The sequence below is a fragment of the Amblyomma mixtum genome, chromosome 3 (genome assembly GCF_055824585.1).
Source record: "Amblyomma mixtum isolate Tamu chromosome 3, ASM5582458v1, whole genome shotgun sequence".
Taxonomy (NCBI): Eukaryota; Metazoa; Arthropoda; class Arachnida; order Ixodida; family Ixodidae; genus Amblyomma; species Amblyomma mixtum.
Genome location: NC_143014.1, coordinates 203,400,631 through 203,508,474, shown reverse-complemented (window position 1 = coordinate 203,508,474; position 107,844 = coordinate 203,400,631). Strand labels below are relative to the sequence as shown.

The 107,844-nt window shown below is 47.6% G+C and overlaps 2 protein-coding genes across 2 annotated transcripts; both read right to left on the bottom strand.

Moving 5' to 3' along the window:
- Nucleotides 1–20,684: 20,684 nt before the first annotated feature.
- Nucleotides 20,685–50,022, bottom strand: LOC149353343 (annexin A4-like). The gene is made up of 10 exons (XM_089577327.1): nt 49,948–50,022; nt 41,694–41,772; nt 39,958–40,052; nt 36,921–37,125; nt 35,378–35,457; nt 35,148–35,204; nt 28,783–28,972; nt 25,800–25,858; nt 24,649–24,771; nt 20,685–20,741 (listed from the first exon to the last, which is right to left on the bottom strand). Exons 1-10 carry the CDS (start codon nt 49,972–49,974, stop codon nt 20,685–20,687), a joined length of 972 nt encoding a protein of 323 aa, XP_089433453.1. The 5' UTR covers nt 49,975–50,022.
- Nucleotides 50,023–68,959: 18,937 nt separating this feature from the next.
- Nucleotides 68,960–93,942, bottom strand: LOC149353342 (annexin-B12-like). The gene is made up of 11 exons (XM_089575805.1): nt 93,741–93,942; nt 88,719–89,422; nt 86,672–86,747; nt 82,012–82,106; nt 81,698–81,902; nt 80,802–80,881; nt 80,569–80,625; nt 78,679–78,868; nt 75,936–75,994; nt 75,123–75,245; nt 68,960–69,016 (listed from the first exon to the last, which is right to left on the bottom strand). Exons 1-11 carry the CDS (start codon nt 93,940–93,942, stop codon nt 68,960–68,962), a joined length of 1,848 nt encoding a protein of 615 aa, XP_089431931.1.
- Between the last annotated feature and the right edge of the window lie 13,902 nt (nt 93,943–107,844).

Here is a 107,844-nt window from a genome sequence, read left to right as displayed (position 1 = left end):
TATTTATTTATTTATTTATTTATTTATTTATTTATTTATTTATTGATTGATTGATTGATTGATTGATTGATTGATTGATTGATTGATTGATTGATTGATTGATTGATTGATTGATTGATTGATTGATTGATTGATTGATTGATTGATTGATTGATTGATTGATTGATTGATTGAGTAGTGAGTGAGTGATTGAGTGAACTTTATTTGCAAAATATATCCTTATTTCATCACACCGCGCAAAGGATACACCAGAGCCGGTTACTATAGTCACACTGATTACGAATATTCACCAAAGAGGCGTTTTTGACGGCGATAGCCATTACATGGTGGGCACTTAAAAGGAAAGGGGTGCGAGCGAGCTCACTGAAGAGTCATGGTTGCCATTGAAATCAGGTGGTCCTCCTGCAAACTAGGTCACGTGACCTTGTGGCGTAATCACAACCCGCCCGCCGGCTTGTGAGCAAAACTAAACACCGTGGCACGTGGCAGTTAAACTAATGATTGGCCGCGAGATGTTGCTAGGAAAGAGCAACCTGGGTCGCACAAGCCACTCCACCGGGAGTGATATGAGGTGGTGATGGTGGTAAAAATTTTTATTTTGACAGAGGTGTTTGAAGCACACAGACCTCTGGGCCAGCGCAGTACCCCCCCCCCCCCCCCCCCCTACACTCAGACTCTCATGTTCCTGCGGTCCATGACGTCGGCAGCCCGGTCCGTGGCGGTCTTCTGCCGGACCGGGTCATCAGAGCGTAGCAGGGTCTCCTAGTCCTCCTAGCTGGTGAGGTGCACCAGGCCCTGCGGGAGAGGATCCGCCGGGCATTGGAATAGAATGTGGTCTAGGGTGGCGGTGGGGTGGTTGCAGAGGGTGCAAGAGCGGTTCGTGAGCGTTTGGTGGTAGCAGGACCTATAGTATAAGGGGATGTAAGGGTTCGCGTCTGCAGGCGGTGCCATAGGGTTTGGTGGTTAATTAACAAGAGTGTTGTGGTGGCGGGTAGAGCTATCTCTTGGCTCGGTGAGCCTCAGTCAGCTTACTGAATGTGTGCATGTGTTCCCGGGAGAACTCCGACGCGGGGGCCGCCTGTGCCTGGTGTATCAGCCCTCAGGCTATAAGCTATCGGCGGCCTCGTTGCGGTGGTTCTCAGGGCACAGGCACCCAGAGCAGCTCCACGTGGCGGGGCGGGTTGGCACCGGGCGAGGTAAGTACAGACCTTGTGAGGTCAGTATGCCAAAGAAGAGACATGAACTCGCCCGCGCGCGAAATTTAGTAGTGCAGTTTTCGAATCTGTGAGACTATAAAACGGGCTTCCACGTGAGCAATCGTAAGGGCGATGGCTGCCTCCTCAGCCACTTTGAGGAGGAGATGATATGAGTACTTTCAGGGATCTATGAAATTACTGTCAAGAATAACCCTTTCCGCATATATGGACATTAAGCCATTAACGCTATCGCATCATACCCTGAAGGCGGAGCACAAGTATACCCTCAAATTTTTTGTTGCGAACGCAAGCTAGTCGCCCAGCCATTTCGCGGAGCCGAGGAAAGACCATACTGCGCATGCGCGAGGAGCAGTGACGTCACACGGCGCACAGCTCGCGTGACGCCGTCGTCGCCGCGCTCGACAGTTGCGCATGCGCAGCAGCGGCGCATAGCTAGCGTGCCAGGGCCGCCGCCGCTGCCGCGCGCTCTCCATCGCCTCTCTCTGTCTCTTTCTAGTCAGACCAGATAAAAAATCTTTGTGCACAATGGGATTCGAACCAGCACCCTTCGCTTCCGCAGCCGAGCGTGCTAATGGCTACGCTACTTCCTGCCAACGCATATGTAGTTCTCCTTGTCTAGGACGCTAGAGAGAGTTTGCAGAAAGGTGTTGAATCAGACGGATGCCTCCCAGACGCCCTCCAGTGTCTCCAGCATTTAATATTCACAAACAATTGTGTACTTAATTACCATATTAACCACACATCGGTGACACAAGCAGCAACACCACGCTAAATGATTTCACCTCACCGCACTTTAGGTCAACAAATTGCCACCCTGAATTTTTCCTTCATGAACGAAGCTTCCATCAGGTCACAAGCTACGACACTATTTCCTCTCCTCATGCTGGCACATGCAGGCACTGCTATGAAAAGGTGCAGATGCGGTCATAACTAAACGGAGCACGTTATTCTGTACTAATTGCAATCACAGCCTTCCCTATCGGATGCAGAGAAACATTATTTGTCCATGAGGAAGAGCACTCGCGTCAACTACCAGCCTGCACATACCACAGTTGGCAATTTCAATTACGCAACTCGCGAAAAATGTCACAAGGCAAGAGCGTGCTCAGTTCTGCTTTCGTCCGCACATGTAGTACATACATATGCGCTTTCGTCTCATATGTTAGAAGCATCTCGTGCTCCCATGCGCGACGCTTCTGCAGGCGGCGTTTCGGTTCTGTAGTTTGACGAGTCCTACGCCAACGTCTTGCATCACGCAGCCGAAATCCATGAAACAATTACCCAGTCGTGCAGGCGAGTGAGGAATGAGTATACTGTAGCGCTAGTGTCCGGTCTAACGTAAATAGACAAAATTCGGGTTACAGTGAACGCTCTTGAAGGGCCTATCCCGGCTGCCTTTTCGATGTCCAGGTAACAAGATAGCTTACGTCGAGCGAGGGGAAGGGATTCGAGAGAGTGCCAACGTATCGCTGAACATGCGAGACGCGAGGGCGCGATCTTTAGTCAGGCTCATATTGGCTCTGCGCGGACAACCAGAGCAAAAAGGCTTGTCGTTCCGCTCTTGAAACTATAAAAGCCAAAAATTATCCTCGAGTACCCGCCAACTCGCCTTTGAGCAGCGTGAAAGATTCATCGACAAGTTCGTAACTCCGTTAGGACGAAGTTATCGATATGAATCTTGCCGTGTGGCACACTGCCTGGCGCATTTCGCGGTCGTGTTACGAGTTAACTACTCGCCACCTTGCACGAATGTCGCTCTCGTCACTTTTTATTCCTGCGGAAAAGAAAAATATTGTCCATAAGAGGAGACTTTCCCGTCCCGGTTGCTTCGTCAACTGGCACCAAAAGCGCTTCGATCGGCTTGCGCGCGTCATCTTCTTTGAAACTCCCACTACGAAATCTCCATCACACGCCCACAGCCAGAGTCTGTACTCGCTACTCGCTTAACTGCCTCTCGTGCATTTTTTTCCCCCGCTGAGTCTACGACCGAAGATGAAGGCCACGAAAGGGAAAAGAGTAAGAAGACGCGTCATTCCTTTGGGTACAGTATCTATACGGGCGGTCATGTACCGCTTTGCAGGATATTCCTGGGGCGCAAAAAAAAAAAAGAAGAGAAAGGAAAATGAAAGGAGCCTGGAATCACTGTTCCTCTCACCGCTGCTACGGCGCCGCGCGCCCCGTACATTTCCCGCAGGCTGGTGCTCGTCTCATGTCGCGATAAGAAATTCCGCACGGTGGAAGAGGCTGGTTCCGCAGCTTTTCCAAACTTGCTGGACGGGGCCGGCCAGGGAGGCTCCAGCGCCGCAGGGTGCCTAATCACGGGGCACCTCTATCACTCTCCCCTCGCGTCTCCGTTGCTCTGGTTTTACTTTTTTCCTCTTCTGTTACTCGTTGTTACTTTTGTTTATGTACCCGTGTTGTTTCTCTCTACTGAGTGCCGCGAAACAAGACAGCGACGCTCCGTTCGCGGATTAGCCTTTCATTTTATGACCTTCTCTTCTTTTCTCTATTTCTTTTAAAATGCAGATCTTAATCACCGCTCCTCTTTCTGTGCAGTCCTGTCAGCGTGAGTTCCCTGCTGTTGAATGCTTTTTTTGTTGTTGTTGTTTTTGTTGTTTACTGACCGTACAAAAAAATACACATAAACACAGCCCGCCCGGAGACCGCAGCAACGACCGTGGAAAAACGCATTGCCAAGGGCACTCGAGGACAACGCCCTCGCCGCCCGCGAGAAAAAAAAATAAAGAGACAGTGCAGAGGTCATCCAGAACCGGCCGTGATACTTGGTAGGGCCATAAGGCAGAAACAATGCAGCTAAATAGTAACTCGCGCCACTGACCGCGCAGAAGGTCGCGATTACTCAACCAGAGAGAAAGTGCTTACACAACAATTAACCAGTCGTGGTATGTTTTAACGCGATGGCGTTAAGGGTCCCGTTCGAATATATTACTTGCGAAAATCCCCGAGTAACACGCGTCAACATCTGGCGCTACTTTCGCGGTAATGGTACTACTACATCCGTTTGCCGAACCGGCTACTCTTTTTCCTGTAATGTGGTGAATGCGTAAAGAAAAAGGATTGTGGATAAAAGAACATTTTGCCGCAACCGAAAGGGTGAAGATGTGTAACATTCTTGCATAAAAATTTCGAATATTGGAAAACTGTAAGGTAGTGGTATAAAAGTATTGAAGGTGATGGTCCATTCTTCCAATATGTAGCAATAGCTTTGTTTTATAATGTTCCCACCGTTCGCAGCGAGCAGTTAAGGCTGCCATAGAAAACCAATGGGGAGTGCTTTTGACGATAGCAAAAAACGTTAATAGCAAAAAACATTCAAGCCTGTCGAAGGAAGAACTGCGGGTATATTGACTTTTATAGTGAAATCTTACAATATATGAAAGAAATTGCGCCCATAAACTCTTTCCCGCTCAAAAATACTATTGTCCAGGTTTGTTGGGTATGGTCGGGCTGCACTGAGTCCTGCACAGTCTGGAGCTCTGATTGGACCAAAAACTCACGTGTATTTACTGAAGTGATTCCGTTTTAAAAATATAATCACTAAACCAACTCGTCATCAGCAACAATAATCGACCTCACGCTAGCAACTTAATCGCTGGGATAACTGTCGGTGTTCATGATGTACCTTTATTTCACCGTTTTCGAATTTTTGTTAATATCGACAATTTTCTCAAAGTAACGCACGATTTTCCTAGATTGCTAACCAAAATCAGCTACAGCTCTTACGAACCAGTCTTGCAGAGGTTAATTTCGATGGCATTTCTAAAAAAGACATTCGCACCAAAGAGAGAGAGAGAGAGAGAAAAGGACGGAAAGGCAGGGAGGTTAACCAGGCGATGCCCAGTTGGCTACCCTAAACTTGGGGAGGGGAACAAAGGGGAAAAAAGGAAAAAGAGCGGCAAAGAAATGAGTCTGTCAAGTGTCCATCGACCACTATGTCACAGGGACAGAGGGCGCGCACAGAAAACTTAGATTATAGGCGGGAATGCAACCCTGAGTCCCTTAGGAAATTCAGGAGCGCTTTCACCGCTTTCCGTTGTCTGGAAGGTTGCGTCCAAGGCCCCAGAACGTTAGACTCTGTTAAAGGACGCGAGTCCAAGCGGAGCAGAGAAGCAACTAGGCAACCGCGCTCTCGCTCAAAACGAGGGCAGTCACAGAGGAGGTGGCTGATCGTCTCGTCACAACCACACTGGCCACACGCAGGAGAGTCAGCCATTGAGATGAGATGGGAATAGGCGTTTGTGAACGCCACTCCCAGCCACAGGCGGCACAACAGCGTAGTATCACTGCGGGGGAGGCCGAATGGTATATGATGTCGGAGCAAGAGGTTGAAGTGATGCGAGCGGGGTGTCCAACCTCCAGGGGCAGACCACGCTGTTACAGTCAGGTTTCGGGCGAGCAGTTGAAGGTGCCTTGCTGCGTCAGCTCTTGTCAGTGGTATGCGGACAGTGTTGGTTGTCTCGTGAGCAGTTTTCTAGTGATCCAGGCTCGTCCTCATTATAGACCAACTTGGATCTGGGCGAACCAATTCATCCTTGACGTTTTCAAAAGTAAAGATTGCTAATACAATAAATGGCGGCACAATTAACAGACCAGCTTTACTGCCGTCAGTTTAAGCTAATGCGGAACAGATCCCTGTCTGCGATGAGAGCTTTAAAAAGAGAATACTACCCGGATCGCACGGCGCGGGCCAATGGAAGCTCAAGAAGACTCTGGGAAGTCGTCAAGGAGGTTGCACGCATCCCACAATTATCACGTGTGCTTCCTAAATCAGTGGATAGAAATACGGATGGAACATTCAGTTCGCCTTTCGCATCTTATGTACATCACTAGCACAGAAAGTACCAGACTTTAATCAATCTAGCATTACCAATAAATTTGTTATGTTCAAAGCTGAACTTGCAGTAGCAGAATCGATCATGTGAAAAATGCCTGTGAGCAAAGCAACAGATCGTGATGCTATAAGCTTATGGTTAAAGAATATACCGACGTCCTTCGTCTCGTTCTATGCTCATTTTTTAGTTGTTCTATTACTGTGTTCAAATATCTGTCGGTTCTAAAGGAAGCGGAGGTTATGCCAGCAAATAAGAACGGTGACCGTGATGATCCTAGTAATTACAGGCCAACTTCGCTCCTTAGCCTGTTTAATAACATAATCTACGTTGCATAGCAACATGGATTGAGGCCACATCATTCAGCTTCCACTGCAGTGTTATCACTTATTCAGAAAGTTAATGTGACACTACACGACAGTATGTTAGTGGGAGTTATACTTGCAGACTTAAAGAAGGCATTCAGTACAGTTCATCATTCTGTACTCATAACAAAATTAAACAACGATGGCTTTCGTCATAACACTTCTCACTTCCTTGCAAGTTATATTAATAAGCGTCAAGAAATGGCGACGCATAACAGTTCGACTTCATCGCGCAATCTTTATACAGGAGCTCCTGTATGAGCATATCGACATGACATCATGTCCTCGGAATATGTCCGCTTTTAAATATCGCTCTCGTTCCTCTTTAACCTGAGACGCACATTTGCTCGTACGCAGGCTTTCGCTTTTCGGTGGGTGTGCAACGCTAGCCACTTCAAATGGCACGGGCTGCGACGAAAAGGGGCTCAGTCGCAGCGCCAGCAGTGGGGTTGTTTATAGCCGCCAGTATCGAATGCCAGGTTTTTCGTTGTCGGAGAGCGCGAACGAACTCGCGATCTTTCGAAAAACGAGCGCAAAGCGAGTCAGAGGAGCGGAGCAGTAAACGCGGAGTCCATCGGGCCTAATGTCGCAGCAGGCGCAACAGCGCAGCTCGTTATTCACAGAGAGTGAACGAGACCTTGAATTTTTCTTCTTTTCATCTATTTTTTGGGTGTCACAGTGGCTATCTCCACGAATAACCGTGAGCAGCTCGCTATAGGGGGTGGGACCACAATAGCTCGAAGAGGGCGGACAACGGCACGTGACGGTGACGAGGCGGGGTCTCATCAAAGTCGACTGACAGGTTGAAGGGCATCGTTGCTCTCAATACCGGTTATTTTCCTCATTGTGCTGTACGCACACTTTCTGATGCAGCCGTGAAAATCCCCACGTGCACAGCGTTAAGCGGCACTTTTTTTTTCTGTTGCTATTTTTAGTACCATCCGAGACTCACGCGCAGCGCACGCTATAAAGCAATTCGTGATAGAGGCAGTGGTTAAAAAGAACTCAATGCTTGGGCGGTTTGTTTTTTGATTATTTGTTGGCGACATCTGTAGTTCCCACTGCAGTTTAGGCAAAGGATGAGAGAGAGTGTAGCCACACCAAGGTCCCTGCAGCCTGGGCCCCGACCAGTCACAGATCGAGTGCCCTTGCAAGCACCGCACAGGTTGGTTGCAAAGTGCCGTCGGGGTCAATGTACCACACGTAGGGCGGCAAGCACGTGAAGAAAACCAAAGTGTCCAGCTTATCCGTGACACCGCATGGCGGTAGGTGGACGCAGTCATCTCTAGAGTTCCTGTATATGCTACCAAAGGTAGTATATACAGGAACTCTAGTCATCTCCGATCAATTCACCTCCGATAATACGCAAAGGCGGATGGTTCCTGCTGGTTTTGATTAGTTAGTTTCATTCGCCGCTGCACGCGTGCGTCCTTTTATTGAAGCCGTGTTTTTGAGCCTCGCCGCTAAAGTGGCACATTTAAAAGCATGCATTCTCTGGTTCGTTATTTTCTTTTTTTTTTTGTGATGTGAAAAGTGAGGACGTACGAGAGATCGAGCAAGCATGCGAAAAGACACAGGGAAATCCAGAAGACAAACGAAAAAAAAAAAGAACTTTAAATGGAAATACCAATCAGGAGTGCGCGAATGGGGTTTTTCAGACATCCGATCCACTGGAATAAGCTGAAGCAGATACTTGCTACAGTGATGTGGCTCAGCGTATTGTCAAACACTGGTCTGGCCAGTCGCATGAATGATGCATAAGGTGTAGTATTATCTGTGGTGTCGTCGAGAAAATAGGCGGCTGACAATACCGGTGCCCCCGCAATTCCCGGCCGTTCGCCGTAGGAGACGGACGTCACTGAGAAAAAGAGAAAGGTCATTCAGAACCCGTTTCAACGGTCGAGGAAGGAAGCGAACGCAGGGGAAAAAAACAGTGAAAGTGGGAGTATACGTCATTCTCACAAAGAGCGACGTCTTCGATGACGTGTAAGGGGCAAGCACAATCTTTTCTTCTAGCCATGTGGGCGGCCGCGCTTGGTCCCCCGCTCACGGCGCGCAGTCTGTCGCGCGCAGTATCATGCGACATCGTCCCATGCATGCGTAATCTCTCTCGTTTGTTGTCTTGAAAAGATATGCGCTGTTATGAATTGATGAGCTTCCACTTTGTTCCTCCCAAGCGGTCTGTCACGCATAGTCTAGGGCCGTGCAGCAGGCTTGTTGTGTGTACGTCCAATGCTTGCCAGATATTACTCTGCAAGAATTTAGCCGCTTTTTTTTTATTGCTGCTATTAAGTTTTAAGTAAGTGAACATACACAGGGTTGAAAAGAAGAAATTATTTTTTCCCCGCAGTATAAAAGCAGTGATTTCCAGGCCAATTTCGTATGCGCGTTGATTTGTATAAGGACCTTCTCCAACTGAAATACTGAACAGCCATCAGCCGCTGACCTGGGAACCAATGAACCGGGAATACCTCTGGAACGCATCAAAGCGAGATGCCTTCGCGCCGGAAAGTTACCTTCAGAAACGTTTGCCTTTTTTTTTCTTACATGTAATTTAGGACATTATCGTGCAGTCCAGTTTGAATGGCAACACTACTTTAGATTTTGAAGAACTGAATAGCATCTTCGGCCGCACTCTAAAGGAGAAAATATGCCCGGTTCTTGGGCGGCACGTGGAAGATCTTACCCTATCGCAGTCAGACTTCTGGCCCCCTTCCAGGTTTGAATGTTGTGCCATCGGCTGCCTTGTGCCCCACTTGGCCGCGACGAACGCCACAGATAAGCTTCAAAGCACCAAAATTCCCTTAGGGCCTCCACAATGGACGTGACGACTGTCATGCATGAGGAGAGATTCAGTCACGTCTTCAGCTGCTGTAACTCTAAACCTAAGAAGGTCATAGCAGGCAACAGATCCCTATTGAAGCTTTCGTCATCTGTGTTACCTGGTACTTTGTGCGTAAGTTTTCAGAGACTGCGTTATGTTTTATCAGAAATTGAACTGTTATCTTCACTCAGCATCGTTTCTATAATTCATCACGGCGACCTTGAAGAAGAGCTCTTCGGTCCCTATAGGCTGTTGTGACTACCCTAGAATCCGGGAGAGGGGCTGTCTAGCTTCTCATCAAATATGTACAATTGCCTAAGGACATTCACTGAATATATGTGGTCACAGAAATTGAAACCGAGAAACATACAGGGTGTTTCACCTAAGACTTTACACCATTCTTAAAACGAGGCTTTTTGAGTTAGAAGATCGGTTTTTTCGGCATAGCATCGTCAGTGGTCTAGTACATCAGAATACAGCTAAGACATGCTAACTAGCAGGCTGGTTAAAATATTGAATAGTTAACTTCATAACTATTAGTCAGAGGTCCCTTAATTATTGGTAGGCGTGTACTATCCCACCGTAAGTAATATCCATATCAGTTTTTAGAATTTCAAAAACGCGGTTAACCTCAGCTCTGTGGTCCAGACAATTTTGCCTATTTCGACGAGCTACTTGCACTGGAAAGGTTGCCTTGCCTGGAAGTTTCTAAAAAGCGCATGTATTTTGGCGCGATGTAGCCAAGATTTCTTTGGCCACATCGCCGAAGGTAAAAGAGTTTTGCAAATTCTAAAAACTGATATTGATATTGCTTGCGGTGGCCTACACTCCTCTCAATAATTAAGGAGCGTAACAGCGATAGTTAAAAACAATCCCGACGATTATGTTACTATCTAATGGGAATTTGAGCGCAGCTCATCAGCTTTTTCAGCTTTTCGATAGATTAAAGCAAAGAAGTCGAGCAAGACATGTATGTACAATTACAGACAACTTCTTATTTTTCACACATATTCCTTCTTCAAGAAACACTCCACTAACAGTTCTTGATTGTCATGAAGCAAGCTTTAAGGACGGAGAAATAGATGGATATATGCTCGACTTGCTGCACCAATGCCTGGTTCTCAAAGACGAGGTCAGCGCAAGTGTTTCGCGTGGTTGTCACAGCTGTGGGAGCCGTTACGAGCGAGAGGAACGGGATGTTATCCCGCATAAGTGGTAAGAAATTCTCGCTTGTCTTTATTATTACATTAAAGTCCCCATCTACTCTGCCACCCTGGCAGGTGGCAGCGTTTCTGGCACAACGTTGTCAATGTCAAAGCATGCAGCGCACATCTGTCACTACCGCCACGTAGCTTAAAGCACGATTGAGGTGTCCACTGTTCCAAGAGGGCAGTTATGCGCCTTCCCTCTGGTTCAGGTGTCCACCGAGATGTGTAAGACAGATAATGCGCATTTCCTTTCCTCAAAAAAATACCGGAGACACTTCGGTAATTCTAAAGTGTGCTTGGCGAAAGCCGTGTAGTCAACCCACTGCCGCTTCCCCGACCCTCTTCGCACGGAATCACTGGGCGGCTTCGGAGCCGCGCAGTCATGCGTCTCACTCACTCGACTCCAACGAGACGTCTGGCGAAGGAGCGGCGGTGTAGCTGCCACCGCCGACGCGCGTGCGCTCGTTCTACCGCTACTGTGTGACATAACGGTTGCTATGCAGAGCTGCGCCCCTCACTGGCGCGCGCCGGTTGCTAAGAAGGTGAGGAGGCCGCGCTTTTACTTTCTCCTTTCCAAGTTCCCCCTCTCCATTGCTTTCGCAGCTTAAAGGGTGTTCACTGCTGGTTACAACAGGCAACGGCGACGACAACAACAACGGCAACGCCGCGAAACGCAGAAACGGGCGCCTAAGAGCTGCGCTGTAAAACTTAGCTATTCAATATTAGTTAACCAGCTGGCTAGTTAGCACATCTTAGCTGCATAAAAACTGATAAAAACTGTTACATGACGCGGGCTCAAAGCCGGTAAATTATAAAAAAAAAATGCCACTCCAATTCTTTTTGTTTTCGATCTTCGCCATTGGCTGAAGCGCCGCTACGCCTCACTTACGGCCAGGATCAGTCATTCGGCGCGGCGGACAAGAACACTGGAATAGAATTGCGAGAAAAGAGTTGTTATTTTATATACACCCAGAAAGCAAGAGTGGATGAATAATCGGAATTTCTGCGTATGCTACCAGCCAACATATCGATATAAAAATACTAAAAAAATTGAGTTCGGGCACGTCATACGCAACCGCCGTCTGCTGTCGCGTAGCTCACATGAAGGCTGGTGCAATATAACAATCCTTTTGTTTCGATTCTATTCTGTTCTTGTCATCCGTCCCGCCGATGGTCATGTCCAAGTGACAACTGGCTTGGGACGACGCTTGAGCCAATACCGAAGGGCGAAAAGAATAGGCATCAAATAAAATCGCTATAAAATAGGTGTTATATTCAGACACACCAGGCCTAATCCTTGTCGAAGAAGAACGACCCTGGCTCTCAAGAGTTCTCTCATTGCCCGTACCCTTTCTACTGGTGCTTTCTTTTGCAGAACTCGTGCTTCTCAATTTCCCCTCTATTTTGAGCCAACTTGCTTCTGAGCGACTATCGAGCGCTTATTCCTTCCTTACCCTGTTCGTTGCCCCACGCTCATTTCTCGCCGACTCGTCTTCCCTCAGATTCATGAGCCGTCCTTTTCACGAGTACGGGCAATTTGCGCAAAGTTTTAGTTGTGCCCATTAACTGTCTCGAAGGTTTTCGATTTCCAGACGCTGTGACTTTCGAGAAACCAGTCGAGATACTGCGGTTTTTTAATTGTTCGCCATTTCTGCGCAGCGACCGGAATAAAGTGACACCCAAACACTAGTCATGCAGCTAGGAGATGGGCATGCTAAACAGGCCCAGATATGTGCTGGGCTTACTATTCGATGCCTAGTAGTGCCTAAGATTCATCTAGCCTCCGGCACGTACTGTATCCGGATAACTTCATTGTAGCATCAATTGCCCTCTACTCCTGCAACTTTTTTTTTCTCATGAGCAATGTCTTGCATTATTCTTCCACGACACTGAATAGAAGTGTGTTTGTGAGCCGCATTGATTGGTAATTTTCTTTGAACAAATATAACCCGAACGGCAGGCGCAGTGTCCCAGTGGTTATGGTGCTCTGCTGCTCACCCGAAAGATGCGGGTTCGATCTCGGCCGCGGTGGTCGCATTTCGATGGCGGAGAAATGCTAGAGGCCAGTGTACTGTGTGATATCAGTGCAGGTTAAAGAACCCCAGGTAGCCGAAGTTATCCGTAGCCCTCCACTACGACATCTAACATGAGTCGCTTTAGGACGTTAAACCCGATTAACCCCAATCGAAATGTAACCTCACGCAAGCCTTGCATACGCATGGGAGCCGATGCTAATCGACGCTGCAAAGTGAAAACAAATCTGTAGAGAGTAGACAGCCTAGCATAAATTTGTTTTCATATAGAAATTTGTGAAACCAAAAGTTGCGCCTCCCGGAAAATTATTACACAGAGATATAGGGTACAAAGAGCTTGTAATTTTCAACCCGTCTGCATACTTGCATCATTTAATAAATTTATGGAGTTATATCAGGGCCAGCTTTGATCAAAGGCTTCCTTCACTTCCGAAATACCACCTCCAGTTGCGAAATACCAAATAAGAATCATCCTCAGTCATTAGTTATTGAAAATTATTTGCCTTAGGATTAAATAGATAATTAAGTCGAAGTTGCTAACAACTGTAAATTCGGTTTTCGCTCGGGAAGTTAGAATAGTCTAGCTTTGCTTCGCCTAAGTGACTACAATAAACATTCACTGGACATTATACAATTTGTTGGCTCTGTATTTTTAGACTTTGCTACAGCTTTCGACACGATTATTCACAATACCTTTTTGCAAAACTTCAAGCATATGCCATAACTGGTCCCTCACTAAACTGTTTACTTGACAGACAAAATGCGGTGTTCGAGGAGGGTTCATTTTCTGAATTTTAAATCACTAACCAGGTGTCCCCCAAAGACCGATTCTGTCGCTGTAAAACTAAATTTGATTTTTCAGTCATCATAAGCTCATAGATCGCATGCATTTATTATCGCTAGGTTATACTTTCATTTACACTAGTGACAGCGTTAAATTCCGTGGTATTCGACTTGATTAAAATTTCACCTTAATATCAACCAGTTCCAAAAAAAAAACTGCTTACGGAACCTGTGCACTAATAAAAGCTCGTCCTTTTTTCAGTTCCTCCGCGCTGTTATCACTTTATTGTGCATGTATTCACACGCACATTAATTATAGCATTTTGGCATGGGGCAACTTACCTGTATCATTGTCATTTGCACTCGACCCAACACATTCGAAATCGGGCTATGCGCGTCATTATCAGCAGTTCATATATTTCCATTGCTATTATAATATCTTGCACATAAGTTGGTTTCGGTACAATCTAGCAATCATATTTTATAGGTTAATCGACAACAAACATTATTTTCAATTTATGGGCAATATGTTTTTTGCAGAATATAACTTCACTAGGCTTGTAGCTTACAAAAGTTTTTGCTACCCGAAGTTTTTATTAATTCCGGAAAACGGAGTTCTCATTTCAGCTGTACTTTATTGTGAAATAATCTACCCCTGAGTTTAAAATCACACGAGTCCTTGTCTATGTTTAAGTCAACTTTGACCATTTTTCTTTACAGCAGAAGACAACAGTTTTCTGTATTGGCGATTATCACGAACTCTAGGTGGCGCCGCAGTCGAGCCAAGATAGCAATTGTAAAGAAGACTCCGTCTGTGATCAGCTGGACGCATTGACGAGTTTTCTTCATTGCATCGTTGATTCAAGTTGTTTTCATTTAAGGGGAGCGCCTAGTTTTAGCTAAACGCTTCATATTAGTCGTTGTAAAACAGAACCGGTGACAAACTGTAGATCGTCGACTAGAGTCAAAACACGTCTGCCGCCCAAGTAGAACCACACTCTTTCGTTACCTGCCTCCTACCCGTTTTCAACGGCGTCAAGATCGCCAGCGCTGAGTGTTCCTACACGGCGGGAAAGTCAGGAAAATTCTAGCTCGTCTGTGGTTTACTGTTGCATTGTTGAGGTAAGCAGAGCTTTGCGAAATCCTTGCATAACGCCGAAAGCTAAAATGGTTCGCGATGCTTTCGCTTTCGACCGTCATGTGCTTGGGTTTAAATTCAGCAAGCTGAACCACAGTAGCATTTACGCGTGGCCGTCAGTTCAGTTCAGCAACCAATGTCCTGGTATGTACAGGTATGAAAAATATGAGTGGGGAACACAGTTGGAGCATTCATTTATTGATTACTCCGTTATCATTTGTGACAAGCGCAGTTTTTCTCTCTCTTTAACTAGTTTTCGTCTGCGCCTACAATATCCCAATGTCGTTGTGCAATTTAGTAGAGAAATAACCAAGAAATTTGCAATTTTCTGCGTGAAGTTTGTTCCCTCTCATATTTTTCATACCTGTACATTCGTGAGGAGACTTGTTTAGAGTTCTGGAGAGGCGTGCTGCCGAATAAATCGTATAGCGCGCAAGTGCTGTATGGAGGGCGATGTGCTCCTTTCTTGCTTTTATTTTTATGCAGCTTCACTCTAGGTCGAGCACAGGTTGCGAAACGCAGTACCTACTGTAAAATTTCGCTTCGATTTCTCTGCAGAGGGTCGCTCGAGCCTTCCGATACAAGCCTTCTCTAGTCTGTACGTCGTGACGTGAACTCGATAGCATCGACTCGGGATACGCTGTCGGAGGCGCGATGGCGCGGGTATACCGCAGGTATCTTCGCTTTGCAGTTCTACTTTGCGGACCGTGAAACACCACTGTATAGAATTAGCAGACACAAATATAAAGATAAAAAATGCAGAGAGGAAAAAATAAAATGGGACGCTTTAGTTGAAACTTGGGTTACTACCAGGTACAATTTTGCGAGCAATGCGCTTGCATCGGCAGCAAGCACAGCGACAAGCCACACTTATCACCCTAGTAGTTCAATTAATTGACGTTAATGAACTCATCCCTCATATACTAAATTAATTCTTATTCTAATCCTTAAGGTTTTCCTGGTTAAGATGTCCTCGCGGCTGTCATAGAGGGAGAGGGAATGGAATTCACCTTAGTTTGAAGCAAGAATTTGGAAGCTAAAGCACGTTCTTTCCACCGTATACCGAAATCTCAAGCATGCCGGATAGCTTTTAAAGCGCTAAGGACCTTCTTTACAGAATACTATACAGTTGCAAAGTACGCGTGACTTTGTCCAACAGAATTAATGCCAATCTAAATGCGCGTACGTACGAAAACCAGCGTAATAGAGTATCTCCCTTGGATGAACGCCTGTAATCTCTGATTGCTTTGCTCATTTATAGTACGCCAAATGTCCTAAAAAAAATTAAGCAAATAAGAATGTCTTGCGACCGCTGACGCCATACGCACCTTCAGGGTGTTGCCGGCAGTAATAAACAAAGTGCCTGGTGCTCAACTTCAAACGCCTTGACGCTCAATTCCACAGGACGCCGTCAATGCTGTAGTACTCATCACAGCTATTATACTAGAGACGCCTTAGGAGTGGAAGTTTTCGGTTAGCTTAAAAGCAGCTTTATTTTTCTTTTTCCCTGGTTTTTTCACATCTTTTCTTATTGTTTTCCTCGCCCAGATCTTTTTAATAGTGTGAAAGCGCAACGGCGTTGATTTTCAGTAGTTGTGAGGGCTGCCAGACTGTTCCCCAGAGCGTGCCACATTAGCCGACCCTCTTCGCGCTGCCCCCAGGCACAGCTGTTTCGTGGATATGCCACCGTTTCTCACAGACAGTCGATAATTTTTCTGCGCAGCCCACGCGCGGGTGTTTTACCCTGAAAGAAAGCGAAACGGATAAGTGCCTTGGAGGGCATAGTGGGTAGTATTTGCCTTCAATCATACACACATCAACAAAAAGACAGATTACTCGAGAGACCTATCTATGAGAGCTGAGCACCCCTCCGAACGACCATTTTTTCCCCTTTTTATGCAATATTATTAAAGGCCCCATAGAGACAAAATGCGCCATCGGTCTTAGAATTCGCCCACTGGCTCGAGTGAAGTGGTGTGTCTAGACAGGAGCATTCCCAAAAGCTGGTGGGAAGAGACGCCACCACGTCGGCAGTGACGTCCCTTCCAGTAGCTGCTAAAGCTATGACACTGTCAACACGTAAATGAATTAGATATCCCTCTGAATTAACTTTTTCTCCATTTCTGCCTAGTAGCTTTCTGCGCTCAAGACGATTCCCCTCGACTAGAGGTAAGCAGTATGCCTCTAAATAATGAAGATATTTCGCCCTGTTGCGAGTGGCCGCCGCCAAGGACGTTATGTGCCCGGCTATCACGGTTAGTGAACCGTTCTTTCGTGCGCGATTCTCTGTAGTTATCATGACCAGGTTTTCTGGTGTCAGCTGCAGCTTCGACCTTCGACTTCAGGGCTAAAAAACCATCAGACAGGGTATAACAGTCCGAAGAGTAAAGAATGAATCGACTAACGAGTCGTGCTGTTAGCAATGGGAAAGGGCTTAGCTAGAGCTCATAAGCATACGCAACACCTCGCGCTATCAGCCGGCACCTTTACTGTAACGCCGTGTGTGTGTGTGTGTGTGTGTGTGTGTGTGTGTGTGTGTGTGTGTGTGTGTGTGTGTGTGTGTGTGTGTGTGTGTGTGTGTGTGTGTGTGTGTGTGTGTGTGTGTGTGTGTGTGTGTGTGTGTGTGTGTGTGTGTGTGTGTGTGTGTGTGTGTGTGTGTGTGTGTGTGTGTGTGTGTGTGTGTGTGTGTGTGTGTGTGTGTGTGTGTGTGTGTGTGTGTGTGTGTGTGTGTGTGTGTGTGTGTGTGTGTGTGTGTGTGTGTGTGTGTGTGTGTGTGTGTGTGTGTGTGTGTGTGTGTGTGTGTGTGTGTGTGTGTGTGTGTGTGTGTGTGTGTGTGTGTGTGTGTGTGTGTGTGTGTGTGTGTGTGTGTGTGTGTGTGTGTGTGTGTGTGTGTGTGTGTGTGTGTGTGTGTGTGTGTGTGTGTGTGTGTGTGTGTGTGTGTGTGTGTGTGTGTGTGTGTGTGTGTGTGTGTGTGTGTGTGTGTGTGTGTGTGTGTGTGTGTGTGTGTGTGTGTGTGTGTGTGTGTGTGTGTGTGTGTGTGTGTGTGTGTGTGTGTGTGTGTGTGTGTGTGTGTGTGTGTGTGTGTGTGTGTGTGTGTGTGTGTGTGTGTGTGTGTGTGTGTGTGTGTGTGTGTGTGTGTGTGTGTGTGTGTGTGTGTGTGTGTGTGTGTGTGTGTGTGTGTGTGTGTGTGTGTGTGTGTGTGTGTGTGTGTGTGTGTGTGTGTGTGTGTGTGTGTGTGTGTGTGTGTGTGTGTGTGTGTGTGTGTGTGTGTGTGTGTGTGTGTGTGTGTGTGTGTGTGTGTGTGTGTGTGTGTGTGTGTGTGTGTGTGTGTGTGTGTGTGTGTGTGTGTGTGTGTGTGTGTGTGTGTGTGTGTGTGTGTGTGTGTGTGTGTGTGTGTGTGTGTGTGTGTGTGTGTGTGTGTGTGTGTGTGTGTGTGTGTGTGTGTGTGTGTGTGTGTGTGTGTGTGTGTGTGTGTGTGTGTGTGTGTGTGTGTGTGTGTGTGTGTGTGTGTGTGTGTGTGTGTGTGTGTGTGTGTGTGTGTGTGTGTGTGTGTGTGTGTGTGTGTGTGTGTGTGTGTGTGTGTGTGTGTGTGTGTGTGTGTGTGTGTGTGTGTGTGTGTGTGTGTGTGTGTGTGTGTGTGTGTGTGTGTGTGTGTGTGTGTGTGTGTGTGTGTGTGTGTGTGTGTGTGTGTGTGTGTGTGTGTGTGTGTGTGTGTGTGTGTGTGTGTGTGTGTGTGTGTGTGTGTGTGTGTGTGTGTGTGTGTGTGTGTGTGTGTGTGTGTGTGTGTGTGTGTGTGTGTGTGTGTGTGTGTGTGTGTGTGTGTGTGTGTGTGTGTGTGTGTGTGTGTGTGTGTGTGTGTGTGTGTGTGTGTGTGTGTGTGTGTGTGTGTGTGTGTGTGTGTGTGTGTGTGTGTGTGTGTGTGTGTGTGTTTGGTTTGGTTTGGTTTGGTTTGGTTTGGTTTGGTTTGGTTTAACGTCCCAAAGCGACTAAGGCTATGAGAGACGTCGTAGTGGAGGGCTCCGGAAATTTCGACCACCTGGGGTTCTTTAACGTGCACTGACAACGCACAGTACACGGGCCTCTAGAATTTCTCCTCCAAAGAAATTCTAGCCGCCGCGGCCGGGATCGAACCCGCGTCTTTTGGGTCAGCAGCCGAGCACCATAACCGCTGACCCACCGCGGCGGCGTGTGTGTGTGTGTGTGTGTGTGTGTGTGTGTGTGTGTGTGTGTGTGTGTGTGTGTGTGTGTGTGTGTGTGTGTGTGTGTGTGTGCGCGCGCGTGTGTGCGTGTGTGCGTGTGTATGTGTGTGTGTGTGTGTGTGTGTGTGTGTGTAGCGCCATCAGGCAGCACCCACTAAAACCACTCCCGTCCTCTTCCTCCTCCTCGCAATGTATGCCATAGCCCCAACAGATGCGTGTTCGCCAAATGCAGCCGGTACAGCCAGCGATGACAGAGCCGCCCACCGGCAGGTAGCAGCCACCGTTAAGGCTGGTTATAAATATTCATTCAGAACGACGGCTTGACATCGCTGCTAAGGCGCAGTGCATTAGAGGCACGTGTTGCGCATGGAAGGTCGGCCGTTCGACTCCGCTCTCTGTACTGTAATTTTATTGTTTTTTTTATTTCATTTTTAAATTTTTTTCCCTTTTAGGTCGCAAATCGTGATGCTTAGTGGCATATAACGCCGTTTAAGATTTTTCAAAACATTTTCTGCATACTTTTACACAGATTATTCACAGCGCTGGAATATCAGTTTTGAATTTAAACTAAATATTACATGGTTAGTAACAATAGGTTGGTATAGACTTTTAAGCATTATTTAGGGAATAATTATCCCTTTTAGGTAAGTCGCTGTGACAATCTTCAGTCACCGTGATCAATTCACCGTGGTTTCAAGCCTTGTGGCTGTACAGGCTGCAGTTGGCGAATACGCCCAACAGATAGCGCGCGACGGCAGCGCCTCCCGCTCGTCTCGTTCGGGCGTGATTCCTGCGCGATTCCCGCGTGATTCCTGCGAGGACGCAGGAATCACGCGGTGAGCGGCGAGCAACGCAGCGCACGTCCAAGGCGCGTTCACCACGAAGCTTGCGGCTTGCTGCCCGTTCGTTTGGCGCGGAAGCTGTGCTGGCGTTCGTGGCATCGGGTTTTGTTGAGAACGATGTGCCGACGAACGCTATCGCATCCTACCTTCAGGGCGGAGCTTCAGTGTCCTCTCCAATTTTTTTACCATTTCGAGCGGACAATATACTAGTTCAGTGTGCGAAGTTTAATACACTTATCTTCTGTAGTTCTTTTTTATCTCCTTTTCGATTTGCAGATTCCCGTAATACTTCCTCACGATCTTCAAACTGGAAAGGCGATTAAAAGCGACCTAATGAAGGCGAGTTGATTAAATTTCCCACACTGCGCTAGCATATTGTCCGCCTCAAGTGGTAAGTATTGATGCTGTGCCCCCCGATGCATAGCATATATTCGTGCCCAAAATATACTAACTTTGCTGTATTTAAAAGGCTGCCGATGAAATACAATTCAACAAACGCACATTCTGAGGCCACACGATACTAGTGTAGAAGGGGGTTGTGGCTCAGCAGAACCTAGGTCGCTTTGTAACGTCCAGCAAAGGTTCAGGCCAAGTGACTCAGGCCAACTAGATAAACATTTATTCTAAAAGTAGGCCAGACGAAATAGTCATAGCAATGGTAAAATGTTTTAGGAGAATCCCCCACGGTTGAGTCATAAACTGGTGGAGTCATAAACTGTCATAAGTGACGTAGTTTCCTCAGAATTGTATATGAAGTAGGTCATATCAACTAAACTACCGACTTCGTCATTTGCAATACCACTCTCTTGTGCAGTTGATAATGCAGTTACAGTACAGTGGTGTGCATCGATTGACAAAATGTACAGTTGCGGACAACAGTAAAGGTAGCTCGCAGTTGGCTAATTGAAATTGGCAGCTGTGGTATGCGTATGCTGCTAGTGAACACGTGCGCTTTCTCATGGATAAACAGTGCTTCTTCATTTTCGCTCAGAAAAGCGTGATTGCACTTAAAAGGGAACATCATGCTCCGTTTACTTATGTCCGCATCTGTACATTAAGCTTTCGAATGATCCCTGCATTGTACTGTTTGAACAAGAAAAACGCGCAAGTTTTCTCGCGAACATAGCCTAAAATGGAGCATTCGCTCAGCCGGAGTGGCATCCCCCCTCCCCATCGCCTTAAACGAGTATTTAAAAACGTTGGTCACATGTACTCACTTTCGCCATCAATTTCCGTGAATGAGGGCAAGCAGGGCTTTCCTGTAGTCGCCCGAGGTGTCACTCTGCATGCAAAACACACCGTGTGCGTCAGACAGCAGGGAGCTGTTACTTACCTCTGACAGACCTGACGTTATTTATGTAAGCAGCCTCGCTACAACAGCAGGGTCTCATTCCTTTTCTCTCTCTCCCTTCCTTAGACGCACTATTTGTACCGCGACGGCAACACCAATCCCGAAGCAGTGTTGCTGCCAGGCCAAAAAAGCCAGTAAAGCAAACAAGTAAACTAATAGGCATTGTTTTTGGAGTTTCTTACGCTGCCTCAGACCAAAAGCTTGGGCTTCGCTCTTCCGTTAAACAGCCTGCTAGTTTGCACGTCTTGGCTGTATTCTGATGTACTACAGCACTGATAATGCTATGCAAAAAAAAAAAAGAGGTAGAGCACCGGACGCGTAATTCGGAGGTCGTGGGTTCGGATCCCACCGGCGGCATGTGGTTGTTTTTTCTTCTGCTTTTCTAATCAATTAGCTTTAAGCGACAACATATTCAGCAATATTCTTACTTGATCAGCACCACAAAAAAAATAAATTAATTACAAAAAATCCCTTGTGCTCCTTGGTTTCTGTGGCTGTTGGCTTCTCACATATTTATAACGAGTCCCTCATTCCCCTTCCCTTGTTTGCTTAATTGCTTAGCGAGGGCCTCGGTTCTGGCAGCCTTGACGCCATAGGAAGCATAAGAGGGTTCTCACACAGCTCCCACCCTCGCCGTTCGATGGCGTTCTACGTCACACCAGCGGTAACTCAGGACGTTCCACGTCCGCCGCTTACGAACGTGGGTGGCGCTGATGAACACTCTCAAGGTTAGGTTATTTGTAAACATAAATACCCCCGAAAGCAGAAGGTTTGACAGCCGTCGCCGTAGCTCAGAGGTAGAGCACCGGACGCGTAATTCGGAGGTCGTGGGTTCGGATCCCACCGGCGGCATGTGGTTGTTTTTCTTCTGCTTTTCTAATCAATTGGCTTTAAGCGACAACATATTCAGTAATATTCTTACTTGATCAGCACCATAAAAAATAAATTAATTAAAAAAATCTCTTGTGCTCCTTGGTTTCTGTGGCTGTTGGCTTCTCTCATATTCACTCTATAATGTGTCACAGTTGAATTCACTGGCCACTGGCTTTGCATACGTCAGCCTTTTTTTTTATTTACGGCAGCATCGAAGCCACCTATTAATTGAAAGTTCACGGTTATTTCCGCAAATGATCGAGCCCTCGGGACCATCGGTCATCTTCAGGTATGAAAAATGCTCAAGTCAAAAAAAGCTCTGCATTCCTCACACCCAGTCCAACGCCCTGTCAACAAGTTAGCTTGAGTCGGCACGCTAATCCGAACATAATAAAAAGACGACATTGAAAGCTTCTGCGACTATTATCCGGGGCGCTTCGCCTAAGGGGCGTTTCACATGCATGCGATTCTCGCCTGCGACGCTGCGAATTCTGTCGGTCTGCGACTGGGGAGGGCCGTCGGTCTAGCCGCAGACGGCCTGCGACCAAGTTCCGTCCGGTTGGAATTCAGTCGCAGAGTCTGTGTGTTCGCTCTGCGACTGACCAATGGGCAGCGCCGAGACGGCGCGTGACGTGACGTCACGTGGGAGCGGTTGCCGCGGCCGGACTCGGCGCGCGCGCCTCGAGACCGGCCGTGGCAACAGCTCCCACGTGACGTCACGTCACGCGCCGTCTCGGCGTGGGGTCACGTGGGAGCTGTTCCCGCGGAGTAAGCAAAACTGTTTATTCTAATCAAAACATATGAAATATTGCCTTGCATCTAAAAACACGCTGGTGATAACATCATCAACACATTCCGTGCAGCGTTTCTGTCGCGTTTAATCGTGGGTTGTTTATGCGAACATCGAGCAACCCTGCGTGTCCCTCCGACCGAATTCGCTGGGTACGCGTTGCCTGTGAAAGCACTGTGCGTTATCGCACTGCGGCGTCACCGACTAGGCCGACTATTTTCGTTCTAGTCGGAGCATGTGAAACGGCCCTAAGACTTCCCACAATTTTTAAAAATACGCTTTTTAAGTAAGAAGAGCGCTTTTTTTTTTTTGCATAGCATTGTCAGTGCTGTAGTACATCAGAATACAGCCAAGACGTGCAAACTAGCAGGCTGGTGAACTGATATTGAATAGTTAACTTTTTAACTATTGTTGTTAGGATCCTTAATTATTAAGAGGAGTGTAGCCCACCCTAAGCAATATCCATATCAGTTTTTAGAATTTCGAAAACGCGGTTACTCTCAGCACTGTGGCCGAGTAAATTTTGGCTACATCGCACCAAACTACATGCGATTTCGAGAAGCTTGCAGGCAAAACAACCTTTCCAGTGGATGTAACTCGTCGAAATAGCCAAAATTTGTTCGGCCACAGCGCCGAGGGTAACCGCATTTTCGAACTTCTAGAAACTGATATGGATATTACTTAAGGTGGGCTACACCATTAGTCTAACATTATTAGCTAAAAAGTTAATTATTCCACATAGTCAACTAGCCAGCTAGTTAACACGTCTTAGCAGTAGTCTGATTTACTACACCGCTGACAATGCTATGCCGAAAAAAGCACTCTCCTAACTCAAAAAGTCTGTTTTGAAAAACTGTATAAAGTCTTAGGTGAAACACTGTATATTATACCCCTTACATGCTGCGGAATTACCGGTCCTGTTACGGGCTTTTTTTTTTCTGTTTACTTTGATCCTAACTGTTCATGAAGCGACGTATCCACGCTTGTCTGCTTCTAAAGTCTGGTAACTGTGCTTTCAGTCGGCGCATCGACGGGCAATATTCGGCGCCAATTTCTTTCCCTGCTTCTTTTACAGCATTGTGCCTGGATATACGGGTTGCACGGACGTGCGTTCTGCACTACTGCCGTGTTGCAGCATGGGCAATTGCAGGCGCTGAACCAAAAATACGGGGGTTTTTGTTCCCGAATAATCAATATTTATTGATGTAAATGACAACGTGCATCACTTTGTTAACTGCGCATGCGCGAACGCGTCAGCGTTTCAATTTAATCTAGTGAAAACAATTGCGATTACATGAGAAGCACATTAGATGGCAAGGATACCGCTTAATAATAATATTAACCGTAATAATGATAATATTAATGGTTGCTAGGAAAGAAACGATGCTGCAATTGTCTCACTCGGGGTGGACACCTGAACGCCCCTGATGGGTAAGGGGATGAAGGAGGGGGTGAAAGAAGGGAGAAAGATTCACCGTGTTGAAGGTCTTCGGGTTAATTTCGTCACCCTGGGGTTCTCTAACGTGAAATGACACCGTAGAACAAACGGTCGTCTCGTATTTAGCTTCCATCAAACCTCGGCCGCAGCGACCGCATTTCGTTGGAAGTAAAACGCAAAAGACGCCCGTACGCATGCAGTGCCCGTTAATGAACCCCCGGTGATCGGAAAGTCACCACTTGCACGCTCAAGCGGCTGCCGGCCGCATGACACGATTGACCGAGTTCAAGTGCAACGCAGACTTGAGCCAGAAAAACCACCAGGAATGGTACCACGGACAAGTCGCATCTTCCGTCTTCCGGTGCTTACTGTGATCTCAAAAGTGGTTGTACGTTGCTGCGCTCGTCTAGTCAAGAACCCTCCCCTTAAGTCATTCATAGTTACGCACAGTTACTTGTTACGATTCACCAGTCTTGCATGGCCCATGTGGACACTGTCAGCACCTTTGCCCTCCACACACATGCTCCAAAGGTCAAACGGTAATTAACCGCACTATTTCTGAACAACAGAAGTATGCGACAGGAAAAGGTCGCCGTACTATCTGTTTCACCACGATTGCCTGATCCGTTCGTGCCGTCCTCACAGCGAACGCGCAGGCCATTTCTGGCTACTTTGATGCTCAGCTCAAGGCCATGCGCTAGTTGCCAGTGAGTGGTTTGTGTCTTCTGCGCTCCTACCTGAATGAAGTTGTCCAGTGGTGTCTTGTAAGTCTTGGAAAACTCTTCCTTGATTTGGACCATATCGACTTCGCACCTGGATACGATTATCCTAACTACGGCTTTGTCTGAAGTTCCCATTCCCTGCAACGTAAAATCGCAAGCCAGGTGTTGAGTTTGCGCCAATATGAGCTGCTAAACCTGACTCGAATTGAGTGCAGCCATCGACAACATAAGAGGTGGCGCCGGCTATCATTTCACAGCGGACCATGTGATCAGCTTGCTTTCTGGTACAAAGAAAACAGGTAATAATGCTCTGCAAAGGGGCCCTAATGCCCTGCCTCCTGCGTTAAGCTGAGCACAACCCATTGCCCCCGTTAACCACCTACACTCCAGCCGACTGCCTCTCCATGAGAAGCTGCTCTGCCTAGCTCTAGCCTGAGCGGTCAGCGAAGGATCCGCATGATAGCAGAAGCTGTCGGAGTACTGCACTAAGGACCCCGATCCCGAGGACCGGTCCCCCAGTCACCGTCATGAAAATAAAAACTGTTCACCACCAAGCTTTAAAAGAACAGATGCATTGTAAAACTAGCGCAGTAAAGCGGGCAACGGTCTTGGGTTCATGGAACCCGCAACTGCAGCAACGGTGGGGCCGGATGTGGTGAGTGCGACAGTGCTCTCCCTGGTAGATCAAGACAAAGGTCAGTAGCAAGTGCTTTCAAGGCAGGGAAAATTTGCAGGTCTGGCTGGCGTGAAGGAAGAGCATTGAAGAAGTTATACTTATGAGCGCCGATGCCAACCTTGGGCTACGTGTTTTGTGCATGCATGCCGGCTAAACAGCAGTGCTATCTCACAGAGGCTTGTAGAGGTTGACTGCACATTAGTTTTATCCACCTATTGGTGTCAGTGTCGTTACGTCGCCTGAACGTTTAACTTGCAGGGGCAGAAGAAAACAGCAGAAAGTCAGCAGATTATACGCGTTGATTTTGAATTTCCCCCAGGTTCACAGTGGCCAACCATGGCAATTTTTCTCGCAGGTTTTTTACCCCTCATGTATAGCGGCGAGCGTAAGAAGGCAGAACCACCATCATGCGCCTTATCCACGGAACGTAAATAGACGCAGCTGATTAACGAAGAATACCCTGCATTTTGCGCGATGGAAGTTCACTCACCTTCATGCTCTTGTAGAGCTTTTCGGCAAAGTAGAACGGGATGTTGTACACGCATTTTACTGCAGAGAAGAGAACAGCGTTAAGCAACGTTTACACTACGTCGCGTAATTGGCTAAACTCAGCGAGAGCTGAGCTGCATGCGCGCATTGTAGATCTTTTTTTCGGCTTCGAGCGACGTTTGCCAGCTCCACCACTGATAGAATTAAGGGTACCGCTTCCTAATAGGAGAGCTGATTGCCCCGGCATTGCGAGTTTCCCTTCCCACCGAGCTTTCGCACTCGCCCGCGGACGGCCGACGCGTGCGCCTCGAAGGGCGTCGCATACACAGCTAAACAAGCACATTAGGAAGTGTTCAGCCCTAGACTCTTCAGTGTCTTCGTCCGATAAACGACCGCCACCACACCTCCCCCTAAAAAAAAAAGAAAAAACCAAGCCGTATGAGCTCTCCTAGAAAGTAGTAATTTTGCTCTGTTCAGCGCTCCACGCGGTTTACTATACGACTCTGGCGTAGTTTTAGTTTCTCGGCCTACGTCGTCTACTATTGTGAAAGTGCACAACAGCTGATTTTTATTCTTTTTTTTTTTTGCGCTTCGCTCGGTTTGTTGCCTGCACTCGCCTAGTGTTATCGCTCACCGCTTTGTTTACTCAGTTCACTTCGAGATGTTGAGTTGCGCGTCGTCGTTTAGTTATGGCCGCGCACCGCCTACTCTTCTGGCGTCAGTCAGAGGACGACAGCTCTTCTTCGCACAAGGAACTATACACAACCAGTTTAGACTGCCAAGCGGAAGCGGACGGCGACGCGACGACGATCGAAGAGACAGAAATACCATCCGACCTATCTTTAACTTTTTGCATCGAGTTTTGTCCCTTTTTTTCTCATTTTGAAGCACAAATAACCCACCTCAGGGCCATGTTTCCTACAAAAAAAAAAAGTCGACCTTCAAAGGTTTAAGACAGATGGTGTCTTCGCACTACCAAGGCATTTTCGGTTGGAGTGACTCGGGATTTGTTGACGTCACACAAAGTTTGTCATCATGCCGTTTTGCTCGATGCTAGAACATCCACCAGTGGTGCTGCTTTTATTTTGGGTTCATTGGTTGCGGGTTTATTTTTGGTGAATTCGAGGGATCAAAATCGGGTGCAATTTATTTAGATAAAATATGGGGAGAATCGGACTATTCCGGAAAATTTTTGATGATTCAGGGTTTTTTTCATGTTATTTTTTCGAGCAGAAAAAAATAGTACTACAGCATGTTTTCTTACGGGACATAAAGCGCCATTTTTGTTGCTTATTACTTTCAGAAAGATCTTAAAATGGCAGCGTACTGCAGGAGACTGCTCACTAAGTCAGGTGCGTTTTCTTTTCACCTAATTTATTGCACTTATTTTATCGTGTACATTACAATCCCACTGCGTAGTACATTCACGACTTTGTTAGGCCTACCTACCTCTGTGCACTGCGAAAACACTGGATCTCACAGCTGCCATTTGTAACACGCAACCACCGCGGAACGAAATGCGGTTGTAGGCCCGCCTTAACGCTAGGCAGCGGTCAAACTTAGTTCTCGCAAGTCCTGGCTAGGAAGCCTCGTCCTAGCAACGCTGGATCCTGCTACCATTTTCTCGCATCTCTACTCTTTTAGAGCAGCTATTACAGCATTCGAGCTAAAAGGCCATAAGCAGATAAAGGCGCAACGCGCACCTTTATTTACCAACATGTATACTCTTAGAGCAGCCATCACAGTTTTCGGCGGCCAGAGCACATCTACGGGATAACAAAACGCCGAAATTTGTTCAAGTATATGCAGGCTTGTGCAACTATCTGCAACAATCAACCAAACCATAGACTTAAGTGAAGCAACAGCATATAAATGCAAACTCGATTCCGCCCCCTTCGCATCAGCTGATCTGCACCATTTTCATTTCCTTTTTCTGCTTAGATTGTTCTGAGGTTGTCAATTTAATCATTTAATTCTGCCACCGTGGTTCCTTTGAAAGAGGCTAAGCTATGATGCTTTTCTTTTCGGTGTTTATTATTTCTCGCCGTCCTCGCTAGAGGTCGCAGGCATCAGTTGTTCCCATGGTTTCTACCTCTTCAGGAACGCGTTTTCACACCAAGCCGCTGCATAGTAATTTTGAGTTGACCACTTACTGCTTCACCCTCGGTACGGCGAACCTCTCTATGGAGTAGATTCCAATGGTGTAGGTGTAGATTTCAATGAAAAGAGTAGTTAACGCGCTAGCATAACCACTTGAGCGCTGCCATTCAAAGAAAGCTATATACAGCTATTCAGCTTTACTTTGTGGCTGCATGGCTGCACTCAGTTGGGCATGCTAATCAGTAATTGCTCCCTTCATTGCGCTCAGTTTTGCTCACATAAACCAGATAATTTTTCTGATATTTAGCCGTTTTGCTGCCCCCCCCCCCCCCCCCCCCCCCCAAAAAAAAAGGCCCCCAACAGCATCGAGCAATTCAGCCTCCACTTAAAATATCGCGGTGTACCGGCTTTAGTTAACATTAATTATCCTCGACGTTTTTCGGTGTGACAAAAAATTGTGTGCCACTAAGAGCACGAAAAGTATTCGGCGTCTACTTCAAATATCGCTGTGTAAGGGCTTTTGTTGACCTTAGTTATCCTTGACGTTTTCCGGTGCCAGCTGGTTTCGAGACAGCTTTTTTAATGCGTCCTATGCAGAAAGCTTTCCAAGCCGAGAGCCATCCTATGGTGCGAAATATGTGACGGGGTTACGAAGGCGAATGATCAAGAACTCTTCCGCAGTGCTCTTCGCATAAAACAAGCCATGCCGGCCCCGTTGACACGCCATCTGAGTACAGATTAGTGACTGCGTGCCTTGCTGTGAAATACACTGCCTGTTCTAACGAACCTTCTTTTATGGAAAAAAAAAAAACAATATCACACAGAGCCACTGCACAAGGGGTACAGAACGCCGCCCCTGTTCGGGAACAGCAATGTTGACCCACCGATAGCGAGAAATCCTTTTCGCAGGTCCCCGCTCATCTCTCTCGTGATGGCTTCGATGATGGTGTGGTTTGTCAGGCCGTTGTACTCACGAAACACAAGCAGCAGTTGCTCGTAGCTTTGACTGGCCAGGATCTGCTGGAACACGGACTCGTCAGTTCCCCAGCGCTGAACGCCGGCCTGCTGCAAATGCTGCAAGAAAGCGCGAGACAGGGTTGTGATGTATATGCATCGTATACAGTGACCCAGGCACAAGGAACGGCAGTTCTGAAAGCGGCAGCAGACTTCATTGTTGACATACTGTGTATGAGTAAAACGCTGAGTACGTGTGTCCGGTTTTTAAGCGAGGATTTACGCAAGAGTAGCCGGCCAAAGTAACCCGAAGGAGATTTGCAGGGACGACACAACATGCGTAAGTAGAGTTTGACACCGAGACAAATTGGTATCGACAGAGAGACGTCCGCTTCAAAAATCTCAGCGTACTTGGGAGAGGGGGAACTTGTCAAAGATGCATTATCCTGGACGACAGGCAGTGCTCTAACTCACAGAAAAGATGGTTTATTGTTTATGGGGATTAAACGTCCCAAAGCAGCTCAGGCTATGAGGGACGCCGTAGTGAAAGGCTCCGGAAATTTCGACCACCTGGATAGATGGCGCATTCCTGCTCTCATAGGCAACTGGCCAGGCAATGCCAGCATTAATACCATGCCACAAAGTTTGCACGCACTTCGTGAGCAGCTCACGTCACTAGAGATGCAAGCTGTGGTGCACACATCTCCGAGGTTTTGGACATTTGTGAATGAGTACTAGCGAATGGACTTTGAGGCAGTCGCACTAAATTAACCGTGACTTACCACTAACATCAGGATATTGTGAGAATTGATCTAGCGGTCGTCAATGCCTGAATCGCATGTTGTAGAAATGTTGCAGGTGCTGGTAGAAATATTGAAGGTAGGTATGAGGATAGGAAAAAGGGGCCTCTTGGTACAACAATGGCGTTGTCGATTCCATGAACATGGCCCGAACTACAAACATGACACATGCGCCGACATATTAGTGCGAATGGAGGCGTCTCCAATAGGCTGGAATAAACACGATGCCGCGCACACGTAAAAAAAAAATCCCCAAGGCCCTCTTCTGCGCTCTGAAAACGAAGCAGGCAATAGTTGGCTTGTACCCGTCCTAACGCGTCAAGCCCCTCAGACATCGAACGCGGCAACACGACTTTAACTCCTCAAGCCAGCTTCATCGAACGGCAGAAAGCTGGGCTAAAATAGTATTTCACTGCGTTTCAAGCTCTTTTACATCAAAAACTCTTGACGACGCTTTTCTGAAGGGCTTTACTGCGACAGAAAGCATTCGTTTACCTCGACCTGCTCATGACAACGTCGTCAATGACATGAGCCACGGGTTAAGCCAACATGGCGAAAAATTGCATTACGTCGCGAAAGTGTATGTGGTCGTCAGGTATACACAGGAGATCTTCCCTCTTTCTGCGTTTTATAGAGAAATGAGAGGTGCGTAGCACAGCAAAATGATCAACGCTGAACTGTAATGTCACAAGATGCTGTGGCACAGCTGTCGTCAGGATGGGGTAACATATGGTAGTACGGCCCGCAGAAATGCATGCAAACAAGTTTTCAATACGTTTTCAGTCTTCGCAGTTTGTGTTTGAGGTCTTCCTTTTTTTTAACCAAAATCTGAGTGCCTCCTAGAGCATAATGTGAAAGCTTGGAAGCGTGGACCGTTATTTCAAAGCCGATGTACTTCGAAAATTCCGCAGTATGAGAGTGCAGGATTTACCCCGGGTAGGGGTACCATGTGGGACCGCGGCCCATAGAAGCAGAGGTAAAGGAACTTTCGATAGTAAATTCCTAATATCGCAGCAAACCTAAGAAAGCGCACGCTAACAGCTGGCGAGTACTTTTAAGAACATGCAAACGTATGCAACGTTATTTCGAAATTGACATCTCTTTAAAGCCTCGCGATAAACGTGTGCTGTGATGCCGGACTACCCCTCAGACCGTCCAATGCCCCGACTTCAAGGTGTTTCTCCGAATTGGACAAGCGTCTGGTGTAGTCCCTCACGCTGCCGTGTGCGCTACATTTGCTTTCAAATGTTGTGGTTCAAATTAGACAAATTAGACATCCTAGACAATTCTACACGGAACGCAGTTCACAAAGCGACCGCGCACCGTAGCTACTGCAGCAGACGACGGCACCGCTGATACCCTCGGCTGCCTCCAACGTCCGCGAGCGCCCCTAGCGACTAGCGGTAGCCTAGTCTTTTGCGCATCCGCCTCGCATGCGGGAGGTGCAGGGTTCGATCCACAGTTCCGCCGGGCACCCACCGATGAAACAATGGGTGCAATCTTTCACCTGCCTGGCGTTCGGCTCCTTTCGGAAGAAATGCTTGGGAAATAGGTCTTTTACCCCACCTTGAGTATAAGAAACCACCTTGTGTCATGGCGCGCTTTGGCCACAGATAACCTTGGGCCATAAAAATTCATCATCAACATGTCTGTACAGACGGTGTTGTTCTGTTGCTCGTTATATTGTCACGGCTTGACGTACAGGCCGGCGGCGAGAACGGGTGAAGACAGGGAGCACAGAAAAACAGGGAGGTCCACCAGCAGCAACGTCGTCGTCGGCGCGCGGCAAAACACTCCTCGTCTTTATCTTCCACTCGCGACAATATAGAAGACAGACGATGCACTTTGCCTCTTGAAGTGAGACAACCGGATCGGTACCGCAGGCCCGGTATAATCTCGCGTTACTTTGACATCTGCATTGCATTGGTTTCCAACAATGCGTGGAGAGCGTGGAGGGCATAGATTGCTGACATGTTCCCCTCTCCCCCCCTTCCCCCCTACCTCTTCCTGCTTGCACGCTGTCTGTCGCAGAGAAAACAGGATTTGTTTTTAAAGCATACCATATACAGCTGTGACTGTAAATAAAAGAACCGACCACAGCTGACGAGAAAAATACTGGGGCAAGTGCGATATTCAGCAATGGAGTACTTACCTGTGCGCTCAATGGTGGATTTCAATGAATGAATGAATTGTAACAGATGGTTTATTTATAGGGCTCGATGGCATGAACATCAAAGATGGTCTCTCAGCGCGCTGTTCCCCGAACCAAGAGACTCACTGCCTCCTGCTCGTCGTTGTCCGCTAGTCCCATAGGGCTGCAGCTGGGCCACTTTCATCTCTGCAATCACCCCCCGAGCAAAGACGGAGTCATCTTGGCGACTCAAAGGAAGGAAAAGGCTTGTAATGCGGCTTCAGGCGGTGAGCGCGAACACTCTCGAATCCGCAGCGCCGAAGATCGGCAGAAGGCATGACGGGCACGACGACGTAGTTAATAGGAGAGCATTACAAAGAGCGCGAAAAAGACGAAGACGGAATAAACATGACAACACGAGCGCTGCACTGCTTGTTTCGTCTTCGTCTTTTTCGAGATGTTTACAATGCATAACAGTAACCAACTCTATCAGCTTTCTGTTCTTCTGACAGGAGAGGTTTGCTCAATCCTGTGGTACGGGCCTTGGCTCCTGGAACAAGTGTGGATGTACTGCAGGAACCCCCAGCCAAACAAGACAGCCGGGTCGGAAGGGGGTAACCAGGTCGAGATTTTCGGTAACCATTTTCACCCGTTAGGGAGGTAGTTGCGGCAGTATAAAAGGTTATCCCGTATGGCAAAATCTGGCTCTTGTCGACGCAGGGCTCGTGGTGCAGGTTGCGACGAAGGCTGAGACAGACCAGCGAGAAAGGAGGCGATCCAGAGATCGTTCCGCTCTTCAGATATCATGAGGCTGAGAGGAAGATAAAAAAAGATAACTTCCGAGGATGAAGGGTTGTAGGAGCTGGTCGTGGGTAGGATAGGAGAGGGAGACAGAGCATCCGCGTCGGCATACTTCCATCCGGAGCGGTAGATAACACGGTTGCACGGATGTCCAATTTTTGAAGGCGCAAAGCCCAGCGAGCGAGGTGGCCTGAGGGAGCCTTCTGTGATGATAACCAGAACAGCGCGTGATGGACTCTAACGACGTGGAACGGTCGACCGTACAAGTTGGAATGAAATTTGTGAAGTTCCCAGAATATGGCCAAGCGCTCTTTTACCGAGACAGTGTAGTTGGTCTGTGCTCTTGTGTGAGCTCGACTGGCGCATGCGACGACGTATTCATCAATCCTGGTTCTACGTTGGGCGAGCACTGCGCCGAGGCCGATACCACTAGCATTTGTGTGCACCTCATTGGGAACACTGGGGTGAAAATGGCGCAGTATTGGCGGAGAGATGAGTAGAGCTCGCAGGGTGGTGAAGGCTTTGTCGCACTCGGAAGACCATACGTACTTCCTACATAATTTTAGTGCATTCAAGAATACAACATGTCTTTAAAATACAATTTAAATAGCTCACCGTATATTCCAAACGTATTAGTTTTTGCTAACGGAGAGGTTTTTTTTTTTTTCGAAAGGTAGTAATACATAGTGCGTTTCACTGTATTTCATATAGTCTAATGCAGTGCTATAATAGCTCGAGAGCGCCACTTTTGAAGCTGGGTGTTATCTGGCCAGGCGGATATCTTGTTAAAGCCTATCTGTCAATATTATTCAATAATTGAAATGTTCTCATTGGCCTTTGATTTCCTTCTTTTAGGCCATGTCGGTTTTGAATGAATGCATATCAAGGCCACTGTCGCTTTTACTTGATAGTGACGCCGGCCGGATGCATCCCAAAGCATGATTAAGCATGGTAAGCCGCCATCACGTACGTTATCCATGCAGATATCAAATGGCTTTGTTAACGTACTCGATATTTATGTACAGCCTTTCGTTTTTAAAGATAATAGTTGCGCTCCGTTCGTGCCATGTTCACAAACAACTTAGAGTCAGCCCTGTTGGATCAAGTGGGAAAGCTATTCAATAACTTTGCCTCCTGGATTTCATTAAGTAGTGGAAATAAAGGTGTCGCGTTTGCAGCACAGTTTAAAATGTTTTCTTTCTCATGAGCTGATCGCTCTTCGATGTGCTCTCCCTATCGCCTATCCCACTAGCGCATCGTCGTTGGTGATGTCTCTATGGAAAAGTGATCATTCCTGCGAAAGAGGCATTCCGGACTTACATTTCAATCCAGAAACTTTAAATTTGATCACCTAATAAAAAAAGAGCTCAGGGTGGAGAAACCTAATAAACACCCATCGTATATTGACCTAACTGTTAAGTATCAGACGGCTCCTATTACGATGAATACCACGTACTCAAGGCTCACTCATCACCATTTTTATGATGACGTCGTGGGCAATGATTAAAGGTTAATGGAGGTTAGCGGGCTTAAGCAAAAAAATGCGCTACGAAGGTCGCCGCTAACGTCAACGGAGGCACCGAGAGTATCGGGAGCAATCATTTATTCGCTTTTCTCGTGAAAGAAACGCGACTAATTGAACGGTAATCTGAACGTGATCTATACGGTTTGAACGGACGACCTACAAGACCGCCTTTAGAAACTGTTTGAAGACAGTTGAGCTGATTGCCCAAAGTGGAAAAAAATTGTTTGCTTTGCATATTTTTTTCATGTGATTCAAGATCCAAACAACTGAAGAGCACGTATTTGCGCTACAGGTTCGACTGTCAACAGCCGACAAATCTTTTCTTTTGCATCTCGGCATCATGTCACTTGATATGTGTGTTTCTTCATTTTTTAAGCGAATAATTCTGTCCGCGTTGTCCGGAGCCCTTTTTTATTTCTTGTCAGAAGCGAATGCACGAAGTTGCTTTAATAAGCCGAACACTTTATCGCCAAAAGAAAAATGCGAAAGCAGCGCAGGAAACCGCAAGGGTGGTATTGTGGATCAATTCGTTTGTGATTCAAAAAACGTTTTTATTGTCTAATATGTAGAAATTGAAAACAGAATGCACACACATCTTGCCTATCGATCTAGGGTGACGCAGTCGAGCGAAATACCTCAAGCTACCCTAAGGCGCATTCAAGTTGGTCCTTTCAAATGCACTGCAAAAAAAACGAATTAAGGAATTATAAAAAGTGCTTTTCTTGTGTGTGTATCTATACTGCTTTTTCTTTGACTGCGTGGTGCACCACGTACGCCGATAGTCATGACTGCGTTTTTCCAATGCTTGCAAGAAGCGGTATGAGAGCGCTATCATTGCCTCCATCGTCGCTGTCGGTGCCGCACTGCTTTTTTACTATGTAAAAATAGTCATATTTTTTCGCGCCTGCTGTCTCTGATAAGTTCAATGCCAGAGGTCCTAGTAAATAGTGCTTTATCTTCGCATTCCATCGTAAACACGAAGATGGAGAAGAGCATCCCTCAGAAATTTTCGCGTGGAGGCCGGTGGGGCGAACTTACGTGGGCGTCGTTCCTTGCTCGCGTAGGGTCCGGAGCCACGCCCTCATCACGACTCGCCTGCACAAAGCAGGCAGTAAAGTGGTAACGTCACTGATAAAGTTTTTAATTCCCAAGGGTGTTAAGCAAACTAAAAAGCAAAGCTGCATGCAATATGCGTCAGCTGGCTAGCGTTAACTCGGCTTTGGTGCAGTGCCTGTGAGTTCGAGTCAGGGAATAACGCTTGCACTTACATTGCACATTGATACCAGAAGCCTTCGGAAATGGCCCGATGTGTCACTTCTGATGTCATCCTCCAGATCCCTTCCGAAGACTACAAATAGAAGACGTCGTGAAAAAAAAAGACGAATAAATAATAAACAAGTACTTCAGAACATTTCCGTGACTGACTGGCACTAAGGAAGCTCAATCCAATAATAACGAAAAATTTAAGACAGACATCAGCAGCCCACGAAAGTACTGAAACGAACTTAATTTCTGCGTGCCCTAAAGAGGCGCCGCCAATAGGTAATGGCGGACACATTGTAGTCACCGCGCACACAACTACTAGCTGCATCGCTCTGCACTCAGACGCCAAACCGAGCCTCGGAAACAACGTACAGTCACAAACAAAAGCTGAGACGGGGGATCGCGCAAAATAAAATTATTTCTGCCTCGCCTTTCTACCCGGACAGTTGTATTCTTTCCAGCGAATGTATCGTGCATGTCCTCTCACGCTTGCAAGCTGTTTTGAGACCTGGTTTGCATGGCCACAAAGAATGACTAATGTTGCTTCCGAAGAACCCGCATCCCGTGAAATTTTGCTCATGACTGTTTTGTTGTTCACTGCTGCCGCGCTTAGTGAACCTTCGTCTCGGGTAGCATACTAGCCATTCGCATGCAGTGTTTCTTCATGATCCCGCACTGAAATGCGCCACATGTTCGAGGTGAGCGGCAACAACTACGGTTGAATAAATTTCCTATCCATTTTACAACCCATAATATACGCAGACAGCCGACCCAGCTAGACAATGGCTCCATAAGTTTTAAAATTTCTTCATTCAGGGAAGGTATCTTCAATCAACATCTAAATTATCAGGAGTTCAGTAGATCGATCAGTTTAACCAGTGGTTTACATGTGCTTTCCGGACACTTGGTCACCGCACTAAAAACAGTCGACATGATTCCAGCAAGTTTCTTTACAGAGATATTCTAGGGTAGTAAAAGCAGGAACAGCGATGAAGCAGTGAGGCGGCAATGGTCACGTGAACAAAAAGTACCAGAACTTGCAGGTTGTGAGTGTAGCTGCTGTCGCGAGCGAGTGTACTGGAAACAACTGCAGTGGCGGCCGAAAAACATGCTCACGCTGTATGCCGGCGTATGCTAGGTGCAGGGATCCGCGCTCCTCGACAGCTGCACCATTATCCCTCACAAGGGACGCAAACTATTTCACAGGAAACGCGGGAAGTACCCTTATGGCTTAAACGTGGCGGTCCCAGCTATAAATGAGTGCAACACCTTTGCAAAATTCGCTGCTTCTTGCTATCGGTTTGTTGCAGCGTTTTTGTGCAACTATACTGCGATGAAGTACAACCAATTTTTCTGAGTTCTGATGACAGTTCCTATTTAGACCGCGCGATTAGCTCCATTTATACGCGCACAACTGCCGTCCTCGAGGACGGTTTGCAGAGGTACGCGATGTTTACGGAAGCCAACATACCCAACGAGCATATTACTCGCATGACCTGCGTGATAAGCCGCCTTGATTAAGTGACACACACCCAATGCAACGCTCACCGTCCTTGTAGCTCTCCTTGATTCTGCGGAGATCGTCGTTGCTGCGCGTGCAGAGGATCTCCACGAGGCAGTCCTCGTCCGTGCCGAGCCCCTTCATGGCGGCGCGCAGCTCGCGTGCCAAGTACTCGTGCATCGGGTACAGCAGGCCCACCATCACGGCCTCGAGATTGCTACGAAGCTCGGACTTGACATCTTTGACTAGGTCCTGCGGTGTGTGATATGGTTGGCTGAAGCGAACTCTGAGAGCAAGCACGCTCGGAATCCGCATGAAAACGATCGAACCTACTTGGACAATGCTCTTTATACCTCGGCTCATATTTCCAAGAAGACCAAACAACACCCATGACAATAGGCGGCTCCTTCATCACTGTATCCTTCGACGCCACTTCTACCGGCGAGCAAGAGATGAGCACGCCATAAAAAAAAAATATTGACCTTGTTCCGCCGGAACGCAAAGTATTCTTGGACCTGCTGCACCACGCGACTGCTCATTGCCTGTCTCCGTTTAAGCGTATTCCCTTTTAAGCACTGTATGCGCGAGACGTTAGTACGGTGCGCCACACACTAGGCTAGAGCGCGAACGGTACACTACGGAGTATACTGGCATCATCTTCGAGTGGTCCAGGGTTCAAAACATTGTTTTTTATTGCGCATTCATTCTTGTATGGAGCGTGCTTTACTCCTTATGTCAAAAAAAAAAGAACTGCACTGAGCCCAGCACACAGAACCAAATGTCACCTGTGCACACCTTCGTTCTAGCTTTAGACAAGTGTGGACCTCTGTACGACTAGGCTTAGGCTACTGTTATGAACGCCAGGTCACTTGGAGGGCATTCCACAGATAACCTCCTAGAAGGGCGCTTTCGCTTAGTATAGCTATACCATTTGGGGGACGGTGAACATCGGGAAGTCAGCGCTGCTTGTATATGTAAAGCAATGAGTTAGTCTTACAGGGCTCAAATTTTATAGGATTCAATGCTTCCTATCGTCAGGACATTGTGCGCTTTTATAGATCGCGAAATTATACAAAGCTAATGAATTCTTGATCGTCTTTGTTTCGAACAAGGAATAACGCAAGGTTGTGGAGCGTTTCTTCCTGTCTTGTAGAACCTTCCTTTGCGCCATTATATTATATTGTTATATCCATTATATCAATCGCCTCATTATAAGCTGTACGTGAAGTGCCGACGGAGAAATATCTGGACAACTGGCTGGAAACAATCTCTTTTTATAGTAGTCCAAAGTTCAGGTTTCGCGAATTGCGGCAAAGTTAGTTGGCTGATCTTTTTCGGAAAGGGATTTTTTTTTTTTCAAAAAGTAAGCTAGGATATGTTCTTCAGGGTGCACTTCCACTATTATATATTTTTTCGTTGAAATTAAAAATGTCGATCGGACATGCATGTTTGATCTCTCGTAGGCAGATCCACAAGCAGTTAACTGTCAGGCTTATCGAAGAATGAGCGTGGGTGCTTGCGGTTTGGAGAATACGAGTGCGCGTGCATCTAATGCGTTATATCCGAAATAGACAACCTCCAAGTAGACTCGAGAACGCATCACTGCTCCTTTCGCTATATACGCAGACCCCCTGTGCATACATGCAGTGGGGCCAAAGCGGCTCGCCGAGCCGAGACGCGGCTCCCTGCGTGTAAACCGATAAAAGGCCCGGTCAACGATCCGCCAGAGACAAACTTAAGCAGGTCATTGACGGTCTTCTCGCACCCAGTTGCGAGTTCGTACTAGCGAGGTGATGTGTAAGGAATCCCAAGCTTTATGCCAGGACGCTTGGTCGGGGTGGCATATGCGTGACATGGCTTGGCAGTTGCTGCACCAGCAGTGCAGCTCAGGAATATCCTAACGCCTGAGTGTATTGCGCCAGGGTGCTTTGCCTTCAGGAATAGGTTCAAACATTAGGCTAAAAGCGCTGTTCGAACTGAAATTAATGGCCCCCTCTGCACATGCTGGGAATAGAATCATCGAGGTTGAATAAGCTGAACACATTGACAAGTGTCCCTAAGATCTGTCTCATCCCATGAAAACAGTGTTAAAGTGACAGAGTGCAACAATCACCTAATTAATGTTCTTGGTAAAAATATGATGTTCTTCCCTTTTCTGGCTATGCTCGCACTTTGTCCGGAAGCAAAATGCGTATTTGTCACATAGAAAACTAGATTTAAAAATCTACCAGTCAAAGTCGTCTCGTTCCTACCGACAATCGGTAGGGTTTTAACGTACTTAAACCGAGTAGACGTGCGAAAGCATGTGTTTAGCCTGGGTTGCTCATGGTTTCGCTTTTCTGGGTCGTCGGCACATCTGGCGACGCTGTTAGACTCAGGTTAAGCTCTGATCGAGGTTAAGCTGATCTGATCTGTTCGCGCCGTAGATGGAAGACGACGATGGGCAAAGAACAGCACGAGAGTATGTTGCAATTTAACACGAGGGGTCACCGGCTGCGTCGATAGCTTAGTGCTCTCGCGAGACAGCCTGCGAAGCTGATCTGTTCGCTCCACCGCAGGTTCGACTGCAAGTCGTGGATACTTATTTGATTTCTTTTTCTTTACGTGCATGCGTACGTACGTACGTAGGTGACAACGTTCTTGGTCGGTGTTGTTGAGCGCATGAGTGCTTTCGCTTTAAAAGCACGGATTGCCACCGTGTTGAAATGAATGGCACTGTAGCGTAGCCTCCGGGATCCGTTGCATAAAATCCCTGTCAACGCATGCATTTTACTTGACACCTTTATTTCGCTTTTAGGTCTTTTCTAGCTTGTAATGTCTGCATTTTCGGTGAGAGTAGCCTCTCTGCGATTACAACGTGGACCGCTATCGATACAGGCCAACTTCTGTACGTCCTCAGTGTCCCTTTTATACTCAAATTCCCTTCGGCTTCGATATTTTCATGCGGTTCGCAAACGGCACTCCAGTGTTGTTTGGGTCACTTAACGGGGAGCACTAAGGGTTCTCGCGAATCTGCCTGAAACTCTTGATATCGTTGCAGACACGAAACGAACGAACGAAAGTACAAATCGCAGAAACACTTACGCGGCCGAACATCTGTTTGAAGGCGGTGACTATTTCCATCCTCTGGGGTGACGTCCTGCTGCAAAGGATGTTGATGATGGCGTCCTCGTCTGTGCCTAAAAAGACGGGAATTAATGCATGACCATCAGCTACTATAAATCATAATATTGGTAAGGCAGCTAAAGATATGTTGGACGATGTGCATGACCCGGAGATACTGAGCGGTTATGATGTTCTGCTCCTGGACATGAACTTCGGCTGCGACCACGACCACGGAGGCCGCACATCCCGGACTGGGGACTCTACCTAGTATATAAGGAGGCTTCCTACTACGGGAAGCCCCCGAACACCTCTCTGTATATATGTAGAATAAGGGTGTGTATATCTATATATGTAGAATGAGAAAATAAACTTGTGCTTGGATCTAGTAAATGTCAAATAACTCTGGGTGGGCGAAATTAATCCGGAGCCCTCACCAGCACCGTGCCTCATGTTTCTCTCTGACCCGTCAGAAAAAAAAGCAAAATGAAACATTACTGTTAGGTTTGGCAGAACGCATTAGGGGATACAATTCTTGAAGCAGAACTCACGCCAACATTTCGCTGTAATAGAGCGTAGCGGCTAAAGTTATACGGTATTGCGAATGAGCTTTGCACGCGCGCTTCATGGCCGTTTCATTCTGTTCGGACCGACGGCGGGGCGAAGGTTCGAGCGAGAGCCTCTCTGTCTGTGCCGCGTAGAATTAGGCCACTCGGCTACGGTGCGACATTTGCCCTCATGTGGGCGCAACCGCATGAAACGAGGTAAGTGTCTTTTTAAAATGCCAATTTTAGGGCCGTTTTCCTATTGGTTTCGACAAACACGGCAGTGAACAATGGAAAGCCCAGTCCTCGTTCTATTTGAAGCCACTGAAAAAACCAGTTTGAACTGTAGGCCCTCCAAAAATGCTTTTTGTCCCCCAAAAGGGTTAAAATTTTCGTCGCTTCCATAACACTTATTTTTGAAGTCTGAATGGTTTTGGAACAAACGTCAGGCGAGGTACCGAGACGTCGCTCCCTTTTGACGTACGAGGGAGGTCACCTAGAGCCAAATTGTCTTGAAAGAACTCAGTCCGTTATCTGTGCGATCACTTATCCCACAAAATGCGATTTCTTCCATTGAAGCCAGGTGGGCCACATGACTCAGCAGCGCTAGCCGGGAGCTGCACCACATTCTTGATTTCTTAATTAAAGGTCCTGCAAGTGTCAGGTTTTAAAAGTAGGCGTACGTTTTGTTTGTTTTTAAGGCGTCTGTGTCTGGATTTGGGGCGTGCTTCTTACTCGTCTACAGGCCCATAAATTAGCCATGATGGCGAGCACACCCTGACTGCCTTGCATACCCGCCAACATCAAGTGACTGCCAAGAGCAGCTGTATATTGCTATTCATCGCAGGCCTACTTGAACTGGCTTATCTATTCGAGCACATCCATCGCCCCCCATTCTGCGTTTTTTGCTCAAGCAGCGGGTGGTATTGAATATTTAATGAATAGCTGGTCAGGTGAATAAACAAGTTAAGTGACCTTTTAAGCATTCGCACTCTGTCCAGCCTAAAAAAAAATTTTAATAAAACTAGCAGATCGTGTAGCAGCTGCGATAACGGGTTCATTACTGACCCGAAATTGCCGCACTAATAATAATGCTCTAGGTACAGTGTTTGTGTTATGTCTACACGCTGGGCGTTTGAAAGCCTTACCGAAGCACAACGCTTGTCAACGTACCCCATCCTTTCATCGCTGTCCGGAGCGCTTGTGCATCCGCTTTCGCATCGAAGTTAGGGTACGGCCTCAGGGTTCCATCCTGGCGAGAAGAAGAAGGAAGCAACAATTAACGGTAGAAGCCCTCTTGCGGCTCCCACGGGCAGGGATACGTTGTTATGTTTTTCTCTTGTTTTCTCATAATCAAGGAGGAGGCTTGATCTAGACCAGAATGAAGCCGCCTTCTGAATAAACAAGCCGCACTTCCCGAAACTGCGTAAAGAATACTGCTGCCTAAAAACGAGTTGCAGTGTCTATTCTGGACGAAAAAAAGGGCGTAGCGGCAGGGGCTAGTCAAGGCAGAAGCAACATACCACAAACCCGTGATTCATTAAGGCTGGTGTGTCGTCCTGTCTCCGCCCCGTTCAATCGTGCACACTGGAAGCTGAACCGAAGCTGCATGATGTAGCAGCAGAATTAAACCTTCAGTTGCCTCTGCCCCACAGCTGCGAGACAAACCGAGGTGCGCTTTGCATGCACGCTTTCTTTTGTCGTGCACGCACCGGAGTCCTTAATAAACTTCCTTTTTAACGGCGATGCTGTTTAAGCCGGACGTTGTTCCGTTAGTCGTGCGCAGCGGTGGCTCTGTTCGCTGTAATGAGGTCACCCACGAACGCCTAACGCCCCCTGTCGGAGCAGACGACAACTATTGTCTGTTGTCCGCTCCGACAGGGGGCGTTAGGCGTCCGTGGGTGACCTTATTACTGTGGACCAGACAAGAAACGCGTAGTTTAGTAAAAACTAAAATAAAGGATTGTCTAACAGTGCGTTAACGGACACAAGGAAATTATAGCCGTGGCGACGCATAATGCCGGTTGTCCTAGACAGCTTATTAATGCAACCGCGGTGGCTCAGTGGTTATGGCACTCGGCTGCTGACCCGAATGACGCGGGTTTGATCCTGGCAGCGGCGGTCTAATTTCGATGGAGGTGAAATTCTAGTGGCCCGTGTATTCTGCGACATCAGTGCACATTGAAGAACCCCAGGTGGTTGAAATTTCCGCAGCCCTTCCCTACAGTGTCCCTCATAGCCTGAGTTTCTTTTGGACGTTAAACACGGATAACCCAAACCAGTGTATTAATGATATAGTTCACATGATCATCCCATGTCATGTTTTCCGAGAAATACATGCTTCATGATTTAAAGGCTTTTTCTATTTCAATTTTGGTATTGCTTAAGAAAATTGGGGGCAGTTGGACATATGTGTGGCAGTGGTGAATCATACTAGCCTTGGTCTTGTCAACGTTTAGTTTTAGGCCGTTTATTTGAGCCCATGCATTTATTCTGCATAATGTGCTATTCGCTCAAGCAGCCAAATCAACACATCAGTCACTCGAAAGGAATAAATTCCTATGATCAGCATAAATTATATAATGTGCTATTTAATCAGTGCGGACAATTACATTAATATAAAATATAAATAGAAAAGGTCTCAAGATACTTCCTTGCTTGACACCTGTTTTCACTGGTTTTATTGTGGAATGCTTTCCTCCAATCACAACAAACTGAGAATGGTATTGCAAATAGGATGCAATTAATTTGTGAGCGTTGCCTCCAATAACATAATAATATAGTTCCTAAAGGGAACTTTTATGATTAATGAGGTCAAATCCATTTGAAAAGTCCAGGAAAAGTCCAAGTGCGATGTTTCTAGTTTGAAAATTTTCTAGAATGAATTCCTTTTGAGCCAAGACGGCGAGTTCTGCAGACTTATACTTGCAAAAGCCGTACTTCGCTGAAGTTATGAGATTAAAGCGTTCAATAAATGAAAACAAGCGTTTAGAAGGATTCATTCCAAACCTTTGGACAATACGAGTAAAACTGATCTAGGGTGTTTAGTGAAAATGTCGTTTGTATTCCCTTTTTTAATATATCTGTTATTTTAGCCGTCTGCATATTACGGGAAAAAATGCCTGTGAACGAGTACATATTCACAATACAGGTAAGCAAGATGCTGGTATGTCAATCACATATTTTACAGGTTTTATCTGAATACATTCCGCATTAAGTACCCTGCTGTTATTAATGGCCAAACAAGGTGGCTACAACTTCACTATCCTAAGCAGGCTCAATAAATACTGGTTGTTCATTTGGAATCTTCATATAACATAACTCAGAGCTGTTGGTTGTAGCGTCACCAACCGACAGAAAAAGTCCTGAAAGGCACTATAGCTAACTAAACACCATGTATATCTGTCCCACTTTTCATAATTTTAGTTGCAGTTTCCGAGGGAGTATTAAAGCAGCGCTAAGTGCCTTCCAAACGTTTTCCGTGCGTCCTTCTGTGGGGTTAAACAGGTTGAAATAGTATTGCGTTTTGTAATACGAAGGTGTTTAGTGACTAAATTTCGGTATTTCTTCAGTCATTTGAGGGCTTCCGGAGGCTTACTTTTTACGAATGTGTTGCATTGTTGGTCTCGTGCTTTTTTTTATTAGCTTAAGCAATTCTTTATTTATCTAAGGTTTCTGACTTTTTTTAGATGTTTTAAATATTTTGATCGGAAAACACGAAGCAGATTTCAGTGAACTTTCCTATAAATATGTCACAGGCTATGTCCGGGTCGCTTGCTGCGAACACATCGTTCGACTTGACTGTTGTTTGAGAGTTTCGAAATGCAGATAGCGTACCAGTGTTAATTAGTCGGTAAGAAAATGCTCAACGTGTTCGATTTGGTGTACTAATGACCTGATTAACAGAGATAAAATGTGCAAGTGGAAACTAACGCTATGTATCAAAGCCCCACCTTTTACATGACACATGAAAATTGTTAATGAAGAAATCTAAAAGTCTCGTTGATTGCGGAGTGATTCGAGTTGGTGACGTATAACATTCTGATGAGGATGGGTGCTTAACAGGAATTCTAGTTCCAACTTCGTACTACTGTCAACTAACATATTGTCATTAAAATCACCACCAAGAATTAGGTCATATTTTCTTTCACTGGCAAATTCAGAGAAAGAATCTAAAAATGAAAAGAAGAAATGCGCGTTGAAAGCAGAGGGGTAGTGACACGCACAGAACACTAAAATGCCACTTCTAACAACAAGCGTTTCATAAAAAGAAGTTACACACGAAAAACTCGAACTGGAGCTCAGGATCAATTCAATTTTGACTAGCATTGCTACGCTACCACCTCTTTTGCCACTGCAGTTCATGTAGTATGATTTGTACGTCGGAATGTCCTCTTCCGAGGCAAACCATGTTTCGGAGAACATCAGAACATCAAAGCGTATTGTGCTTCACTGAGGAGATGATGGAGTCCATCCCGCTTATTCCTCCAGATCTAAGATTGAAATTAACCCAGTTTAGGGACCGTCGACCATCAGTGTCGAGGAACTTTTTAAAGGTTTGTACAGTCTACCTGCATAGCAGTGATTGGAGGCATGTTTAAAGCAGTACCCAGAAGAATACTAGGAAGGAGCGCTTAGCGAAATCATATCATAAATAACTAGGTCGACCAAAAACGAATAACAACGGCGCTATCGCCCTCTCCTTTCCTTACAAGAATCCTGCCGTTGGCAAGCCATGAAAAACGATAGTCATTTCAGAGATGATGGACTGAAAGATACGCTTTCAACCATTTTGTGACGTTGCAGTTGCCGAGACAGCTGATACTTTTGTGAACTAAGTATGCGACACGCGGCCAAATGCTTTCGAAAAATCTAAAAATATCAAGTCCAAGCTGTCAACTATTATCAGTTGAGGGCTAAGTCATGTAGGATTTGTTTAACTGTGGTGTCGTTGATAGGGTTGATAGGCCTTTCCGAAATTCATGCTGATTGGAGTCGGGACATTGTTTGCTTTACAAAAGTTATTATGTGCTTAAGTGCTTAAGAATACACCGTGAAGTACGCGATCATGCGCGCCCTCCCGACCAGCTGCGCTATAGTGACGTGGCTGACTTTCTTCTTGCACGACATCCTACTCCACCATGGCGCCTCTCGTCAACTGCTCCCCGACCGTGGGCGCTGCTTCCTCTCCCGAGTGAGTGACGAAATTCTTCGTTCGTGCTCCGTTCGGTGGAAATTCCTCAGGGCGTATCACCCTCGTACAAACTGCCTTACGGAACGCCTAAACCGCACGCTCACTGACATGCCCTATATGTATGTTTTGAATGATTACCGAGATTGGGATGTTAGCCTACCATTTATGACTTTCGCTTATAACACTTCTCGCCATGATACCGCTAGGTACCCGCCCTTCTTCTCTTTGGACGAGACCCATTACTGCACTTCGATGCCTTCCTGCCTGCCGCCGACTCCGTCACTACTTATGCTCGTGATGTCATCGCCCGGGCCGACGCTGCCCACCAGGTTGCTCGTCACTACCTGTCTGCCTCACAAGGTTCGCAAAAGCACCACTGCGACAGTCACCAGCGTGATGTCCACTCTTCTCCCAGATTCCTCGTCCTACTCTGGCTTCCTGCTCATTGTGTGGACTTGGGCGAAAAAACGTCTGCCTCTTTACACAGGCCCTTACCGTGTCCTATACGCCTGGTGACCGACGTGACCTACGAGATCGCACCGCTCCATCGCAAGTCCCCGTCCTCTACACAGCCTACAGAAATAGTGCATGTTACCCGCCTCAAGCCCTGTCACTCCCACTTCACCTCGCCCGTCTTGCACTCACCGGGACGGTGACTTCACCCGCGGAGGCTAGTGTTACCAGTTGACAGCGAAGCGACTATCGGTGCTCTTGAAGACAACGACGCTGAGAGTGGGTGCGTGAGCGTTTTTCAAGCCTCAAGTCGTTGAGTCCCTTTTAGCGCTGCACATTTCTGTGTAGACACCTCCCCGTAACAATATGTTTAATTACCTTACACGTAGTCACGCATGTATCTTAAAGCATCTTACAGACGGCCACGCATTAGTAAACGCAGAGTAGTTTTCAGAATAATTTGCAACGCTCAGACGGCAACCACAGTTCACCGCTCTGTAGCACTTGAATGCGTCCTTTTTACTGGCAGCTGGATTCATGACTTTTCACCGCCGCGGGGCTCCCATTGCTTTTTGAGACAAGCTCCGACCCCGCTTTCTTTTTTTCTTGATAACCTGAGCGCACCTGGGCAAACGGAAGGCCGAGAGATTGGGTATGACTATTTCATGTAAGCTGCTCTACACAGCTGACAAAGAATCATGGAAAGAAGGGAGATGAAACGCAATGCGCGTGGGCATCATATAACCAATGGCAGCCGCTCAGGCTTGCCGATTCCGTGTATCGCAGCAGCGCACAATCGTCCATGTTGGTGTCGACGAAAGAAGGTTACTAGGGCGGATTGCTGAGCTAGTTGGTACATTATTAATAATAAACTGCAGCGGAGAAGAAACAACGACAACGGAGGGACACACAGACAAGGACGATGCTGTATGGAAGATGTGTATACTCTGAGTACGGAAGAATGCGGCAAGAATCCCGGCATCTCTGCCACCAAGAATTGCCCTGTGTTCAGAAGGCTGAATACGATCCCTCTGAAACGTGCTAAAACAAGTTTGTGAAGCGAGCTGTGAAGTAACAGGCGAAGGCGGGCTAGTTGGTGGTTGACAATGGAGTGCATATTGCAACCGCGCAAAACTACGAGGGATTAATAGAGGAAAGCACATGACAAAACGCGGAACTTCAACTAAGGTTTACTACAAGGAAAACCACATTTATACAAGATTCGTAATCAGCCCTGATAAACAGCAGATACCATCACATTATACAGGCACGTGGGCGCGCGTGACGCAAGTTAGCTTCTAGATAGTTGAATTCTTTCTTGGATAAGGACACTGAAGTGGTGCTTAAGGAACGGTCATTTTCTTTTTTTATGCAGTAGGCTTCAAAAATTTCCCTCCTAAGCTGGGTCATTAATTTTTCAGGACAATTGTGTCGTGGAACCTGGGCGTGCAGTTACGACAATGGCGACAATGTTTTGCCAGTTCACTGCCCCCCGCCAATGATTCAACGGCTGCGCGGTGCTCCTGAAGTCTTAACATTCAGGCAATGTCCAGTGTGCCCCAATGTAACAATTCCCACATGTGAGGTGTATTTGGTACACCACCCCAGTTTTGCAGGGAACGAACCTGTCTACGTGCTTAGTGCGGCACTCATTCTTTTTTCCATTTCCCTGCTCCATATTGCACATGCCCGAAAGCTTTTTGGGCGCCTTGAAGATCACCGGGACATCACATTTCATGGCCACTTTTTTGAGGCGATGGGAAATCTGGTGGAAGTACGGCGTAGCCACGGGTCTCCGACGTTGCTGTTTTTCACTTGGGCAGTGCTTCCGTGGGCATCGAGCTTCATTGGCAAGGGCTTCTATCGCTGAGGTGACCATCTCACAAGGCTGTTTATCAGGTGTGATTACGAATCTTCTGTAAACGTGGTTCTCCTCGTAGTAAACCTTAGTTGAAGTTCCGCGTTTTGTCTTGTGCTTTCCTCTCTTCGTCCCTCGTCGTTTTGCGCGGTTGCAATATGCACTCCATTGTCGAGCTGTGAAGGGCATTGTCGACGTGTATATCGCATGAACTACGAGCGCGAACTCTGGCACTCCCTTCAAACTACGCCAGAAGATCGTTACCCACTCGGATTGCCGACAATTTCTGTCTCGCATTAAAACCTGCTAATCACCTGATTAGACAGCAAGGCAGAGCGACTGCTCCAAATTGGCGGTCACCTCAAGCATCAACCCTGGAGAGGGATGCGATCTCTCACAACGCAGCGCTTACCGCAGAGCTGTATACATTTATCGCCTAAATGTAAATTCATATTATGTACAAACTTGCCCCATGGTTATGTTTTAACGAGCATTGAAAATAAATAATACGTTGTAGTGGGCGAACTCGTTCTGTTAGTCCTCCTTTAGAAACTGCAGTCGACATTGCCATTTGTGTTAGCGAGAAAGAACATGGCAATAGTTCACATATCCAGGTCCAAAAAACGCATCTTTGTCAACTGAGTCAGAGCGTGCATAGACTCACGGTTCCGCGATCAATACGGTGATTTCAGCCTGTAAAAGAAATGGCTGTATCCAGGCCGTGGTTTCGCGCTGAGCGAAGCTATAATCTTTGCGCCACCCGTTTCAATTTCAGTATGTCGCGAAAGCAAAATGAACGGACCAGTAATGTGGGCCAAAAAATTGGTGAGAACAAAAATTTATGTTTTAGCTGACCAAATGCAGAGCCTAAGGTATCCAGTACTACTAAGGAAACTACATACGCAATTTTTCAAGGAGCAAGGCAGTCATCTCTATCATGATTTGCTGAGTCGTTATACTAACGTCAACTTGTCTCTGCCGTCCTTTTAATATATTAGTGTTATCCTTCATAGTAACGTAATTGCGTTGGTGCCGCCGCGGTGGCTCAGTGGTTATGGTGCTCGGCTGCTGACCTGAAAGACGCGGGTTCGATCCCGGCCGCGGCGGTTGAATTTCTTTGGAGGAGAAATTCGAGGCCCGTGTACTGTGCGATGTCAGTGCACGTTAAAGAACCCCAGGTGGTCGAAATTTCCGGAGCCCTCCACTACGGCGTCTCTCATAGCCTTAGTCGCTTTGGGACGTTAAACCCATTAAACCAACCAACGTAATTGCGTTGGCAGCAGAGCGTAAATGCTGTCTCGGAGGCCACGCAGAGACACATGCCGGCATTTTCGCCCAATGACACTTGTATTGTTTACGTAGCAAAACTAACCACCCTTGTAATGTTTCGCTATTCACCGCACCAACTCGCCAAGCCCGTCATAACTAGAAATGACAGGAATATCATTGTCCAAAATATAAATGCAGAAAGTTTGTGCATTAAAAGGTAACTGCTTGAATCAACTGGCCATGTAAATGACCTGACTCGTGAGTATTTAAGCCTTTTATTTTGTTTAGGTTTTTGTTTCCAAAGTGATTTTGTGAATTTTTCGATATTTATAATGTCAGTATGTGCACTACCGGTTTCAAGGGGGTTGCGATGCAGCTACTGTTCTAGCTGCCCATGGAACGGCCAGAACTATAAGAGTAACTCTTTTTTTTATCAGTGTGAGAAAAGGTGCCTTTAGGCGGCACTGCGATCGTGTCACAGGTCAATTTCAACATTGAAATGTCAGGTTCGTAAGTGGGCACAGCTAGCTTCGGTGGCCGACGCACAACACATCGCGACATGTGACGTCGACTAATCTACAGTCTCCGTAACGAATTATTGCACCAGAAGCCCGGGAGAACGAAACCAAAGCATTCTCTGCCGACACACTTACGCAACGCGGTCTGTAGTTGCCGCCCATTGAGGTGCCGGATCCCGAGCTGTAGCTGGACGACGACAGGTTTCCCCGTGAGCCCTGGAAAAAACAAATGACAGTGCGCCACATGCATCATGAAAGTAAAACTAAGGCGCGCTGCCTTTGCGCTGAGATTTACCAGTGCCCTTGCTCGAGAAACATGAGGAGTGAAAGTTTTTGTTTCTATGCGAGGCCAACGAGAGCTCTCGCACTTGCCGCTCAGTCTGACCGAACGGAGCGGCTTGCACTCAAGAAGAACTTCTTGATGGACTGATGGCATTTACTCTTGAGCATAGTTTACCGCGGGATCGGGCGGACACGCAGGGAGAAACAACACGAGAAAAGGGGCTGACCACTTGCAAGTACTTGCAATTTAACGCCAGTCCAATAGCCCGAAGTAGTTCCCTAGAAAGCCTATTGCGCTGGTGGTGAATTGGTCGGTCGGCAAGTTAGCGCATGTTTGGACTATCGCTTTAAGCGCGGAATATGGGTGGAAGGGTTCAACTGATCGGATCTTTGAAGGCCATTGTTGTTGCCGCCGTTTCAAGCACGCAGCGATGCTTCTTTAAGCACTAATTTGTCCATTTGTAGTTCGTCAATAAAAACCCATATTACGTGAAAAAAAACGTGCCTCCGAGGCTTCTGGTCACGGTCAGGATCCATAATGAAAACCATAGGGAGCTTTTTCATCGATGAAAGATAACCATGTTGCCCTATGAGAGATAGGGGCTGAGCAGTGGCAATGCATGCGAAAAGTTGGGCGCTGCCATCACCGATCACGATACGTACACAGAACGCCTTCTCTTCAGCATCGCGAAGGAATATTTTGGAACAACTGGCAGTTGGAATAGCCTAAAACAGCACTCTCGATAAGTTGCTGAAATTACTAACAACAGACCGCTTACTTCGAATGCATTACTCCGAAGAACAAAGACAGCGTATCTCATATGGCGAGAAAATTCATTTGCGTTAAGAGATTATTCGCTTTCGAAATTATGCTAAATTAAAAACCTGTACGTCAAATTAAAATAGCAACTATCTTCGGTAGCGTGTAATTGTGTCTGTCGCACGTTCCAAACAACCGCACTCGGTGAATGGAGTGCTGTTTCATTAGAACAAACCACAATAAAAATATTTACCACTGATATTAAGCTTTTTTGTGGTTTCATAGGGGCCTAAAGTCCCAAAGCGATTCAGGTAATGAAGGAAGCCGTAGTGAAGGGCGCCAGAAATTTCGACCCCCTGGGATTCTTTAACGTGCACTGGCACTGATATCGCACAGTACACGGGCTTGTAGCATTTCGCCTCCGTCGAAATGCGACCGCCGCGGCTGGGATCACCCTTATAAAAGTGGTCTATATACTTCTGATAGACTTTACCGCCCTCCTATAGATATTTCTTCCTGTATATTCGCAGTCTATAGACTGTCTATAGACAAAAGTCTACTAAAAGTGTATGGTCACGGTTTATACATTCTCCATAAAGTGTCTATAGGATTTGTATTGCCTATAGAAATCTCTAGGATTTGTCTACACATAGTGTATAGACTTTACAGACACAGCTCTATGGACAGTCTATAGACTGTCTAAAGACATTTTTGTAAAGGCGAACCCGCATCTCTCGTGGTCAGCAGCCGAGCGTCATAACCACTGAGCCACCGCGGCGGCTGCTGATATTAAGTGTACATACATGAAGGCAAAATAAGCTCAAACAGAAAACCTTTTGATATGCTACAAAAGTGGCCATTAAACAAGAAACTTGGGCTAGTTGGTGCTGGGACATTGGCTGCGACGTATTAACTAGCGCGAATAAAACAGCGGACAGAGACAGAGAGCTAGCGTGTGTCCCGTCTCTTTCTCTGTCTCTGTCCGCTTTTTTTTTCGCGCTAGCTGACAAGTCGCAAAAAGTGGCCTTGACATTGCTTTACAGATGCGTCCATGAACTCAATAAACGCCTTGGTGTTCTTTTTTTGTTTATTCATTTTGGCATTTATGTACGATTAAGTGGCACTGTAACTAACTGCATGTGAAAAGGACGGGTAAAATGAACTTTTTAAGAGGTCCAATGTATTGTGTAGCATGAAACTCGAAACTTCCCTTGATCTCAACCATTTCGTTTCAAGTAGTTCGTTTATCAGCCCCAATACGACTTTCAGGAAGTTCCAATGTGTGTTTAACACGGACACATTTCATTACAAGTAACAGAAGTCAAGCATAACGTAAAATATTGCAAGGTTTTCAAAATCAGTCCTTAGGAACACACACAAAAAATCCAGAAATCACATGACTTGTGCTTAGATTATGCTCTCGGGCAACACAAGGCGGCAAAAATAATTACAAATTCAATTTCGTGCTAGTTTGTCATTCATTACTCAGACCGCAGCGGTCGAATTCCGATGGAGGCGAAATGCTAGATGCCCATTGTTGTTGGCCGCCGCGGTGGCTCAGCGGTTATGGTGCTCGGCTGCTGACCCAAAAGACGCGGGTTCGATCCCGGCCGCGGCGGCTAGAATTTCTTTGGAGGAGAAATTCTAGAGGCCCGTGTACTGTGCGATGTCAGTGCACGTTAAAGAACCCCAGGTGGTCGAAATTTCCGGAGCCCTCCACTACGGCGTCTCTCATAGGCTTAGGGCTTAGTCGTTTTGGGACGTTAAACTCCATAAACCAAACCAAACCATTGTTGTTGTTCGGCGCTGACAAGCTTATCGCCAGTGCGCATGCGTGACTTGCCTATAAAAGCATTGCGCTCCGATGGATAAAGAAGTTCATCCCTCCCAGCACTTGGCGCGCGTGTCGTTCCATATCACTCATCTAGTGTGCAATGTCAGTGCACTTTAAAAAACCCCAGATGGTCGAATTATCCGAAGCCCTCCACTACAGCGTCCCTCATAGCCTGAGTCGCTTTGGGACGTTTAACCCTGTTAACTAAAAGAAACTAGACTGCTATAAATAATGTAACCGTTTGTTTTAAAAGCTTTGAGGCGTCCATTTTTCAAGACTTCCATTCCACATAATTGCTGAAACCACCACCTGCTCCTGATACAATCATCGCTAAATACCGGACCCACTCCAGTTACGAATGAAAAGGTGTGAAATCATGTGCAAAAGCTTCCTCCGGTATGTATTGATCATAACACTCCGCATCAAAACCGGAAAAAATGTAGCAATAATTCCCATCTCATTGTCGGCTGTGTTGGCTAGTCGCTGGAAACGAACTATATTTAATATGCGAAAATCCGCCGCTTAGTGCTAGCACACATTAAAAACTCCCCAATCGCTGTAACGCCGTCTCTTTCCACATTGCCTACATCCTCGCTTGGCAGCAGGTGAACCCGAGAGTTAGGTAGGGCACATATGCCGAAAACTGAATACAAAGCTCAGAACAACATCAACTGGTGGGCGAGTTGGTCACGCATAATTCTTGGTGAAACAGCGCAACGGCACGGGGACAAAAGCAGAAGACGGAACGAGACACAGCACTCATCAGAGCTGTGTCTCGTCGCGTCTTCTCATTTGGGCCTCGTGCTGTAGAGCTGTTTCACTAACAAAATCTCAGAAGAGAGTCCCTCGTGCAGCAACTTTCGCCTTAAAACTAAACTGAAAAAATTTGAGAGCCTGTGCACAGCGCACAAAGCGCAGTATGGACACTCCCCCAGCTGCATGTAGTACAAGCCGTTCAGAAAGGGTGCTTACCCCTCCTGCGCCGTAGCTGTAGTCCTGGCCAGTGCCATATCCGCCACCCGGCCCACCGCCGTAGCTGCCTTGTCCACCGTAACCGCCCTGAGGAGGAGGAGGGTGAGGCGGCTGATATGTGCTACTCGTTGCTGCCCCTGCATGCGGCCCGCTGTACTGAGATGCGCCGTATCCACTGGCACCGGGCTGCCCCGAAGGGGGCCCGTAGGTTGACGAAGCAGCCCCATAGGCCGGCGGCTGGGCCCCGTACGATGGAGATGGCGCTGCCGGCGGGCCACCGTACGGCGGCGGGGGGCCGTAGCCCGATGGTGGTGCCGGCGGGGCCCCGTATGAGGGTGCCGGCGATGGTGCTGAAGACCCATACCCGGGTCCTGCTCCGAAAGGCTGCGGCTGCGGCATGCTGCCGCCTGGAGGCCCATACGAACCACCGCCAGGGGGCGGTGCACCGCCATGGGCTGGGGGGTACGGCGGAGCGCCACCCAGTGGCGGCCCGTACCCTGGAGAACACGCAAGCATAATTGAGGGCGCTGGTTCCATCTTGTGCGCACAAACTATATTACATGCAGGAGCGACACCTTAATTTGGTTGCTTTATGGAGCCACACGCCACGAAATCACCTTCATCCATAGAGCGGAAAGCGTATGGTAAGAAAAAGAATGTCAGAAAAAGAGAAGGCCAAAGGACAATCACAGGACAATACTTTTGCGTTCCCTGAGATTCCAAAAAAAAAAAGAATGAGTAAGAGTTAGCATGGTCCAAAAGCTGACAGCCGGCTAGGATCACTTATATCCAGCTCAGAACAGTAGGATGAAAGTTGAAACGCGAGCTTTTCTGCATTATTTTACAAGGGATTTTATCGCATGCTTTCTCAAAGAGACCAAGATGAAGTGTATGTCACGAAGAATGACAAGTTGGATACCGCAGGAATGGTTTTCAAAAAGTGTGCCGATTTGGAAGGAACAATTGAATGGGCCGCAACAATCTAGCAGAGTGAGAGTACATAATGTTTTCACCATTAGCAACACTTGCTAGTAATAGAAATGCAGCAATGATTTAGTGCTCGTGAAATTATCACAACTAAAAAATTTACCACATTTTGCTGTATGCAGCCATGCCTCGTTAATGTCCACCCTGTAATATGACGACTTGAATTACGAACAGTTTTTCTGGGGAAGAAGCTTTTTCAAAGCATGCACGCCTTGTTAACATAAAAACTTGGACAATGGACAGGGTGAAAATTTGTGCACAAAGTCCATCGGGACCCGCAATATTTTTATCGTGTAATATAGACTGCAATGCAAACATCTGAACTGTGGTAACCAGATACAATTACACAGCGCAAGGACTGTTAAAAGTGTTTGGATTTGAATAGAGAAATCAAATACAGACTGAATCATATGGCTGTTGCACCCTGGAATTGCCATCATAACACTTGTAGCACAGCGTACACTTCTTGTTGAACCGTGAACTGCCACGCAGTCCGACTCTCTCCACTCCCGCTTTCTGATTGACGAAGCACTCCTGTTTCTGTTGTCAAAATCGTTGGCACTGAAATGCTCGGCGACTCATTTCCTGGAGCACATTGTTCACTGCACAAATTTAATCAAGCATCTCACTTACACTATAATCTATTGGTTATAATCTCACAAATGTCTACTTGCAACACGAAGTGAATTTCTTTTAAACAGAGCACGCGGCAAGAAGAAAAAAAAACTACTCGAGTTCAAAGGTGTTGGGCAGGAGGAGAACTTAGCAAAGGTGCAATGCAGGGGCTCTGCAAATACAATCAAAGCAGTCAGGAAATGGTTAAAATTGAACGTGGTCTCAGCCTCGACAGGTCGATGTCTGCACCGTCCCTGCAGGATTTTCAAAAATGGCTCAACGTCAGCATTGCAGTGCCAACCACCGTGCAATAGCGTTCAGGAGAGCAAGCTGCCGGACTAGTTGGTGATGCACGTTGTGAAGAAGTCAGCGCAAAAAACGGACGAGGGATAGAAGAGCGGACACATAAGACGTTCACGAGCGCTCGTGAACGTCTTCTGTCTCCTCACTTCTATCCCTCGTCCGTTTTTTTGCGCTGACTTCTTCACAACGTGCAATAGTGCATAGCACATTTTGAAAAAAATCAAAATAACCATCGTTAATGTGGTTTGGCAATATGCGCAAAAATGGCCCTATTGCGAGCATACGAAAAAAGGTTAACCAATAAATGTCCCAAGAAACCTGAATCTGATCATTGTGGGAGTTGCAATTAAGCTCTACGTTCAAGCAAACAAATTTAGGAATGGAGCAAATGCAAGGAGCGCTAAGGAAATCTGCGAAGCATTCTACATTTCTGACAAATAGTGTTCTCACAGGCTCAATATCGCCTTTACCCAGCAGACAAATAATGTTCATTGCAAGCAGTCGCACGTAAATGAACCAACAGGTGCATGTGTGTATTTTCATTGATGGCATATGCATCTAAAGGCTCCGAGAATGTCTCATACAAGCTGCTGCAGCTTACCTAGAAAGCGCTGCTTAAAAACTGTTCGACGCTAATAAAACCGAGTTGTCGAGCAGCTCGACAATAGCGTAGTGAAAGTAACAACAAATATCGAATCAGATGCCGATTCAACGACCACAGTTTCTATCTCGCCTGGCATGACTCACGGACACGATGTAAGAATATTTTAGGTGTTGACACTGACCACCCGAGGTGGCGGAGAGCGCGCAGATGACGTTTGCCCTCTAGTACATGCGCCAACCCCAGCGGTGCGGGAGCGCTGCGGAGTAGCGGACATTCGCTTGCGGAGCGGCGGACGCGGCTGAGCGGTTTTCCCGGCTTTCGGTGCTGTTTTAGGCTGTGTTTGTCGATGATTTGCGCTGCCAGAGGGCATTAGAAGACGTGGACGTCAACGTGGAGGCTTCCACGTTGTGGTAGGCACTGTGCACAAACAAAGTTTGCTAGAACTACCTTTTTGTTTTTTGTATCGCGGTTTGGCACCAGCCGCAGTGATTGATGCGCTAACTCACGTGGCGACGTGGTCCGATGCCGTGGACGGTCGTCGCGGTCTAGTACATAGTGGCTGTGGTGTGTTGGCTGTTGATGCGGCACACCTGAGGGGTCCAGCCAGGTTCAGAAGTCAACTAGACGCGATTGTGCTTCGTACCCAACTGTAGATTGGGCTACCAGAGTTGTTCCGAACCAACTGCCACTTTTTAAAGCTGCGTCAGAGCCTGCTCGCCTAGACCTTTGGCGCCAGGCCTTCCCCAAAGCAGATAGGATATTGCAACCGAGCGAACATGACTGCGCGAAGCACTTTCCAGAGCACACGATATAAAATCATACTACGCCAAGTTCAATGGCCCGACACTTCTAAATGCACCCAAGAAACCGGTGCTGTTGCCGAATGTTGTGCGCAGTATTTTTCCCAGATGTCCCAAATATCTGATAAAACAGCGAAGCCTCTTAGAAAACGACAGTCTGCAGTCACGTGTGCCAAGCAGGCAAGCAAGCGGTCCGCACCCGCCGCTGCCGCACTGCCCTCGGGGACGGCCTGTGAAAAACAAAGACTCCGATGCATCATGGAGCCCTCAAAATAAACTGCGCACAGGTGGCTGGAGTACATCATGCGTGTCAGCTGATCAAGGAACATGCCTTTCTTCCATCATAAAACTTGGAGGCGCCTCCTTACTGAAGTGCAAACTCCGTCTTCATCGACATTCATGGTGCTAAGGTTTGTTCTCTTGCGCACTGGTCCGGGTATACTTAACATTCTAGGTGCTCAGTGTTCCCTGTACATGCCATGGCAGCGGAGCGATTAATTTCGGTCGGTGATCTCGTGGCCAATTTCCACCCGCTGTGCATTTTGGTGCCACAAAACATGGTAAGACATGCAGGTAACATTAATAACAAATATGCAGCTGCATGAATTGCCGGACCCTTGAACGCTCGATGGATAATTTCGTGGCTCAACATTATTGAGACCAACAAATCGGTTTACCATGCCAACTACAATTATTCCCAACTGACATTCGCCAAGCCCTGTTTAGAGTCGCGTAAGTACCTCTGCGCGTGCACGCCAGTCTTTCCTAGAGGGAGACAACAGCTGAGCATCGTCGGTGTCGGCGTAAAAGATGAGCTTGGCAAGAGAAATTCCAGGAAAATTTCCACTAACCATTTTCGTGTTGCGTAGCTAAAAGCGCACTGCGGAAGCCATTAAAATGTCACAAATGCATACTTGGTTTCTTTTCGGTCCCTGTGGTCGTTCGTATAGCGGTGGAGGCGTTCGCAACGCGGCACAAGAGCGCGGGTTCTATTCCTGGCTACGGCGGCAATATTTCTGATGCAGACGAAATTCGGAAACACCCTTCAGGTTTCTCTGCACGTTAAAGAATCCCAGTTGGCCGAAGTTAACCATTTTTTCTATTCGGCGGGCATCGTCTCACAGTATCGGCGCATTACACTGCTCAGGCAATGTTTTATTGTACGCGTAGGCTTTTTGGCCCAAACGAGGCAGCATGCGCTTTACGGCCGACCTTTTATTTTTAAGAGTCGGTATAGTCAACTATGCTCTCAGCATTTGTGTGGATGAATAAGATGAATAAAAAAAGAAAACATTGCAGTGAACGCATTTCGATAACGAGCTCAGAAGGATCGCAGGGCAGCCTCCTCGCTGCTTTTCTACAAATTCACGCAGCCCCAGCCAGTAAAACACAAGGTCACCCAAAATTATTCGGTGTCGATAGCAGTTTCAATCCTTCTGTGCTTTATCGCACTTAACAAAGCGCACGTACTACACGCCGCGGCACCGAACGATCACGCAACACCTGCATTACGGCCGCCGCAGTTTGGCGACTAGACAAGCCCCCATCGTGTGGCGCCATCTGTCCGCATTCGAGAGAAGCGCAAGGAGGACCGAACAAAATCTGGTCGCGCCGCCGGGCGCAGTGTCAGCACCTAAATATATTCTTACATCGTGGTCACGGAGCACTTCAAGATCGCTGCATTTTACCGATGGCCATGGCCACCACGAGAATGCATTAATATTACCAAACATCCCAAGTAGCACAGGTAATCGGCCCAATACTGCAAATGGATGGTTTCACTCTGGCCCTTTGCAAAACCGGACTTTGCCAACACGTTTCCAATATTGAGCAGATTACCTCTGCTTCTCTAAAAACCAAATTTGCTCCATGCTGCTAAGCAAAAAATAAATTTTAATCCCAGCAGATTGAAAATGTTTTTCGTTTTTAATCACGATTCGCTATTACGGAAGAATATATATATGTACAGTTCTGATCCGAAACCACAGTGTTCCATTAATAAGGCACAATTGTACATGGGTTGCTTGCTTTGAGAAGCGTAATCATCTGCTACGGCCTTTTTTTTTTGTGGCATCACATGAAACGAAATACTCATAAAAAATAGCTGCACTAGTCAGCAGATATTAGAGAGTCGGGCATTGTGAAAGATCTGTGAATGAGTTGCGAAAATGGTTTTTGTTCGTACATAAGAGTTCCTGACTTGATGGTAACATGTCACAACCCAAACATAACACTACGGCTTTGGCTCAGCCCATGGTCACATGCAGGGAAGTTGGGTTCATTCCATTTGTCACACAAACATTTACTGCAGATACAGGCCCGTCTAGCTGGCAAGAAATTTAAGAAAAAAGACACTCCAGAAGTGACAGCTACCATGCGTGCCGATATTTTCACAAAGATACACAGTACCGCCGGCACACCATAGTAATCCGGTCACCGACGGTCGCAAAACGCACTTTATGGAGCACAATGCCGCCGAATGGGGCGAGACTTCAGGGGTACCGGCAGAAAATAGCTCAACGGCCGTACAGCCGAGATCGTTTCACATACGCAAAACAGTTTTCAGAAAGTCCACGTCGCAGTCTGGCGGTTCTCAAACTACACCGAACCACGATCAATATCGGTGATGGCTATTATGATTGAGAGGATTATGTAATTGACACCCTTGAAGGGGAATTTATCCATCTACACAGCCTTCACTTTGAGGCTTAAGTCCTTTTAAAACAGCATATCTCCTTGCCGAAGCCAAGAAATGAAAAGCTCTGCCATCTGCGGTCACCGTCGACGTTAATGACAGTTCGCAGCAAGTCAGCATGCTAAGATCTTGTCAACTCTTGCAATGAGTGAATTAAACGCGTGGTCCAAAACACTCAGCGGGAACTGAAATCACATTTCCTGTGGGGAATTATCTTCACCACGACGCCTTTGATTTATTATTATCTTTTGCAATATAGAGGCTCTCTTGTTCGCGAAATGGTCATATTTATTATCGAGAAAAAGTACTGTGTCAATAATATTTTAGAATACGCTCACAAACACGAGTGCCAAGAGCGACAACCTACTGGGGACTCCAGTTTCCACATACATTGGCTCCTTAGGACTCTTCTGGCGCGCTGCGATTTCGGTGCACGAGTTTCGTACTTCCGCAGCTCTGTCGCTGGAAGCCTGCCTCATCGGTATAAGCAATCACTCGTTTTCGACTTGAACGCAGGAATGTTCTGGTCAGCGGCCTTGCAGCTTGCAGTGTGGGGGTTGTGATGAAATAATAACTAGTGTACGGTGTCCAGAAACGCAGAGAACATCTGAAAACCTGCCGTAGGTTACTTTTTATGCGAAGCATACTACTTTAGCTACCACTTCAGCCCTTCACCGTGGTTATGCGCCTCCAAATCACGTGATACATGACGTCACACCACGTGACACGATGACGTCACGGCAGTGGAGAAACGGGGGCCCACCTCGCGCCGTCGCTGTGGTTGTGCGCCTCCAAATCACGTGATACATGACGTCACACCACGTGACACGACGACGTCACGACAGTGGAGAAACTGGGGCCCACCTCGCGCCGTCGCTGTGGTTGTGCGCCTCCAAATTACGCGACACGATGATGCTTCGCATTCTCCAGGCTTAACCAAGTTAAGCCTCAGCCATTTTTTTTTTTTTAGTCATCAACGGTTCGGCAACACAGGCTCACAAAAACAATGCAGGAAAACCCGCAGGCAGGTTTCTGGATCAACCGTACAGAATGTAACTTTCAGTGAGCTCTTTGCATTACCTCCTCCTGGGGCCGGCGGGTAACCGGAGCCTGGGCCACCGGGCGGACCACCTGGTGGAGCACCTGGCCCTCCTGGAGGATGAGGGTAGCCACCTGGGGCGCCGCCGTAGCCGCCTCCAGGCGGCGGATAGCCTCCAGCTGGAGGGTAGCCTCTTTGCGGCGGGCCACCGCCAGGGTAGCTCATCGCTCCTGCGGCTCCGCCTTACCGCCGCGCTCACCTGCGATGGAGCAAGAACCAGCATTACATCTGTTTGGATGCCGGTCATCTCTGACAACACAGACGTCCCCTTGTATAGGCTATGTTACGCGATGACTAGAGTCTCCGCTGTATTAAACTCAGTCATCCGCCATACATCTTCGAATACTAACCCGAGTCGTGCAATGTCTCAGCCAAGTTTAAGAACAAATAAATGCTTGCAGAATTAGGGGAAAAAAGAAATGTAGCAAAAGGCTGGTGGAAACGGTGAAAGCAGCGGAGTGGTTTCAGTGAACGAAGAGAAGAGAGCGAGACTGTAGCTACGTTAGTCGACTAATGAGCACGACCTGTAGGTGATATTTCGGGCTCTGTATACTCACCGGGCAGAAAATTTGACGCCGGCGTCCGGCAAAGACCAAGATCGAATTCCTCTTCTTTGTCAACCGCCACAGCTCGCACGTATCGCGTGGAACGTGCCCAAACATACAAGGGTAACTTGCAAGTCAAACATTAAAGCTGTAGAAAAAAAAGCACAGAGCTTGATCTATGGCGTTTCACTTCTGTACCACGAGTAACTAGCATAAATGCAAGAAAAATTTATAGGACATACTTTGCCCAGGATAAGATCACTACAGTGTGTGATACGAAGCTAGAATAGAAGTAATGCATGTTGTGTGCTCAGTTGGATACCTATACAAGTGAAATAAAATAAAACTGCTTACTGCCTTCTCAGGCGCCATCGTATCTATGGCATAACTGCTTCATACTGCAGAAACACTTATTTATGAGAACAATTCCGTCACCTTTTGAGGCTACAGGCAAGGAAGGAAGGAAAAAACATTTATTAGATCCGGAATGATGCAATTTGAGCCTGATGCGGGGAGTCCTCAGTGCAAGATCGCAGTGGCCCGGGCTGACTCGGTGGCGATGGTGATGAGCTCCTCCTGGGTCTACAGGGCGGAAGCGCTGGTCAGCTGTACATACCACTGCTCCAAAGTCGCGTTGTGCGGCTTTAAAAAATGTTGGGGTTTACGAGGTCATTTCCGAGCAATGTGTGTTAAAGGCCAATTTCGGGGCTTTTTGAACATTCTGAGTTGATAAATACATTACATTACTTAGCATCGCAGAGCTACGGTACAAAAAATTGTTTTTCAAAATACCTAGTAGAAGTTTTAAAAAAGAGCAAAAAATAGGAAACCGAAACCTAAACTGAGTTTCGACAGCACGATGACGTCATGACAGACCGCCCTATGACGTCGCGCATACTGTCATAAAACATTATCGTGGGCTCGTTGCTTGTCCAGACTGGCGACTGTAAGTGAGTGCTTGGGTAATTGTTTGTCTGATATCGCCAAAAGCCAGCCCGAAATTTTCTCTTTCAGAAAATGCACAGCGAATATCTACGGCCGTGCGTCCAGTGAGGTCACACGCGCAAGGTTGCGTGTAGAAATCACCCCGACTGAGGCCACAAATTGGGAAATTTTAGAATTACCTTGCACAGCAGCAAAACACCGCCCCGCTGAGAAATAAGCCACTAAGCACCGGAAAACTGCGCATAGCAATACCGTGAAAGTTTCAGTAAAATCAGTGGAGGTAGAAAATACGCCGGAGTTGCCCCTTAAAGTAGGTATGTCTCTGCACCATGGGCATGAGTCAGAATATTGTATTTACGGTGTGAGAGGTGGAGATTTGGAAACGTTAAGTCTGTATGCGGCGGAGGTTATAGGCTGCCCAGAAGACAGGTGTTTGTGAGGTGGAGGATACAGGCGGTGAGTGAATCTAAGAGTCTTAAGGCGCGTCGAATAGGGTTGTGAGAGGGGGTATTGGTCAAGGCTGAAGAGCCGCGCTCGGTGGGTGCAGTCGCGAACTAGGGCGTCAGCTCAGTCGTGTCTCTGTAAGACTTCGTGACCTGGGGTCCAGTTGACGACGTAGTCTTGTGTAAGCGCGGGTCCCAGGAAGCGTAGGGCAAGGCGGCGTATCATACTCGTTGTGTATATACGGCAGGCAGCCTGAGAGTCCGTAACGATGCGGGAGTCACGTTGTTGCATGTCCAAAGCTTTAATGCTAAAAACGATAGCGATTATTTCCGTCGCAGCGGGGTCTGATGCGGCGAATGAGGCTGCCATGTATTGAACTTGTTGGTGGTCCACAGCCGCCATGGTGTAATTATGTGGGAATCGGTATGGTGGCGCATCCATGTAAACCCCGGATTGGTCATGTCGTAGTTATCAGCGAAGGTAGCGAATACCTGCATGGCGCCGGGTGGAGTGCAATTCATGGTGCAGGCGGCGTGGGATTGGGGTTATTCGTCAGAGCAGGAGGTTGTTCGTCAGAGCCATGATTTCTTGTTCTTTGGGGTCGCCTATGCGGTACAAGATCGCTATGACAGCTGGCGTGGTAATAAGGCTTGCTCGTTGGGACACGACCACACCTTGAATTTCTTCAAAGGTGTTATAGACACCCAGTGCTTGAAGACACATGGTGCAGTAGCAGATGGGGAGGCCCAGGGCGGTTTTTTCGCGTGATCTGAGAAGAACATCCACCTTATTTAGGCGCGTCCGATGTAAGTTATGATAAGGGAAATTGTAATAAATGTGACTAAGGACAAGAGCGTTGACCAAGCGGAGAGTACACTCTAAAAAAAAACGGCCTAGGGGGTGGAACAACGACAACTTAAGACCTCAGATGCCGTCGTTAGTACCCAAGTTTGCACATGGCACGCCTTTTGCCACAAATTCATGCTAAGAAAGTGACTAACAGGGGAAGTAACCACAGCATAGCATCACACGTAAATCACGTGAAAAGACTTCGACTGCAATGATACTCGATTTTTCGAAGCGCAGGATGTCGTCTAAGGCCAGTGAGAGCACTCCCGTTGTCCGCGCCGAAGCAGGTATACTCTTCGGAATGAGAAAAAGGATTCGTGAAACCCAAGCGACCGGCAGTGTAGAAAGTGCAAAAACATGTACTACGCTCTTCAATACCTATGGAATGTAAGTTGTAAAAGTAGCTTTAATCATGTACTTGTAATTTCGTTTTGTTGCTCTTTGTTTACAAGCTTAACGTATCGGCGACACTTAGCGAAACAGTGAGTGGCAACAGCCAATTCCCTGACGCCGCTGCCCGCCAGTAAGAAAAACCTAAGTGAATCATGGGTTCTTATATTTGTTTTCAACAGGCTGAGATGTGCGGCTGTGAGTTGCAACAGAAAAGACCACCTTATCCGAAGAAAAAAACAAAGAGAAAACAACGATTTGTTGTTGCGAAGTACCAGGCGTAAAGTAGACACGGTTCGGCACTACTTTCTTGGCCCAAAACGCGATTTAGACCGCTGTGCGTATGCTTTACGGCCTGCCGCAGCTTGTTGCAAACGCGTATGACACCAAAATCACCAGAATTTTCTGTGAACAGCAACTCGGTTAAGAAAACTGCAAGCGGTAATCCCAAGCAATTTGCGTGCTTCGTATTTAAGCCTTTTATTTTCTCTATCAAGCCGTCAGCTGAGGTGGCTTGGTCATATCCGTGCTCGGTTCCCAGTACAAAGGTCATGGGTTCGAATCTTCATTTCATTTCATTTATATTACCCTCAGGGCTTTCGCATTAAAGAGGGGGTGGGACAGTGAAAAAAAACAACACATAGATCAAAAAGAGCGCTTGTTGTGCTTGTTTCTTATTTGTGTTGTCATTGTGATATGTGTGATCAGTGTTGTCGGAAATTACCCCACTCTAAATTACTTAAGAAACCACACTTTGTTTGCCTTTTATCTTCAAATGGCTGCTCCCGGGGACTGCCATTCGCGCCCCTTTCCTTGCGGACACACAGTTAGACCCTTTGCAGTTGGTCTCGAAACGGACTAATGGTGTTGCGGCAAATAAGGCAGTCCCCGAAAGGACTACGGTCTCGCCCCCTTTCAGTCCCGTTTTCTTACAGCGTATCCTCTTCTCCCGTGCACTGGCGGTGCCTTCCGACGCGGCGAATCATGCGGGCAATGTTGAGAGCTGTAGTGCGGAGTCGATAGTCCCAGGCGACGTATATAATGCGCATGACCTCAGATTTGTCTGGTGCGCAGCTCATGCCGCTGTTCGAGGTGAAAGATTTAAATTTATTGATTTCGGTTTGGAGAGCAGTTTCCTTGTCAGCCAGGGAGCCGCAAAAGAGCCAAATGGTGATGTCATCAGCATGCTGTGTAGCCGATGTCCGGAATTTGCCGCAGTTTGGATGCCGGTGTGGTCATGGCAATTTATTGAAGAGGAGTGCCGAGATTACGGCGCCTTGAGGAGTGCAAACGCCACTTCGAGAGGAACAGAACCTTCAGCGGTAATGACTGCTAGTTTGACCTAGTTGCAAGAACACAGCGTAATGTGATAAAGGGCAGTGGTCATTCGACAGCAAACCTGACTAGTGAAAGCGCCTACACATTCTACGTGAGGTATAGTGAAAAATATTGAATGAATTATTTTAAAGGAATCAACAGAATTGTTGCTATTATGTTTTTCAGCATTGTTGATGAGAGGAATTAGTCGAGTACCTATTTTAAATAGGAATTATTATAGATCAGATCCCAACAAGGTCACGTAAGGTATTATTATTATTATTATTATTATTATTATTATTATTATTATTATTATTATTATTATTATTATTATTATTATTATTATTATTATTATTTATCTGAAATGTTTTAGTCACACGCATTTGGTTCAGCGTTGTTCCAGGTTGAGGAAAATCATTATCGGGACTTATCTCACGAAATCAAACGTGATCAACCAGGCTTTTTCGCAACATATGAACGCGCTCACTGTGGCTACGAGTTGAGAAATGTATTGTTTACCTCAAACCTGACCAGAACATCTTATGGGAAGCAGTCGGTTAACTTTCAAATCCCTGCACTTTTAAACATGTTTCAGGAAATTGTTCAAATAGTCTCTAACTCCAACTCAGTAAATAGTTTTAAGAGACAAGTTAAAACTTTTTTACTAGATAAAACATAACTACGCTGTTTTGATGTATGCTGTTTTAATTTGTTTGATTTGTTTTTTCTTAATTGTTTTTTTTTATGTACGGTATTCTATTGTATCTTGAGTTGTGCCTTTGCACAACTCAACTTTGCACAACTGCCTGCTCAGTGATTGATGTTTCTAATAATGGCGTCTTGTACAGCATCTTTCTGATTGTTTTGTAACTGCAAAGTTTTGCTGCCTCCTCATTCTTTCTTGTTCTTGGCGCGACCGGCCACTTGTATATATCCTGATGCAATATTCCGGAGACGAGGCCTCGTCAGGCGTGCATTAAACGCCTTTTGCCTCGTCTACCTTGGCAGTGCTTTATGCCAATGTGTGTTATTCGGTCTTGTATTGTAACCAGCTCTGTCAAAATAAAATGATCAAACAAAACAAATCTGGAAAGTTATTCGCCTGCTTTAAAGTGAGGGCAGTCGAGAGCTGCGGAAATCCTATTATTTGACGACCGCCGGGCACGTTTGTAGCTGTCGTCACCGCTGACTTGTCCAGCTGTTTGTCGACGCAAGTCAACCCATTAACGAATTCGTTTCCAATCCACTTCAGCCTGCTCGTCCATTGTCCACGGCGTTGCCACCCCCAAGTGACATCTTGTGGAGGAGCTGGACCTTCAGTCCTTCATCTCTCCAGAGGTGGACTCGAGTGCACAGACAACGGCCCATTGTGCTTCGCCAGCCTCGTGAGCCGCCGACTTTCCATGGACAACCGCAAGAAGATGTCAAAGACAGGCTGGACGTGTTCGACCGTGTGGCTGCGCTGAACGCTTGGCACAGCGAAGCAATACTCCCGGATGTTTCCTTTGCATTGGACGGCCCAGCGAGAACGTAGTATTAAAGCCACGAGCTTTCCCTGACGACGTGGCAGACCTTCAGTAAACAGCTACTGGGGACGTTCAGCGGCGTCGTCCGGAGAAAGAGCGGAGCTTCTGTTGTAGTCGCGAATTCAACGCCCAAATGAGATCGTGACTTCGTACGTCGAAGGACGACGCACTGTTCTGGATCGCTAATTTCAAGGACCGTTCTGGCCCGTCTCACCATATGCGTGTCCAGGAGTTCTACATCGCCGTCATCTATAAGTTTGGAAGCACACCGACACACACTGCATATCACGAGCCACTTCCGGCAAGCCACCGGAAGATGAGGAGGACGCCTTTCTGGGACCCATAAGCCCAGCGACTTTGTACAATACCAGCGCTCAGACCCTGAGCTGCAGCGCATCATAGAGTACCTGGAAGGCAAGTCTGTTTTACCCCCCCCCCCCCCCCCCCCTAGAGCATTCAAACGTTGATTAGCCTCCTTTTTTAATCAGAATGGCGTCGTCGGGAAGAAAAACTTCGCACCTAACAAAACCGCCTGCCTTCTTGTCGCCCCTACGAACATCTGTGAAGAAATTCTACAGGCTTCGCACGACGAGCCAACAGCAGCCGTTTCGGGTTTATTCGCCATCTCCGCCGAATTCGCGACAAATATCACTGGCCCCGTCTGTCGTAGAAACGTTTATCCCTGATGGTTGTATGCTTTAAATTTCTGCATTGGGAATGCTTGCCTGTATGTTATATCTCTGGCTGACTTGAAGCCTAAGTGGGAATGAATAGTTACAGTGCACCAAAGTTATAGCCAGCTGATTAAGTGTTCTGAAACAGAGTTTCGGAGATCACTTGCTGCGTCAGCATGGCGCCCATTGAACCTCATCCTCATGGATTGTCCTGTTCCTCCGACATGTTTACAACAGAAGATGCATTGAAGACAGAAAGTCGTGATGCTTTACCGTAAATTACATCAAGCGATCCCTGTAGAAAGTGATGTCCCCTTTCAGCTCTCATTTCTTGCTTTGGCGATTGGCCATTCGAACGAGTTCACTGCGAAATTCCGATGAAGTTTCTACCACCCTTGCCCCTCCACCTGTTAGAGGCAGCGTCCGCCATTTCACTTTCGACTAGAGCACAGTTTTTATATTGGTCGCCGAGCGGGCGACGCTGTGCGGTTTCCACAGCGGCACTCGAGCGCGCAGCTGTTCGGACAGCACCTCGCGACTAGAGAAAATGCATTCAAGCAGCAGAGTGCCGCTCTTCGACTATAATCGGCTTTCTCGTTTTACGCAACACAGCCTTTCACATTCGACGAAAGCTTGCCTCTTAAAATAGCCATCCGGAAAGCGAAACCTGCTTTCTCTCCGGCCACCACACATTGACAACTCTGGTTTCTTCCCCTGTTTTGCGTCTATTTCCGAGGGGCAGCAGAGGAAGACCAAGGTCTGAATTTACGACAACCCAGTAGCAAGAAAAAGAACATTCTTTCGCGAGCACTTGCGCGTAATGTGACGTAACGGGGGCATATCGGCGTAGTTACGGAAAGCTACTTAAATGGCATCCAGAAATCCTCACAAGTGTTGCTACTTCTTCGTGACTGTCTGCGTTATGCAACCGTGCACAGCGAAAGAGCTGCCGCGCTGGTTCGTTAGGACTTGCCTCGCTCCTCAAAAATATACAATTAGTAGGCCGTAGACAGTCACCGTCGCAGTTGACTTCAGGCAAGTGGGCACGTTTGGGCGAATGTATGAGTGTGAGAGAGCACGTTGCAGTTGTTCACAAAAGGATACACCTGTAGTCGTCGCGTAGAGTTACAGACGCTATCGCTTCCACAACAATTGCTGTAAGTTCGCTGTGTGGGCAAAACATGGCTGTTTATGCCCAACGCGATTACACCTCAAGACAACGCCAAATTACATCACACAGCAACTTTAAAAGAACATGGTACTGAACAACGTTCGAAGTACGCATGCGGAAAACGGGAAGTAATAAATCTTGCATGGTTTTCTTGAACGGCCGGGAGTAAAAAAAAATGGCCAGGCCCAAGTTTATTGCTGTAGGCCACCGGGAAGACGCTTCGCTGATTCACTCAAACTTCGAGCAGCTCCCTTCCAAGTGCCTCGGCGGTGCTCCTGTGGGCAGGCTTCGTCCGGGCAGTAAGCTCAGCAGCTGGCCGTCGAGTAGCCTGAAGCTCAGTTCCCTTGTACGATGGCGAGCAAGGCCTTCCTGTAGTTGCCCGACGTGTCCGACTGCGACAGAGAAACGCCGTTTTGCGCCGGAGAGGAAAGGCAAGTGGATGGACCGACAACAGTGCGCGTACGAAGTTACAAATATCCGTGCTAAAAATCGCGGCGTCGCGAGCGGACCACACATAGCGCCCGTAAAACGTAGTATCACTCAGGCTACATATGAACAGTACTAGAACCAGGTGCACTATTCGCAGGTTGTGCTTACAGCTGCCGTAGCATTCTTATTTAGTAATAAGTAATCAGATTTATTTATTTTATTTATTTATTTCAAAATACTGCAGGCCAGCGTTGGCCCAAGCAGGAGGGGCATAAGGTAACACAAATTACAACGCCACGTGAAAACCTTTCATGTGACACACAGCAAAAATGGAACTTAAAAGATGAACATAGCAACTATAAAGAGAAATACATGCTTAAAATTGAATACAGGAGAGTCACTTCCTTTTTACTGAAGCAAAAAAGTTTTTAGTGCCTGTTCTACGTCAGGAGAGTTAAAAATCGATTCAGGGAGATATTTCAACGAGAAAGTTTGCGCTATTCAGACGATCACGGGATGGAGAGGATGGGGCTGGGAAAACTTGTAAATTTAACGCCATTCCCTTCCTCTCTGTCTTGTGGTAAACAGCGAAGCTAGTCTCGTTGAAATCGAAATGCTCCAATTCGGTCAACAACGCATCTTGTTAATCAGAGGCGTTCATCAAAAATTCACTGCAAATCAACGTCTCTTGACTAATAGTTGCGCGATCATCCACACTGTACCGTCATGGCTATCCTCCCAAAGCATGCGCGATAAACGCATTTTTTTTTTTTCATTCAATACTCTTTCCATAGCCCTCCGGTATAGCCTTTTAGGAAGCTCCCCTTCTTTCCCTCGCTTCTCCATCGTGTGAGGTGTTCAGTGTCTGGCAGTGTGATGTTCGTATACGACCGCGAGCTCTCTTAAGCGGCTGAAATACCTCCGCGCATAATCTGTGTAATCTTAAGGGGGGAGGGGATTGTAAAACGCCTTCAGCCGACCGCCGTATCCGACGTGGAGTCAAGAACGCTCGTCATACACGGAGCAAAGTTTTTACATGCAAAAATATGGTAGAAGAGCAAAATGGCATCTTTTTAAGTCAACGTCTCCACCCTGTTTCGGCCACTGAACAGAAGTTGAGCTCAAAGTAAAATTTAATCGTCATCAGGACAGTCACGTCCAAAGCAGGTAAAAGGCCTTTCCTACTTAACTCTTTCTCCCATTCAACTCTGTCCTCCGCCAGTTATGGCCTCCTTATCCCCGCAAACTCCCTAATACCACCTGCCTACCTCTGCCACCCTCTGCTAAGTTCACCTTACTTTGAAACCCACTCGATTGCCTTAAAAGACCACCGGCTACCCTTCCTCCGCACTACATGTCCAACTACTCCAGTCCATTTCATCTTGATTTCAGCTTGGGTACCATAAATTGAGGTTTGTTTCCCATGTCTCTCTTGCCTGCTTCGTCTGCGAACGTCGTTGCGGTTTTTAGAAGCCAGTGAACGCCTATCACGACTGACGTCACACCAGCCGCATGACTTCGCATGGCAGGACTCGTGCGGAGAGACTGGCACCGGATGGCGCCGCGAGGCGTGGGAATTTTTTTTATCATTTGTAATTTATCGGATCGCTTTTGAAGACTTATATGCGGCCTGAGGGCTGAGTGGCCTTGGCTCAACATAATGCGTGCATTTCATAGCTACCTTCAAAACCGTTTAATTGGATTTTTAGAGTTACATTTGCCATTTTGCTTTCCATGGATCGCTGCGTTGTCTCAATTTAATTTAAAGCCATTTTAATTAGCCTAAAAATTTCTGCCCCGTATTTGAGTACTGGCAAAATACAACTATTATACGCAATCCTCTCGAAGGATACTGGGGAGCTGCTCTTTATGACCTGAGGGTGCCCGCCTAAGGAATGCCATCCAAATGTCTTAGTCTCCTGGCAACTTCACTCTCTTGTTGCGGATCTGCGGCCCCTACTTGCCTTAGATAGACTTAGCCTCTCACAAACATCAATGCCTCATCTATCCGAAGCTGTTGGTCCTTTCCCGGACTGCTGAGTAATGCTTTAGTTTTATTCATATTAATTTTCCCATCGTTATACTTTTGCTGCTTAGGCCTTCATCATGCACTGCAATTCCTCCCCTGAGTTGCTATTAGTACGGCAGTGTCGCCAGCAAATAAGGCGTTACAAATCAGCAAATCAAAGGTGTTAAGTTAGAAGTCTACGGGTCCAGTAGCTCCTTTTCCCCCTTTCGCCGGTAACTGCCGCGTCCATTGCAAGTCTGGAGGGGTTAAAGATGATGACAGCGCGTCGCGCGCTTCGGACGCTGTCCAAGGCCGCGCGAAACTGGGAGCAAGACCGCGAACAGCCTTGTCAGGGTCGCAAATGGCCGACGACCGTTTTACATTGAAAAGAGATAAGCTCTCAAATGGTAGAGTGTGTGTGTGTGTGGGGGGGGGGGGGGGTCAATAAGGTCGGCGACTTCTGAAACCCCCGGATTGTCGAGCTAAGCGATGGAGTTCGGCTTTGCTGGCGCCTCGCCAGGGTGCATGTTCAAGGAAAAGTGCGCCGTCTGCCGAGTCGGACTCTGGCGAGCACTGGGCTCCGCCCACTTGTATGTACAGTGCCATTGCAGCGGTACTGGTCGAAATTGGGCGAGAGCAGATTTAATAAAGCTCCGCCCAATTATCGAAGGGATTAAAACCCGCTGCAAACAAAGAACGAAGAGGGAGCGCGCCAAGCATCAGTCTAGGCCGCTTTTATACAGCCCTTCTTTTAAACAGCCTTTTTGTTAAACCGCCTTTTTCTCTAAGTACTTGTATTTCGGTGCCGTCTTCAGTAAACAAGTTTTGTGTGTCAAGAAGCTGGAACTGCTGCCCCAACCGGCAACGTGTCGCCGGAAGAGCGTACGAAGACGCGAAGTGCTCTTCGTACTTAACCGCATACGATCATTGGCTAACGTGCCATCGCTGCTCGTCTCCTTCGACGAGCATCTGACCAGCCTAATCCGGACTGCCGAGTCTTACGAGAAAAACTTAACTGAAGGTGTTTGCCATTAACTTCCACCTCCAACTTTTAGCAATCCAGCTTTGTAAACACCACTTGCAAACTCGCGGAAAATTCCAGCGGAGATAATGTGTCACCTTGCTTGGCACCTTTCCTGATCGGTATTTTAACTCTTGAGAATTATGGACGCTGTGCAGTCCCTGTTGGTATGTCCCAGCGCCTTTACATGTGTCTCTTCTACACCCTGGTTATGCACTGTCTGCATGACTGCTGATGTTTAGATTAAATTAAATGCTTTCTTGTTACTTACGAATGTCACTGGTCACATTCTGGGCATTTCTATAGTCTGTTGTTGAGTGCGCTTTCCGAACGCAAGCCTGGTCCTTTGGTTGACTGAAGTTTAAGGTTGTTTTAATTCTACTAGCGATTACCTTGTCACGTCCTTGTAAGATAATCGCTTCATAATTTTTTAACTCTATGACATCATCTTTCTTCTGGCTAACTATGTTAGCATTTTTCCGTGCTTCCGGTATGCTCGCGGTCCTGAGGTATGGAGTATAAAGGGTGCAAAGTTTTCCGTAGAGCAACGTCTCCAGCGTTCTTCAATAGATTTGAAGTTACTTAATCCGGTCTTCAGCTTTTTCTCTTGTCATTGCTTGCGGGGCTTCCCCCACTTTCTCTTTCGTTATTCCAGAACATCAGTTTACCCGGCATCACTACTTCTGTCATTACTGCGATGATTACTTTGGCTACTGCACAGATTCGTATAAAAATTATTTGTTACTCTACTCATCCAAACTTCTGAACGCATTGCGATAGTCTCTTAGTGCGAACATATGTCTTTGGTTCATGCCTAATTTCCTTTTTGTTTTGTCATGAGGCTACCTCTGTACTTTAGAGATAGTTCAATACTTTTCTTATACTTCCTCATATAACTCACCGATTAACTAGTTCTGCTAGCTCTGTCTTATATAAGGGTTCCGAGACTTTTATGGTCTGGGGTTTCTCAATTAGATCCATCATCAAGGGGTAGAGCTTGCCAGTATACAGCCTAGTTACCCTGCCCCCTACTTCTAAGCGCACTCTGATTATATTGGTAAGACTGTCAATCCATCTACGCCCGCTTAAATTGTCTTCTGTAAAACCGGAATACCTGTTCTCGTGTGATGTCTTTTATTTTTCCTTCTTACTACTAACTCACTTATGCACTTCCTCCCCACTAGTTTTTCTCGTTCCCTTCTGAAATCTAGGCTAATTCTAGACCTTATCTGAAGGTCGCTACACATGACCTTGTTTAGCACCACAACATGCATGATGCCGGGATTAGCACACCATACGAAGTCTGTTTCATTTTTAGTCCCCTTATTCAGGCTCCTCCGTGTCCATTTTCTGCCCACGCCTTTGCGAAATAAGTTATTCATAATCTAAATATTTTATTTTTATCATGTACATCCTATTCCTGCCTAAAACTGTCTGCGAAGGCTGGTAGTACGTCTAAAATGAATTGATTTGATTAAATTTATCTCTGCAAATTCAACTCTCCGTTCCACTCTGCCATTCGTGCAGTCTATACTGTTTTTTACCACCACCTGCTCTGCAGAGACTTTCTTCATTGTGCTATGTTTTCAATTTATTGCCGATTTGACGTCTACACGGAATCTTTCAGCTATTTCGTCATCGTTACTATGTCAGCGCACCATAAACAATCATAAACTACCATCATCTCATTTAAGCTCAAGAATTTGTCGATGTGGGAAGCTATATCCTTAATGATCAAGAACACAAAACCTACCTCTCGTTTTCTCGACAAACCGCGATAACAGAATACCCTTTAAAGATGTATATGCCTGATCTGTTCTCGTAACCACGCTAAGCCCTATGGCATCTCATTCGATACACAAAAGCTCCTCGAACAGCAAAGTTAGGCTAGCCTCACTCGGTAAGGCCCTTTCGTTAGAAGCTTCCAGTGCAGTTTTCAATGGCAACCTGTCCGTATAGTGATTCGCAGCACCCTATCGCTATAGCATAGGTGAGGGCCGAGGTATTATCGGGGACAAATGTTTGCGGGACGCAGGTTCTTGGAAAAACGTTTATTGTAGCTCCACCACGCCACCCAACCGCCTGATATTGTTACCGGAGGAAGGAGCATTTAGGCCTTTAATACCTTGATACATTATCAGACGACTGGGTTGCGAAGTGGAACTACAATAAACATTTTTCCAAGAACTCGCGTCCCGCAAACTTTTGTCCCCGATAGAAGTGGAACTACAATAAACATGTTTCCTAGAACTCGCGTCCCGTAAACTTTTGTCCCCGATAGTACAAGTAGTGTATTCACACAGGAGGTGCTGGTCAGGTACTGCACCAGGATGACCGACCGCTGTCCTAGTGAGAGAGCGTGTTTCCCATTGTTCCCTCAGACGGTCGGATACAGCTTAAGAATGCAGCGAAGCACCGCCCACATTCCGGGCCGCCAAAAATATTCCTCCATGCCAAGAAGATAGTGTGGTGTTCAAGCTTTTTCTTCTTACGCGAAGACGAAATTATAAAGGCAATATTTCGATGCCTCTGGCTTGTTTTCGACTATGATATATATACACAAGAAATGAAAAGCTGAAATATTTTACTGTTGTGATCGGTAAGCAGAGTAATACAGGACGCCACAGACCATGACCCATTGTTACCAACTGCTGTTTTTTGTTCACTTTGTACCGTACTGTAGCGCGGTTAACCTTAACCAGCATAACCTCACTGGTCGTCAGCTCTATTCGCCGGGAACAGACAGCCCCCCAGGCGTTGTCGGTGAATTTTATCAGCCTTATTTTTTTTTAGTAGAGAAATGAGGCAGGCACGAGGGTTCGAACCCCGGACCCCTGGCAAGTGAGCAGGATGCTCTATTCCTACGTCCGATCGCTGCAAAGACTAAGCTTAAGCTCAACCTAAATATTCCTTTCTTTAGAAATTTCCAAGCGATCATATGGCTGAAAATACATCATTTCAGGTTACTTACTCCCCATTCTTTTTACTGATCTCTACTGTCCTCAAAATCGCCCAGCCCACAACGGTCTGCGTCGCGTACCTGAATGGCGCTGCCGAGGGACACCTTGTACTTGTCGAGGTACTCCTGTTTAATCAGCTCCAGGTCCTTCTCGCAGCGGGACACCACGACTCGCTTGAGCACCCTGTCGTTGGTACCGAGTCCCTGCGATAGAGCAATAAGGGGAGTCCTGCGTCGGATGCTCTCTCTAATGCTACTTAACGGCGTTGGACCTGTACACCATCGAGAGCTCGCCCCGGGAGAAAATTATCCACATGATAGTGTCTTTCGGCATCGCCTTTTTGACACACTGGCGCGTCCGGTGAAAATACAAATAAGAATTTCAAAAGAAACATGATGTGCCTTTGCGAGAATGGCTTTATTTTACAAGGAACAAGTGCATTATGTTCTGTGTCGTAGCCACTTTTAACGAAGGAAGGCAGGACCGTAATCGCACAGTTCTGAGTCCGTCTGTAAACCAGAAACTCATACTCGTTCGCTCTTGACCAGATTAACTGACTCATTCCGCGACCGACATTAGCTTCATCTACGTTAGATGAACAGCTCTAGTGTCATAATTAGATGCACGCCACGAGTCTAGTTTCCCGTGTGGGAAGTGGCAGCTTTATGAGTGGAGGCAACACACTTATGATTCCTAGCTGACAGCTGTTGGGTGCCTGGCACAAAGGAGAGGAAGGCTAAGCTTATTTGTCCATGCTTTAGCCAAATCTGAAGCGAAACTACAGTGAGGCTTCGCCCGAGCGCAGGTGATGCCAGAAAACGAATATTCATCATGCTACTCTTATTTCAACTACTCAGCCTTAACTGCTCCTATAGAAAGTTGTACCAACTCACCTTCATGGCGTAGTACAGCGTTTCCGCAAAATAAAAGGGAGGGCTGTAGACACACTTCACTGCAAATAAAAAAAGAGACTGACTTATTCACGCCACCGTGTAATACCTGCAAGCAAACGTGCCGTGCGCTTTGCTTGAATGTATGTGCAGCCAGTATACATCGGGAGCATAACGCAAGTGGTATTTTTAAGTCAACGTCCATCAAGATTTGAATCAAGTCCGCCGCAAGCAAGCTCATCTGCTCATTCGTTCTGATACCGCAAAGAGAATCATGCAACCACGTAGCTCAACTCTCGACTCCCGTGGACCGCTGCGAATGTTCAGGACCATCGATTAGTTCTCTTCACTGACAAAGAAAACATGTGTGCCAGCTCAGGCGAATTTTTTTGCCGTGCCATAAACAAGGCCTCGCCTTTGAATCACCGTCGCCGGCTCTCGCAATTATCCTTGCATTTATCAAAAAGGCAGATACAGCTCTTTGCTATAGCGACAGTCAACTACAAGACGTGCAAGCGGCAAACCGAATTCAGCGTGAAAATCAACCTACGCATGCGTAAAGCGATTCCTGGCTTGTACGAATTCCTCTTGGAGTTAATTTTCCGGGACCGCAAGCAGTATCAATACAGGACCACTCATTCCTACCAGTTAAGTGTCGCTACCATTTAAGCATTGATTCACTGGAAAGTTCGTAAGGCTGATAAAATGCATTGGAAAATATACACGTCCAGAAACCTGCCTGGGGAGCTCGAGTGGCATGCCTTGCAGTGCATCATCGACACCTGCCGTTGGTCTGCCGGTTCGAGATAGCTTCTCCATAGCCTCCTCTATTTGCTTATCGTTGAACGTGCAGAGTGTTAAGCCTTGTGTCAAGCTAGAAGGCGCGGTTGCAATGCGCTCCGTTCGCTACTGGAGGTGCTGTCTGTAACGGCGGGCGAATGCACTAATGGTCACTGCATGCTGCGTCGTGCACGATACACGTGACATGCATGGCGCGCCGCTACTCCCGCCCGTCGCTCAAAAAGGACAGGTGGCCCCCGGCGACGGCCAAGTCTCACAGCAAAAATCGGCAACTGGGATGCGAAATAGTGACGTAGCGCACTCAGTGCAGGCACGCACAGCGACGAGCTATCCGAACCCAGTGACCAACGGCAGCTGTAGCTTGAGCGCTGTAGGGAGGTGTGGACATCTGTAGCAGGGCAGACAGCATACACAAGCAAGACACCTATAACTGAGCTGAGGCAGCTCAATATGCCAGGTGTCCCAGCTAAATGTAACCAAGCTTTTAAAAAACACGGGATGTCCTAGCCGTCTGAAACCAAATGAGGGTCGTTGAGAGTCGCGTGACCTAGTCTGCAGTATTTTTTTCGTTCTTCAAGGTTGACTAATTAGTCAAGCTTAATTAACTAACTTTTTAATTATTGGCTTTAGGAACAAAGTGTCAATGGAAAAGTTGTCGATCACTTAGAGAAACAGCTTACTGAGACATCTGCAGCAAAGTAATATTACGTAAAGTAGTGTTTCTTTACTTGCCTTTCACCATAACCCGCACAATAAGAAAAAGCTTCCACATTTCAACTGTGCCACTTCAACGTCCCAAGACGCACCTTAAAGAATAAAATCCGTTTTTTTCTGAAGTCCTCTCCTCAATGAGACTTTGGGTGCACATTGGGGAGGAGAAGTGAGTGAGCAGCTGGTCACGTGATAACTTTCTTTTAACGCCAATAAATGAACCTACGTAAATCGTAACTTCACGGAAACAGCACTACTAGCGGTTTTTCGAGGCGATCTAAAAGTTTTTCATTGACACTTTCTTCCTGAAGTCAATAATTAAAAAGTTAGCTAATTAAACTTAACTAATTAATGACCTTTGAAGAGCGAAAAAAATACTCAAGACTAGGTCACGCGACTATTAACAACTCTCAGTTGGTTTCACTGGACTAGGACACTTCGCCTTTTTTAAAAGTTTGGTTACATTTAGCTGGGACACCCGGTATATCCTAAGGTCCTAAGGTTCTAGCAATATCAGCGCGAAGTTCGTGGACTTGGAGCAGATGAAGATAAGCAAGAAAGCCCGCCAGCTCGGGCCATTTTCCGACAATTGAAATGGCAGCTAGATGCCAGTCGCGAATCGCCTGGCCCTCTGGTGGCATTGCTCGTGATGCAAACACGCGCGGGATTCCGAAAGCGTTTGCCCCGCGGAGCTCTGTAACCCCCCTATGGTAGTCAAAGCCCAATAAGGAGAATACAGGCCCGTTCATGGCCCAATATATAGAATACTACGGATCACCACGCCATGCGTGGTCAGAAAACTAAACATCTGATACCAGTGTTTGGCACCGAAGCGCTGAATGATGTGTGATTTCAAGCTTGGAGGAGGCGCATACCCGCCTCTAAGCGCCCCAGTTCAGGACGGCCGGACATTTAGGTTCTGGGCGGCCACTACAAAACTCCTGTGACGCGCTTTTTTTTCCCATTATCTTGCATTACTACGGTTCTTTCAGAGACGCCGGCTGTAAGATTGTTCTGCACTGAAGCATAGCGTAGCAACTGGCACGAGTTGAGGATAAGTGCGCTGTAAGCCAGTACGCCAGTGCACGTCCGAAGTGAAAGCAGGCGTTCGTGGACTCCAGTTCTTTCATTACGCCTTCCATGGAACGATTCAAGCCACCCAGGGTGAAAGCGAAATTCCTTTTCTCAATTTGACAGGTACAATTTGGCGAACGTGCAGGTGAGCAGTACGCACCGATGGCAAGGAATCCGTTCTTGATGTCCCCGCTCATCTCGCTCTTGATGGCCTCCATTACAGTGTGGTTAGTGAGTGCGTTGTATTCGCGGAAAACGAGCCGCAGCTGCTCATAGCTCTGAGTGGCAATGATGCGGTTGAACGCCGACACGTCCGTGCCCCAGCGCAGCACTCCCGCTTTTTGCAGCTGCTGCACGCAGTCGCGGGAAGAAGGCAAAGCTACAGTCTCGGGCGCACAAACAGGGTGAACTCTTTCTCCACGTTTGAGCTAGACGGCATCTTACGGCGCACGCAGTGCTGCTTTGTCCACATATCCTGGCCGTTCACCTTAGCTAAATATATTCTGCTCTGAGTTCTTTCCCGTATCTGATTACTTTATATGTTTATCAGTTGAATTTTCATTTCCATGGGCGCAGAAAGAAGATGTGCGCGGGCAAAGGATTGAATTTTGGTAGCCAAACCTTAGAGATGAGGGTTACAAACCAAAATAATATTTATACGCATGTTCAGGGTGCGCCGTAAATATCCCCACACCTTTTTACCTGTATAATCCCCTTAAAGCGAATAAATATTGAAGGTTTCTTCGATAGCACTTCTTTACTGGCCCCTGCAACATAACACAAAGGTTTTCATTCAGTTCATAGGTCTTTTATATTCATCATAGTTTCCAGACATCGGGTGCACGACTGCACCGCAGCTTGCATGGCATGTATGGGAAGTAATATTTTATGCTTGCTCTATGAACTTCCTGAGGACCTCTACTATCGTGTGCTCCTTTACGCCAACTCCTGCTTAAAAAGCTCCTCTTCCCGTCACAATCAGCAGTGCACACTTCTCTTTTCACACTCTTGTCTGTATTCTAGAACTATCACTATTCTCAGGCTTTTAGGCAAACACATACTGCAGCTCTGTCGCACTAAAATTTGTCGCGACGGCTGCATGGCCACCTTTTTCACGTTCCTCGTTCCCTAGCGTTCGTTCATGTTTTTTTGTTGTTTTTTTCTGGGAGGTGAACATTTTCCGTAGCAGAAGGAACAGTAGGCTTTGTGGGATCCGTCGAGTGCGTCATGCGCGAGTATTTTGTGACTAATCTTTTGTGATGCCATGAACATCAATTTTAGTAATTTGGAGGTCTCAAATGGTGCTCGTTCGGATTTGTTTAACAATTTAACAGGCCCGGTACGTAAAAAATACTCTGAAAAATGCGTAAATCGCCTTGAAATTCCGCACACGTACTCAAGACGACTGAAGAGAAGTACAGGGAAAGCAAAGGGGAAAATCTATAAAAACTTCAGGCGTATCGAGGACACAAATTGCATCGCAGTACTCGCGTCGCATAAAAGCATCAAATTATTTACTTCCGCGTAGCTCCAACACGCAATTCAAACATGAGAGCTTTTAAGAAGACCTGAGCGTGGTACAAAAGAAAGTTATACAGCTTTCTCAAATCTTCCAAGTGTTTCCAAGTGTCAAAACATGAAACAACGCTCCATCTTAGGCGTTTCACCTAAAACGCGTTAGACTAATGGCAGTTCAACTACCGCAAAGGATTAACTACAAAACAATAATCCTCGAAGGCTTCGATTTGGGAGAGGGCAGGTTCTTAACGGTGTTAATGTCAACAAACAAGCTTTCAGGAGTGTTACTCTGAGAAACTCTGGCTTAGGGATTGCGCACAGATTTCCTAAGGCCTCGTTTTGCCGGTAAGCACTGTCAGCGAAGAAAAGAAAGGACCTAAGCAGGATCTCTAATTGCGCTTTCCACCCCTGTCGTAGCTCGAGTTATAGTTCAGCGATTCAGAGGTTCGCGACATGGACCAGCGCATTCCGAACCGAAAGTGCTCCAGCTCGCCACTGGTGCTTCTTTTCAGAGGAGAATTATGGAGCTCACAGCGGCGTCGTTGCGCGCCCGCACTGGATCCAGAAGGGTGCCCTCGTCACGCTGGGCCTGCAACACAAACGCGAGAGAGAAAGCGGGAAAACGATCAGCGGTTCTCAAAAGCCGATGGTGGTGGACGCCTCGCCGCTCCGAGGAAGTAGAAACGTTCTTTTTTTTTGTTATTATTATTGGACCATAACGGCCCAACACGCAAGTTGGTTGCTTATAAATCTGCGTTCTCTTACATTACACATGGAGACAAGAAGGTGTCGAAAATCGCCAGATGTGTCGCCAATGATGTCCTTCTCCAAGTCTTTCTTGAATACTGCAAATATAAAAATAAATTTCATACGTCATACTGTATGCGAGCGTTTTTTCATATGTGAATAGAAAAAAAGAACTCAGCAGCAGCCTAAACATCAGATGCTGAGCAGCATCGCGTGGTAGTAAAGGCAAATTTAATTCCATTCTCACACTAAGCATTAGGTGATGCTTGCATTTTTGCTTAGCTGGCAATCTTTTTCGCACTTCGCTGAGGAATACCACGTGATAAGTATAAAAAAAGAAAAGATATGAATGTGCTACCATTTGTCTTCAGCTTTCCAAACGTGCGCAACTCACTCGGAAACTGCGCTTGCAACGCAGCCAGTCGAGAACGCAATCTGGCAAACACATCCAAATATTTCCACGAACATACGGCACAACGAGCGTAAGAACAAAAAAAAAACAGCGCGAGCTGCGCGTTATTTGGGCCCCGTCCCATGGCCGCGGTGCGTCGGGTCAAAGTTCTGATTCAATCCTGCCAGTTACGAAACTCCGACTCAAAACCCTGTCATGACCAGTGGCCAGCCTTAGGAGGTTAATAAATGGTGGCGAAAAATATGGGCTGAGCAAACTGTCTTGGTGACGACTCGTAACTTTTTTTTTTCTCCATTCTATGCGTATTTTCCTGTGAATGCTACGGGGCGCGTGCCAGCCTGCTAACCTTCGAGTGTGGGCGTTCACGGGCTCTGTGAGGAGTTTCATGACTGGTAGGATCAAAGTGCCCTGACAGTGACTCCGAACTTGAGCGAAAGGAGAAACCAAGGCACCAGCAAAGCACCCGCAAAGTCCACGCTGCGTTTAGTGCAGGGCAGCTCACTTCTCTGGTAGTGCTCCTTGATGAGCCTGATGTCGTTGTTGCTGTGAGTGCAAAGGATCTCGATGAGGCACTCCTCGTCGGTGCCCAGGCCGGCGATGGCCTTGCGCAGCTCGCGAGCAAGGTACTCGTGCAACGGGTACAGCAGCCCCACTATGATGTCCTCGAGGTTACCGCGCAGGGCGGACTTCGCGTCATCCACCAAGTCCTGCGATGGTCACACAAGGGCCATCCCCGGTTTCTTTTATTCTCTCTCTCCATTCCCCCTTTCCAGATCCACTGTATCAAGCGAGCAGAAACTTCAATGGAAAACTTACACGTCCAAACGACTGCTTGTATGCTGCAACGATCTCCTGCCGCTGCGGTTCCGACCTTGCACATAAGATGTCAATGATCGTTGCGTGGTCTGTAGCTGGAATAAAAAAAAATAATCCAGTCAATCAATTGATCTGCCACTTGTTTACGTAGCTAAACAGCCAACACTGTCAGTAGCTGTAAATTTATCACGTGCGTCACGTTGCTAATCATTCAGCCCGGACGTCCTGCCAAAACATCCCAGTTAATAAAGCTGTGCGACATTAAGATTTGCGCGTGCGTCATTGAAACTTGAACGCGGCAATAGTAAACAAACAAACACGTTCTACTTGCCGGATGGATAGTTCCTAACGCACAAATGGGAGACGTGGGGGTAGGCGCTTCGCCGGCAGTTAGCATAGAAATCGTTCAAAGAAACGGGACCAGAATAGTTAACGCTCCCATTTGGAAAGTCTAAAACTCCAGTTTGTTCACTTTTTATGAAGTAGTTACCTTCATTTTAGCTTGCTTGTCCGAGTAAAAAAAAAAGGTGACGTAACAAAGGCAAGAAAAAAAAAGTGCGCCATCACCTAACCACGTCCGGTTCTAGTTAGTGAAAGTATAGAAGCGCCAGAACATTTCAACTTCGTGAGGTTTAGCCTGTAAGATCAAATAGCCTAGTCACGAGGGTTTAGTGATCTCAGTGTTTGTAACGAGGGCTACCACAATTTTATGACGTTCTATTTCAATACACATTTAGAGCATAATTCATGAAAGACCAATGAGGGACGAATGCTATAGGAACTTTGAATATGCGGCTTCATTGATTGGCTCTGAAGTGCCGAAGACGTACTGAGGATCGTGAGGCACGCCTAGCAGGAAGGAACCGCGAGTTAATTTCGAACTACAGTTGTTCTTGAAGGTGCACTTAAATACAAGTGCACGATATTTCGGTTGCAACCAACTGGCCTAAACTAAATATAGTTTATAAATAAATATAATTTAAGTTTATCAAAGACTAATTTTATAAATAAATATAGTCGTCCCCGAACCAGGACGAATTTTTCTTTAACTACGAAGTTTCTGAGAAAGCTGTATAGCTTTCCTTTGTAGCCGTATCACTGCGCTCGGGTGGGTGTCAATGAGTAGTTACTCCCTTATTATAAATAGTTTCCTGTTTAACGACGGTTCTGGTGAGTGTGCCATCATGGGGCCCCTCACTTGTAAAACTTATGCGGTGAGAACCCCTAAATAGTGCTCGCTCTTGAAATAGAAGACATGGAACCCACATTTACACATATGATCAACGTTTATTTTTTAACAGAAAACGCAAAACTTCTTGGAAGACCTCCGAAATACGGAAAAAGCACCACAGGGGAAAGAAGGGCCGATAATCATCGACTTGGTGGCGAGTGCTAGTGCCGCAAGAATAAGAATAGAGTTCTATGTAAAGTTTAAGCATATTTTACGCGTATATTCAGTAACAAAAAAATCTAACGCTCACGAATCACCAGCGCATGCGAAAAGCTGTGACTTGCTTATTACACCAGGTGTCCCAGCTATCTTTATCCAAAGATTAAAAATATACAGAGGCAAGATAAATGGATTCATCTTCAACCACGTTGTTGACCATTGTATTTCGTTACTCAGAGTATGTTCGTGCTCTGTTTAATTCAATACCTACAAATTTTGGCAAAATTAAACTTCCTTCTATTGCGCTTCTGGCGAAAATTGCGCTGGCAAAATGTACAGCGTGCCAAAAAACGTCTAATTCATCACTGTTTGTTTATGTGTGCTGTAGATAAGCTGTCAAAATGCGCGCCAAAGATGAAAAAAATGTCATGTGACCATGGGCTTGCGCACCGCGACCACAGCGCTCTCAAACGCGGAATCGGTGAAATTAGTCGCGTTTGATGATGCCGCGAAAGTAACTACGTGCATTGGTCAGCAACATGTTTTAAGTTGCCTACACCTATCTCGCCCTGGTATATTTCAAATTTTTGCCTAAAGATAGCTGGGAAACCTATTGGAAAAGTGCCAGAAGAAATTGAAAGTGTGCAGCGAACATTTTCAATTCGACGCAGGATAGCACACCAGACTGCGTATGAACCATGCGACGACAGGGACAGTAGAATGATTCACCTGCCGGTTTTCCCTCCTAGGACTGTATAATATATCGCTGACCTTATAATTCCAAATTGAGGAAAAAAGCCGGAAACATTTCTGCGAGACTCACGCTACTCTACAACAAATGACTTCGCATTAAGCATTCGCTCCCAGGGAAAAACTTTTTAGCTCCGATTAAAGAGAAAATTCCCCTAACAGATAATACGTGGATTGAAGTTTATTTTATTGAAACCTTTCTTTATCCAGATCATAAGTGGGTTCTCACAATAATTGCACGAACGTACTTTGAAGCAAATCTTTCCTCTGTTCATCCTTTTACCTGTCTAGAAGTTACCTCATGTGTAACGAAAGAGTGGCATCGAAGACGGAACTAGACAATAGAAAAAAGGCGAAAACTGAATGAGGAACACATTTGTTACAAAATACGACTCTTGATCTCTGTTGGTGGCATTATTAGGAAGGCCAATCATTCACTGAAACACATATATGCGTTACCTTTCTTTTTTCCTCTTTCCAGCCTCTTTTTCCTCTAGTTACCACCAAACAAAACGGAAATTGGAGGGGCAGTTCACGTTCACAGCCAGGGACCACAAAATCCTCCTCTGTCTATTTTCCTGCGCGACAGTATTCTGTTGCTGCCTCGAACACGCTGTATTGGTAAATGTAATACACGTATTCAGATCATAAAAATGAAAGCCGAAGAAAAACAAGCTCAGGATATTGAAGAAAACGCGGCATTGATTTCGACATAGCCGTGCCAGCAATGGTTCGGTGTCACTGTCACGGTGGTAGCATCGAAACCTAGGGGCTTTGTGTTGTTTTAAACAACACTATATATACTCGGATAAAACTCAAGAACGAAGCGGAAAATTCCCCGCAAAAGATGGCCTCCTCCACTGACGTCGTGGTTAATCCCCTTGGACCTGCTAGCGGGACGTCACGAGTGGGAGAAAAAAAGGGGGGGGGGGCAGATTAAAGGGGATTAGCCACAGCACATTAGATTAACCAGGGAACGCCATTGGCTGGAGAGCCCCCTTTCAGGGGAACCTTCCGCTTCGTTCTTGAGTTATATCCTGGTCTCTTGAACGCATTGTACGCTGTCGTCCAGTCAACGTAAATATGCATATCATTCAGTGTGTGCCACGTAGACTGTCGCAAGCACTGCAAGAAAACTCAAGTGACAACTGGAGCGTAATCAACGCATGATGTAATTATACATTGTCACCTTGCACAGCTAGAAGCGTTTTTAAGCACTTCTCCTATTATGCGAATTTTCCCTTTTGTAGTGTTCTTGTCGAGGTTTGCATCTGTCCGTCAAAGTGGTAAAAAAATTACGTAAACACATAAGTTGTTTTTGAGTCTTCTGTTGTCCCTGACAGCTTAAATTGTCCACCCGCAGCCGTGGCTCTGTGGCTCTGGCGTTCGACCACTGATTCCAAGGTCGCGGGTTCGATACCCGCGGCAACCATATTTCGATGGAAGCGAAATACAAAAACGCCCGTGTGCTGTGCGATGTCAGCAAGCGTTGAAGAACCCAAAATGGTCCAAAACAATCCGGAACCCTCCACTTCGTAGTTCCTCATAGGCCATGTGTCGCTTCGAGACGTTAAACTCCACATTTCCTGAACTTGCCCTGTCTAATGAGGCAGCGCTTTAGCAACACGCTAGAACAGATGGAAGCGGACAACACGGAGCATACTGATGTGTGCTGACAGCTATCCCAGTGACAATCGCGTGACGATGCCGTCGCAGCGACCCGCAAGTATCAAGCGCTTCATAACGAGCCATGCGCACATAAATAATAGTGCGGCGACCTAGGGGAATTTTTTTACTTTTCTTGCAGTCGTACTACATCTCCAGAAGCTACAGACTACTTGCTTGTTCGAATGCTCCACATTACTGATGAAGTTGTATCTTTTCATTTTTATTTGTCCGAAAGTTCAATAAAGGATAAATTGACAAATGCAATGCTCTTACTTTAGTAAGATGACTGCCAACAATATTGTAATGGTTGAGTTGCCACGCATTTTTTTAACTTTACTCGAATAACAGTAAGACGATAAGAAGAACAGGCTAAGCGTGATAGTCGTATTTTAAGGCAGAAAAAGTTGGCTTGCTTGTGACAGCACGTTCCCGCTTACAAACAGAAGGTTCAGCAAAACACTTCCATATGCCGCAGCTGATACCCGTGACTGATATGCGCTGGGTACACATTTTCACCGCGAGCATGCTGGGAATGTTTTGGCTTTCCTCCGCGGCACTACTGCTGTCGTCACCAAGCCTGCAGAAACGGCTCATGCGTGCTTATGCACTAGCTAGCGTAGGATAGTGACGGTAACGATAGCGGTGTACGGTAACTCTACGCTTAAAGTCCGCACTGAAAACTCACACAGTACCACGAAAGCTTTGCCATGCGGTGTACAAAAATCTATCTACGATAAGCATGATAATGCACCGATAACGTAGCAACAATGCAATTATAAAAAAAAGCGAAGCACATGTGGCGTGTTACAACCAACGGCGCTTCTTCTGTTAAGCGCTGGTCTCTGCACTTACTCCATCCTCTCATGGCTTTTTTCAGCGCCTCAACATCCTGGTGGACATTGAAGGTCACGCATGTCTTGAGGGTTCCCTGCACATACAGCAACATAATAACCTTTTAGCTCTTGCACTGAAGGAAAAAAAAACTGGCCATCTCTTAAGTACCTTTCAAAGATGTAATTAATGCTCGTCATATTTAAGGTCTTTGGGAGCAGCCCATAAAGGGGAACTGTTGAACGTCCATTAAAGAGATGTATTCGATGCCTGTCCTGCCTTGCGGAACGCTAAGCCCACACTGCGGACGCATAGAAAATTCAAGTAGCCTCGTTCTCCTTTGAAATACGGCAAACTCAAATAGCCGCCATCACATAGTTCCAGTCCTGCACTCCAATGATCGCTTTAGATGAAACCAACCACATTACCTCCAGACATTCGCAGCAGTTGCTTATATATACTCGTGCCTCAGAAAACGCATTAACCGTGAGATACGCTGGCAGAACCGCACTTACCACGGGAGGAAGCGTGTACACAAGAGCAGCGGTAAGTTATATGACCTATATGGGCACCTCTGTGGAGACCCTAACGGGAATCCATTGTGGAAGCCCAAGAGCTGTCTCGTAAATGCTGAGCATTTAAAGTAGCCGGTAGAAATCAAAGGCATTCTTGCGCACTCCGGAAAACGATGCTGAGGAAGCAGCATATTTCGCGGATTTTACATAGAAGGAAGAGGAGGCTGAATGAAGCACCCTCTTTCACCTCAGTTACGGTAGATGGAGCCGCACCGATGAAAACAAGCACAGTGCATTGTACAGAATGCCCCTTTCAGCGAATCGCCCTCTTCTCTTGTGGGTAGGTTCTCGTCACTCACCACAAAACAAATGACGCGTGTCTTACTATATTATGCATACTTGACCACTACAACTGCTTGCATTTCTAATGGGGTACTCGTGTGACGCTGGGGAACCATAGTGGGATTAGGCTACGGTTAAGTGAACGTAAAGTACCATAGAAAGCAGAAAGGGAGGCATTCATCACCTAACCTCAGTTGGTAGAACACCACGCGCATTATGCGGAAGCATTGAGTTCGGCTCCATCCCGGGCAACATATTATCTTCTGTCCAAAGTGACTACTCAACTACTTTTCCTCTCAAACAATCACAACACGGAAAAGCGGTAACAGCAGTGCCTGTCTGTGCTGTCCCAGCCTGTCCTCAAAGGAAGTTGGCTTCTTTCGCATAGAACAAGCTCTGGCTACCGCCCCACTTCCTATGATTCCGAACGTTATTGACAAACCGCAAGCAGAACCGCAAGACACAAGCAGAACAAATAGCAAGTGGACACAACACTTGAAACCACTAAAAAAAAAATAGGCGCATTAAAAAGTGGGCCTGCACTTTGCTCACACTCCATCGCTGTGCTCTACTTCGTTTCGCGCACCGACAAAAACTAGTCCTGCTGGGACGTCAGACAGTGCACAGCCCTGAAGCCAAATGCACCATGCACAACATAATTCCCTGCGGACATTCATTCACGCTAATCAAAGGGCTGCACATTTCACTCACGCGGCAGTGTGTCTTAACCTATATAAATTTTGTGCAGCATGCTGAGAAAGCGCCAATGAAAACAAATAGTTACAACCGAAATTTTCTTCTTACACGTGCGCCTGCATTTCGAGAACTGACTGCTTCAAGATTTCAATTTAAAAAGTAAAAACATTTTGCGCAAAACTTGGACAGAAACAGCGCTGAGGGCGAGACGAACGAAAAGAACGGCCAAAAACGAGTCCGTTTTTGTCGTCCATCACGTGCGACTTCAGAGCTATTGTCGTTGTCCGTATTAAGCAGCATTAACTGCATTCATCCGGGTGAACACTCCTCCCGCATCGCTATTCGCATCGTACTGTGATTCGATCAATGTGTAAATTAACCAGTGCCTGTTCTACATTAATTCCAATGGAATCGCCAATTTGTTATCAGACAGGACGATTATTTCAAATCCAGAAATCATGGGGAATTGAGATTCTTTCCGCTGTTGCAGATTTACCACCACACAGCCGGCTCACCTTTCCTGGAGCGTAACAGCTTGGCCCGTATGACGGTCCGTCCGTTATAAAAGGTCTGCTGGGCGTAGTCGGTGGGTAGGGCATGCCGCTCACGGGGCCTGCATACCTAGAGTAGCCGTTAGTACTGTATCCATTTAATGACCCGTAAATAGACTGCGCGCTGATGGGAGGAGGGTTGTAACGTGGGTAAGTGCCCCTGGGGTACCCCGCTGATGACTTCAGCGCCGGTATAGTTGGAACAGGTCCTGCTTGCAAGGAGCCCCCAGGTACGAGAGACAAAGAAGTTGTCGATGGAGTACGCCACGGCGGGGGGCCGCTAGACTGAGAGGGAGGGTAGTTGGCCCCAGGTACGGGAGACAAAGAAGTGACCGATGGAGTACGCCCCGGCGGGGGGCCGCTAGACTGAGAGGGAGGGTAGTTGTCCCCAGGTACGGGAGACAAAGAAGTGACCGATGGAGTACGCCCCGGCGGGGGGCCGCTAGACTGAGAGGGAGGGTAGTTGTCCCCAGGTACGGGAGACAAAGAAGTGACCGATGGAGTACGCCCCGGCGGGGGACCGCTAGACTGGGAGGGAGGGTAGTAAGCCCCAGGTACGGGAGACACAGAGGATTCTGATGGAGTACGCCCCGGCGGAGGTCGGCTGGGCTGAGCAGGAGGATAGAAAGTCGCAGGTGAAACTGGTTCCGGTGCTGGTGATGGGTACCCTGGAGGGAAACGAGGTTAACCTATTTTAAGGTTAAGAATAAGATTTATTTTCCAGTATTCACTGGATGGATTCCTGGGATAAAAGCCACGTATGTGGCTTGACAAAGACCCAGGAACCATTTACGTGGCAGCAGAGGGGAAGGTTTCTGTATGCATGCAATGCGTAAAAATAATGCGACACAAACTGCGTGGTCAAGCGAATGCACAAAGCGCACATGTGCGCCCTCACCGTTCGATCACGTTCCTACGTGGCACTCGCGATAAAAGAGAACGTACCACGTCCGCCGCTAAGGACAAGGATGGCGCAGGTGTATACACTCTCAAGGTTCGGTTACACTACACATAAATACCCCCGAAAGCAGAAGAATGGACAGCCGTCGCCGTAACTCAGTCGGTAGAGGATCGGACGCGAAATTCCGGGGTCGTAGTTCCGGATCCCACCGGCGTCGAGTAGTTGTTTTTTCTTCTGCTTTTTAATCAATTATTTTTAAAAATTATTACCTTATTGACCTCCCTTTGATGAACAACATAATTAATCATTCAAAAAAACATCCCCATTGCTCCTTATTTTCGGTGACCGTTGGCTTCCGTCATGTACAGTCTTTGTCAAAAGTTTAGAGCCCAGGGGGTTCACTTCTAAGCTTTATAATGTGACTCTAGGAGCATTCACGCAAGTCCTACCTATAGCACTAGGCAGTACCAGAAATCTTCTCATGTCCAGGAAATTTCGAGCGCTAGAGATTCATTAAGAACGACACAGTGTGGCTCAAAACAAAACCCCCTGGGCTCCAAACTTTTGACAAAGGCTGTATATCATAACAAGCCCCTCTTTTCCTTTGCCTTCTCTGCTGAATAAAAAAAAGAGAGAATTAGAGCAAATAAAAATTAAGGGGACACTTAAGCTCTGCCTTAAGGGTATGATGCGGCAGCGTTAATGGTTATTTGCTACTTTTTTTGTTAATCAGTCCGTCTCTAATTACACACACTCACTAGCATACATCAGTTGGCATACCAGACCACGTGATAAACCACAAAACACATATGGTCTCCCTTTAACCGTGTCGAACGAACGTGCCTCAGTGGCCAGGGGTAGAGTGTATGACTCTAAACCCAAGGGTCATGAGTTCGATTCTCAACTAATTACCCCAAATTTCTTTTCAGCGTAATTGATTTGCTTTGCACCCCTGTACGTCTAATGACATTTCAGCCATGCTATGACCTCTTGGACACAATTTAAATTGAGTTTTACTCCTTATCAATCCAAAGCGAATTAAGGGTATAACGTCGCAACCCTCTCGACCAATCCTGAATGAGTGTGTCAACGCGCATGGCTTTCCCTACGAACGCCCGACCTGCCGCTATCGCGATAATAATTTACCTCCTTTCACTTGCTACTTTTGTTTCCTAACAGCGTTTACTGCATTCCTTACTATAGCAGCCCGACGTGTTCTCAAAGAAGCGTTTATATATTGCCCGAGAATGCAAATATTTGATGCACAAGCAAGACAGAGCTCCCACTTTCGGATACAAAGCTGCTGGAAACAGCAAGCCGAACCTCTGCGTTGGGTTACTGCGGGCTACGGATGAATCATTCCACTGTCCTAACATCCCGGGCGAATGGCCTTCTTTATGTGATATTTCTTTGTTTTACTTTTTTCCTTACTGTCGGCTGGAAATAAGTGCATGAAATCTTAATAAATGTGAATAAGCCTCAGTTCCGGTGGACGCTGGCTTTACTAGCGCATCTGGACATAATCGAAATCCAAATAGCAAGGCTGTTTCTTTGGTTAGTTGGTTGCTCATACCAAAGAAAAACTTTTAAGCGTTAAAAGAGAAAGCGCTGTGGCCTGTCCCACTCACGTCCTCGTATTTTTTTTTTTTTTTTTTTGCAGAATAACAGTCGGAGGTAAAACGAACCAGGGTGAACAGTCAAGCGCAGGTCTCGGTTTGGCTAGGCCAGACAGAGTAAAATATTAAAATTCTTTCGCTCTATTGCTGACTCAGTGGCTTGGGCATTCCGCTACAGATCCCAAATTTGCCGGGTCTATCCCGGCCGCAGCGGCCTTATTTAGATGGATGCGAAATACAAAAGACACCCCTGTGCTATGCGCTGTCAGAGTACGCTAAAGAACGCCAAGTGTTCTAAATTTACCCACAGCCCTCCTCTACGGCGTCCCTCAAAGCACATGTGTCGCTTCAGGATGTTAAACTCCAAAATTTAATATATAATTTAATGAAATTCTTCCAGCTTCTTGCTGCGTGCACCAAGGCTTAGCGACAGGAAAGGATAATAATAAACACGCCCACGACTGACACGTTTTCTCTGTAAATGGGGACATGGCACGGGCTGGGACACTTTACTTTTTAATCTTTATCAACTGTCCGAACACACTTTTTGTATATTTGGAAGTGAACAGTGCAAAACGAAGGGACATAGTGAGAAGACAAGCGCTGTCTTCTGTCTTGTCTCCCGTCTAGCGCTTAATTGTCTCCTGCGTTTGTCTCCTTGTCGAATCTCTCCTGTCTACCTCCTTTCGTTTTGCGCTGTTCACTCCGAAATAGATAACCAGCCAAGGTGCTATTTTTGTACATGGGGCACTCATCTTGCTTTAATAACGCATCTTGAGAACATAAGCGCTGTGAACAGCTTTACCTAAGCAAATAGCACGTACGAATAGTTTGCGTAATCGTTACCAATACCTAGCTATCTTAACTAAGACCTCGCTCGTAACGAGTCGACTGGCTTTAAGGGAAACCATTGCATCCGGGCCTTTCTTTTTCCAGCGCTAGGTGTACTAACCTAGTTTACCCTGTTTCGCGTCGTCGTAGTCGTCGTCGCGTCCACATGCCCTATTCCCATCACTGTAGGAATGCGCTATCGTTGGAAGGTCCGGGGCAAAAAAAAAAAATTGCTGGGGATTTAGCATCGCTAATCAGGAAGTATTGTGCGAAAGCAGGTTTTTTCAGGTGACAGCCAACGCCCCGTACCTGAAAGCGCCATTCCGAAAGCGCGCTTCCTTTCCTTACATGACTTGCGCGTAGCCGGATGCTCATGGAGACACGACGCGCAATGCCCAGCGCGAGATTTTGTTGGTTTAACACCAGGCTCGATTGGCTGCGACAAGAGCATAGTGCTCTCGTGCAGTGGCAGCGAGGCTGATCTGTTCGCGCAGACGCGGGTTCGAAACCCAGTCGCGGCAATATTTGTTACTTCTCCAGGTTGGCCAAGGTCACCCTCATTCAAAGCCTCGGTTCATTTCCCGCCATTTCTCGCATCACGTGACTAACTTCAGAGGCTTCACCACACAACCGCATTTTCCAGGCTATGAGGCCAATAGTGCTGTCGGACTAAAACGTAGACACCGATAGCATACAAAAGTACAACACTGCGGCTCTCTCCGATGAACGCAATTTCGGGCAACCTCGAACTGCAACGGAAGCACTAAGCCGAACCGTGATTCAAAGTATACTGCCCCTCAGCCACGAATCCGCTCACTTATTCATAGGCTACTGCAGTTATTTGTGCTTGATCAATGGCAGTTCAGTGTAGTGGCAGTGATAGTCAAGCGTAGCGTTATCACTGCATTAATGACTTCGCGAACCAGCTACACCACCGATCACGCGCCTTTCTTAGGAAAGGGGGGGGGGGGGGGGGGGGGCATTGCACTTAAAGGGAAACTGCATAGGTTTTAGAAATCAACGAGCTTAAGAGGGTCGAATGTGTGAAACCTGCAGGTAAAGCATGCGAAGTCTTTTTGGGCTAGCACTTGAAATAGTGAAGTAATCGCCGATTAAAATCCGGACGCCATTCCAGCTTCTCCGCAGCGCACATCGCCAAGTGGGGGGCGCATGATGACGTCATCGAAGGTATGGGTACATTTCCAACGCACAAACGCATGCTTTGAAAGAAAAAAACCAACTCCACCGAAGGCGAACCCTGCCGAGAGTTGTTTGGCAGCGTTTAACGCGCCAGGGCAGGGTGTGGCTGACGACAGCGGTAATTTGAAATCATACCTTCAATGACGTCACGCTGAGTTTCCCTGCACTTCTCCGGTGCATTGAGGAGAAGCGCAAAATTCAATCGTCGATTACGTCACTATTTTAAATGCTAGAGAAAAAACACTTGGCATGCTTTACCTGCAGCCTCTAAAGATCTGTATCCTTGAATGTCGCGAAATTCTCAAAAAAGTGCTGCAGTTGCCCTTTAACAAGCGCAGTACCAGTGAACAAGCTTATGTTCGCATGTAAGGGAGACGAATGCAAGTTCACAAGTGAAACGATGCTGTTCCGTAAGTACACGCAGCAGCCTCTACGCACCTGCGGCGGGTGTGGAGGACTCCGGAAAACTGGGCTGTGGTGTAGGCATGCGCCGCGGCGGCTCGTCAGGATCCACAAAGCCCATCGGTCTCGAGGCGTCCGATGGGTAACTAGACGAGCTAGTTGGAGGGTAGCCAGGGGGATATCCTGGGGCATAGCCTGGGTTGTAGGCTCCACCGGCACCGCCAGAGGAGGCGCTCATCGCTGATGCGTCCGGCCTTGTGAAGGAGCAGCGCTATACCACGGCTCGCCTATAGACAGAAAAAATATTTAAAGGCCGCCCTTTCGCACAGGAGCAGCGGTGGTTGTCACCATGCTAGCCAACACGAGGCCTGGCCACAAACCTTAAAATTTCCCAAGGTTGCGACAGTTCACCTTCAATCCGCTCTCAGTCTTAGTGACTGAAGCACATATTCTCTGGTTTTATTTTACTGATTTCGCCACCTCTTCCTATCTCTACTTAGCGCACACCGACTTCTTTGACTACTTTTGTACCCTGAAACGGTCAGGTTTTCAATTACTTTTGTTCTATTCGGGCTCGGATGTTAATGCACTGGATCCCAAAGCCTCCTATGGTTTACCCATCTATGGCAGCCACGGTGGCTCAGTGGTTATGGCGCTAAAGACGCGGGTTCGATCCCGGCCGCGACGGTCGAATTTCGATGGAGGCGATGTTCTAGAGGCCCGTGCACTATGTGATGTCAGTGCACGTTAAAGAACCCCTCAGATGTTCGATATTTTTTGAGCCCTTCACTATGGCGTCCCCCATAGCCTGAGTCGCTTTCAAGCGTTAAACACCCATAAACCCATAAACCGGCTAACCCATCTCGCGTGTGCGCGTACCGTATTTGCCAAAAGTAGCCAGGCGATGGGGTTTGCTTCTGAGCTTTATAGTGGAGCCCTTACGGCACCCCTAAGGACTGATAGGCCTCAAAAGGTTAAGAAACAAACCCCGATGTTTGGATACTTCTGGCAAAGAAGCTGCAGCATACATCCCTGACACCATCAAGTTTTTTTTCCGACAGCTCATGTCCTTAGCCTCGAAGAGTGAAGCGCTCTACTTCGTATGAAATAAGACAATAAGCAAATAAGTGGCAACTGGTGGGGTGTTGCTCTGCGCACTGGATGCACTGGAAACCTGGCTACGGCATCCAGCTATCGATAGTACGAAACCCACCCAGTGCAACAAGTGGCAGCTGTACGTCATGAAGGAGGCATCGTCAGTTCACGTGAACTCTAACCAAAGCTGAAAATTCTCATGAATGTACAAGCTGTCACGGTTATCACCGATTGAGTAGAATGATAAAGCATGCAGAATGAAGCAAAAGGAAAGTTTGAGTGATGGGCGACAGAATTGTACAGCAGACATTCAGAGGCACTTCACGAGGCTAGGATGAGCGGGAAAAAAGGGCAGGCAGTTGTGAAATTGCTTACAGAGCGACCACTTCTTGCTTGGAAGAAAAGCGCTCGAATTACGAACACGCAGCAAAATCGCCACCACAAAGTCGAGGCTGACTGATGATTTTGCAGACAGGCGCTATAGCTGACAGGCATTTTGCTTAAAGCTTACAGACGCAGCAAACACCAGGCAACTACTGGAGCAAAGCACGCAGAAAAAGTCGGCTACCGCATGGACAGCTAAGTTTGAAAAGGTGATGTCACCATGATCATGATCAAATCATGAACTAGCGAGCTAATTCATTCATGATGTGTTAAACACACGATGAATTATTTTGTCTTGCGCGGGAACTAGGCAAAAGGGTAAAAAAATACACACCGCACAATAGAAAGCACCCGACAAGAAAAATAAAAACACAGAACTCTCTGCCGCGCACTTCTACGCACCTGTGCACCAGGTTATTCTACACAACGTTTTGGTCTTCTTCCGTGCACACATCGACGATATGAACTGGTTAGCAATAGGACTGGTTATTTGATACGATGGTGAACGACAAGTGTCAACAACAGGGTTTAAAGCCTGTTGAAGACCCAAACTAATCATCGTCAGCACGCGGTCCTGTTATTTCTCATTTCACAATAGCACATACACAATTTAGAACATGGCTGCGTTTACTAAACTACAGTCAGACGCCCGAAAACAATCGCCGGACAGGAATCAACACGGCCCGCTGCAGGCTGCTCATCTGCGGCATCTGTATCGCCTATGTCTAGCGCGTTGATGCAGGCTGCGCCAAGGGCTTTTAACCAAAGCGAACAGCTTGCGGTGACAGCTCACGGTGGTAAAAACACCACCACGCTTTCGCAATAATTTGCGCAGAGATCGTGAGGACCAGACAAAGAGCAGGCAAGTTAGGCTTAATCACGCCACCACGAACGTTCTTTGGAAGCACTCAGCTGCCGAACTGGCATGCAGTGCACATGCTGCACTGTGCTGGCTAGATAATAGCTTAGCTGCTGAGGGAAGCTTAACACGCAAATGCGGAATATGCTTACGAGTGAAAATTTCGTTCAGGCGCTTGGCACGGAGGCAGCAGTGCGTGACGTCCTCGATCTGGCAGGCACCTCGAGACGCCTCAGCACGAGCCCGCTCATGGTAGTTAGCACACGTAAGCAAACAGCCGACGAAACTGAAGATGAAGAGGAGAAAATAAAAATAACAACTGAGAGCAAGATGCGGCTTTGATACGCCAAACGTGTGCCAGGCAAGATTTTTGCGCTTGGGCGGTTTTGAATATAGATGAAAGCAAAAAAAGCGAGCTGGTGGTGCCTGCGATAGCATAAAATCTTCTTCGCCCTTCTCTTCAGTCAATATTCATGTCAGCAACCAGGTAAGCTTTCGAATCAAAGAAGAAAGAAGAGAAGGGCTTTATTTGGAGGACCGCCCTCAAAGGGAAGTCCATGAGAAAGCTGGTCTAGAGGTGAAAATGATTGTACGGAGGGTGACTTAAAATTGAAGCGAGTGGAGGGGGCTCTTTAATACTATTTCGGTTTCTCCCTGGTTAATAAAACGCATATGAAGAAGCTATTATTGTCACATTTGCAAGCTGTCAATACAAAACAGCAGAAAGGAAAAACAGCAAGGAATAGGCTGGTAACAGCCACAAGAAGAGGCGCGGCGCCTGTCTTCTCTAAGGAGAGAAGGGACGGAAAGAAAGCGCAAATTTAGAATAGAGACGGCAGTTAAGCAAAGATACTATACGACCTACAGCAGACTCGATTAATTATGTATTCAACGAAGAAACTCGTTTGTTTGGGTTTACTGTCTCAAAGCGACTCAGGCTATGAGGACGCCGCAAATGAAAGGCTCCGGGAATTTCGACCACCTGGGGTTCTTTAGCGTGCACTGACCTCGCACAGTACACGGGCCTCTAGAATCTTGCCTTCATCGAAATTCGACCGCCGTGGCCGGGATCGAACCCGCGTCTTTCGGGTCAGCAGCCGAGCGCCGTAACCACTGAGACACCACGGCGGCTCACCGAGCAAAGAGCTTGAAAAATGCAGCGCGGAAATTTCCGCCAGTATGTTGTCGGGGATCCGATGCGGTCGACTAGAAAGAAAGGCCTGCTAATACTGATCGCGGCGAGGTGCATGGTTCAAGCTAACCGAAGCTGACGCTAGCCCCTTCGATGCGAACTACGCTGCACGTTGAATGCGGAGCAATTCAACATCGTGCGGCCAAAAGTCTGAGCGGCACTGTATGGAGCAAAAATTGGACTGGGCACACGTCTTTGTCGGTGCAAGCGCTGAAATGCCAGTGTGCAATCCCAACGGCAGTGGAGAAGCAGTGCTCTATCGCAACGAGGTAAGCACTGCGCTTACATCCACGGGAAGGAAAGAAGTCAGCGATGCCGACGCGCAGGTCAGGGGACTGCCTGAGCGGGTGGCTCCAAGTTAAAAGGAATTCGAAGAATTCGAGGTTATACAATAATTCGAATGTATGAAGTTTAACTAAGTAAAGCGCGCCAACTCGTTTTGTGCTAGCATTTAAAATTGTAACGCAATCGCCGATTAAAACCGCGACAATGTTCAGGCTTCTCCTCACTTCGTTGGAGAAATGCGGAGAAACTTGGGATGACGTAACTGTTGCCAAAGTTTCGGATGACCACTGCCTTCGCCCACATGCCACCGTGTGTCGTCCGAAGCAGTCAAACAATGCTTCGTGGGCTTCACTTTCGGTGGCGTTGATTTGCTTCTTTGAAACAACGTTTATACGCTGGAAACGTAGCTGACGTCGTCGTTGCTGCATCTGCCCGTCGCTGTGCACGGCAAAGAAGCTTAAACGCCGACGTGGCTTGATTCGACGGTTACTCCGCCAATTCAAGCACTAGCACAAGAATACTTCGCATGCTTTACCAGCACGTTTTACATTCGACCGCTTTAAACTTGTCGAGTTCTAAAACCTCTTCACTTGCTCTTTAAGAAGCGAGCGTCATCAAGGTGACGCGAAATTTTCGATGAGTCGCCATACTACGCAGCGCAAGAAGCCAGATGATCAGGTCTCTTGATTTACACGTGCCATACAGGCTGTAAGGGAATCCATTGGCCAATTACGAACGTTTCATGAGTTGCAATTTCTCGGGCAACCGCGACAGTGCTGTGCGCATTTGTGGTGACTTTACCATGTAGTTTTCTGTAGGATGCAGCGCGGCGGCGGCTCTCAGAGGATGGCGATTTTATCGGCTTTTATCTTTCATTACACTTTGGTGCAGTAAAAAAAGTGTATGATAGGAAACGTGAGTTCGCGTGCCGCTCCTGGTGGAGTCATTGGAAACGTTCTAGAAGTTAGCACAACCTAGCCTCTTTCCGCGCTGTGCCGTGCACGTTCCCCCGGATCGCGCGTCGCCTCCTAGCCGGTCCTGTGCTCCGGTGTCCTTTGAGCGAATAATGGTGGGTCAGAATGTTTCATGACCATTCTGCCAGCTGGCCGTATGTGGTTCCTTTGATAAAAAAGATTCCCTGCATTTTGCGCATTTTGTACTCAAGTCGGTTGTGCATCACAGGCGACGAAAAGTTCGGATCTTGACGAGATGCGACGATTGGCCAGTAGCTGTGTGCTATGGCAGTTTCACGCACCTCGGATTACACCAGCGGCACGGCGCTTTCTGCAGTCGCCGCTGCAGGCGATGCGAGAACTTGAGCGATAGCCGCGAACTACTCACGTATTAGATTGCGCTATAGCTTCACCAAGCGACACGCGCTCCCATGTTCCCTTTTATAAAGCTTTTAACTCATTTATCTTTGAACAAATATTTAGGGGAATCCCCCAAGGTGGAGTAGATTTGTAATAAGGGAGTAATTACTCATTGACATCCACCCAAGCGCAGCCATACGGCTACAAAGGAAAGCTATACAGCTTTCTCAGAAACTTCGCAGTTAAAGAGAAAGCTGTATAGGTGGATGTCAATGAGTAATTGCTCCCTCATTTATCTTTACGTCAAACATGACCTCCTGAGCAGATGTTGTAGATGAGCACTGTTTATGAACTATATGGCATGCCTCTGCCACCGGTTTTTTTTTTATTCCAGGGTATTTTATTAGAGGGGGAGGGGCACTGGGCGGCGCATCCCCAACGAAAGCACGGCAGGAGGTTACGAGGGGGTTGGGGGGAGCTTGATCTGTGGTTTCGAAGCCGGGCTACTTCAAGGCACCCTGGTTACCTGCCTGGGTACACAGAAAAGAAAGAACCCGCCATGTTGGCTCAGTGGCTATAGCGTTCGGGTGCTGAACCCAAGGAAGTAGGTTCGAAAAAATTGCCTGTGGTTTAGCTCTGATTAAACCTGGAGGATTGCGAAAGCAACATCTGCGCGTAGCCATATATTATTGCGTGAGCTACATTGCCCACAGTCTCGCCGTTTCGCGTGCTCTTCCACGACCATACTGCGCATGCGCGAGGAGCAAGTGACGTCACTAGCGCAGCTGGCGTGCCGGCGGCCCCGGCACGCTAGCTGTGCGCCGCTATTGCACATCGGAAAGGAGAGAGAGGAGGCAACAGAGAGGGCACGGCAGCGGCGGCGGCCCCGGCACGCTAGCTATGCGCCGCTACTGCGCATGCGCAACTGGAGAACGCGCCGGCGGCACCTCTGAGTCACCCGCGTAGCGACGGTGGCGGTGCGCCAGCTGTGCGCCGTGTGACGTCACTGCTTCTCGCGCATGCGCAGTATGGCCTTTCCTCGGCTCCAAGAAATGGCTCGGCGACTAGCGTAGTGTTGCTTTCGCGACAGTACCGGTCGCGGCGGCCGCGTTTCGATGACGGCGACATGCAAACATGCCCATGTAATGTGTGATGTCGCTGAACATCCCATAATCCTCGGTCTAATATAATCCGGAGCCCTCCATTGCGGCGGTTCTCATAGCCCACGTGCAGCTTCGATGTATTAATTTCACTTGAGACCACATCTGCCACAGAAAGAAAGATGCCATGCGAAGAAGCGCTACTTAGGATTCATTTGGCTATTCTCATCTCAAAACTGGACCGCGTAGAAAAAGCGCATTTTGCTTCTGTAGCTAAACACCAGTATTGCGTCAGTGACCAGATGCGAGAGTACGAGTTAAAGGAAAGACGTTCTCCAAGCAAACTGCGCCGCATTCTCGTGACGGCGTTGGTTTGAAGCACAGGTAAAGGTTCACTCGTACGTGGATTAATGTAAACATTACTTTCAGGCACGCATTGTGGCCCACCATCCAGAAAAATCTGAAAATTTCTGGGCGTATATTTAGATCCCCTTGTTTCACAAAAATAACCCCAATGGTTCAAAAATTTTAAGAATTCACGCACAGCGCCCACTTCCACGCTCGCGCAATTGCAGCGCTCTTCTAAAAGACACTTATGCCGAATTAATTATGTTCCTTATCATCCTAAGCTGATTCCGCAACGAAATCAGCCACATATCTTTTAGTAAAACATTCCTCCGTATGAGAGAAGAAAAAAGCTACAGCACTTCCGAGGTGCACCGTAAACTTCGTGACACCCATCTCTATTTCTTCATAATGAAAAGCGATCGTTTTTTCTAGACACAAAATGGCCTTATAATTTTGCCCAGCAGCGATTTCTAATAAAGAAGACATCACTGACTCAAGGAAGACGACTCGGGACAACACGAAAAAGTTCGAGAGGTCGCGTACACAAGAATAGACGTGGTGCCGCTACGGAACATCACGCTACGAAAAAAGATCCAGCCGGTACCAAAAATACATCGTCGTAACATCTGCAAAAACAAGGGCTCAGTACGATGCCCACACACTATTTTGATTTATGGGGGTTGAACGTCCCAAAGCGACTCAAGCTATGAGGGACGCAGACTATTTTGACATTCGGTCATGACCACATCAAATAAATAGGTTCTGGGTTCCTATACCTTGTGCTTGGCGCATGATGGCCTTAGCTGCCTATGTGCCATAAAACCCAACACAACACAACACAACTAATAATGACGGCGAATCGTCGGTAAGTGGCTTCCTTGGATTCCCGCTAGGTGGCGCCGCCCTAGTTAGCTGGCTGCCTACCGTGCTCCGTTTTCACCTGTGCCCCTGGCATAGTCCAGGGCTTCGCCCGCCCCTGGATTTCCTCTCCATCGATTGAGGAAGGCTTCCGAAGCACGTGGATACCATCGTCATCACGGCCCGCTGCCGAGCTGGCCCTCCAAGCGCCTCCAAAAGTCTGATGCGGCGCGGCGCCTCGCTAACCCTAACGCGCCGCGCCTGCACCTCTGCAATGCAGCGTCTGACGAAGCCCCTGCAGCCCAGACCCACTGATGCCGCCACCGCGGGGCCTACTCCAACCGCCCACGTCACCGCGCAAAATCCTGTTGCAACCAACACTGTGAACGACGCTGGGAGCTCCGGATCGACGGCCGCGGCGCAGCCGGCAGCGTTCGTCGTCGCCACAGCGTCCACTGCTAGCCAACTCCACGCTCTAAGGGACGCCAACACCTTTGGGCCCATAGACGCGTCGCAGCCGCCTGCTTTCGTCGACGCCGCCGGTGCCGCCGCGCCTACACCTGCCACATTACCCGCTGACACCATGACCTGCAGCCCGGCACCAGCGTCGCAGATTGCGCCTCAGGCTGACGATTCGTCGGCAGACATGGACTTCATGGCGTCCCCGGTAGACGACACTCCATCCCCGGAAATCGGCTGGAGCACCATCGGTGCCAGCCGTAAGCCTGCTTCCGCCACCCGACCCCGCTCCGAGCTCATCACTGTTGGAATACAACTCCCTCCTGGTACCCTCAATCCCAAGCTGCCTCTCTACGACGTGCTCGCCGCAGTCACCTCAGCTGCACAACTTTCCTCCAAGACTAGTGCAGACATCACCCTTCAGGCCAAGCCAGCCCAAAGCCTTGTGTTTTTAAAAACTCATTCTCCTCTCACCGCCCACCTCCTACTTTCGATCACGCACCTTCACCTTCACGGTAAGCCTGTCAGCATCAACACTTATTCCCCCCATCCTCCCATCTCATGCCTCGGCGTCATCCATAACGTCGGTGGCCACTTCACTCCTGATGAGCTCATGCATGATCTAGAGTCTTTTAAAACAGATATTCTCGCTGCTCGCATGATGGGATCCACTCAATCAGTGCTCATTACGTTCGCTGGTACCGTCATCCCCCACTTTGTTTATTTCAAACGCGTTGCCTTCCGGTGCCGTCCTCATAAACCTAAGCCTCCCACCTGCACCCGTTGTCTCACTCTAGGCCACCGCGCCCACCAATGCCCCCAGCACAGCGTTCCGGCCAAGTGCCGTCGCTGTGCTGCTCCTCTACCCGCTGACCCTTCCGCTCATGTGTGTGCCCAGCCCTGGTGCGTTCATTGCAAGGTGAACACCCACCCCTCCCTCGAACCCACTTGCCCCTTTCTCCTTGCTAAACAACGCGAGTGTGCTAAAACTGCATACCTCCGACGCCTAGCTTTGCGCCGGGCCACTCAACCCACCACCCCCTCCTCCTCCTTCTCTAATCATGAATCTCCATCAGCTCCGATCACGTCACCACCAGGCTCCTACGCCGCCATAGTTAAAGGATCCTCGGTGCCAGCGTCCCTCTCTTCCACTAAACCACCCTCTCCATCCTTGACTGACGAGAGACGCTCCTTCGACCTCCGGCTGGCAATGCTGGAACGCCAGCAGCGAGAGCAGCAGCGCATTTCCCACGATCTACAACAGCAGATACATGCCCTGACTCAAACCCTCCAGACAACCACCTCCTCTCTTACCTCCCAGCTTAGCAAGCTAAATGAGCACCTTGCCACGTTCACCACTCCTTCCTCCAGCGCCCAGGTCGACCCTTTGGCTGACCTTGTAGAAACCACCACACAGGCCCATCACACTCGCTTGGTTCAGCTGGAAACTTCGGTTCTCCAGATTCTTACCACCCTCCAAGCACAATCCAAACAATTAGAATCCTTCACTTCTACGCTCCAATCCCTGCATGAGTCACTGCCCCCGGCCAAAAAGAAGGAACGCGTACCATCGCGTTCCTCTCCACTATCATAATGGCGTTTGGCGAGGACCTGGAGACTGTGCAGTGGAACTGCCGAAATCTTTGCCACAATAAGACCCCCCTCCACCAGTATCTACTCACCCGCCCCTCTCTGCCTCATTTTCTCCTTCTCCAGGAGACCCGGACGGCCCGCAATGTCCCAGGCTACCGCGCCTACCATGCCACTACGGCCACACCACTTGCGTCTATTTATGTACGCAGTGACGTGCTCGTAGAGCAAATTGACATCACCTCCACCCTCCTTAAATATTTAGTTGGTGTGGTTTATTACCACCCTTCTTCCCGCATCTCACTTGTCCTTTTGTCTTTTTATAACCCCCCTGTCACTTCCTCTTTATTCTCTGCTCTGGGTAAATTCCTTCACTCTCTTCCTTCTACCTCCCATATCCTCTTTGGTGGTGCCGCCGCGGTGGCTCAGTGGCTATGGTGCTCGGCTGCTGTCCCAAAAGACGCGGGTTCGATCCCGGCCGCGGCGGCTGGAATTTCTTTGGAGGAGAAATTCTAGAGGCCCGTGTACTGTGCGATGTCAGTGCACGTTAAAGAACCCCAGGTGGTCGAAATTTCCGGAGCCCTTCACTACGGCGTCTCTCATAGCCTCAGTCGCTTTGGGACGTTGAACCCCATAAACCAAACCAAACCTCTTTGGTGGTGACTTTAATGCCCCTCACACATTCTGGGGCTACCCACAAACCCTCAAACCCGGCCGCCTCCTCCATTGTCTGTCCCAGGAACGCCACCTCACCCTTCTTAATACTCCTGGCTCTCCTACTCGAGTGGGCACTGCCTCACAACGCCCCACGACACCCGACCTCACTTTCTCTCGGGGTTCACTTTCCTTTCACTGGCAGGTGACAGCCGAAACTCTTCTAAGTGACCACTTTCTCGTCCATATCACCGCTTCTCTTTCCCACATCCCTCGCTGTCATCCGGTTATTCACACTGACTGGCATGCTTTTCGCACTAATCTCGCCTCCGACTCCTTTCAATCCTACGACGACTGGACGTCGCGCATCTCTGCAGCGCTCACGTCCAGTAGCCGTCGCGTTCGCTCTCGTTACCCAATCCAAGACCCAGATCCTCACCTTCTCCGTTTATGGCGTCGCCGTAAACGTCTTCAACGCTCCTTTCGCTCCCAACCACACAATGCCCAACTTTCCTCCCGGATCACTGCTCTGCGGGCCGAGATCGTCGCCCACTGCGCCTCCCTCGAGCACTCTCGTTGGAGTGCTCTTTGTGATGGCCTTGATTCTTCTTTGCACTCGCGATCCGCATGGTCTCTCTTTAAATCCCTCCTTGGCACTAAGCCTGCCCTTGCTCCCACTCTAGCTAAAGCCCTCACTCAGGGGACTCCCTCCGAAGTTTTTGATCAACTCGCCTCTCTCTACCTCCCGCCCCCTCTGGCACCCTCCTACCCGGTGTACTCAGGTGGACCTAACCCCGATCTGGACCAATGCTTCACTCTCCGGGAGCTCGAATCTGCTCTGGCTGCTAATGCTACACGCTCGGCTCCCGGTGAGGATGCCATTACATACACCACACTTCGTAACCTTCCTGACTGCGCCAAAGAATTCCTCCTCCAAACCTACAATGAGGCCTGGCAGATCGGCTGCTTGCCGAGCTCCTGGACATCCTCCCTTATTTCTATGATTCCAAAGCCGGGCAAACCTCCCTCTCTCTCTAACCTCCGCCCAATCTCCCTGACGTCGTGCGTTGGTAAGACCCTTGAGCGAATGGCTCTGACTCGCCTCTCTGATTTTCTTGAGGCACGGGAGTTCTTCCCCCATTCTCTCATTGGCTTCCGACGCCGCGTCTGTGCACAGGACATGTTTCTGATTCTCCAGCAAACGTTTCTGTCCCCTACACCCACTCAAATTTACGCACTTGTGACCGTCGATGTTCGCAAGGCCTTTGACGGTGTTTGCCACGATCACATCCTTTCTCAACTCGCCTCTTTGGATTGTGGCTCCCGCATGTACTCCTATATCAGCTCATTCCTCTCTAAACGTGTGGCTCGCTTTCGAGTAGATACCCACTTGTCTAACCCACACCACCTCACCCGTGGCACTCCTCAAGGTGCTGTTCTCTCTCCTACCCTTTTCAATCTCGCTATGGCCCCTCTCGCCTCCCAGCTAGCTGAAATTCCCGACCTGCATCATATATTTTACGCCGATGACATCACACTCTGGTGTTCATCTGGCTCTCCCGGTCACGTACAGGACACCCTGCAACGTGGCCTAGATCTCATCGACTCCTTTCGCACCACCGCTGGCCTCTCTCCTGCTCCTGAGAAATCCGAGCTTCTCCTTCTCAACCATTCCTCCTACCAGCGCTCACACAACCACTTCGTCTCTCTCCACCTTTCTGGCTCTCCCATTCCTGTCGTCACACAGTGCAAAATTCTTGGCTTCCCTTTGCATGCGACTAAGAATGTGCAAACCCTCCACCGCGCTGTCACCACCTGCCACTATGTAACTCACCTCCTGCGGCGCGTGGTCACTCGACGCTCAGGTCTCCACGAGGCTCACGCGTGCCGAGTTGCCCACGCGCTGGCCCTCAACAAGGTCTTGTACTTTGCACCCTACGCTTCCTTCACTCAGACTCAACTTAACGCTCTCGAGACTGCCCTTGTGGGCCTCTACAAGGCAGCTCTCAACCTCCCTATCACTACCTCTACCACTAAGCTCTTTGCCACAGGCCTCTTCCATCCTCTTCGTTCTCTTCTCAGTCTCCATCGTGACTCGCAGCTTGCCCGGCTTTCCCTTACCCGTCAGGGTCAGTGGTTATTGACTCAAGCGGGTATCTCGCCCATTCCAATCTCCCCGTTTACCTCTCCTATTCCCACCCCCGCCCCCAATCTTCGTATCCTTCCCCTCCCGACCAACATGTCCCCCGTCCTGCACGCCGGACGTCGTCATGCGGCCGCGCAGCACCATTCCCCTCTCTTTGATACCCAGGGTGTAGCTTACACGGATGCCTCTTTCGTGGCTCCTCGAGGTTCCTGCGGCTACGCCCTGTACCATCCACACCTCCCTGCTCCTGAAACCCACACCAGCGGGCCGTATCTACACCCTCCAGACGCATTGTCCCTCGAGGTTCTCGCCATTGCGCATGCCCTCCAGTCATTTGCCCTCCTTCCCTCTATCCAAGAGTACACAGTCTATTCAGACTCACAAGCCGCTATACACCACATACAGAAACGCACCCTGACCCCTTCTCTCCAACAGGAGGTCGAACGAGCGGTCTCCGCACTGCAGCCTTCCATCGTTTTCCTCCGCTGGGTCCCTGGGCATTCAGGGATTGACGGCAATGAGCTGGCCCATCAGCTCGCCCGCGACACACTTTTCCGGGCACCGTTGATCCCCTGGCCCAAGCCCTCGGAGGACGGTGGGAGACTCACCCTTCGCCGCACCATAAAAGAGGTCTACCTTGAGCTCTGCCTCGACAAACGCCTTTACCCTCCCCCTCATCCATCACTCACGGTGCCGGAGTCTCGCCTTCTTCGGCACATTCAGATGAATGCAGTTATCACCCCGTCCCGCCTCTTCCTCTATCGCTATCGATCGGACCCTTCCTGTCCCAACTGCCCCTGTATCTATGCGGACCTGGCCCATTGCCTCTTCTATTGCCCGGCTGCTCAGCAGTCGGGTTCCTTCCCCCCACCCTCTCTATCCATCACCACCTGGCTCGACTGGCTTGGCGCTGAAGGGGAGAAGAACAGCGGCTTCTGGTCGCCCAGGCGGTCGAAATGCTCGGCCTATAAATTTTGGTCGAATAAAAGTCTTTTACTACTACTACTTGATAGCCTGCCGTCCGAGTTTTTTTTTTCTGCGTTTTGTGACATAAAATTACACTCAGCACTCTGCCATGAACACTCATGATGTTGAAGTTGCCTTTCGCAGGACTTTTCGCGTTCTTTAGTAAAACTTATAAGTAAAACTTTACTGCACACGGCTTTATAGTAAATGAGCCTGTTTCACCGCAAGCTACATTGCGACACCAACAATGTAGGCGCGTTTTCCTCTTTCTGCGTGACCGAGTTCAGGCAGTGATGTCGGACAATTTCTGCGGAAACAATCTTGGTCAGCTCACCTCGTCCTTGAAGTATAGTCGATGCTTATGAGTGCAAGGAACTCGCTTTTTTTTTACGACGAATGATCAGGCTCAGAGAGCGTATGTTAGGCTACGGGTAGCACGCATGCAAAGCAGAAAAGACGCTTACCGGATCTTTGAAGCGCCGTGCGGATCTTCCTGGTTTCACGTTGTTACCGAAAATGCAATGACTCCGTTTTGTTGAGCTCCACACTCGAAGTTTTTTTGCAGGCCAGTTTCAGGGCAGCCGGAACAAGGGTGTGCCCTTTAATACATTAGGCCTCACACGCTATACAGGCTCTGGCCAGCTCATAGGACGATACGAAGCTCGACAACCGTGCATGTCACGGGCGCAGCTAAGCCAAAAGCGCTTGTTCGCGCGGTGAAACTAAAAAGTGAAGATGCAGTTTTTTCTGTACGTATTTTCTTTCGGTTTCTTTGGAGGGAGAGGGGGGGGGGCACTGCGGATTGTTTTTTGGTTGTAGGGGGTTTAAACGCCTCAAAGCGACTTATGTTATGAGGGACGACATAGTGGAGGCCTTCGGATAATTTCGATT

What these genes read in the sequence shown, in the direction of transcription:
- LOC149353342 (XM_089575805.1), bottom strand. Translation starts at nt 93,942, where the DNA reads ATGAGCGCCTCCTCTGGCGGTGCCGGTGGAGCCTACAACCCAGGCTAT. An exon ending in ACAAGCAGTCGTTTGGACGT is followed by an intron (nt 81,903 to 82,011) that starts GTAAGTTTTCCA and finishes TGACCATCGCAG; the next exon opens with GACTTGGTGGATGACGCGAA. An exon ending in CAAGGAGCACTACCAGAGAA is followed by an intron (nt 80,882 to 81,697) that starts GTGAGCTGCCCT and finishes TTATATTTGCAG; the next exon opens with TATTCAAGAAAGACTTGGAG.
- LOC149353343 (XM_089577327.1), bottom strand. Translation starts at nt 49,974, where the DNA reads ATGGGCGGCAACTACAGACCGCGTTGC. An exon ending in GACAGCGATGAAAGGATGGG is followed by an intron (nt 40,053 to 41,693) that starts GTACGTTGACAA and finishes CCGTCTTTTTAG; the next exon opens with GCACAGACGAGGACGCCATC. An exon ending in TTCTGGTATCAATGTGCAAT is followed by an intron (nt 35,205 to 35,377) that starts GTAAGTGCAAGC and finishes TGCTTTGTGCAG; the next exon opens with GCGAGTCGTGATGAGGGCGT.